This window comes from Cheilinus undulatus, linkage group 14 (genome assembly GCF_018320785.1).
Source record: "Cheilinus undulatus linkage group 14, ASM1832078v1, whole genome shotgun sequence".
NCBI classification, from domain to species: domain Eukaryota; kingdom Metazoa; phylum Chordata; class Actinopteri; order Labriformes; family Labridae; genus Cheilinus; species Cheilinus undulatus.
The window spans coordinates 42391047-42513144 of NC_054878.1; the positions used below are offsets into that span (position 1 = coordinate 42391047).

General features: G+C 39.0%; 5 protein-coding genes across 9 annotated transcripts; all 5 read right to left on the reverse strand.

Annotated features, from left to right (window-relative positions):
• Positions 1-31014: 31014 nt before the first annotated feature.
• On the reverse strand, positions 31015-41363 carry LOC121521795. The gene is made up of 8 exons (XM_041805959.1): positions 41289-41363; positions 40800-41126; positions 40435-40677; positions 36266-36397; positions 36065-36166; positions 35962-35990; positions 32998-33066; positions 31015-31186 (listed from the first exon to the last, which is right to left on the reverse strand). The coding sequence occupies exons 1-8, from the start codon at positions 41347-41349 to the stop codon at positions 31103-31105; spliced, it is 1047 nt and encodes a 348-aa protein (XP_041661893.1). The 5' UTR covers positions 41350-41363; the 3' UTR covers positions 31015-31102.
• Positions 41364-57590: 16227 nt separating this feature from the next.
• LOC121521166 lies at positions 57591-70126 on the reverse strand. The gene is made up of 9 exons (XM_041804921.1): positions 70026-70126; positions 69543-69869; positions 69178-69420; positions 65175-65306; positions 64151-64273; positions 63950-64051; positions 63847-63875; positions 62463-62531; positions 57591-57728 (listed from the first exon to the last, which is right to left on the reverse strand). Exons 1-9 carry the CDS (start codon positions 70084-70086, stop codon positions 57591-57593), a joined length of 1224 nt encoding a protein of 407 aa, XP_041660855.1. The 5' UTR covers positions 70087-70126.
• A 6205-nt stretch (positions 70127-76331) lies between these two features.
• LOC121521708 lies at positions 76332-88462 on the reverse strand. Its single transcript, XM_041805852.1, has 8 exons — positions 88395-88462; positions 85574-85903; positions 83839-84090; positions 83033-83140; positions 77978-78220; positions 77210-77317; positions 76867-76960; positions 76332-76673 (listed from the first exon to the last, which is right to left on the reverse strand). Exons 1-8 carry the CDS (start codon positions 88450-88452, stop codon positions 76571-76573), a joined length of 1296 nt encoding a protein of 431 aa, XP_041661786.1. The 5' UTR covers positions 88453-88462; the 3' UTR covers positions 76332-76570.
• A 2336-nt stretch (positions 88463-90798) lies between these two features.
• LOC121521728 lies at positions 90799-96100 on the reverse strand. 2 transcript variants are annotated; one of them, XM_041805878.1, is made up of 6 exons: positions 95821-96100; positions 95355-95681; positions 93168-93275; positions 91260-91352; positions 91151-91179; positions 90799-91061 (listed from the first exon to the last, which is right to left on the reverse strand). In XM_041805878.1, the coding sequence occupies exons 1-6, from the start codon at positions 95873-95875 to the stop codon at positions 90996-90998; spliced, it is 678 nt and encodes a 225-aa protein (XP_041661812.1). In that variant the 5' UTR covers positions 95876-96100; the 3' UTR covers positions 90799-90995. The 2 variants fall into 2 exon arrangements, 1 of the variants encoding a protein (XP_041661812.1); XR_005992883.1 differs by having other exon boundaries at positions 90963-91061; positions 91260-91366.
• Positions 96101-97256: 1156 nt separating this feature from the next.
• Positions 97257-112027, reverse strand: LOC121521769. 4 transcript variants are annotated; one of them, XR_005992886.1, is made up of 7 exons: positions 111941-112027; positions 104589-104918; positions 104222-104491; positions 100860-100970; positions 99745-99831; positions 99463-99663; positions 97257-97598 (listed from the first exon to the last, which is right to left on the reverse strand). XR_005992886.1 is itself a non-coding variant. In XM_041805929.1 (6 exons), exons 1-6 carry the CDS (start codon positions 111999-112001, stop codon positions 99656-99658), a joined length of 867 nt encoding a protein of 288 aa, XP_041661863.1. In that variant the 5' UTR covers positions 112002-112027; the 3' UTR covers positions 99296-99655. The 4 variants fall into 4 exon arrangements, 3 of the variants coding, with proteins under 3 accessions (XP_041661863.1, XP_041661865.1, XP_041661866.1); XM_041805929.1 differs by lacking the exon at positions 97257-97598 and having other exon boundaries at positions 99296-99663; XM_041805931.1 differs by lacking the exon at positions 97257-97598 and having other exon boundaries at positions 99296-99663; positions 104589-104915; positions 111941-112023.
• Between the last annotated feature and the right edge of the window lie 10071 nt (positions 112028-122098).

The following is a 122098-nucleotide window of genomic DNA, read 5'->3' on the forward strand; positions in this document are numbered from 1 at the left end:
TTTTTGCAGTTGCACATTAATGAACATTGTTCATAAACTGTTAGACTATTTGCTAATTCAGTCTGCCAATGCAGAATGACTGATCATTCAGGAGTGCTCCTTTTATACCCAATCATGGTACTACTTCCTGTTTCCAATTAACCTTCTTACCTGTGGAATGTTCTAGGTGTTTCCACAACTTTCAGAGTAGTTTGTTGCTTATGTCCCAAATTTTTTGGAGCCTGTTTCAGCCACTAAATTTAAAATATTTAAATATTTCAAGAAAAAGAACGTTTCAGTTTAAATACTAAATACCTTGTCTTTGTGCTAGTGCTGTATTGTTCGGTAAAAATGTGTGATTGCTGTTATAGTGGACAATATTGCAATGTCCAGTTTCAATTATAATATAATCCATAATAGTATCATGAGTCTACTTGCTTTGTTATCAAGGGAAAAGAGAGCATTATGATAGTTTTGAAGAGTGTATTTATCAACTTGAAACATAACAATATTAACCCTCTGAGCCACAGGTGTCATACTCAAGGCCCGGGGCCCAAATCCAGCCCATGGAACGATTACATCCGGCCTGCAAGATTATACCATATTTATATTGTAACTGGCCCACCAGTATATGGTCTGCAGATTTCCTCCAGTATCAAAATGTAAACTTCAACTTGATGATTTAAAATATCCTTTTTAAGCCATCCAAATCTGAATAATTTGTGTTTTATTTCATCTTTTCAATTTTGCATCCCAAGATTAAGACTAAAACGTATAATTTGACTTTTCATTTCATACTTTGACCTTTTCAACTCATAATTTGGACATTAAATGTAACATTTTTATCTTTTAGATTCCCAACTTTAAATTTTAAGTCATATTTTAACCTTTTTCAACTCCTTACTTTGGCTTTTTAATCCCATATTTTGACTTTTAAAAACATGATTTCAATTTTTTCTCATATTTTGAAATTTTGAATGAATAATTTTTACTTTTTATATCATACTTTGACCTGTTACACTCTCAATTTTGAATTTAAGTCAGATTTTTAACTTTTTAAGTCATCATTTTGAATTCTAGCTCATATTTTGACATTTTCAACTCCTAATTTTTGGCTTTTTAATCCAATATTTGGACCAATCAGACTCACAGTTTAAAAATTTAAATCATATTTTGACTTTTAAACTCATGATTTTAAATTTGATCTCATATTTTGACCTTTCAAACTTATTATTTCAACTTTCTCCTCATATATTAGCTCTTTAACAACATTTTTTTTTCCATTTCTAATATTGTGTTCAGATTTTCTGAACTAATGAATTGGAATTTTTATCTCAGATTTGAGCCATTAAACTTATCATTTTTACTGTTTTGAATTTCCAAATGATTTATCATCAGTGCTGTTTTTTTTTTTTTTTTTTTTTTGTTTGTTTGTTTGTTTTTTTAATATTTTATTACTGGTGAAAATGAGGTTGACAGTTTGGTTAAATGTTGACCCTGTTCGGCCTTAGGTTAGACCTAATCCAGAACACGGCCCCTGCTGTGGTTGAGTTTGACACCCCTGCTCTAGGCCATAAGCTACTATTTTTCAACCATTTTATCTCTCCTGGACTTTTTGTCTCATAAAGATTTTAAACATCAACCCTGTGGTGAACAGTCAAGCTCTAGACATCCTTTTTTCAGGACAACCTGCCATTTAAGAATGTGTGCTGCAGTAATGTCACAGAAATTTGGAAGGAGTTTTGGGACTATAGAGACAAAAGAAAAAAAAAAACTAAACAGAAATTTAAACTCAAAGATTTCATATGACAGACAAGGAAACGATAACGACTAAGACTTTTTTGCGTAAACTTGTTCTCCCATGTCTTGGGGACCAAGATTGGCTGATTGTGAGCCATTATTATAGAATTTACAGGGAGTGATTGTAGGAGGGAGAAAACACTTTGAGTCTGTACCATGTCCTGTTGTTGAAGACTCATCATTTCCAGATGCTGGTGTTGTCGTTGTTCCTGGTGTCGTGTTTTTCTCCGTTGGTTTTGTAGTTGGTCTTGTTGTTGTTGTTGATATTTTGCTTCCATTGCCATTGTCTAAAAACACAATAAATAACAAAACAAGAGAATAATTTGTGTTAGTTAAGGCAGAAATACAAACCCTGATTCCATCTAGTACCTGCCCACTTTTATTGTGAAGCCATGCTGTTGTGACTCGTACTAAATGTGACTTGGTATTGTCTTGCTGAATTAAGCAGGGACATCTCTGAAAATAGACTTTTGGATGAAGGAATATGTTGCTCTGAAACCTGTATGTACCTCTCAGTGTTAAAGGCGCCCTCACAGATGTGTAAGTGGACACTAATACACCCCCACACCATCACAGATACTGGTTTTTGAACTTTGTGTTAATAACAATCTGGATGGTTCTTTTCTTTTTTAGCCCAGAGGACTTGACGCTCATTCTATCCAAAAACAATCTGATATGTGGACTTGTTAAACCACAGCACACTTCTCCATTTTAGGTTGGTCCATCTCAGGTGAGCTTGGACCCAGGGAATTGGGCAGGGCTTCTGGATCTTTTGATGATATTATGGACTGTAGATGGTGAAATCTCTACATTTTTTGCAGTTGCACATTAATGAACATTGTTCCTAAACTGTACATAATAAATTGTTCACTGCAGATAAAGGCCTTAAAGAGCTCAACCGTGTGCTTCCAGGAGAAAAATTCCCTTCAGGGGTGCGCCGGTAGTCGAGTGGTTAAGGCGTGCACCATGTACGCAGGCGACCCAGGTTTGAATCCGGCCCATGGCACTATTTCCTGCATGTCTCTCTCTGCTCTCTTCCCTGTTTCAGACTCTATCCACTGTCCTCTCTCTAATGGAGGCATGAAAAAGCCCAAAAATAAATCTTAAAAAAAAAAAAAAAAAAAAAAAAAAATCCCTTCAGTTGATTAAAAAAAGACCTGCTTTAATTCTGAAAGAAATTAAGGAACTGGGGGTAGATTGACAATTATGACATAAACTTAAATATGGCAAAGACACCTGTTATGAAAAACAGAGCGGTAGCTAGTGCTGTACTCAAGACCACACTATCTGAGACCAAGACTTGCCCAAGACCAGAATGCACTGAGACCAAGACAAGACCAAGACTTCTGGGGTCAAGACCAAGTCAAGACTGAGACAGAGACAAGCCAAGACTGAGACAAGACCAAGACCATAAAAATCCATTTTTAAAAAACAATTAAACTGAAAAGTTAAAGTGCATTCTCTTTTAAATTTTAGTTTTCTTTTAAATAAATTTGACGGATAAAAACAGGTAGGAGAGGCAGTGGGACACAAATGCAGACAACAGGTTTCTAAAAGTTATCCTGGAAGGATAACCACTAAATCACAAGCGAATAATGGGAAAGGGGGAAAACAAGCTCAAGATAACTAGCCCAAAACCAAAAAACTCCTGTTCTTGATAATACTGAGAAAAAGAAGAAACTAAATCACTGCTGCCATGCAGCTGAAAAGGAACACAAACTTAAAAAGGGGAAACAAAAATGTAACCCCTGTAAAAAGTTGAGTACTCTCATAAGTTAACTGCTGAGCTGGTCTTTGGTAGTTCTCGCGGTATTTCGGCGCCTTCGCGTGAACTCAGTCACATGACGCACGTGAGTCATGTGAACTGATCCTTTGAAAATCATGGCGGTTCAGTCGGTCGGGAGACGTGGGGGACGCTCCATACAGGGCTGCAGCAGATGTTTACAACCTAAAATGAGCCGGTTGAAGCGAGTGACACGCTCTAAAAGTCGACTTGAATTGGCCGGGTTTTTTCTGTTCCTGATCTAAACCAATCTAAGATGGCGAGCTTACCCAGAACCTGAACCTGAACTGATTAGCGTTGATTTCTCCACCTGTGCGGTAGGAGATCTGCATTCTAGTTCTCTCTAGCCCAATGCCCCCCACAGCTCTCATCTCACTGCTCTGGATTGAACTTTTGTTGCATTCTTCCTTGGACTTTAACTGAAAGACATTCACTGAATTCATCCTGATCTCAGGGGCATAGAAGGAGACTCAGTTGAAACATATTGAACTGCTGATACATATCGATTGCGGATTCATAATGAACTGCTGATACATATTGACTGTTGATTCATAATGAACTGCTGATACATATTGGACAGAAACCAATTGGGTTATCGTTGGGTTAAAGTGTTTGTTTTGTTTTCTGTTAAAACGGTCATGACTGATCTGTATATATTGTAAATATTCTGCACTATAACATAATACAAAAGGTACCTGCAATACAACTTACCTGTCTACTGCTTGTTGTTACTGGTCCTCAGCCTCCTAGAGTGAGCCTAGAAATTATAATTTGATTCTAGCCCATCAACTAAATACTTTTGGTTTTCATTGCTTACCTGTTAGCATTTTTACTTTCCAGATTTCCCAACTGCATACTGAGTGTAAATGCTACAAAAAGGCTGGTTCATGGGGTAAATAGTTATTCTTGTTGCCAAACAAAAAAAAACAAAACATTTTTTTTACTTTGAAAAGCTTAAGATCATACTGCAGAAAAAATAAAAACCTTAATAATAATATTTCTGCATATTCAGAAATATGCATCTGTGACCTCACATTTGGCTCTTTTTTTAAAAGAATTGTTCCCATGGCAGAGTTTTACACAAAACTCTTACTCTACCCATGTTATATAGCATTACATTGGATTAGATTACATAAAATTCAACTTTATGTCATTGCGCATGTCACAAGTACAAAGCAATGAAAAGCAGTTTGCATCCAACCAGAAGTGCATAAGCAGTAATAAATAACATATGATACAATATATACAGAGATTAAAGATAAACATCAGACATTTCTGACTGTTTATAGGAAGCATAAAAAAATGTTTACATCATCAAAATGTTGAAAGAGGAGATAGATTTAGTGGCTTTTTAAATCAAGTTTTGATTGAAGTTGTCTTGTGAACAGTGCATGTAAGAGCTGGTGATGCAAAAACAAACGATACTAAACTCAGGGGATGGATGCTTTACATGGACCCTCCTTAGTCTGGGCTAAGCCCAGTACATTTGACACATCTGGCTTTGTCCTGTATAAGGTTTAACATAGGTTAAAGTGATCACTGCATTAAGTTTTCATTCACATTTTACACAGTGTCCCAACTTTTTAGGCTCTGTTAAAATAGATAAAGACGTTCTTACCTGGTTTGTCCCCTGAAGACAGAGGTCTGAAGGGGAACAGCTGAGTGTTGTTATTAGCAGTCACTTCACACTGCAGTGAGTCGGTGTTATAACGAGGCTGAAGGTTTAAATCAGTGAAGCAGCGAGTCTGTGATGAGCTCTTATCCACATCTCTGCTCTCATAAAGCCACTTCACCTTGTGTATGCAGAGACTTGATTTTACATGGCAGCGTAATCTCTTTGCATTATTGCTAATTTCAGTCACTGGTAGAGATGGAGACATTAGGAGAAAAAGACAACAGTCACTGAAATCAGAGTTCTTCTAATGATTCAGGATGTTGTAGGAATAAAACAGTCTGAGCTGAAAACAGGATTTAAATACTCACTGGTCAGAACAGACAGGTCAACCTGAGCATCGTCGCCATGTTTCCCTCCTGATGTGTACTGCTGACAGCTGTAACGACCAACGTCTCCATATGTGACCCTCTTTATAACCAGAGAGCAGTCCTCTCTAACAGCCAGTCTGTCTGATTTAGATCCAGACCTCCTGATCTGCCCGTGTTTAACCAGCTCTTCTGCTGGGTCTTTAAGGCTGTCCGTCCATGTAGTACTGCTACAGTAAGGCTGATCTTTTAGGACGTTTTCACAAGTCAAAGTGGCGTCATCTCCAACTCTGACTGTGATGAAAAGATCTTTAATTCCATCTGTTCTTGCTGAGAAGAAAAAAAACATGAAAATTAAACTGAAATGAAAAGTATCAGTCTTGTTATAAGAGTGTAAGAATTATTCCTTCATAGTAGTTTGTGTAAGTAAAAAGGTCACAAAGCTCCTCCATAAGTTATTTTAACAAAACAAAAGACTCTTATGATTATTCTTACCAGTGAATTGAAGCAGCGCTGTAAGAAAACCAAAAATGTGATGTGAAAACATCATGGTTCTCTGTCTCTTTTCTGCTCTGAAACTGTCTGAGTCTCTAAATCTGTCCTTATGAAGAGGGATGCTAAAGCCGCTTCCTTTTCTGAGAATCGTGACACTTCCTCAGTCCTGGTTCAACCTTTCCTTTCAGAGTCGTGAAAAAGTAAACTCTTTTTTATCACAGTTTTTAAATGTAGTTTATTCTCATTAAAGTGATGATCTTTAGGAAGTTTCAGCTGACACTGGGATTTATATACAGTAGTCAAAGATGAACAGTTAGCCTTTTAGCTTGTGGCTAATCTGCCCCTGTTCTGCTTCACTGCAAACCAGTGTTATGCCCCGTTTACACGACGACGTTTTCACGTAAAAACGCAAGACTTTTGAAGCATTTTGGCTTTCCGTTTACACGAGAACAGTGTTTTGGCACCTGAAAGCGGAACAATTTTGAAACGGGCTCCAGAGTGGAAGTTTTTTAAAATGCCCCTGTCTCTGTCTCCGTGTAAACAGGGAAAACGACACTTTCTGTCAGTCGCGAGTCCACACCTCTGTGTCGCAGCACTCTGAAGCGAGCCATGGCAGCTCGGGTTGTTCTAGTTTACTGTGATTCAGATTGTCAAGTCACAGACAGCTGGTTTTAGAAAAGGGGACACATTTTCATTTAGAGGGCTATCAGTGCCCGTTTCTTTAGATAAAGTCATGCTATTAATTTTGGAAATGACTACTTTTACCTTTTTTTTAATCAATCATCATGATAATCACCGTCATCATCATCGTAGTGAGGCAGAGAAATTTCATGGCTCATATTAACACAAAAAATGCTTTGCTAGATCAGTCTTGTTGTAACGTAGATATCCACTGAGAATAATTAGGTCCCCACGGACAAATTCAGCTCCTACAGCCTTTAAATTCTCGTGGATTTTCTTATAAAGCACGGCGCTGCACTTGAGCACAGCTGGAGCCTTTTTTCCACAATGGTATAATGATCTACTTCTCAGAAATGATTTGAATTTTATCTTTTTCTTTAAATTTTAATAACGAACTTCGGCCGGTAGACTCCCCTGTCTCCTCCTCCACCGGCTACATATAGCCTAATGCACAGCTGATGGAGGAGACAGGATCAAAGCTTCCGTGTTAAGATTAAAAAAGATAATCTCTTCCAAGAAGAAGATAAAATTGAGAAAGGGGAAGTAGAAATATTGTTCTGAAGAGGCTATTATTCTTTTGCTGCACTAAAAGCAGGAAGCGCTGCACTTTAGGAGAAAATCCACGAGAAATCAAAGGCTTTAGGTGAAAAATTTGTCCCTGGAAAACCAAACAGTCTTAACAGGATTTCGTTATAATAAGGCTGGTCTTAAAATGCATTTTTGTGTTTATATGTGCCGTAAGATTTCGCTGCTGCGCTACGATGGTGATGAGGAAAAGGATTTAATGATGAATGACTCTCATGCACACGTGTGTGATAAAAATGTTTCATATTCTCAAAAACACATGAAAAAACACTGTCCTTGTTGTAAAGACAGTTTTATTGTGCAGTAAATCACCTCACTACAGAGTTTTCCTGTTTCCTGTGTTCTCATGTAGACGGAGATTGTTTTCAAAACTTTGCCATGTAAATGTAACATGACACATTAGATGGATTTGTTTCACACATCTATCTGGGAAAGCTTCAATAGGAAACATATGAGAAACGGCAGAGGCTTTGAAAAAAACTCAGAGTGTGATTGGGTGAACGTTCTGTCTGTCATATCTCTACGGACCAATCAGAGCAACAAAACACGACGTTGCCGCTATCAAGCTGCGCATGCGCAGCTACTGAGGAATAACGCGAAACATGGCGACTATAGACATGTAAGTACTCTAGTTTTTTTGTTTTGGAAAAGAAAACAATTGGCTGCTGTTCTTTGTTCTTCTTTTAACGAAGAAATGTTGTCAAGTTCTGATAAAACTGGTGCTTTAGCAGCATCCATGCTAATCTCTTCCTCCATAACTGCACCAGCTCTTGCTGCTGCTTGTTTACGTCAGGACTCTGCCGCTTGAAAGTACTGCCCCTTGTTGCGGATTGGTCCTGTCACTTTCTAATGGCCCTAATGGTTCAGATGGGAGCTTTGCAAGATGGATTCGCCAGTGAAAAACAAGGAAACGGGCGTATCCCAAGTGGCACCCTTCGGTCCTGAAAAATGAAGCCAATGCGGAAGTGCAAAAAATTGCTATACTGCGAGTGTCCACTTGAGGCTGGCTGCAGGAACACCGGAAGTCCCATCTGAACACATGTTAAACAGCCTGTTTTAACACTAGACATAAACTGGTTTACAGCCTGGTTCAAAGCACCAAACGTGTCTCATTAGCTAGTGTCTTATTGTGCTCCCACTGTACGGGGGGTGAATTTTTTTGTACAACGATCATTCGGATTATATTTAGGATGAAAGCTGTTTGGCGTGTCTCATTTGATTGACAGATAGCTCGGCAGGCAGAGGCTCTGTTTCTGTCAACCGGAATGTTAGCTAGCTAGCTAACATGAAGTCACGCTTAGTGGGCGGGCCGTTAGGTTGATCCAAAGTTCGGTTGAGACCGTGATTTCAATATGAAAGCCTCCACGGATTGGCTTCAAGAGCTGTTTGAGTCCACCTATTGTAAGCAGACCACTGACATCACATTAGGTTTATCCAGTTCTTTCTACAGTCTATGGCGTATCCATCTGCTTTGCAAGGTTAGTGTAAACGTGAAACTTTTTGGAAACAAAAACGGAAAACGAAGCAAAACGTTGTTGTGTAAACAAGGCATTAGAGTGTTAGTTTCAACAGCGATTTCAAAGCCAGTCTATTCTGAGTCTTTGATTAAAATGTTCTAGTTTTAGTCACGTTAATCTCAGTGTTCATCACAGCTAGAAGTTTCATTACTTTTGTGTTACACCTGGTCACCTGACATAAAAAAAAAATTACAATTTAAGTCTGAAAGGTCAAAATGTTGGCTTAAAAGTCAAAGTTAGGAGTTGAAAAGGTAAAAACATGAAATAAAATTTGAAATCATGAATTTAAAAGGTCAAAATATGACTTAAAAAGTGAAATTGTGAATCTAAAAGGTCAAAACATGAGATTAAAAATTCAAAATTATGAAATAAAAATGTCAAAACATGAAATAAAGAGTCCAACTATAACTTTAGGTCATAATTTTGTGATGCTAATTGAAAAAAATGAAATAAAAATAACACGTTTTTCTCCCCATGCTCCTGACTTAATATCAAAATATTTCTGTTCTTTTCTTTTCCTGATGTTATGACTAACAAGGCTATTTTAAGCCATCAAGGATAAGTTTACATATTTAGACTGGAGTAAATCTGCAGACCTCACACTGCTGGGCCAGTTTTAATGAAAATATGATATGACCTTCGGGTCTGGGTATAACTGAACCATGGGCCAGATTTGCCCCCCAGGCCTTGAGTGTGACACCCATGACCTACATGTACAACGGGAGCATGGAGTTAACAAATCACTCACTGGTCCAGGAGACGGACATGAGCTGGAGTCCATGGAGGAGGGAGAGATACAGCAGAGTGGTTCAGATGAGGACATCCTCAGGTGAGTGGAGATTTGAACGCTACTTTGAATTTGTAGCACAAAAGGATGAGAATGTGACGCTGAAGTTTAAACTGTGTCCAGATCAGAAAGAGTTATCCACTGCTGTGAACTCCGCAACAAATCTTTACAAACATTTTTAAAGGCAGCAACACAAAGCTAGAGGCTAAAGACCCCCAGAGCCTGAGTGAGGCTGAAGATAACTGCATGATGCTGCAACCTACCAGGCAGACAAAGCTGGATTTTCAACATCAGCAACAGGTAAGCACAAAAGTTGACATAAATAGGCGTGTGGCAGCAGATATGTTGCATGAAATGTTCTCTACTGTGGCCTTGTCCCTGACACATTTATCTGAGATGCTGTTTTGCTCCGACTTTACAACTTTGCTGTCACCTTTCTTGTATTTAAGAGCAGAGATCTTGTGTAAGTCCTTAGTAGGAGGAGGATTAGTTCTGATTGTGGTGTGTAGAATAATCAGGAGACAGTGATGTTTTTGTTGACTTTATTTACTCGACTTGACTAAATATATCACATGACAGTGTGTTTTTCTTTATTATGCAGTCATATATTTATTACTTTGAAAATGATCAGAATTTATCTGAACTTAACACTGATTTCTAGTCCGGTGGTGCTTTTGTGACAGTTTCCAAAAAGACTAAGAAGCTCAGAGGAAATCAAATGTGTGAATATTGTTGGTTAAGATAAGTGCTTGCAAGTGTCACTTCTTGTATGGTGATGTTTCATTTTAAACAGACAGGTTTCATAGCAAACATTAACAAACAAGTGCAGTCAGACTCCTCAAAGTCCTGAATTTAGCTCCTCATGTCCACAGTTTCACAAAAACCACAGATAAGATCTTTCATTAGTCTGAGATCTTTCAGTTCTTCACGTCTGCTTTTTCTGAGAGCTGAAGGGGAAGTACTTTAGTGACAACTTGTGAGCAACATCAGCAGAGCTCTGTTAACACAAATTTATCAACTCTGAAGTTTTTGGTCAGTCAGACTTGTAGCAGCAGAGATGTGAACATTAGTAAAGAGAATCACATTTGATTTGCTTTTGCAAGTTCTTCACGTCCTCAGTGAGATCATTTTCCCCTGAAAAGAACTGATAACCTGGGGCAGTGATAGTCCAGCACAGGCCTATCCTATCCTTGGCTCAGCCTGTGGTGATGCAAGAGATGCAGAGGGCAACCTGTTTCTCAAGTTTTCAAAAATTCCCACAGTATTTCAGACCATGAATGCAACACTCTGTGTAGCTTATCAACAGTCCACCTGCAATGCCCTGCATTATTTTGAAGCGTGGCTAGCGATGCTGACAGAAGTAGCCCCAAGATACTGAGTATAAACATTTCCTTTTCAACTTTAGCTACAACTGTACAAATTTAGTTTTTATGCACACGAAGATATGCCTGGGTAAGATATGACCAGAATTTTTTTTTCATTCAATTTATTTTAGTTTTTTTCATGTGAAAAAAACAAATTTCTACTATCTCAGGTTATGTTCAAATACAGCTCGCTTGTTGTGTTTTTATGCACTTTTTGATTTGCTTTTGTCATGTTTCCAAACAAAAACGGGAGACTATAAATAAAAAGTGCTTATTTCTCATTTCAGTTTGACATTACCGGCTGCTTACTGGGTGCTGAACATGTCAGGCTACACTTCTTGATTTTAAAATTTGGCCCCGTTGAATTTGTAACAGCCCTGGTCTAGCAGCTCAGTCGTACTCCAGAGAAGAATCTGGAGAAAAGACTGAGGTCAACAATGAGTTTAAGGGCAAGGTAAAGAATCTGTGAAGTCTTACGCTGCTCTTACAGTCAGGACTAACCTTTACTTTGGAAGGTAAACAGGAAGTGTAAAGGACAGATGCTTTGACTTCAGTCTTCCTGTATGACAGTGGACGCTTTACACAGACTCAGAACTGAGAAACAGTAGGCTACTACAATATCCTGCATTAATTCTGTCCGATCAAATAAAAAACAAAAGCACTTAAAAATAAAATGTGAAAAATATATGTACACAGTTGATTCTATTGTAGCTCTACTGTAAATTCATAAATGCATCAAATTAAAATTATGATCAAAATGCCAAGAAAGAATGAAATAAGACAAAATGGAAAGTTATCAGTGTGATCAGACATATCAGTGGATGTTCACATACCTGTGCTCAATCAGTGATGTCCATAGACAAAGACTAACTGACTGCATCACCTTCATTGGAAGGTTCAAATGTGTTTTGCAGTTCTTTAGTAAAAAGAAAAAATTATTCAACATATACAAACATAAAAGTTTATGTTTGGCATTGTATTATCAATTAAATTCTCATTTAAAGCTTAAAAACATCTGGATCCTTATTTATATGTTGTCACAACAAAAATAAATTGAAATGGTTTGAGTCAATGTTGTGTGGATGTTGTTGAACAGTGGAGTCTGACAGAAGAAGAAGGTTCTCCATCATTTTCATAGCTCACTCTGTCATCATACACCTGTGAAATAAAACAAAGTATAAGAGATAAAACAGAGGGAAGAAATATAAATTTGAATCCAATCACATCAGGTTTTATTTCTGACTCACAGAGTTGACATGAGGCCGTCTCTGGTTCCCTGAAAACAAACCACAGAGGAGAACTTGAGCTCTGAACCTTCAGTAAATGTTTTATAGATGTTGTTCTGAGTTTTCTCACCTTGAGTTCTGAAGAGAAGGACAGTGAGCACAGAGACCATCAGGAGTTCAGCCACACGCAGAGCAAACATGGCCACATCCAGAGCAGAACATCCTGGACAATCTGTGGAGACAGAGCTGTTACAGGAAGTGATCGGCACATCAAACAACCCACATACTCAGCTCTGCTGCTCATCCCACAAAGGCATGCTCCTTACTAATGTGGCTCCATTTCAAAGGGAAATAAACAGGCTTTCCAACAGTCTAAGATTTATGGTCTTATAGTCGGTCTTGTTGAGTTCCTGTTGTCAAAGTCATTGTGAATTTACCAACCTTGACTCCAAAAAAGTTAGTTCACTGTGAAATGACTAAAAAAAAAAATACAGTGATATGGAAATCTCTTTTACCTCACATCTAACCCAGCAAGAGAAAATATATTTACTGTTCCGACTTGTAAAATGTGTTGCCTATTGGAAATATAAACAAATTCTGAATTTGATGCAAAATAAGATAACAAAAGTGTGCAAGAGATCCCTCACAGACTTCAACATTTGACAGTGGGACAGCCCTAAGCCTTTATGGATTTAGCAGGAATGCAACTCAAAGTCAGTGAGTGTAGACATTGGGCCACAACAGCTACAACAGCATGGCTTCACAGGAAAAAGAGGGTGGGGGCTAGACTGGCCTGTATGTAGTCCAGACTCATTGAAAATCTACAGAGCATTATGAAGCACAAACACTAGAAAGCAAAAGAACTGCACTTTCAGTACTTCACCCCTCAGTCCACAGTGACTTCAGTGTTGGTAGAGGAAAAGGTGATGTAGAAGAGTTGTAAACACACCCCTGTCCCAACTTTTATGGAATATGTTGCAGGCATGAATTTCATTCTGATTTTATACAGTGCCCGAACTTTTTTGGAATTTGGCTCTGTAAAAATAGACATTCTCACCTGGTTTGTTTCCTGAAGACGGAGGTCTGAAGGGGAACAGCTGAGTGTTGTTATCAGCAGTCACTTCACACTGCAGTGAGTCGATGTTATGATGAGGCTCAAGGGTTAAATCAGTGTAGCAGCTATGCTGTGATGTCATCTGATCCACACCATTATAAAGCCATTTCACCGTGTGTATGCAGAGACTTGATTTTACATGGCAGCGTAATCTCTTTGGACTATTGCTAATTTCAGTCACTGGTAGAGATGGAGACATTAGGAACAGTCAAACAGTCTGAGCTGAAAACAGGATTTAAATACTCACTGGTCAAAACAGACAGGTAAACATGAGCGTCGTCGCCATGTTTCCCTCCTTATGTGTACTACTGACAGCTGTAACGACCAACGTCTTCATATGTGACCTTCTCTATAACCAGAGAGCAGTCCTCTCTAACAGCCAGTCTGTCTGATTTAGATCCAGGCCTCTTGATCTGCCCGTGTGTAACCAGGTCTTCAACTGGACTTTTAGAGCTGTTCGTCCATGTAGTACTGCTACAGTTAGGCTGATCTTTAAGGACGTTTTCACAAATCAAAGCGGCATCATCTCCAGCTCTGACTGTGACGTGCAGATCTTTTATACTACCTGCTCTTACTGAGAAAAAATACATGAAAATTAAACTAAAATGAAAAGTATCAGTGTTGTTATAAGAGTGTAAGAATTATTCCTTCATAGTGGTTTGTGTAAGTGAAAGGTCACAAAGCTCCTCCATAAGTTATTTTTACACAGCAAAAGACTCTTATGAATATTCTTACCAGTGAACTGAAGCAGAAGTGTAAGAAAACCAAAAATGTAAATCTATTTATTCCCCTCCATCGTGGTTCTCTGTCTCGTCTTCTGCTCTCAAACTGTCTGAGTCTCTAAATCTGTCCTTATGGAGAGATGCTGAAGCCACTTCCTGTCTGAGAATCGTGACACTTCCTCTGGTTCAACTCTACCTTTCAGTCATGAGAAAGCAAAGAAAAGTCGTCTTTTATCACAGTTTTTAAATGTAGTTTATTCTCATTAAAGTGATGATCTTTAGGAAGTTTCAGCTGCCACTGGGATTTATATACAGCAGTCAAAGATGAACAGTTAGCCTTTTAGCTTGTGGCTAATCTGCCCTGTTCTGCTTCACTGCAAACCAGTGTGAGAGTGTTAGTTTCAGCAGCAGTTTTAAAGCCAGTCTATTCTGAGTCTTTGATTAAAATGTTCATTAGTTTTAGTCATGTTAATCTCAGTGTTCATCACAGCTAGAAGTTTCATTACTTTTGTGTTACACCTGGTCACCTGACATCTTCTGTAACTTGACTGCTAATGAATAATAAACCGACATGCCCAGCCATTCTCCAGTCTGCCATGGAGTTGAGGTCAGGACTGCTGGCAAGCTTTTCCATCCTCTTCACTCCCAAATTCTTAGGGTAGTCTCTGATAAACCCGCTCTGTGGGGGTGAGCGATGTCATCTTGGAGGATAGAGTTCAGCCCCAGACTGCTGAGAGATGGGATCGCCACTGGTTGCAGAATCTCATTTTGATATCTAAGCATTGAGACTGCTTACAGTGATGAAAGCCTTTTTTTACAGTGAGGGAAATGCTGCCCTACACCATCACACTGAATTCACCAAAAGATATTACTCTATCAGGGCAGCAATAAGGGCTGCACGGCAGTGCAGGGGTTAGCACTGTTGCCTCAAAGCAAGAAGGTCCCTGGTTTGCTTCCCAATCAGGGCCTTTCTGTGTGGAGTTTGCATGTTCTCCGGCTTCCTCCCATCGCCATAAACATGCTTGTTAGGTTAATTGGTCACTCTAAATCTGCCACAGGTGTGAATGTGAGCGTGCCTGGTTGTCTGTCTCTGTATGTCGAGGGTGTACCCCGCCACTCGCCCAGTAACAGCTGCGATAGGCTCCAGCCTCCCGGCAACCCTGAATGGGATAAGCGGAATAGAAAATGGATGGATTAGCATTGCATCCAAACCATGAGATTTAAAGGTCACAATTCGGGATGCAAGATATTATCGGCAGTATATTGGTATTGGCCGATAATAGCTTAAAAAGTTAATTATCGGTATCCAGATAAAATATACGCCGATCTGTACGGCCGATAATGTGACGTCATAATTAAGCACACGTGATGACGCGGCGGTGCGCCAACAACAACAAACAACATATTGGCTGTGTAGGAGAAGTCTGAAGTGTAGGACAAGACAGAAAAGTAGCTGTTTCCTCTGCAACATGCCTCTGACACCACCAGCTTAATTTTGCACCTAAAAAAACACCAAGCTGATGACTACAAGGAGTTTCTTATGAACTTAAGAACAAAACTTTGTGCCAGGGAACACTCATCAGCAGCCTCTACTTCAGTCATTCAACAAAGCTAAAAAATACAGCCACGACCACCCAAAGGTAAGCATCTGAACTGGAAAATCATCAAATTTATAGCTCTAGATAATCAGCCTTTCAGCGTTGTGGGATATATGGGCTTCGTGGGCTAATGATGCATTTAAAGCCCTGCTACGTTACACCTAGCATGCACTTATAGCCTTACCTGAACTGCAAAACTTTGTTTCCAGTCATGTAGAGGAGCTCCTTTTTCAAGCTAAACATATTAGCTTCACCACGGATTATGGACATAAAGTGTTTGTCCTGTTAACATGTTGAGCCTCACTGCCTCAGTAGGTACACTGTAAAAAAAATTCCGTTAAATTTACGGTAAAACGCTGGCAGCTGTGGTTACCAGAGATTTACTGTAAAAATTACGGTGAGAATGTATGAGAAAAAACGGTGTTTTCATTCTACAACTGTAAATATTACAGTTCAAACCTGTTTTTTTTAACTGTAAATTTCTGTTAAAAAAATACAATATTGTAACCGTTTATACAAGGATGTGCTGTAAAAATAACAGTTATACTGTAACCATATTTACGGTAATTTGCTGTACAACTTACTGTAATTTGATGTAGAAGTTACAGCTCTATTACAACATTTTCTACAGGGATTGGCTGTAAAAATAACGATAATGAAACAAACCTGTTTACGGTAAATTACTGTAAAAACACCAGAAATCCTGTAAACCTAAATACAATCTATCTCAGTAATAAAAACAGTAGACCCGTATAATGTTAAATGGTATTTTATTATAACTACTTAAATTTTACAGTAAATTACTGGCAGCTGTGGTTACCAGAAATTTACCGTAAAAAATACAGTACAAAACATGAGAAATTACAGCTGATATTTGCAGATTTTACGGTAGTAGCAAAATACTGCCCAACTTTAAATTTTACAGTAAATTACTGGCAGCTGTGGTTACCAGAAATTTACTGTAAAAAATACAGGACAAAACATGAGAAATTACAGCTGATGTTTGCAGATTTTACAGTAGTAGCTTAATACTGCCTTACTTTAAATTTTACGGTAAATTACCAGCAGCTGTGGTTGCCAGAAATTTACTGTAAAAAATACAGTACAAAACATGTGAAATTTCAGTTAATTTGCTAGATTTTTGCAGTAGTGCCCTAATACTCCTACTTTTAACAAAAGATTCAAGCTCTCTGATAAACAATAAGAAACTCTGCAGTTATATGTTTGCAATAAAAAACCTTTCAACACATCTGATAACTTGTCTGTATACTCACAAAGCAGTTTAGATCTTGGAAAAAAAAGCTTGTGTCCATATGTATGACAGGTAGTCCTTGGTGTAATGCATGAAGATGAAACAAAGTCACTTGCCCCTAAATGATTCAAGAGTAATGAGTCCAGTCTTCCACTTGGGAAGCTTCACATGGCCAAGAAACTTCATCTTCTTGAAGACTCGAGCACAGTTCATCAGGTGTTCTACTTTGGACTGGCTCCATCCTCTCTGCAGGAAGTACATATATAAAACAAAGTTAGAGTGATTCAGTGCTTCAGTTTAATGCCTACACAGATGTAAATTTGAGAAAACTAGGCTCTAATAAGCCATGCTTACCAATCAGCACAACAGAATAAAATAAACAGTGTGTACAGTACATACAGATCGCTTCTATAATAGAATATGGTGAAGAAACGCAAATGTACCCACAAGTGCCAGCTATTAAGTCAGCAATCACCTAACAACAGCCAATTACTTTTTCCATTATTGATTATAATGAGACAGTTATGAATATTAATTGCAATTTGCTTTTCCTTTATAGTTTAGAGCTGTGGTGCCCAGGCTTGTATCCACTGAGCTCCCCCCTCCTTCACATATCCAAGAAGATATGGACCCACACAAAAAAGTGACATAGCTATTGCTGTAAAAACTAAACATAAATTGGAATTGATGTCATTATTTAAAGCAGTTTTAATTTTGGCAGATATTTTTAATTTTAGTCTTAGTTTTAGTCTTTAAGTGAAATGAATTTTAGTTTCAGTCACATTTTAGTAATTTCTGTCCATTTAGTTTTAGTCCATAAAAAGTCCTCACATTTTAGGTTTTACTTTTAGTCCAAGCATTTATTGTCTTGCTTAAATCTGGTACCAAGTCATAGTGGAATGTTCTCTGCACCCTGCCAAACCTGGGGTCCCTGCTTTCTACAGCTGAGAGACAGAAGAGCTACAGCTGCATTGTTTTTTGACAGAATTACCCACAGTGGAGAGATATCATGGATTTTGAATGTCCGACGAAAACTACATTACATTCTAGTCAAAAACTAAACTTAGTTTTTGTCAGTTTTAGTCATCACAGATCTATTTTTGTTAGTCTTAGTCTAGTTTTTGTCATGGAAAACAAAGCTGTCGATGAACATTTTAGTCATAGTTTTAGTCGACGAAATTAACACTGATTTAAAGCTACACACAATAGCCCAAACCACAAGTCTTAGCAAAAGACCTTGGTATGAACCATTCATAAGGGTTATATTGTGATTTTAGGTAGTTGAACCACAAGTTAAATATTTGCAAACTATGCTCTTTATTTATATATTTACTTGTAAGACCACCCAAATAAATATAGAATTTGCTTTTACATGTAAATATAATATATAATTTTATATATAATTTCTATATAATTTCCCTTCGGGGATGAATGAAGTTATTATTGTATTGTATTAGGGTAAGCCTACCCATTAAGCCCAGGCACCATTTAAGCCCACTTGCGACTTTGAAGTCAATTTAAAAAAAAAAAAAAGAGGGGCCTGTCTTATGCTATACATTATTTTGTCCAATCACACAATTTCTTAATTATATGTCAGTTTTTGTTTGACACAATCACATTTGTAGATATTGAAAAAGGCCCGCCTACATTTGTGCAGTCTCAAGGAGGCTCAGATAAAGTCGCCTCAAAACTTTGGTGTTTTGGGACCCCTCAGAAAGAACCTCTTTTCAACCATTTTCAGCCACTGACTTGTTAAGTACATTCATATTAAGTAATTTGAGAGATTATTGATTTGTTTTTTTGTGTATAAACAGGTAGTTTTTTGTAATTTCTTACTATTTAGTTTTATGTGAAAAGATGAGTCATGCTAGCTAGCGTAGCAAGCTAATCACTAGTCAATACATGTAGCCCTACTGATAGATACACTGCTTAATGATTAAAAATGATAAGTACACAAACTAAGTGTTTTCTGATTCATTTTACATAAATCTTACATAAAACTTTGAACAAGAATTCCTTGATAATTCAGAAAGTTTGGCAGAAGACGAATAACTGTGATGGCAAGTTTTGCAGCATATTTAGCCTACAGGCATTTCTTTAAACATTTGTTTCATTTTGGTGAGAAAATATCATCTTCATTTCTCTGGTAGTCACTGTAGAACCATTCAAGCCCAGTGTGTTCCATTTAAGCCCATCTTATGTGTTTCAATAGAAAAAAATGAAATTTTGAGGTTTGATAGCTTTTCGCTGTAATCCTGTGTTGGATGTTGTTATTACTAACTTCATTAACACGAGTACATCACAGATCACACACTGACCAGAAGAATTGTTATGTCAGTTAATTTTGCATAATCATTTGTTTATAGTGAGAAAAATGCCAACAAAAAAGAGGAATTACAGCAACTGTCCTAAAATCATCATTGTTACAGCCAAACATTAAATCCAAGTTCAATAAGATATTGTTGATTCACTGTAATGTCATTTAATACTTTTAAAAACAAACACATTTTTTTTATTTTGTCAATATTGAATCAAATTTTGTCAATATTAAATAAAATGTTCAATGAAATGTTAAATACTGAAGCCAATGAAAATTAGTTTTAGGCCTACTTAGTCATGTTTGTGGTGGTCCATTGTTACAAGCCAAACATTAAAGCCAAGTTCAAAAAATAAATAGTGTTTAACATGTATAACATGTTACTGAATTAATATATGTTTACTACTTGAAAAATGTAATAATTTTTTTAATTTCTGTCAATAAACGTGGTTGTGGGCTTATTTGGAACACACATGGGCTTAAATGGTACTTAGGTACCAATTAAGCCCATGCCAGACTTTTGACTTTATTCATAACATTTCTTTAATTTGTTCTCTAAAATATGCATAAGTAAATAAATATACCTTCAAATGAGGGATTAATCCTTCATTCTAACAAATGATCATGTTTATAAACCATCTTAGTATCTATGAAAAAATCGTGAACTTAGATTTTGGTGGGCCTAATGGGTATACTTACCTAAATGCTTTGGGGTACAAAAGGATTTTGCTGTAACAAAGATGATGGGCGCTGAATTTTAAATCAATCATAATGAAAACATATGACTCACACAGAAAACTGTATTGGCCCCCATATGGTGTGATCATCAGAACACTGAGAACAAGCTGGACAAAGCAGTGGCATGGCAGTATTCTGGGTATTTCTACATGACAAGATTAATGCAGTGCTTGGTGTAAACTACATAAAATAAACATAAAATGGCTTCATGTTGCTTAAAGAAAGATTAATCTAAAGAATTTATTGAGGTATGTACAAATGCTGTGCAAGGCTTACCATTATTTTTCCTTGATAACTGGCGTCTTTTTAGAAGAGTGGAATACCGGAGACAGTATAAAGTAATGGAGTCCTAGTCACCACTAGCAGAAGAAACAGGACCTTAAAAAAGAGTAAGGAAAAATAGAAAGACAAGGTAAAGCACCAAATCATGTCAACTTAGAAGTTTTGAACACTTATGTATGCACTGATTGCAAAGTACTATCGAATTTTTGAATTCACTCAAAAAGAGTGGACCCAATCTCTTCTTGTCCCGTGAGCTGAATGTCTTGTCACATCCCTTGTGTTTTGTGGCAGAAGCTACAGCAGACACAAAATGCAGACATACATGTAGAGTGATCCAGCTGTTAAGCAGTTATCAGGACGGGTGTTGCTGTGTTTATATGTTCTTCTAAAATCAACACTAAGCTGTGACTGGTGCTACCCTCTCCACTTAGAGTGTGTGTTGATCCCACAGCTCTGTAAGTCATCTTGCTTGCCCTTGCGCTTTTTCTGCTCACAACAGTTTTGGTTTAGAAAAAAATGCTGCACATCTATTTCTTTTTTGTTTTTTAAATTTGAAAATTTGGATACTATCAAACCTAAAAATCTGAACCAGAATCTTTATTGTCATTGTACACAAGTACAACGAAATTTTGCACAGTTCCATTCAGTGCAATTATTATTACCTCTGCCAAGGAGGTTATGTGATTGGCAGGGTTTGTTAGTTTGTTTGTTGGCAACATAACCCAAAAAGTTATGGATAGATTCTGATGAAATTTCCAGGGAATGTCAGAAATGGCAAAAGGAAGAACTGATTTGATTTTGGGACTGATCCAGATCATCGTCTGGATCTAGGAATTTTTAAAGGACTCTTCACTATTGGGAGATAGGGCTAATGGCGGAGGTCTGCGCTCTCTGAGTGCTTTTCTAGTTTATTATTGCAACTGCTCTGGGATATGTGCTGTTTTTCAGTCTGTTAGTTTTGGCTCTTATTGTCCTGAACCGTCTTCCTCAGGATAGCAGTTGTTACAGGTGACAATAACACAGTTATAAAAATAACTGATATTGTATCATATGATGCACACGGCTGGAAGGAAATAAAACATTTTGCCAGCATTACACTATACCATATAACTACCTCTAAAGAGGAAAAATTATTACCTCTGTAGGAACTCCTGAGTGGATCCCAATGCTGGTCAATGCATAGCATGAGCTGCCTTGAAGCCTAGCAAGAGTCTCCTGGGAGGATGATAAAAGTAGAAAAGAATTACAAGCAAATCATCCATTACCATCCAAATGAGTCTTTAAAGTGTTTCTGAGATCCACTTACTACAAAAAACAATACATGGGGCAGGCTTTCCACTGGTACCCCATCTGGCAAGAATGTTTCAACAAGGCAAAAGAGGTTGTCTTCCTTTTTGTCGAAACAGGAGAGAAGCCCTTTATGTCCTCTGAGCAGCCCTCCAACTGTCCTCTCTGAATCTTGAGCTTTGTGGCATCCTGCAAAAATCAAGTGAGCTATTAAATCTTTAGTGCCATGACACTGACGTGCACATATCCCCATTGTGCATTTAGGAGGTGCTGGAGCCAACAGGTAGTGCCCAGGACCACCACAGTCCACCACCACACTATCCCCCTTATTCCTGGGGCCGCTACTGCAAATGTGAATATGGGCGAAACTTCCCGGTGCCAAAGCGGAAGTAGGCTACATTAAATACATGTATTCTAGTACAGCAACTAACTATAGGCGCTAACAAAGAACAGTTGTTTCAATAGGAATTCTTCTGGAATTTGTAAATATTTATATTTTTGTTATCACATGTTCACACTGTTTGTATTATAAGCTGTAGATAAGTAAATAAGGTGGATACCACATTATTCCTGGGGTCTACTGTAGCTATGAATGGAAGTGGAACTTCCAGTACAGTAACAATAATAGCAAAAACATGATTTTTCCAAAGGCTTACTAAAGTGATTTAGTGTCAACAGTGGTTGTTCTGAAATAAATAAATATTTGCTGTAATAAATACTGCTTCATTTTTGTTAAATCAATGAGCTGAAATGTTTTAATCATATTTTCTGTAATGCTCAGTACCTGTTGCTATGTTCATGGTACTAATATTATGACAAAGTTAAATATGTCTCTCACAACATGCTGTCCACTGTCTAAGTGCATCGGGGATGTGATTCTTTTAGTATTAATTTATCATTAATTCTTAATACAAAACTTGACATTTACCAAACTGAAGAGCTGGCAACTTGAGTCATGGATAATTTTATAAATATAATTCCCATATTTAAGAGGGATTAGTTTGTAAAATGAGAATTTCAGCAACTCCACAAACTAGAAATGTATCTTTTTATACCGATATAAAGCTACTAAAGTTAGCTAAATATGCCCTTGTAGGTTATCTAAAGTAATGTCATCAATTTGAACTCTCCAGTAGAGGCTAGAGAAATAATAATAATATTATCCCGTCTGAGGTGAAGCAGTCTAACTTTATGTAGTTTGGTATTAAAATTGCTTTAATAGTCACGTTTAGCATCTCGTTTCTATGCAAAGTCCCATTTAGATAGAACGGAGCGGAAGTTGCGTCCATATTCATGGAGGGGTAGGAATAAGCTGGAAAGCCTACTTCAGGGGACTCTGAACACAGATATAAATATGACTCTGAACACAGATATGAATGTGACTCTGAAGGGGAAAAATCCTTCACCTTAGGTCGCTCTGAAGCAGCAGTGCTGCGGCGGGACTCTCACTTTTTGGCTAGGGGACATCACGGTCCTCACGGTCACTCCCACCTCATCTGGAAAACTCCGTCCTTTTTCTTTCCCTCTTCCCAGTGTTCCCAGTACCCAACCGCCCATTTTTTGTGCATTTTTCAAAAGTCTGAAGTGGGCGGAGTTAGCTCTGAGCTTGGGGTTCACTTATGGTCCCCAACACAGCAAGTGTTAAACGTTCTCCACGCTAAAATGACAGCAAAAAATACAAATCAAACAGCAATGTTGGCTGGTCTAGAATTGAAACAAAATGCCTCCTGACCCATTTAACTTCTACCTATAAACACGTGGTGTTACTGAATGAAAAGAACTCAAGAAATATTTGACACTACGACAAAAGAAGTTCTACATACCTTACCAATAGCTCGTAGGCTGATGCTCCGGGTGACGTCGAATTAATACACGCCAATGTCCTGCTTTGTATTCCATCTTCGTTTGCAGCTCGTTCTACGAGCAGACAGCAACTTTATGTAATATTTCCGCGCACACGAGACCACAGAAGACACGAAAACGCTGTAGTTTACCAGGCAGCCGTTGGCGGTTTGATTTTCCAACGAACCACACACGCATGCGTATAAGGTCCTTCTTTCCCCGCGCCTGCGCGAAACCGTATTCGCGCATGGCAATTGACTGCAACCACAGTGCGCAAACGCATTTCCAGAAAGCAGCACTGTTTGTGTACGTGGAGGGAGGTGACTGAAAACTGTTCACTCTGTAGCTCGTTTCCAAATTGTTCCATTTTTAAACACCCAAATCGCTGTTCTAGTACAGACAGAATAGAAATCGTTCCTGTGTTGACAGGGTTGAATGGCGACGGGAAACAGTTTTTCAAAATTATTTTTATATATTTATTTTTTATATTGATACAACTTTATTGAACAGATTCCAATAGTTAATACAGCATTGGCACATGAAACAAAACGTATTTACTAGACATAAATAACCCCACATACAGGTAAAGAGAAGTTTAGATTAAATTACATAAGGTATGAGAAGTATATTAAAATTTCAGAAACTAAACCATGGTTTCATATTGTTTTTTTTTTAAGAATTTTTTTTCCCTTAGAAATCTATTTGATAGACTATATGTACAGTTCCCATTCATTTTTAAAACTGATTATGGAGGGTTTCTTGTCATTCTATTTGCATTCATGTTTAAGTTGTTTAACCAGTAAAAATAACTATTGTATTTATATAATGTATGTACTATATATTCAACTGTATTATATACATATTATATATACAGTATGTATCTCTCTCTCTCTCTCTCTTTATGTATATATAAAATAGTTCTTTCCAATTACCTTGTTATATTTCCTATCGGTAATATGTGTCATCCAATTTCAGTTCTGAAAGATTGACTGAAACATTAAAGTACATCAATGTATTTTGTGTTAGATGCATTAAAGGAAGTGGAATGGCTTTACAAATGCAATGGCATTCTTTGTGAGAGCAATTAACATCATTCTTTTCCAATAAATCAGTTAAACTAAAATAATTGACCACTTTCATCCATCAAATTAAGAACAAACAAAATGATTTTTGGTACCATTCTTGGTTTCAATAAGGTTTTCCATTTATTTCACAAGGCAGCATCATGTGGTGTAGCACTGAGAAACAAATGTAAACATAACAACAAATTGGTGCTTGTTCACAGGTTTTGCAGGTTGACAGGTTTTTACTGTATTTTCTACAGAACTTTCCTGATCATGCAGTATTTTTAACCTCTTGTCCCTGCTAAAATTACGGTATGTGATTGCAATTTTTTTCACAGATTTTTACTGTGAATTTAAATGTACATGAGAGAAAAGTCTGTAATTTTAACAAAATACTACTGTAATTTTTAGAGTAATTGCCCGTCTTGAAGATTACAGTATTTTTCCTTTATTTTCACAATCTTCTTTCGTTTAAACGGTACAATTTTGTAATTATTACGTACTTTAATTGTAAAAATTTATGTTTCATACCGTTGCTTGATTTACAGCAATTCTGTGTATTTTATACAGTAATATATGTTTATTTGTTTTACGGTCTTTTACTGTTGCTATTTGACAGTCTTTTGCCGTATTTTCTACGGACATTTTTTACAGTGTAGATGAAAATTTCACTCTTAAAAAGCCTGTCCTGCACTCACAGGAGAGCTCACTCAGCAGCGAAAGAGAAAAAGAAAAAGAACGTGCATATCATCCTACCTGACATGTGGAAAACATGGCAAAAGCAATGACGGACTTCTGTGTGCAGTTTCCCGTGCACACTCAAAGGTGCATGAAGGTGTGTCCAGCATTGGAGATGTGGGTGTCGAGATGTGTTGTTACAGAGCTGTTTTTAGTGAAAAGACCTTTAAACTTGGTTGCTTAGTTAGTTTGTGCTGTTTAAAGCAGAATCAGGAGAACTTCCTCAGTTGAAGTTTTATTTCTGTTGAGTCTCAAAAATATAAATCATAATTAAGCTCTGGACTATAGCTAGATTTTGTGCATTTAAGAATCTGTCTTTTTGTAGTTGTTGTTAATTAAAACACTTTGTTAGGAGTATCTCAGGGAGCCATCCTGCAAACTTGCTGAGTAGTAAGGGGAATCAATCTAAATGTATAAACTATTTCTTTGTTGCACTATGGAGCTCAGTGTCAGCAGGTTATTTTGCTGCTTTTTATTGCCCTCAAAGATGCAGATGACTTAGGCTGTACAGTAAAAAAAAGCCTACATGGAAGCATGTAATGCACATGTAACCGAAAGGCATTACTGTAGATTTTTCATTGGTGTATGGCTGTATTTGAAAAAAACAAAACAAAAACAAAACAAAACAAAACAAAACAAAACAAAAAAACAACAACAACAACAACAAAAAAAACAATATATCCTTCATTTCAGATAAAAATCAAATGTTATCAGTTTCTACAAAAACAGACTACTAATATTTAAAAAAATTGGAGTCCAGGATAGAATTCGTGTTTTTTACAGTGGAAAAAATGTAATATCGGTATCGGCCAAAATGAGTTTTAAAATATCGGCATATCAGATATCGGCAAAAATCCAATATCATGCATCCGTAGTCAAAATATGAGATACATTTGAAATTGTGAGTTTTAAAAGTGATATAAGAGATACAAATCAAAATAATCAGTTTTAAAGGTCAAAATATGAGACAAAATATTACAATTTGAGTCTAAAAAGTCAAAATATTGGATTAAAAGTCAAAGTTAGGAGTTGAAAAGGTAAAAACATGAAATAAAATTTGAAATCATGAATTTGAAAGGTCAAAATATGACTTAAAAAGTAAGATTGTGAATCTAAAAGGTCAAAACATGAGATAAAAAATCCAAAATCATTAATTAAAATTGTCAAAATATGAAATAAAGAGTACAACTATAACTTTAGGTCATAATTTTGTGATGCAAATTGAAAATATGAAATAAAAACACATTTATCTTCCCATAGTCCTGACTTAAAATCAATATATTTCTATTCTTTTCTTCTCCTGATGTTATGACTATCAAGGCTATTATAAACCATCAAAGTGAAGTTTACATTTTTAGACTGGAGTAAATCTGCAGACCTCATACTGATGAGCCAGTTACAGTGGTGTGAAAAAGTATTTGCCCCCTTCATGATTCCTGAGTTGTTTGCATATTCATCACACATAAATGTTTTGGATCATCAAACCAATTTTTATATTTCACAAAGATAACCCAAGTAAATGGAAAATGCAGCGTTTAAAAGATTATTTACACACCCAGTCCTGATTACCGCCAGATTTGTTGAATCAAAAAAATTCCTGAAATAGAAGCTGTCAGACAAAGTGAAGTAGGCCACAAGATCTCAAAAAGAAACGCATCATGCTACGAGCCAAAGAAATTCAAGAACAAATGGAAAAACAAATTGATTGGAATCTATCAGTCTGGAAAAGGTTACAAAGCCATTTCCAAGGCTTTGGGACTCCAGCAAACCACAGTGAGAGCCATTATCCACAAATGGAGAAAACAAGGAACAGTGGTGAACCCTCCCAGGAGTGGTCGGCCAACCAAAATCACTCTGAGAGTGCAACCATGACTCATCCAGTAGGTCACAAAAGAACCTAGAACGACATCTGAAGACCTGTAGGCCTGACTGACCTCAGTTAAGGTCAGAGTTCATGACTCAATCATAAGAAAGACTCTGGGCAACAATGGCACCCATGGGAGAGTTCCAAGGCCAAAACCACTGCTGACCAAAAAGAGCACAAAGGCTCATCTTGCATTTTCCAGGAAACATCTTGATGATCCCCAAGACTTTTGTAGAAATATTCTGGGCACTGACGAGACAAAAGTTGAACTTTTTGGAAGGTTTGAGTCCTGTTACATCGGTGTAAAAATAACACCGCATTTGATAAAAAGAACATCATGCCAACACTCAAACATGGTGGTGTCAGTGTGATGGTCTGGGGCTGTTTTGCTGCTTCAGGACCTGGACTTCTTGCTGTGATTGATGGAACAATGAATTCTGCTGTCTACCAGAAAATCCTGAAGCCAAATGTCTGGCCATCAGCATGTGCCCTCAAGCTCAAGCGCTCTTGGGTTATGCAGCAGGACAATGACCTGAAATACACTTTCAAGTCCACCTCTCAATGGCTCAAGAAAAACTAAATTAAGGTTTTGGAGTGGCCCAGTCAGGGTCCAGACTTAAATCCAACTGAGATGCTGTGGTGTGACCTTAAACGGCAGGTCATGCTGGAAAACCCTCCAATATGGCTGAGTTAAAGCAATTCTGTAAAGAAGGGTGGGTCAAAATTCCTCCACAGTGATGTGAAACACCCATCACCCGTTATCGCAAACGCTTGATTTTAGTTATTGCTGCCAAGGGTGGCACAACAAGTTATTAGGTTCAGGGGGCAATTACTTTTTCACACAGGGCCAGATAGGTTTGGATTTTTTCCCCCCTTAAAAAATTAGATAATCATTCAAACACTGTATTTTCTATTTACTTGGGTTGTCTTTGTGAAATATAAAAATTGCTTTGATGATCAGAAACATTTAAGTGTGATAAATATGCAAAAAACTCAGGAATCAGAAAGGGGGCAAATACTTTTTCACACCACTATATAATAAAAATACGATATGACCTTGTGGGCCGGGTGTAACTGTACCATGGGCCAGATATGACCCCCAGGCCTTGAGTTTGACACCCCTGACCTACTAGTACATGTACAACAGGAGCATGGAGTTAACAAATCACTCACTGATCCAGGCAGACACGAGGAGGAGGGAGGAGGGAGAGGGATACAGCAGAGTGGTTCAGATGAGGACATCCTCAGGTGAGTGGAGATTTGAACATGACTTTAAATTTGTAGCACAAAAGGACGAGAATGTGACGCTGAAGTTTAAACTGTGTCCAGACCAGAAAGAGTTATCCACTGCTGTGAACTCCACACCAAATCTTTACATTTTCAAAGTCAGCAACACAAAGCTAGAGACTAAAGACCCCCAGAGCCTGAGTGAGGCTGAAGATAACTGCATGATGCTGCAACCTACCAGGCAGACAAAGCTGGATTTTCAACATCAGTATCAGGTAAGCACAAAAGTTGACATAAGTAAGTGTGTGGCAGCAGATATGTTGCAGGAAATGTCCCTACTGTGGCCTTGTCCCTGACATATTTATCTGAGATGCTGTTTTGCTCTGACTTTACAACTTTGCTGTCACCTTTTTTGTATTTAAGAGCAGAGATCTTGTGTAAGTCCTTATTAAGAGGAAGATTAGTTCTGGTTGTGTTGTGTAGAATAATTAGAAAACAGTGACGTCTTTGTTGACTTTATTAACACGACTTAACTCAACATATCACATGACAGTGTTTTTCTTTATTATGCAATAATATATTTATTACTTTGATAATGATCAGAATTTATCTAAACTTCAAACTGCATTTGTGACAGTTTCCAAAAAAAGACAAAGAAGCCCAGAGGAAATCAAATGTGTGAATATTGTTGGTTAAGATAAGTGCTTGCAAGTGTCACTTCTTGTATGGTGATGTTTCATTTTAAACAGACAGGTTTCATAGCAAACATTAACAAACAAGTGCAGTCAGACTCCTCAAAGCCCTGAATTTAGCTCCTCATGTCCACAGTTTCACAAAAACCACAGATAAGATCTTTCATTAGTCTGAGATCTTTCAGTTCTTCACGTCTGCCTTTTTTGAGAGCTGAAGGGGAAGTGCTTTAGTGACAACTTGTGAGCAACATCAGCAGAGCTCTGTTAACACAAATTTATCAACTCTGAAGTTTTTGGTCAGTCAGACTTGTAGCAGCAGAGATGTGAACATTGGTAAAGAGAATCACATTTGATTTGCTTTTTGCAAGTTCTTCACATCCTCAGTGAGATCATTTTCCCCTGAAAAGAACTGATAACCTGGGGCAGTGGTTGTAACAACCACTGAACCACAGATAAAAGGATTCACGTGCACGACAGTCAGTAGTTCATAGACTTTAATGCAAAATATAATCCAAAAATCCAAATCCAAGAGGGTGCAGGCAAATTCATAAACAGAAACTAGCTAATGGTCAATATTTAAAGGTCTAACACTAGAGATGAAAGCTGGAATGCTCGACACGAGGTACAAAGACGAACTGACACAGAAGGAAGAGAAGACAGACTAAAAAGTAGGGAAAGGGGAGACAATGAGTCACAGCTGGAAACAATCAGGGCGGCGCAGACAATCAAACAGGCAGGAAACACATGAGGGCAGGAAGAGGAGGATCTGAAATGAGTGGAGAGGCAAGAGACCAAAATAAAACAGGAAGTAACTAACTGAACAACAAAAATGAAACATAACCTAGGGGGCAGAGCTGGACATAATAATAATAATAATAATACATTTTATTTATAAAGCGCTTTTCAAGAACTCAAAGACAGTGTACAAAAGTTAAAAAACACATTACATCCCAAAGAAATCAAAAGACACTATAACAAGACAGTGATAGTCCGGCACAGGCCTGTTCAATTAGCGGCCCAGGGGCCACATGCGGCCCTGAACCATCCCCCAAGTGGCCCAGCCTGTGTTCATGCCAGAAATGCAGAGGGCAACCTGTTTCACAAGTTTTCAAAAATTCCCACAGTATTTCAGACCATGAATGCAACACTCCCCGCAGCCGAGACATGTTAGACTATTCAGACTTCAGTCCTGCTGTTATTTAAGTATGTACGCTCAGTCACATCTTTATATATCTTGTATTTATGGTATTTTATTGATTGAAAATGAAGATGGGCTGTGGCCTGATAATGCTCTTTGGCTGGGGCCCTAAAATGACTAAAACTGCAGGGAGTGAGAGCCAAATTCAGTGAAGGATCTCTGACGCCCCCTACTGGTGACAAATAGGAGCATGCAACACTCATAACAGGTGCTCCTTGAAGATCGTCCACTAGTCTCTTGTGTTTCCCTCTTCAGTATATTTACCACAATTATTCTGTTTTATGCTCTGCATCAGTTTGTAGGAGTCTTTCAAAGGAAACCTGCATAGTAAGACATGCGGACTCTAGTAGATCCTCATATTTGTCTCTTAAATGAATGTTGTGAAAGAATAACTCTATATTCAAGATTTTGTCAACCCAGGGCATGAAAACAGGGACGCTTACATGTGTTGGTATTTGAGGGGAAATAACTGAGCTAAAAGCTACAAAAGGCTCACAGGCTGAGATAAATGTAAAAATAGTTTATTCAACAAAAGAGTCAAAGCTATAGCTGCAAAAAGGTGAATACAAACAGTAGAACATGTCTGAGTCCTTTTCTTCAACAGACTGTGAATAAGTCGTCCTCCATACCGGTGGTCTTGAACATGAATCAGAACTTCAGCAATGTATTTTGTTCTTATGCGCAGCAGTTTTGTAATTAATCATGATAATGAGGTAAAACACACTGACAGGCTGAGCGTGGGCCTTCAGACCTCAAACAAGTTTAAATGCTGACGTGAACTTCCTTTGACTTCACAGAATTTACTGATAAACCACTATAGATGTTAACAGATTACCAGTAAAGGAAGTTCTATTTTTAACTGTGCCCAGCCCTGCTGTTAATATAAAATATGTGAGACGTAGCTTTACTTCATATCTTAGCTCTGTGATCTGTTAACAGTGGTGTAGACGGTGCTGGGACCAGCTGACGCTCAAACACCAGCAGAAGAAGAAGGAGTTGTTTTTACGGTGGCGTACGTCACTGTTCCATCATCATCATCATCTTTACCCTGAGCCTGGACAAAGACATAAGAATTACAGACAGACAACTGAATTAAATGCAATATTATCAAGAAGATAACAAACATACTGGATCAGACTAAAGAATATTGTCTAATAAGGATTCACGTCGCTGAATCTTGGCTCAAACTGGACTCCTATACACTGTACATAAAATGTAAAATAAGCATGCAGTCCTACCTAATGTCAAGATAAGAGTAAGATTTAAAGTGAAGTATAAAGTCATCATGGTGGGAGTTACAGCTTCATAGTGAGCATGAAATCAGACTGAAGAATAAATATGTTCAAGAGAGCATCAACTCCAAACTAACTTCAAAATACAGTTATAATGCTGGGAGTATGGACCTAATGCTAGCAATGAAGTCAGATCATCAAGGATGAAGCCAGAACTCTCTGGATGAAGCTGAGCCATCAAAACTGTTTTAACACTTCAGAAACAACACAGTCCAAGGCTGGCCACACACTAGACGATTTTTAAATCTGAAACAATCTTAAAACAGTGTGAGACCACAGATATGAGGACAACTTCAAAAGATTTATCATCTTTAATCCTCTGAATGCACACACGAAACGACTCAGCCAGACTGTCAGATCACTGAAGACCACACACCTGCCGACCTGCCTTTGACCTTGGTGATCACGTGACTTCAGAAAACAAACACGGATGTCTGTCGATACCCTCTTGCTGTCTCTCCACAACAGGCTGTATTGGCGTGTGTTACAGGTGCAGCAAAAATCATAAAACAGGAAAAGACTCGGGATGAAATCCTGGCTGGAATTAAGTTAAAGCTGTGTTCATGGTTGTGAGCGTTGAAAGAACGTATGATCCAGCTGTGACGCTATCCCATCTGCTCACTCTCATTGGTTGTTGTGGATACTCCATCAGAGGCACTACGATCTAGAATTGTAACTGTCAACCACGTTTGATATTTGTGATTTGCGATTTTGGAGGCTACCCCATGATTGTCAGGGGAGGTTTATCACTCAAGAAAGATGGCGGCGAATGTGGGGAAGAAATTGATCTTCAAATGTAAGTATTTATTTGTTAATAGAGATCTAAAAATTACGAAAACCACTTCAATATCTTAGTTTAATGTTATTTTATGGATTATTTGCCTTTTTGTAGCGTAAAATTTACTTTTATTTTTATGATCATAAGCCGGTTACCATGACGCCTTCTTCGTCTTCTTCTTCCTCTGATTTGACAGACTATACAGTTTTGGCAAATTAGATTGAAGATATTAGAGCCTGTATATGTCAGTCAGTTCTAACAACATGGATTTGTTGCATTATTTTTTTCTTAGCAGTACAGGTTTATATCAAAATCTCACACTTAGGACTCTAGGGACCCAAATGGGTCCCATCAGAAAATGTGCTAAACTGTTAAACTGTGAAGTTGAGGTTGAAATGAGTTCAGATGAAAAGTGAGGTTGCAACTTTAAACTCTGATCAAAACAATTAACTTTTGAAAAATCTCAAGCCATCAGCACAGAAAAACAGGAAAAAAATACTAGTAAAAAAAAATTTAAAAGTGGCTTAACGGGCCCTGTTGGGTCCAGGGGTCCCCAGAGGGTTAAGAACACATCAGGACTCTGACTGTGGTCTCTCTAAAAGACTTTCTTCAGAACAGATTAAAGAAACTCTTAAGAGGATGATGGTGAATGAGGCCCTTTGAGAATAGAGCCATTAAGTGAAGAATCTAGCAGGAATGTTGAAAAACTTGAACCACAGTCCTTACTGCTGTAATTCCAGGGTTTTAAGTGATCATATTTGTTTAAATTAGTATTTGACCAATCAGAGAGCTTACCTCATTTTTATTTTTCTTCTTCCTGGTGTAGCTGATGGAGGCATAGGTGATACCATCTTCAGGATCAGCCTGCACAAAAAAGATAACAGCATGTCTACACAGTGACATTTATACAAACTTACTTATATCTTTCTGCTCCAGGATGCTACAGCTATGAAAAAGTATGACTGCGGTTTCACTCCACCAACATTTAAGGTGTTGTACCAGCTGAGAGCTTCAACATAGCTGTTAGATGCTAGCAATGATCAGTGTTATACAACCCTAATTACAAAAAAGTTGGGGCACTGTGTAAAATTTAAATATAACCAGATGCAATGATTTGTAAATCTCCTAAACCCGTATTTTCTTCACAACAGAACATAAACAAATGATCAGATGTTACACTGAGACATTTTAACGTTTCATGAAAAAAATATAACTCATTTTAAATTTGATCGCTCCAACACATCTAAAAAAAAATAGGGGCAACAGGCCTGGAATAGCCAGCGGTATTAATGAAAACAGCTGGAGGAGCATTTTGCAGTGAATTAGGTTAATTGACTACAGGTCAGTAACATGACTTGGTATAACCAGAGCATTTTAGAGAGGCTGAGTCTCTCAGAAGTAAAGATGAGCAGAGGTGAAGACTCCCACCATCTACAGTTCATAATATCATCAAAAGAATCTGGAGAAATCTCTGTGTGCAAGGCCAAAGGTCAATATTGGATTGTAATAATCTTGAGGCTCTTGGGGGCCACTTCATTAAAAACAGGCAGGATTCTTTTCAGGGAATCACTGCATGGGCTCAGGAACACTTCCAGTTATCTTTCTTCCACACTTGGCCGTGTCATCCACAAATGACGGTGACAAGATGGATCATGCCAAGACGAAGCCACACGTATAAAAACAAGATCCAGTGATCCAGTGCTGACTTCTTCTGTCAACCAAAGCTTTTTTAAAATGGACTGAAGAAAATGGGAAACTGTTCTGTGGTCAGATTAATCAAAATGTTTTTTGGAAATCACAGATCTTGTGTCCTGTGGAATAAAGAGAAAAGAGGCCATCCAGCGTGTTATCAGCGCACAGTTCTACAGCCTGCATCTCTGATGGTACTAAGTTGCATTAGTGCCTATGGCATGGGTAAGGAAAGACACTTATCAATGCTGAGAAGCAGACAGACGTTTTCAAGCAACATATGCTCCCATCCAGACCTGCAGTCCAGACCTTTCACCAACAGAAAACATTCAGAGCCTTATGAAAAATCCGGCAAAGAAGACCCAGGACTGCTGAGCAGCTAGAATCCTGCATCAGACAAAAATAAGCAAACATTCCCCTCCCAAAACTCCAGTGAATGGTCTCCTCACTTCCCAGACTTTTACAGATACAGACAGTATTTTTCATGAAATGGTAACATTCAGTTTCAGCATCTGATATGTAGATAACGTTTGACAGTCATTGCATCCTGCTTTTATTATTTTAGCTTTAGACAGCGTCCTGACTTTTTTAGTAGAGGGGTCGTTTATAACACTGCCTGTAGGTTTAGGCATCAACTTGTAAAATCCATTGACATATTTTACAGATTTTTGTCACTGCTGGAGGATGAACATCAGTCAGCAGAGTTGTTCTCAACTGTTCGTCTGTTTAAAGGGGATCCGGGATGATGCAACACTGCACTGAAAAGGCTTTTGACTGATCAGTGAAAACATTAACCTTGCAAACATTAACAGCTGTTTCTGTGTTTCTCACTGGTGAATCCATCTTGCAAAACTCACATCTAAACTGTTTGGGCCGGTTAGAAAGTGACAGGACCAATCAGCAACGAGGGGCAGTGCTTTCTGGCACGGTGGAGTCGTGACGTAAGCAGGCAGCAACGAGAGACTGGTGCAATTATGGCAGAAGAGATTTGCGTAGATGCTGCTAAAGCACCAGTTTTATCAGAACTTCATGAAATTTCTTTGTTAACGGATGAACAAAGAACAGAAGTGAGTTGTTTTCTTTTCAAAAATTACAAAAGTGTGTACTGACATGTCTGCAGTCGCCATGGTTCGCGTTATGCAGTTCTCTATGGAGTTTAGTCCTCCTTAGAGGCGCAGCTCTATAGAGGCTACGTCACGTGTTTTGTTGCTCTAATTGGCCCGTAAAGATGTGACAGACAGAACGTTCATCAAATCACCCCCTGAATTTATTTTTCAAAGGCTTTGCCCTCTCCCAAACGCTGTCTATGAGAGGTTTCCACACATTTTTGTCACTTTTACCCTCTTTCTGCCACTTTTTAATCCTCTTTTACCAAGTTTTGTGCCCATTTTTACCACTTACCCTATTTCTGCCACTTTTTGATCCTTTTATCACATTTTGTGCCTGTTTTTGTCACTTTAGACTCCATGGGCCCCCCAGTTTGCAGCCAAAGAAAGTTCTCCCTTGTATCCCCCTTCTGGCATCTTGATTGTGCATGGCTGTTTTCAACCACCTTCAAGTACGATGGGGGTCCTCAGTCTCTGGCACCTTTATTTTGGGGGTCATGGGCCTCTGACTTAAGCTACAACTTAATCTCACACCATGAGACAGACCTAACACACCACTGGTGCAACAGGCCACTAAATTTACACCTCATGACTTCCCTTTATTGCCTGTCTCACACTCTGAAGGCTGTAGGACTCTGTGATCTGCCAGATCTCTCTGAGGAAATCCGACTCTCGGTAAAGTCACTGATAAATATCTCTGTTTGACACTGTGGTTTATGAAAAGAACATCTGAGCTGCCTGTTATTTCCTGAACCTCTCCCAGTAGATAAATGAAATAAATGTCATTTACTCTGAATCATGGAAAGAATCACGTCTGCTTAAAGCGCTTTTATCAGTAAAGTCTGACTCTGGTTGTCATGGATAGTTTTGATGCTATTTTTAGCCACTGGTTTAAACACAACACAGACTGACCCATCGTCCCTCAGCTCTGAAGTCAAAATGTAAAGTGAATTTTTCAACTCACAGCATTGTCGGTCATCTCTGCTCTGTTCCCTGAAACAAAGAAATAAAGACCTTAAATTTCTGATCCTTTCTCTTGTTTATCAGGATGTTGGTTGTGCTCTCACCTTCAGTTCTTTTCCATCTGATGGTTTTCACAACAACAATGAGAAGTGTGGTTAAAGCCACACCAGCCAGGATGATGACCAACCACAGCCAAAGTGGAAGAGCTGTGGAGACATTTAAAACATTCTGTGAGTTTTACATCATATTCAGAGAGAATTTGGAGGGAATGATTGTAGGAGGGAGAAAACACTTTGAGTCTGTACCATGTCCTGTTGATGAAGATTTCTCATTTCCAGATGCTGGTGTTGTTGTTGTCCCTGGTGTCGTGTCTTTCCCCGTAGGTTTTGTAGATGGTCTTTTCGTTGTTGTTGATTTTTTGCTTCCATTGCCATTGTCTAATGTAACAATAAATATCAAAACAATTGAATAATTTGTGTCAGTTAAGGCAGAATTACAAACCCTGATTCCATCTAGTACCCACCCACTTTTACTGTGAAGCCATGCTGTTGTGACTCATACTGAATATAACTTTGTATTGTCTTTTTGAATTAAGCAGAGACATCTCTGAAAATAGACATTTGGACAGAGGAATACGTTGCTCTGAAACCTGTATGTACCTTTCAGTGTTAAATGCCCCTTCACAGATGTATAAGTGGACACTAATACACCCCCACACCATCACAGATACTGGTTTTTGAACTTTGTGTTGATAACGATCTGGATGGCTCTTTTCCTCTTTAGCCCAGAGGACTCTACGGCCATTTTATCCAAAAATGATTTGATATGTAGACTCATCAAACCACAGCACACTTTCTCATTTAGGTCAGTCCATCTCAGGTGAGCTTGGGCCCAAGGAAGAGGGTGGGGCTTCTGAATCTTTGATGATATTATGGGCTGTAGATGGTGAAATCTCTAAACTTCTTGCAGTTGCACATTAATGCATGTTGTTCATAAACTTTTGGACTATTTGTCAGTGCAGAATGACTGATCCTTCCAGGAGTGCTCCTCTTATACCCAATCATGGTACTACTTCCCTTTACCAATTAACCTACTTACCTGTGGAATGTCTTACTCAACCTGTGGCTCTGGAGCCACATGTGGCTCTTCAGTGATGATTTGTGGCTCTTTTATATGTGTACTTTGAAATAATAATACCCCAGAAAACCTTAAAAACTTACACCGAAGGCTTTGTCAAACTTGTCTTATTTATCCCATTTATTCTATTTTTGCCTTTTTTCACATTTTTTTGCCACTTTTCATCCAATTAAACTATATTTACTGTAAAATACCACTGTTTTCTATTTATTCGCCCATATTTGCCAGTTGTTTTTGCCACATTTGTCCCATTTTTGCCCTTTTTCACAGTATTTTGCCACTTTTCGCCCATTTAAGCTACCATTTGCCATTAAGTACCACCTGTTTCTTCTTTTTGCCCAATTTTGCAACTTCCTTTTGTTACTTTCCCCATTTATTGCCACTTTTATGCCGTGTTTTGCGCATCTAAGCTACCTTTTGCCATCAGATACCATTTATTTCCTATTTTTTGGACACTCTTGACTTCCTTTTGCTCACTTTCGCCATTTTCCTCACATTTTTGCCTCTGCCGAAGAGGTTATGTGATTGGCAGGGTTTTTTAGTTAGTTCCAGATCATCGTCTGAATCCAGGAATTTTTTAAAGGATTCTTTACTATTGGGAGATAGGGCTAATGGCTGAGGTCTGCACTGTTACCACTTTACACCAGGAGATGGCAGACATGAGTAACTTCAATCCTAGCAGTATTTGTGGGTGTGTTTCTATTCAAAGTTTTGGAGTTTATAGAATTTGATGATGCATGCCCGGTTGAGGAGGCGAGTCGGAGCATAACAGAGAAAGACAGCGAATTGTAGCGAGAATACTCTCAGTGCTGGGAGGAATAGAAGAATATTCACCCTCTGCCATGACTTCCAGTTGTCCGGTGAGACCATGGGTGAGACTGTCAGTGCACCTGTTGGCACCAGCAGGCGATGCTTCCACCATGACAGTCCACCTGTAGCGAAGCCAATGTTTTGTCCCACCATGTTTCCACCCCACCGGGAGGGAGTAATCGGCAAATGCTGTGGTAGGGGGGCATATGGGGACGGATCCAGGAATTTTTTAAAGGATTCTTCACTACTGGGAGATAGGGCTAATGGCGGAGGTCTGCACTCTGCGAGTGCTTTTTTAGTTTGCCATGTTTTTGCCACTTTTGGACCATTTTTTTTTTGCCAGATTTAACTTATTTTTATTGCTACTTCAAGCTGCTTTTGCCACTTTTCACCACTTAGAGTGTGGCTCTGGCAAAGTTTTTTTTTTTTTTTTTTTTTTTTTTTAAACAATTTGGCTCTTTGGTTGAGCAGGGTTGAGTAACACTGTTCTAGGTGTTTTTCAAGCATTCCACAACTTTCTCTGTATTTTCTTACTGGTGTACCAACTTTTTTGGAACCTGTTACAGCCACCAAATTCAAAATGTGTGCATATTTTGAGAAAAAAAAAATACAGTTTAAACATTAAATATCTTGTATTAGTGTTAGTGCTGCAGAACTTGGTAAAAATGTGCAATCGCCGTTATACTGGACAATATTGCAATGTGCAGTTTCAGTTATGATATAATCCATAATAGTATCGTGAGTCTACTTGCTTTGTTATCAAGGAAAAAAGAGAGAATTATGAAAGTTCTGAAGTGTGTATTTATCAACTTGAAACATAAAAATATTAACCCTGTAAGCCATAAGCTGCTATTTTTTTCAACCATTCTATCTCTCCTGGAATTTTTGTCTTACAAAGGTTTTAAACATCAACCCTGTGGTGCACAGTCAAGCTCTAAACATCCTTTTTTTCAGGACAACCTGGGCTTTTAAGAATGTGTGCTGCAGTAATGTCACAGGAATTTGAAAAGGAATTTGGGACTATAGAGACAAAGAAAAAAACACTAAACAGAAATTTAAACTCAAAGATTTTCCTATGAGTCACAAGTAAACAATAATGACTAAGACTTCTTTTTTTGTTTTTGTTTTTTTTTTACACTTTTTTAGATTGGCTGATTATGAGCCATTATTATCAAAGCTATGCAGAGACTCAGAGGGACACGTCATGGGATCTCTGTCTCTTTTTCTCTCCATTATGAGCCACTCAGGTTCTCTCCTCCAAGTGTTTACACACGTGCTGTTTGGCATAGCATGACTAGCAGTGCATGTAAGAGCTGGTTATGCAAAAATAAATGATACTAAACTCAGGGGATGGATTCTTTACATTGACCCTCCTTAGTCTGGACTAAGCCCAGTACATTTGACACATCTGGCTCCGCCCCCTGCTTTAGGTGTTCCCTGTTGTTCCTCTTTGACAGAGGATCTTCAGGTGGTGATTTCCTCCTTCTTTGTCATTATATCTGTAGTCGGTCCATGTTGATCCTTTATAAGCTACAGGTGTTTTCAACAAATACAGGATGAATATACAAAACCTTCATTGTATGCATGTGGTGGCAGAGGTGTGGGGGTCTCAGGGTCCCTCCAAGATTTTGTGCCCAGGGGCCTCTGTGTTCCTAATACTGTGGCTGATAGATCCAGGAAATTTATAATGAGCAAAAACACAGCATGATGTTTGTTAATGGCTGTTAACTTTCACTAAAGGTAGTGGCATCAACTAACAACAGACTGTACTGACATGAACCACTCTGTGACTTTATATTGTTGTAGCCTTAGGGAGGCAGGGCTATTCCCCATCAGCTGATGTTTATCTAAAGTGGTTGTTGAGTCCGTACGGTGTGGTTTTGAAGAATCCTCATTGTGATTTTACCAACCTTGACTCCAAAAAAGTTAGTTCACTGTGAAATGACTAAATAAAAAATACAGTGATATGGAAATCTCTTTTACCTCACATCTAACCCAGCAAGAGAAAATATATTTACTGTTCTGACTTGTAAAATGTGTTGCCTATTGGAAATGTAAACACATTCTGAATTTGATGCAAAATAAGATAACAAAAGTGTGCAAGAGATCCCTCACAGACTTCAACATTTGACAGTGGGACAGTCCTTAGCCTTCATGGATTTAGCAGGAACGCGCCTCAAAGTCAGTGAGTGTAGACATTGGGCCACAACAGCTACAACAGCATGGCTTCACAGAAAAAGAGGGTGGGGGCTAGACTGGCCCGTATGTAGTCCAGACTCATTGAAAATCTACAGAGCATTATGAAGCACAAACACTAGAAAGCAAAAGAACTGCACTTTCAGTACTTCACCCCTCAGTCCACAGTGACTTCAGTGTTGGTAGAGGAAAAGGTGATGTTGCAGAGCTGTAAACAGGCTCGTGTCCCAACTTTTATGGAACATGTTGCAGGCATAAATTTCGTTCCGATTTTATACTGTGTCCCAACTTTTTTGGAATTTGGCTCTGTAAAAATAGATGACATTCTCACCTGGTTTGTCCCCTGAAGACGGAGGTCTGAAGGGGAACAGCTGAGTGTTGCCATCAGCAGTCACTTCACACTGCAGTGAGTCGATGTTATAACGAGGCTGAAGGTTTAAATCAGTGTAGCAGCGAGTCTGTGATGAGCTCTTATCCACATCTCTGCCCTCATAAAGCCACTTCACCGTGTGTATGCAGAGACTTGATTTTACATGGCAGCGTAATCTCTTTGGATTGTTGCTAATTTCAGTCACTGGTAGAGATGGAGACATTAGGAGAAAAAGACAACAGTCACTGAAATCAGAGTTCTTCTAATGATTCAGGATGTTGTAGGAATAAAACAGTCTGAGATGAAAACAGGATTTAAATACTCACTGGTCAGAACAGACAGGTAAACATGAGCGTCATCACCCTGTTTCTCTCCTGATGTGTACTGCTGACAGCTGTAACGACCAACGTCCTCATATGTGACCCTCTCTATAAACAGAGAGCAGTCCTCTCTAACAGCCAGTCTGTCTGACTTAGATCCAGGCCTCTTGATCTGCCCGTGTGTAACCAGCTCTTCTGCTGGATTTTTAAGGCTGTCTGTCCATGTAGTACTGCTACAGTTAGGCTGATGTTTAAGAACGTTTTCACAAGTCAAAGTGGCGTCATCTCCATCTCTGACTGTGACGTGCAGATCTTTTCTTCTATCTGCTCTTGCTGAGAAAAAAAACATGAAAATTAAACTAAAATAAAAACATATCAGTGTTGTTATAAGAGGGTAAGAATTATTCCTTCATAGTGGTTTGTGTAAGTGAAAGGTCACAAAGCTCCTCCATAAGTTATTTTTACACAGCAAAAGACTCTTATGAATATTCTTACCAGTGAATTGAAGCAAAAGTGTAAGAAAACCAAAAATGTAAATCCCTTTATTCCCCTCCATCGTGGTTCTCTGTCTCTTTTCTGCTCTGAAACTGTCTGAGTCTCTAAATGTGTCCTCATGAAAAGAGATGCTGAAGCCACTTCCTTTTCTGAGAATCGTGACACTTCCTCAACTCTGGTTCAACCCTTCCTTTCAGTCGTGAAAAAGCAAAGCCAGCTCTCTTTTATCACAGGTTTTAAATGTAGTTTATTGTCATTACAGTGATGATCTTTAGGAAGTTTCAGCTGACGCTGGGATTTATATACAGTAGTCAAAGATAAACAGTTAGCCTTTTAGCTTGTGGCTAATCTGCCCCATTCAGCTTCACTGCAAACCAGTGTTAGAGTGTTAGTTTCAGCAGCGATTTCAAAGCCAGTCTATTCTGAGTCTTTGATTAAAATGTTCATTAGTTTTAGTCACGTTCATCTCAGTGTTCATCACAGCTAGAAGTTGCATTACTTTTGTGTCCATCAAGGACACACCATCAAGGTTATCTGCAGACCTCATACTGGTGGGCCAGTTATGGTAGAAATATGATATGACCTTCAGGGCCGGGTATAACTGAACCACGGGCCAGATTTGGCCCCCAGGCCTTGAGTTTGACACCCCTGACCTACATGTGCGACAGGAGCATGGAGTAAACAAATCACTCACTGACCCAGGAGACAGAAACGAGCTGGAGTCCATGGAGGAGGGAGAGGGATACAGCAGAGTGGTTCAGATGAGGAGATCCTCAGGTGAGTGGAGATTTGAATGCTACTTTGAATTTGTAGCACGAAAGGACCAGAATGTGACACTGAAGTTTAAACTGTGTCCAGACCAGAAAGAGTTATCCACTGCTGTGAGCTCCACAACAAATCTTGACAAACATTTTCAAAGGCAGCAACACAAAGCTAGAGGCTAAAGACCCCCACAGCCTGAGTGAGGCTCAAGATAACTGCATGATGCTGAAACCTACCAAGCAGACAAAGCTGGATTTGCAACATCAGTAACAGGTAAGCACAAAAGCTGACATAAATAGGCGTGTGGCAGCAGAATCAGGATATTGCCAAAAGTATTCACATACCCATCCAAATAATTGAAATCAGGTGTTCCAACCACTTCCATGGCCACAGGTGTATAAAATCAAGCACCTAGGCATGCAGACTGTTTCTACAAACATTTGTGAAAGAATGGATCACTCTCAGGAGCTCAGTAAATTCCAGCGTGGTACTGTGAGAAGATGCCACCTGTGCAACAAGTCCAGTGGTGAAATTTCCTCACACCTAAATATTCCACAGTCGACTATCAGTTGTATTATAACAAAGTGGAAGCGATTGGGAACAACAGCAACTCAGCCACAAAGTATGGGCCACATAAAATGACAGAGCAGGGTCGGCAGACGCTGAGGCGCATAGTGTGCAGAGGTCGCCAACTTTCTGCAGAGTCAATCACTACAGACCTCCAAACTTCATGTGGCCTTCAGATTAGTGAAAGTGAAACGAAGTCTGATTGCTTCAGCATACTCAGAGATTTTGGATGATTCCATGCTCCCAACTTTGTGGGAATAGTTTGGGGATGGCCCCTTCCTGTTCCAACATGACTGTGCACCAGTGCACAAAGCAAGGTCCATAAAGACATGGATGAGAGAGTTTGGTGTGGATGAGCTTGACTGACCTGCACAGAGTCCTGACCTCAACCTGATAGAACACCTTTGGGATGAGTTAGAGTGGAGACTGAGAGCCAGGCCTTTTCGTCCAACATCAGTGTGTGACCTCACAGATGTGCTTCTGGAAGAATGGTCAAAAATTCCCATAAACACGCTCCTAAACCTTATGGAAAGCCTTCCCAGAAGAGTTGAAGCTGTTATAGCTGCAAAGGGTGGACCGACGTCATATTAAACCCAATGGATTAAGAATGAGATGTCACTTAAGTTCAAGTCCTTAGTCAGAGGAGGATTAGTGCTGATTGTGTTGTGTAGAATAATCAGGAGACAGTGACGTCTTTGTTGACTTTATTAACACGACTTGACTCAACATATCACATGACAGCGTATTTTTCTTTATTATGCAATCATATATTTATTACTTTGATAATGATCAGAATTTATCTGAACTTCACACTGATTTCGGTGCATTTGTGACAGTTTCCAAAGAAAGACGAAGAAGCACAGAGGAAGTCAAATGTGTGAATACTGTGGGTTAAGATAAGCACCTACAAATGTCACTTCATGTAGTTGATGTTTCGTCGTAAACTGAGATGTTTTATAGCAAACATTAACAAACGAGTGCAGTCAGACTCCTCAAAGAACTGAATTTAGCTCCTCATGTCCACGGCTAAAATAAAACAAAGATAAGCTATTTCATTAGTCTGAGATCTTTCAGTTCTTCACGTCTGCTTTTTCTGAGAGCTGAAGGGGAAGTACTTTAGTGACAACTTGTGAAAAACATCAGCAGAGCTCTGTTAACACAAATTTATCAACTCTGAAGTTTTTGGTCAGTCAGACTTGTAGCAGCAGAGATGTGAACATTGGTAAAGAGAATCACATTTGATTTGCTTTTACAAGTTCTTCACGTCCTCAGTGAGATCATTTTCCCCTGAAAAGAACTGATAACCTGGGGTAGTGATAGTCCAGCACAGGCCTATTCAATTAGTGGCCCAGGGGCCACATGCGGTCCTGAACCAACCCCCAAGTGGCCCAGCCTGTGATCATGCCAGAGATGCAGAGGGCAACCTGTTTCTCAAGTTTTCATAAATTCCCACAGTACTTCAGACCATAAATGCAACACTCCCCATAGCCTAGCAACAGTCTACCTACAATGCCCTGCGTAATTTTGAAGCGTGGCTAGTGATGCTGACAGAAGTAGCCCCAAGATACTGAGTGTAAAACATTTCCTTTTCAACTGTAGCTACAACTGTACAAATTTAGTTTTCATGTATGTGAAGAAATGCCTGAGTAAGATATGACCAGAATTATTATTTAGATAATTTAATTTAAATTTTTCCCATTCAATTTATTTTAGTTTTTTTCGAGTGAAAAAAAAAGCATTTCTACTACCTGAGGTTATTTTCAAATACAGCTCTGTTGTTGTGTTTTTATGCACTTTTTGATTTGCTTTTGTCATGTTGCCAAATTAAAAATGGGAGACTATGAATGAAAAGTGCTTATTTCCCATTTAAATTTCACATTACCAGCTGCTTACTGGGTGCTGAACATGTCAGGCTACATTTCTTGATTTTAAAATTTGGCCCAGTTGAATTTGTTACAGCCCTGGTCTAGCAGCTCAGTCGTACTCCAGAGAAGAATCTGGAGAAAAGACTGAGGTCAACAATGAGTTTAAGGGCAAGGTAAAGAATCTGTGGAGTCTTGCGCTGCTCTTACAGTCAGGATTAACCTTTCTTTTGAAAGGTAAACAGGAAGTGTAAAGGACAGATGCTTTGACTTCAGTCTTCCTGTATGACAGTGGATGCTTTACACAGACTCAGAACTGAGAAACAGTAGGCTACTACAATATCCTGCATTAATTCTGTCCCACGAAATAAAAAACAATAGCACTTATAGATAAAATGTAAAAAATATGTACAAAGTCGATTCTATTGTAGCTCTACTGTAAATTCATAAATGCATCAAAATGAAAATTATGATCAAAATGCCAAGAAAGAATGAAATAAGACAAAATGGAAAGTTATCAGTGTGATCAGACATATCAGTGGATGGTCACATACCTGTGCTCAATCAGTGATGTCCATAGACAAAGACTAACTGACTGCATTACCTTCATTGGAAGGTTCAAATGTGTTTTGTGGCTCTTTAAAGAATTTCTGGAAGGCGGTACCAGCAAATGTCTCTTTCAACCACCACATGGGTATATTTTACAGCTCTGGTCAGGATTTTTTGGCTCTGTGATCTCCTGATCTGACACAGTCTCCATCCTAACAGACAATAAAGCAGTCTGACCCCAGAAACAATAAAACACATGTTGAAGAAACAAATAAATGAATAAAAGTTTAAGTCTGCACATAGAGTGATACAGAGAGGTCTACACAAAAAAGCCTTCCTGAAAAAGCTCAGAATTAGTGAAAAGATTTTTCAACATATACAAACAAAAAAGTTTGTGTTTGGCACTGTATTATTAATCAAATTCTCATTTAAAGCTTAAACACATCTGGATCCTTATTTATATGTTGCTAAACAAAAATAAATTGAAGTGGTTTAAGTTGATGTTTGTGTGGACGTTGTTGATCAGTGGAGTCTGACAGAAGAAGAAGGTTCATCATCATTTTCATAGCTCACTCTGTAATCATAAACATGTGAAATAAAACAAAGTATATGAGATAAAACAGAGGGAAGAAATATAAATTTTAACCCTTTCATGCATGAATTATGACAACCTCATTCAGGATGTTTCTCCTAAGTGTTTTTATTACTCTTTAGGCATAAAAAAAAAGAACTGAACCTCATTTTTTAAAAACAGTTTTGAGTTTGAGTTTGAGTTTTTGACATGTCCACTTGGGTGGACAATATGCGTTTGAGCTTTCAACTAATGATATATGTTTTTAACAAAACAATGAATAAAATGACTCATAATGTGAACACTATGAAATGCTTCATGTTTTAATGTTGTTTAACTAATGTGTTCACGTATTTGAACTTATTGTAATACTCCTTCCATCCCTCCCATTCATCCCTCATTCAGCTCCTTCATCTTGACTCTTTAGCCTTTCCTACCTCACCCTGCTGAACTGTATATTTTTTTAAGTTAACATTTCTTACAAAAATGACCAAAAAATATTGCCCAAATCAGGAGAGGGGCTCGGGGGGTGTGCCGGTTTCATTGCAAGGTCATTTATGGCAATAGACCTGACTTGTCATTACAAGGTCATGTCCAAGTCCAGACTGAAGCAGCATGTAGCTGGACAATGACACGGTGAAATGGTTAAGAAACACTGTACATGACAGGAGACTTCATTCATGTGTTTTAGGCATGTGTGGCCTGATTAGCTGATGCTGATCACCTGAGCTTCAGCTGTCTTCTTGATATACCTGGTGGTATACCTATAAATCTCCAGAATTTACTTGTCAGGAATAAGAGCTCTGGGGGTTTATATAAAAGTCTTCAACTTTCAAAAGACATCAGATAGATCCATTTTGATAAATGAGAAAAATAAGTCAAAATCTGTCATCTGACTTGTTAAAACGTAACAACTTAAATAGAACACACAACACATGAACAATATTTAAAGGGCTTAGAAAAAAATTATGAATTTACTCTTGGTGCAAACAGCTTCCCACTCTCAATCTGGTTTTAGAAATAAACATAGCACGACAACAGCAGCTCTTAAAGTTTTTAACCATTTTATTGGTTTTATTGACAATAAGCAGCATTGTGCAGCCCTTTTTACCAACCTTTCTAAGGCACTTGATATAATGGACCACTCGATTCTTAAATTCAGATTATTTAAGTCAGGACTGTCTGATCAAACAATGAACTGGTTTAGCAACTACCTTACAGACAGAACTCAATGTGTCCAAGCAGATGGTTGCACCTCTGCCTCTCTTCCTGTAACCAAAGGAGTACCTCAGGGCTCGGTTTTAGGGCCACTCCTGTTCATTCTTTATATCAATGGTATTGATCAAAATGTTACTAATGCAGATTTCATTTTTATGCTGACGACACTGTCATGTGTTACTCAGCACCCACCCCAGACCAAGCTCTTATGCAGTTACAACTTGCTTTTGACTCTGTTCAGCAGAATTTTTGTGACTTAAAACTTGTGTTGGATGCTGACAAGACTAAGGTCATGCTGTTTTCAAACTCTAAATCTAAGTCCCTAAACCTGCCTCCAATCATTACTTCTCAGGGTTCTCAGGTTGAGTTTGTTTCGAGCTATAGATATCTTGGTATTTTGATTGATGAGGCCCTGTCTTTTACTCTTCACATTCAGGAGCTGGTAAAAAGGCTAAAACTGAAGCTGGGTTTTTATTGTAGGATCAAATCCTGCCTGTCTTTTGAATCAAAAAAGAAACTTGTTAGTGCCCCTTTTATATCAGTGTTGGACTATGGTGATGTTTTGTACATGCATGCTTTGTCTCAGAGCTTACATGCTCCAGACACCATTTATCATGGAGCTCTGAGGTTCATAACTAACTTTAAATCCCTCACTCATCACTGTTTGTTGATTGTGTGGGATGGTCTTCATTGTCTATACGTAGACTAAAACACTGGCACATTCTTGTCTGCAATATTATTCTTGGCCTTCTACCCTCCTACCTTCAGACCTACATCAGTCAGAGTACAGGATCTTATAATCTTCGTTCCCAGGATCTTTAGTTGCTGTCCGTCCCAAAGGTCAGAACTGAACTGGGAAAAAAGGCAATTAAATTTGCTGCTACCTCAGCCTAGAATGATTTACAAAAAGAGTTGAAACTCAATGAACTGATCTCATTGGACACTTTTAAGAGAAGGTTGAATGACTTGGAAGCAGACACATCTGGATGCAAATGCTTTGACTAATGCTGGCTGTTTCTGGTAAATAGCTGCTGCCTAAATTCTTGTGTTTTTTTTTGTTTTTTTTTTGCATATGGACTACATATCTTGTATTACGTTGTATGACTGTTTTTATGTATGTCTGAAACTCTGTTCACTGCTGCTGTCTTGGCCAGGACACTCTTGAAAAAGAGATTTTTAATCTCAATGAGGTTTTCTCCTGGTTAAATAAAGGTTAAAAATAAATAAATAAATAAATGCCACTAACATAATCCTCACTTGACTCAGAGGGTATGTGCTCAACTATCCTGCAGGCCTTTCTATCACACTCTGCATCTGACCTCTACAAAACATAAAGACATGAGTCGTTACTCTTATGATGGAACTGATTTGCACAACATATTGGTACATTCTAAAAAACAAAATTTACATTCTAATAACATAAATGAATTGATTCACAGCCAAAAAAGTTACTGCAGATGAAGTATTTTCAAAAACAACAGAGTCACAATAATAGTATGAATTGGAGATAAAATATGGCCAGCAATGCATGATGTCAAATTTAGTGGACAGATGATCAATCACAATTTCCTCCCAACACAAAATCAATACTTGGAAATTTCAACAAATATATTGCTCCTTGGTTGTAACTTGACGTCTCCATGTATTTTTTTTTTTTTTTTTACCTGCAAGAATATTCATTCTATTCCTTCTATTCTCTTAGAATAGAAGGAATGGACGGATATTCCTTCACTGCTCTGCACCTTTGGCATTCTGTCGGCCATCTTGGTTTTAAGAATTTTTTGTTGCACTTACAACGGCTGGCCAGACAGTGGCAGTGTATAGGATGACACACTCGCGTCCACTGTAAAGGCTGATGTGCAACTTTGACATCAAGACTCATGCATATAGAAAAAAACAGCTTTTGAATAGCTGTCCACTGTAGTGACCACTATGCATGAAAGGGTTTAAATCCAATCATATCAGGTTTTATTTCTGACTCACAGAGTTGACATCAGGCGGTCTCTGGTTCCCTGAAAACAAACCACAGAGGAGAACTTGAGCTCTGAACCTTCAGTAAATGTTTTATAGATGTTGTTCTGAGTTTTCTCACCTCGAGTTCTGAAGAGAAGGACAGTGAGCACAGAGACCATCAGGAGTTCAGCCACACGCAGAGCAAACATGGCCACATCCAGAGCAGAACATCCTGGACAATCTGTGGAGACAGAGCTGTTACAGGAAGTGATCGGCACATCAAACAACCCACATACTCAGCTCTACTGCTCATCCCACAAACGCATGCTCCTTACTAATGTGGCTCCATTTCAAAGGGAAATAAACAGGATTTCGAACAGTCTAAGATTCATACCAAAGACACATTTTTACGACAAAGAAATACTCAAGCAAACACAGACTTCCTTACTTTTTGTGCTAAGTTTATCTAAAGTGGATTTTGAGTCTGTACCGTGTGGTTTTGAAGAATCCTCATGTCCAGACGTCGTCTGTGTTGTCCCTGGTGGCGTGTTCTCCTTTGGTGTTGTAGTCGGTCTTGTTGAGATTCTGTTGTCTTTGTCTAAAAATAAACAACAAAAAAGTCATTGTGAACTTACCAAGCTTGAGTCCAAAAAAGTTAGTACACTGTGAAATGACCATACATACAAGATGAATAAACAAAACCTTCATTGTATGCATGTGGTGACAGAGGTGTGGGGGTCTCAGGGTCCCTCCAAGATTTTGTGCCCAGGGGCCTCTGTGTTCCTAATACTGTGGCTGATAGATACAGGAAATTTATAATGAGCAAAAACACAGCATGATGTAAATGGCTGTTAACTTTCACTAAAGGTAGTGGCATCAACTAACAGCAGACTGTACTGACATGAACCACTCTGTGACTTTATATTGTTGTAGCCTTAGGGAGGCAGGGCTATTCCCCATCAGCTGATGTTTATCTAAAGTGGTTGTTGAGTCCGTACGGTGTGGTTTTGAAGAATCCTCATTGTGATTTTACCAACCTTGACTCCAAAAAAGTTAGTTCACTGTGAAATGACTAAATAAAAAATACAGTGATATGGAAATCTCTTTTACCTCACATCTAACCCAGCAAGAGAAAATATATTTACTGTTCCGACTTGTAAAATGTGTTGCCTATTGGAAATGTAAACACATTCTGAATTTGATGCAAAATAAGATAACAAAAGTGTGCAAGAGATCCCTCACAGACTTCAACATTTGACAGTGGGACAGTCCTAAGCCTTCATGGATTTAGCAGGAACGCGCCTCAAAGTCAGTGAATGTAGACATTGGGCCACAACAGCTACAACAGCATGGCTTCACAGAAAAAGAGGGTGGGGGCTAGACTGGCCCGTATGTAGTCCAGACTCATTGAAAATCTACAGAGCATTATGAAGCACAAACACTAGAAAGCAAAAGAACTGCACTTTCAGTACTTCACCCCTCAGTCCACAGTGACTTCAGTATTGGTAGAGGAAAAGGTGATGTAGCAGAGCTGTAAACAGGCTCGTGTCCCAACTTTTATGGAAAATGTTGCAGGCATAAATTTCATTCCGATTTTATACTGTGTCCCAGCTTTTTTGGAATTTGGCTCTGTAAAAATAGATGACATTCTCACCTGGTTTGTCCCCTGAAGACGGAGGTCTGAAGGGGAACAGCTGAGTGTTGCCATCAGCAGTCACTTCACACTGCAGGAAGTCGATGTTATAACGAGGCTGAAGGTTTAAATCAGTGAAGCAGCGAGTCTGTGATGAGCTCTTATCCACATCTCTGCCCTCATAAATCCACTTCACCGTGTGTATGCAGAGACTTGATCTTACATGGCAGCGTAATCTCTTCTGATTATTGCTAATTTCAGTCACTGGTAGAGATGGAGACATTAGGAGAAAAAGACAACAGTCACTGAAATCAGAGTTCTTCTAATGATTCAGGATGTTGTAGGAATAAAACAGTCTGAGATGAAAACAGGATTTAAATACTCACTGGTCAGAACAGACAGGTAAACATGAGCGTCATCACCCTGTAAAAAAGGTCACCTACTTTCAGCATCTCCAGTGCAGACTGTACCTCAGTCAGTCATCGTCCTTGTGCATGTGAACAGCCCAAACCGGTCACCCCCCCTTTCTGGACCAATCACTGACCTCAGCCCCTCTCTCAGTGCCAAGTCATCAAGCATCTTCCGTGAGGAGTATCATAGCAGAGCAGGCAGCTGCACGTTACCCCTCATTCTCAGGACTGTTGTTGTTCATTATTCTGTGCGTCCATGAGAACGTAAGTGAATATCTCTTGTTCTGTTAAGTTGTATTTTACTACTGTAATACCGTAGTTCGCTCTGACATGTTTCTTTACTTCGTGTATAGCGTGCACACAGACAGCCGTCTGGATTCTGCTGATCTGACTGACTTATGCTAGTTCTTAGCTTGTTTATGAACCCTTATATATTCTTTCACATATAGTGATGCCTTATCTTTAGTTAGTCATCACGTTTGTTGTATATTTAAGCTCCATTAGTTTTATTTATGTCGGGAAATTGAGCCTCCACTCGCACCAGGATAGGGACCGTTGTCAAATTACTTGACTCTCCCTGTGTGTGCACTTTGTGAAACAGCATACATACAGCTTGGAATTAGTAAATTGATGACACTCCCTTAAAGTTTAGAGACTCTTTTCTGTGTGTTAGAGTCATCCTATTGTTTATTTGTTGTTTAATAATTTCAAATGTGAGAAATAGAATGCAGTATTTGTCATTCATTCAAACTTAAGATTTAATCTGCTTTGTTGTTTCTTTTCTGTATTCTTTATTTGTAGAAACCACACACATCCTAACGTCATAGAACAAATATCAATGTACACCATCCTCTGGCTTCATCTGAGTGAATAAGCAATAAATGAGTGGCATCTCAAAGAGAGACAGTGTGACTGGAGTAGTTTCTTCATCTTCCTGTTCTAACCGGACAACCGGTGGCGTCAGCAGATATATTAACCAAATATTCCGAGTCATTCATCACTGAGGTCACAAAAGTGGTATTCAGCAACCATCACCTCCCTCACACACCCTGTTTCTCTCCTGATGTTTACTGCTGACAGCTGTAACAACCAACGTCTTCATATGTGACCTTCTCTATAAACAGAGAGCAGTCCTCTCTAACAGCCGGTCTGTCTGATTTAGATCCAGGCCTCCTAATCTGCCTGTGTGTAACCAGCTCTTCTGCTGGATTTTTAAGGCTGTCCGTCCATACAGTACTGCTACAGTTAGGCTGACCTTTAAGAACGTTTTCACAAGTCAAAGTGGCGTCATCTCCATCTCTGACTGTGACGTGCAGATCTTTTCTTCTATCTGCTCTTGCTGAGAAAAAAAACATGAAAATTAAACTAAAATAAAAACATATCAGTGTTGTTATAAGAGCATAAGAATTATTCCTTCATAGTGGTTTGTGTAAGTGAAAGGTCACAAAGCTCCTCCATAAGTTATTTTTACACAGCAAAAGACTCTTATGAATATTCTTACCAGTAAGTTGAAGCAGAACTGTAAGAAAACCAAACATGTGAATCCATTTATTCCCCTCCATCGTGGTTCTCTGTCTCTTTTCTGCTCTGAAACTGTCTGAGTCTCTAAATCTGTCCTTATGGAGAGATGCTGAAGCCACTTCCTTTTCTGAGAATCGTGACACTTCCTCTGGTTCAACCCTTCCTTTCAGTCGTGAGAAAGCAAAGCCAGCTCTCTTTTATCACAGGTTTTAAATGTAGTTTATTCTCATTAAAGTGATGATCTTTAGGAAGTTTTAGCTGACACTGGGATTTATATACAGCAGTCAAAGACAAACAGTTAGACTTTTAGCTTGTGGCTAATCTGCCCTGTTCAGCTTCACTGCAAACCAGTGTTAGAGCGATTTCAAAGCCAGTCTATTCTGAGTCTTTGATTAAAATGTTCATTAGTTTTAGTCACGTTTATCTCAGTGTTCATCACAGCCAGAAGTTTCATTACTTTTGCGTTACTTCTGGTCACCTGACATCTTCTGTAACTTGACTGCTAATGAATAATAAACCCGCTCAGTGGGGGTGAGCGTTGTCATCTTGGAGGATAGAGTTCAGCCCCAGACTGTTGAGAGATGGGATCGCCACTGGTTGCAGAATCTCATTTTGATATCTAAGCATTGAGACTGCCTACAGTGATGAAAAACCTTGTTTTTACAGTGAGGGAGATGCCGCCCCATACCATACCACTGAATTCACTAAAAGATTTTACTCCATCAGGGCTGCCAATGGTACAGGGGTTAGAGCTGTTGCCTCACAGCAAGAAGGTCCCTGGTTTGCTTCCTGTTCACAGCCTTTCTGCATGTACTCCGGCTTCCTCTCACCACCAAAAACATGCTTGTTAGGTTAATTTGTGACTCTAAATTGGCCATAGGTGTGAATATGAGCATACCTGTTGTCTGTCTCTGTATGTCCAGGGTATAACCCGCTTCTCGCCTAATAACAGCTGGGATAGTCTCCAGCTCCCCCTCGACCCCCAACAGGATAAGAGGTATAGAAAATGGATGGATGCAGCAATCAGCATTGTGTCTTATTAACACTTTGACTGTATAATGCAGCTGCCATAGGCAGAATCTGGATTCATTGCTGAACATTATTTTAGTTTTATTCAAGTAAAAAACATTTCTACAACCTGAGGTTATGTTCAAATACAGCTCAGTTGTTGTGCTTTTATGCACCTTTTGATGTCCTTTTGCCATGTTGCCACATTTAAAAGGGAGATTATAAATAAAACGTGCATATTTTTCATTTTAATTTGACATTACCAGCTGCTTACTGGGCGCTGATTATGTCTGGCCTGCAGATTCATTTCTAGACTTTAAAATTTGGCCCAGTTGAATTTGAAAAGCTCTGGTCTAGCAGTTCAGTCGTACTCCAGAGAAGAATCTGGAGAAAAGACTGAGGTCAACGATGAGTTTAAGGGCAAGGTAAAGAATCTGTGGAGTCTTACGCCGCTCTTACACACAGGATTAACCTTTTATTTGGACGGTAAACAGGAAGTGCAAAGGACAGAAGCTTTGCCTTCATGAGGAGTCTTCCTGTATGTGAGTAGATGCTTTACACAGATTCAGAACTGAGATACAGTGCCTATAACCCCCCGTTTATGTTTTACTGTTTAAGTTGTTTAAATCCGTCGTTGTCAATAAAATTTGGCTTTTTGGACAAAAAAAATCTTTTGAGTGTAAAAGTGAAAACATATTTCTGCAAAATAATGCCAGTTAAATAAAAGTGTGTAATGCTAAAATACTGCAAAAGTATTCACCCTCTTCAAGCCAGTATTTAGTAGGGCCGGGCGATTACGGCACAAATCAAAATTGAAATTAATGGAACTTTTTACTTTGACTATCCATTTGCTCAACAGTTTAGATAAATAATAAATTTAAAAAATGTACACTGACTTGGATTTTTGACCATAATTTACACTCCAACAAAAAGTCACAGGCAGACTGTAAACACCAAACAACACAAAGCGTAATAATTTTACAGGACCTGCAGAATTAAGAACCACTATACAGACATTATGGAGGGATTAACAAGCGATACACGCTAGGCTGGGGGTCCAGGACCCCCTGTTCTGTAGCCACTTGGGACTCTTTTGCCCCCCCCAAGTGGCTCTCTACATCTGTGCCAGAAATTTGAAATAACAATATGATAAATATTTTTTCTAATGCTATATTGAGATAGTTTTTATATTTTATCCATAACACGTGTAGCTTTTTCTTTCACTAGTAACTATATGGAGGCCTATTTTATCAACATAAATATGCGTCATATCATGCATCTACGGCACATACTGGTGATTTCATGTCTTGGGAACAAAGGTCAGGATGAGGTCTTGTCACAAAAGACACCTGAAGCAGGAGTTGTGCTCATTACGCCAGTTAAGTTTTGAAAATCTGAGAGAAACGGTACCATCTGTTACGCTCCCTGTTAGCTTCCTGGTAAACCCATCGAGTCCTCCTCAAAGGAGCAATGCTTACTAAAATCACTTGCAATTACTATTACTATGTATCTCATTCAACTCATCTTCAAAAATACTGGAACATCCCTTTAACTCAGCTTTCCAATAAAACATAAATAATAAAAGTTAATCCATGAAGTAACAAGTGGGTGCAATTACCTTTACGTAGTGCCAGCCCCAAGCCCCACCATTTCTTCACAACAAGCAAATTATACAGGTAGCTCTATAGAAATATCAGCATAGATAATGATGAAATAGTGGACCACTGTTTGGTAAAATGGCATCAAATAATAAAAAATGACTTTTAACATAAGAAGAGCTGATATTACAACTGTAATGCACATACATTGTGTGTTTAGTCAACACACTCCTTCTTGAGACATGTTAGACTATTCAGACTTTCAGTCCTGCTGTTATTTAAGTATGTACGCCCAGTCACAGCTGCTTATATCCTGTATTTATAATGATAATAACTTTATTTGTATAGCACCTTTTAAAAACAGAGGTTTACAAAGTGCTTGAACATTAAACAGAGTTACAATTAAGACAAAGCAGCAAAACACAAGGAAAGAACACAACAGGAAGGACAAAACTCCAACAACAGAAGAACCCATGAACACATAACCCCAACATCATAATCATTGTAGTTGACACATTACAAACCCAAAAAACATGTCAAGTTAAAAAGACATCATAATACCTAGGTATGCAAAATTTCAGAATAAAAGTAATGACCAGTAATAAACACATAAAAACCCAGGATAACCTAGACCAATCCAGGCCACACAGGAACCCAGCTACATGAAAAGAGACCTAAGGAACAACACAGGTAAAATTTGTGAAAGAAGATCATTTAAGGGAGAACACTGATGGGAGGAGGGTAGACAGTAAAAGACAGACAGAAGATGACATCACATAAAAGTGATTTAAAGGATGTCACTGATTCTGCACGCCTTATTTATGGTATTTTATTGATTGAAAATGAAGATGAGCTGTGGCCTGATAATGCTCTTTGGCTGGGGCCCTAAAATGACTAAAACCGCCCCTGTTTAATAGGACTTAATATGATAGTCATCACATTCTGTTACTTTGAAAATTATCCATGCAGATTGATCAGATTCTTGAAGAACAGGAAGTGAGAGCCAAATTCAGTGAAGGATCTCTGACGCCCCCTTCTGGTGACAGATAGGAGCATGCAACACAACAGGTGTGCATCCCTTTGTCCTCTTTAAGTGTATTTACCACAAACGTTTTTATTCTGTATTTATTTATGCTATGCATCAGTTTGTAGGAGCCTTTTAAAGCAATCCTCCATAGTAAGACATGCTGATTCTCATATTTGCCTTTTAAATGGATGCTGTAAAGCAGGGGTGTCAAACTCAATCACAGCAGGGGCCGGATTCTGGATTCAGGTCTAACCTGAGGGCCTAACAAGTCACCTTTTTATGTAACCTTAAACTGTCAACCTCATTACACCAGTAATAAAATATATGTAAAAATCTTTGCACTGATGATAAACGATTTTGAGGTTAAAAAAGAAAAAAGATACATTTAAAGGGTTACAGTTTGAGCAAAGTGATTTTGACCTTTCAAAAAGGTCAAAACATGAAATTTGAACTGAGAAATTATGTTTTTAAAGGCAAATATATTAGAAAAAAAGTAAAAAACATTCTGAGCTTTAAAGGTCAAAATATGAAATAAAACTTGTAATCATGAAATTAAAATTCAAAATATGATTCAAAATTTTAAATGGAGTCTAAAAGGTCAAACTATGGAATTATGAAGTCAAAGTAAAGAGTCGAAAATATAAGGTAAAATACAAAGTAGTTAAAAGGTCAAAATATCACTTGAAAATTTAAACTATTAATCTTAAAGCTCAAAATATTATGTGAGAGGTCAAAACTATGAGTTAAAATGCTCAAAGTACAAGATAAAAAGGCAAAAATCCCAATTTTGAATCCTTATTGTGAGATGCAAAATTGAAAATATGAAATTAAAACACAAATCAATTCATTTTCCCCCATTTCTGACTTTTTATTTAATTATTTTTAATCCTTACTTTTTCAGATTTTATGACTTAACATGGGTTTCTTAAATCATCAAGTATTAGTTGGCATTTTTATACTAGAGGATATCTGCAGATCTCATACTGATGGGCCAGTTATAACAGAAATATCATATGATCATATGATTTAACTGTTCCATGTGGCGGATTTGGCCCCCGGGCCTTCAGTTTGACCCCCCTGCAAAGAAAAAATTCTACATTCTAAGATTTTGTCAACCCAGGGCATGAAAACAGTGACACTTGCATGTGTTGGTATTTGAGGGGAAATAACCATTTCAACTGAGCTAAAAGCTACAAAAGGCTCACAGGCTGAGATAAATGTTAAAATAGTTTATTCAACAAAAGAGTCAAAGCTATAGCTGCAAAAAGGTGAATACAAACAGCAGAACAAGTCTGAGTCCTTTTCTTCAGCAGACTGTGAATAAGTCGTCCTCCATATCGGCAACCCTGAACATGAATCAGAACTTCAGCGATGTATTATGTTCTTACGTGCAGCAGTTTTGTAATTAATCATGATAATGAGGTAAAACACTAACAGCCTGAGCGTGGGCCTTCAGACCTCAAACAAGTTTAAATGTTGACGTGAACTTCCTTTGACTTCACAGAATTTACTGATAAACCACTATAGATGTTAACAGATTACCAGTAAAGGAAGTTCTATTTTTAACTGTGCCCAGCCCTGCTGTTAATATAAAATATGTGAGACATAGCTTTACTTCATATCTTAGCTCTGTGATCTGTTAACAGTGGTGTAGACGGTGCTGGGATCAGCTGACGCTGTAACACCAGCAGAAGAAGAAGGAGTCATTTTCACGGTGGCGTACGTCACTGTTCCATCATCATCATCATCTTTACCCTGAGCCTGGACAAAGACATAAGAATTACAGACAGACAACTGAATTACATTCAGCATTAACAAGAAGATAACAAACATACTGGATCAGTTCATCAGACTCTAAAGAAAATGGTGTAATAAGGATTCATGGCGCTGAATTTTGGCTCAAACTGGACTCCTTTATATGGTACATAAAATGTAAAATAAGCATGCAGTCCTACCTAATGTCAAGATAAGAGTAAGATTTAAAGTGAAGTATAAAGTCATCATGGTGGGAGTTACAGCTTCATAGTGAGCATGAAATCAGACTGAAGAATAAATATGTTCAAGAGAGCATCAACGCCAAACTAACTTCAAAATACAGTTATAATGCTGGGAGTAAGGACCTAATGCTAGGAATTAAGTCAGATCATCAAGGATGAAGCCAGAACTCTCTGGATGAAGCTGAGCCATCAAAACTGTTTTAACACTTCAGAAACAACACAGTCCAAGGCTGGCCACACACTAGACGATTTTTAAATCTGAAACAATCTTAAAACAGTGTGAGACCACAGATATGAGGACAACTTCAAAAGATTTATCATCTTTAATCCTCTGAATGCACACACGAAACGACTCAGCCAGACTGTCAGATCACTGAAGACCACACACCTGCCGACCTGCCTTTGACCTTGGTGATCATGTGACTTCAGAAAACAAACATGGATGTCTGTTGATACCGTCTTGCTGTCTCTCCACAACAGGCTGTATTGGCGTGTGTTACAGGTGCAGCAAAAATTAAAAAAAACAGGGAAAGACTTGGGATGAAATCCTGGCTGGAACTAAGTTAAAGCTGTGTTCATAGTTGTGAGCGTTGAAAGTACGCACGATCTGGCTGTGACACTACCCCGTCTGCTCACTCTCATTGGTTGTTGTGGATACTCTATCAGAGGCACTACGATCTAGAATCGATATTTATGATTCGGGATTTTGGAGGCTACCCCATGATCTTCAGGGGAGGCAAATCTTGCCCCAAATCAGGTTTAAAATCCTGTCGTGTGTGTTGTATTTGGCCTCTGCCTTTTACATGAAAAATGTTAACACTCTGTCGCCGCCATGAACCATCTTCTTTATTTAGCATCAGGTTTCCATAGTGACACTGTAACTCTCGCGAGATGTGAACATGTCTCTGACTACAGTGTCTCGTAATGCACAAACTGTGCATGCTGTGCACATAAGGATATTACAGTGTGTGGCCGGCTTAAGGCTGAATCCTAATTCTCCCCTTAACCCTCAATCTTAACCCTCAGTCTCAAAATAAGCAGTCCCGTGAAGTGCAAGGGCTGTCCCAATTCTCCCGAGAAATGATTTGAGGGGCAAAATTGAGGGCATTATCTCCCTTAATTTTGAGATGTTCCTGGAGCTCCCTTGGTATTGAGGGTTATCACTCCAAGAAAGATGGCGGCGAATGCAGGGAAGAAATCGAGCAACAAATGTAAGTATTTCTTTGTTAATAGAGATCTAAAAATTACAGAACCACCATTAATCTTAGTTTAATGTTATTTTATGGATTATTTGCCTTTTTGTAGCGTAAAATTTACTTTTATTTTTACGATCGTAAGCCGGTAATCGTGCAGTCTTGTTCTTCTTCCTCTGAATCGACAGACTACGCAGTTTTGGCACATTACTGCCCTCTACAGTCTGAAATCTTAACTGCTATTATGGGGGGGTCCCATTTCTAAGTCAAGAGATGGCCCTTACACTTGGTTTTGAGGGGTGAGTTAAGACTGAGGGTTGAGCTTGAGGGTAAGATTGAGGGTTAAGGGGAGAATTGGGATTCAGCCTTGATGGTCACCAAGTCTGAGATTTTCCCTAAATTTGTTCTTAAAGGCGACATATTTTACTCTTTTAAGACAAGTCTATATTGGTCTCAGAGGTCCCCAAAATATGCCCATGAAGCTTGTTGCTTAAAAACACTCCTGTATTGGATTTTTGCATGTCTAAAAACCCCTCTGTTTCAGCCCAGCTCAGAACGAGCTGTATCTGTGTCTATGGCTTTAAATGTTACTGAGCTGTCTGACTCCACACCTCTCAGGAAATGGATGTGGCTCTCCTGATCCTCCTCTCAGCTGGCACCTCAGAGAAAGATCAGGAGAGGAGGGCAGAACTTTCTGCCAAGCGGGAAGGGCCAACCGAACCTGGGGGAGGGGCTAACACCCCACATGACATCATGAGGGGAGCTCACATTTTCTGAAAGATGGAGAAAGAGAGGCTGGGAGGGAATGGATTTTTCTGGTTCTTGGCAGAGTTGTGGACAGGCCCAAAAATATATGGGCTGATATTTTTGTTAGAAAAGCCTGAAAAAGTGTATTTTGCATAATATGTGACCTTTTAAGAAAGTCTCAGAGAACATGGGATTCATGGCTCGTTCTTAAACTGATGAACTGTTTGCACCTGTGCTCGTTAACTGACGAATACCAGATGCTCTTAAGCTGTAAACAGGCACGTTTCTCCTGATTACCATTGGTAAATGACACTTTTATGTCCATATGAGGGCATGAGACTGCAGGGCAGTGTGGAAACACAGAAAGAACACAGGAGGGAGAGGAGAAAAAGGAAGACATCAGTGACGAAATCTAAATTTGAATAAACCATAAAAACATTCACAATACTTAGAAATACTTTAATAGATCTGAAATGGATGTAGTGCCACTCCAAACAACCTCAAAAGAGAAGATTAGATTTTAAGCACCAGAAGTAGTGGATATGGAATATTGTTTTTTCGCAGTCTCAAATATCCATTGGGGGTCAGGGAGTTAGGGTCAGCGAATTAGGAATGACTGGGAATGGAGGAAAGATAGTTCTTTACAGCTCTAAATGGACCTCTACGCTGCAGTTATCAGAACATTTCTATTGCTACTACTAAAAAAGTGATTTTTACCACAGTTTAACAGATTTACTTGGTGTGATGGAGGTCAATATCACAAATAATGAGTTCTGCAGACCTCCTAGCGTCGGGTGTCGTCTTGCAGATGAAAGGAAACGAGTCTTGAGAAGTCTAGTTCTGGCCTAAGAGGTTAGCTAGCTGAGCCTCTTTAACATAAAAATAATTTAAAGGGTGATGTACTATTAAATCTTTGTGAGGTGAGGGAGGTGCCATTCACAAACCAGCATGTGCTGCTAAACATAGCATATGCTTGTTTACTAAACAGCTCATTTTATGCCAGTCATAGTAGCTAGCCGCTGTTTGAGTGCCAGTTTCCTTTACTCCATGCTTTGTCATTGTTTAATCACCACACTTGGTACCAAATGAAGAGCCGTTTGGGAACCAAACAATCAGCTCTACTGAGCTGGACCAAATGATGGATTTTCCATCCCAAGAGAGACTGGAGGTTGGTGAGAGAGACCTTGGCTGAGGAATGACAGTGACATCAAAGTTTAATGAACTAAACCATGACAAAACTGGACTGAACCAAACAGGACCACTTCGTGGAAACACATCATACATGAGAGGGGTGACACTGCTCATCCAGGCTTTTTAGACAAACCCCTTTTTTTCAATTCCTCCTTGCTGCCATTTCTCAATTTAGAAAGTTATTTAGATTTTATTGCTTGAATAATTCACTTCTTTTGGGACACAAAAGGGGCATTTTTTGGTTCATTGGGAGCAGCACTAGCCACTTTAGAACGATCAAAACATGTCTTATATTTCCAGTGTGCGATGTTTATAAGGTTATTCTACTTTAAACATCAATGGCATCTCATCACTTCTCTTCTTACCCATGGTTCCTCTGTGTTTGCACACTGCCCTGCAGTCTCACCCCCTCACATGGATTTAAAAGGGGTATTTTCTTTGGTAATAAAGAAAAACATTCAAAAACTTACAGCTTTCAAGGATGTGGCATCCATCAATTTGAGAACCTAGTGGAAAAATAAAATCAGCAGTTTAACCCTCAAGGGTCCCCCTAGAAAAACTCATATTTAGGACCCTTGGGACCCAAACAGGTCCCTTCAGAAAAAAGTGCTATAAAAATCATATAGATGAATATTTTTTTCCATTTTCAAAGCTTAGATATTCTAATCAGTTCCAGCCCTAATCAGAAGTATATGTATTTGTTTTATTTTGTTTAATATTTTCTACATTTTATGCCATTTTTGTCATAGTAGAGCCCCATATTTTAACAAGCATAAAGCAAAACATACATTACAAATTACACAGTGGAATGCACAGTGAAGTTATTAGAGCCTGTATATATCAATCAATTCTAACAACATGGATTTTGTTGCATTATTTTTTAGCAGCACAGGTTTATATGAAAAACTCACACTTAGGACTTTTGGGACCCAAACGGGTCCCATCAGAAATAGTGCGTGATTGTTAAACTGTGAAGGTTCGATGAAAAGTGGGGTTGCAACTTTTAACTTTGATCAAAACAATTAACTTTTGAAAAAGCTCATGCCATCAGCATCAACACAGAATAAAAAGACTATTAAAAAAATGAAAAAGTGGCTTAATGGGCCCTGCTGGGTCCAGGGGTCCCAGGAGGGTTCAGAACCCATCAGGACTCTGACTGTGGTCTCTCTAAAAGACTTTCTTCAGAACAGATTAAAGAAACTCTTAAGAGGATGATGGTGAATGAGGCCCTTTGAGAATAGAGCCATTAAGTAAAGAAACAAGCAGGAATGTTGAAAAACTTGAACCACAGTCCTTACTGCTGTAATTCAAGGGTTTTTAGTTATCATATTTGTTTAAATTAGTATTTGACCAATCAGAGAGCTTACCTCATTTTTATTTTTCTTCTTCCTGGTGTAGCTGATGGAGGCATAGGTGATACCATCTTCAGGATCAGCCTGCACAAAAAAGATAACAGCATGTCAACACAGTGACATTTATACAGAATTATTTTGACTTCTCTGCTCCAGGATGCTACAGCTATGAATAAGTCTGAGTGAGCTTTCATCAATTTCTGCACAATTTGGACCATTTTACCTTTTTTTTGACCCACTTTTTCCACTTTACACCAATTTTGCCAATTTTAACACATTTTTGCAACTCCAAAGGCTTTTTTTCAATTTCAATCCTTTCCACCAGTTTTTTTTCTGCCTGTTTTTGCCAATTCTAAACCAATTCTTGCCACTTTCTGCTTATTGTTGCCTCTATTGATCCATTACTGGCACTATTAACCCCTTTTTTTACCAATTTCTGTTCATTTCTGTCTATTTTTCTGCCTTAGTAACCCATTTTTGCCAGTTTAAACTTATTCCAACTTTTAAATACCATTTCATGAAATCTTCCACACATTTTTACCACTTTTACCCTATTTCTGCCACTTTTAAATCCTCTTTTACCACTTTTTGTACCCTTTTTTTTGACACTTTTACCCTATTTCTGTCACTTTTTAATCCTCTTTTCTCTTTTTGTGCCCTTTTTTTCACTTTTACCTAATTTCTGCCACATTTTAATTCTCTTTAACCACTTTTTGTACCTGTTTTTGTCACTTTTAGCCTATTTCTGCCGCTTTAACCACATTTTGTGCTTGTTTTTGTCACTTTTTCTCTATTTCTGCCACTTTTTTCTGCCACCTTGTCTGCACATGACCATTCTTGATTGTGCATGGCTGTGTTCAACCACCTTCAAGTACGTCGGGGATCCTTGGTCTCTGGCACCTTTATTTTGGGGGTCATGGGCTGAAAAGGTTGGGAACCTCTGACTTAAGCTACAACTTAATCTCACACCATGAGACAGACCTAACACACCACTGGTGCAACAGGCCACTAAATTTACACCTCATTACCTCCCTTTATTGCCTGTCTCACACTCTGAAGGCTGTAGGATTCTGTAATCTACCACATCTCTCGGAGGATATGCTGACTCTCGGTAAAGTCACTGATAAATATCTCTGTTTGACACTGTGGTTTATGAAAAGAACATCTGAGCTGCTTGTTATTTCCTGAACCTCCCCCAGTAGATAAATGAAATAAATGTCATTTACTCTACATCATGTAAACAATCACATCTGCTTTAAGTGCTTTATCAATGAAGTCTGACTCTGGTTGTCATGGATAGTTTTGATGCTATTTTTAGCCACTGGTTTAAACACAACACAGACTGACCCATCGTCCTTCAGCTCTAAAAACTAAATGTAAAGTGAATTTTTCAACTCACAGCATTGTCGGTCATCTCTGCTCTGTTCCCTGAAAAACAGAATTAAGGTCCTTGAATTTCTGATCCTTTCTCTTGTTTATCAGGATGTTGGTTGTGCTCTCACCTTCAGTTCTTTTCCATCTGATGGTTTTCACAACAACAATGAGAAGTGTGATTAAAGCCACACCAGCCAGGATGATGACCAACCACAGCCAAAGTGGAAGAGCTGTGGAGACATTTAAAACATTCTGTGAGTTTTACATCATATTCAGACAGAATTTGGAGGGAATGATTGTAGGGGGGAGAAAACACTTTGAGTCTGTACCATCTCCTGTTGTTGAAGATTTCTCATTTCCAGATGCTGGTGTCGTCGTTGTCCCTGGTGTCGTGTTTTTCTCCGTTGACTGTGTAGTTGATGTTTGTGTTGTTGATTTTTTGCTTCCATTGCCTAAAATAACAATAAATATCAAAACAATAGAGTAATTCATGTCAGTTAAGGCAGAATTACAAACCCTGATTCCATCTAGTACCTGCCCACTTTTACTGTGAAGCCATGCTGTTGTGACTCATACTGAAGTTTTTGGAACCTGTTACAGCCACGGCATTTAAAATGTGTGCATATTTCAAGAAAAAATAAAGTTTCTGTTTAAATACTAAATATCTTGTCTTCGTGCCAGTGCTGTATAATTTGGTAAAAATGTGTGATTGCCATCATACTGGACAATATTGCAATGTGCAGTTTCAATTATCATATAATCCATAATAGTATCGTGAGTCTATTTGCTTTGTTATCAAGGAAAAAAGAGAGCATTATGATAGTTTTGAAGTGTGTATTTATCAACGTGAAATATAAAAATATTAACCCTCTGAGCCATAAGCTACTATTTTTTCAACCATTTTATCTCTCCTGGACTTTTTATCTTACAAAGGTTTAAAACATCAACCCTGTGGTGCACAGTCAAGCTCTAAACATCCTTTTTTTTCAGGACAACCTGGGCTTTCAAGAATGTGTACTGCAGTAACGTCACAGGAATTTGAAAAGAGTTTTGGGACTATAGAGACAAAAGAAAAAAACACTAAACAGAAATTTAAACTCAAAGATTTCATATGAGACACAAGTAAACAATAATGACTAAGACTTTTTTGCATGAACTTGTTCTCCAATGTCTTGGGGATCAAGAAAGTGAACAAAAAAAAAAACAGTCATTCTGTGACAGAGAAAGTCATTATATTCAAAAATTTACAAAAAATAAACATCTTGCACTTTCTTAGATTGGCTGATTGTGAGTCATTATTACAGAATTGGGAGGGAATGATTGTAGGGGGGAGAAAACACTTTGAGTCTGTACCATGTCCTGTTGTTGAAGACTCATCATTTCCAGATGCTGGTGTTGTTTTTGTTCCTGGTGTCGCGTTTTTCTCTGTTGGTTTTGCAGTTCGTCCTTTTTTTGCTGTTGATTTTGTATTTCCATTGCCATTGTCTAATGTAACAATAAATAAGAAAACAAAAGAAATAATTTGTTTGTTAAGGCAGAAATACAAACCCTGATTCCATCTAGTACCCGCCCACTTCTATTATGAAGCCATGCTGTTGTGACTCATACTGAATGTGACTTGGTATTGTCTTGCTGAATAAACCAGGGACATCTCTGAAAATAGACTTTTGGATGGAGGAATATGTTGCTCTGAAACCTGTATGTACCTCTCAGTGTTAAAGGCGCCCTCACAGATGTATAAGTGGACACTAATACACCCCCACACCATCACAGATACTGGTTTTTGAACTTTGTGTTGATTACGATCTGGATGGTTCTGATCCTCTTTAGCCCAGAGGACTCAGCGTCAAACCACAGCACACTTTCTCACTTTAGGTCGGTCCATCTCAGGACTTTTTGTCTTACAAAGGTTTTAAACATCAACCCTGTGGTGCACAGTCAAGCTCTAAACATCCTTTTTTTCAGGACAACCTGGGCTTTTAAGAATGTGTGCTGCAGTCATGTCACAGGAATTTGAAAAGAGTTTTGGGACTATAGAGAAAAAAGAAAAAACTGAAATTTTATCTCAAAGATTCTCATATGAGACACAAGTAAACAGTAGTGACTAAGACTCTTTTTTGTTACCCAAACTTGTTCTCCTACGTTTTTATGTGGACCAAAAGTCAAAGAAAACAATCATTCTGTGACAGAAAAGGTCAAAATATTCACAAATTTACAAAAAAAAAAAAAAAACAATCATTGCACTTTTTTTTTTTGATTGGCTGATTATGAGCCATTATTGTCAAAGCTATGCAGGGACTCAAAGGGACATGTCCTGGGATCTCTGTCTCTTTTTCTCTTCATTATGAGCCACTCAGGCTTTCTCCTCCAAGTGTTTACGTACATGCTATTTGGCAAAGATTGACGTGATAACGGAACAGCCTTCTATTGGCTATCACAGCCAATGTGACAACTGTTTTGGGAACTGGATATAGCGACTAATGCTAAGCTAGTGGAAAAATCGATCGAAAAATGGATGAAAAGACTTTTAGCATTGTTGTTGGCTTGGATTTAAGACCCTAGAAAGTCCCCCAAGTTCCAGGCTCACTAGGAAAGCCTTCATATGAGCTCAGATTGATAGCTTCAACCCATCTGGGTACTTTACCCAAACAATACTGGTCCCGCTCCTTACTGGGTGAAAATGCCCCATTATATTGAATGGAGGTAAATGGAAGAGTTTAGGTGATTTAGGATTAAAGAGTGTAAAATATGAAAACACATTTATGGTCATTGAGAGCCCAAATCCAGTATTTAGTGGGTTATGGATAAAAAAAATCTGACATTTTTGAGTAATGACTGACATCTTAGAATTATAAAAGGGCACAGAGTTTTAGGTGTACGTATGCGATGTCATTTACACACTGGTGAATGTGTGAAAAATCAGTTTCTTGTTACAGAGGGATCACTATCTTAAAGTCATTAGAGACACATTAACAGTCTGACATTTGGCCTCTATAATACTCTCTAGTTACAACTTAAAGACATAGTGCTCTTTCTTCGTCATTTAAAGTCCCTGTATAGAGACAAAAAAATCTTTATTTTACTTTTGTTGTATGATAGGCCATTGTGTTATGAACCATCAGGCCAAATTTCAGACATGAAAAACATCTCTAAGTTTTCAAATTGAGCTCAAAAATTATAAAAAATGAGGCCGTAATGTCTGCTCTAGGATGATGTGGGTGTGTCTGTTGAATAAGCGGAAGCCACGCCCACTCAGGAGAAATATGGTCCTCTCAGAATTTAAAAAAAAAATGCTTCTGATAAGATCGCAGCTGTCTGGCTAAGACAAAAGTTGGGGATTAAATTTACTGTTTTCTGGCACAAATCTCTCTGTTATGGTGCTTTTTACGACCTGGGCCTGATTATCCAATGGGTATAATAAGCACAGGTCTAGGGGCCTATGTCTTTGAGAGAAAAAAAAAGTTTTCTGCTTCCTCGTTAACACAGTGCTGAACGAACGTTGAGTTTGTGCCCTGTTTGGGACTGCTAACGCCTTACCCAGTCCTCCTGAATTTCTCACCATTACCACCTGCTTGTGCAGTGTGTGTCATCCCCTCCCATCCGCACCCGCACCTGCAACATGTGTACAGCATGGAATGACAGACACTGCGTTTAGAATAAGAAATTTTAATACTGCATTCACTTAAGCACTTCCCTTGAAAAATCAGGTTTTTCACTGTTCTAATCAAAGTGTTCTCACTGAATGGAGCACGAAAGAAACACATCCTTGTCAGCTGTAACGTTCCAAAAAACATCAGCTATAACAGCTTGCAGCCGGACCAATTACAGCCCTGGTTACATTGATAATAGTAACGTCAGAGTCAAATATACAGACTTTATGTACACATTTTACATTTTAAAGTTGTAGGCGGAATTATTTTCTTGATCATTGTTTGCGAGTGCAAAAAGGTGCAGTGCACTCTGTTAGTTATCAAAGACAGAAAGTTTTTACTCTGTTTGCCCCTTTCTGTCCTTGTGCATCAATACACTTGATGTAAAAAGGCCATCTTTCATGAAAGAGACATTTTCCCTCTTGAATAACAATGTTATGGCTAAATATCACTAATCCAGTGTCTCTGCCTGTACGTCACGATGCGCATCAGTGCAGTAGGGATGCTCAAAAGTCTGCAGCATTTAAATTTCTGTGCATTTAATTTCTAATTACGCAGAGTCTTGACAAACTTAAATGTGAAAGTGCGAGAAAAACTTGCTGAAGGTGTCAGGTAGGAGAGGCAGTGGGACACAAACACAGACAATGGCTTTCTAAAAGTTATCCTGGAAGGATAACCACTAAATCACAAACAATGGTAGAAGGAGGAAAACACAAACTCAAGATAATCAGCCCCAAACCAAAAAAAAAAACCCTGTTCTTGATAATATGGAGAAAAGGGGGAAACTAAACCTCTGCTGCCCTGCAGCTGAAAAGGAACACAAACTTCAAAAGGGGAAACAAAAAGGCTGGTTCATGGGGTAAATAGTTATTCTTGTTCCTAAACAAAACCTTTACTTTGAAAAGCTTAAGCACATACTGCAGAAAAAAATAGAAAACCTTAATATTAATATTTCTGCATATTCAGAAATATGCATCTGTGACCTCACATTTGGCTGTTTTTCTTTTAGGAACTGTTCCCATGGCAGAGTTTTACACAAAACTCTTACTTTACCCGTGTTATATAGCATTAAAGATAAACATCAGACATTTCTGACTGTTTATAGGAAGCATAAATAAAACGTTTACATCTTCAAAATGTTGAAAGAGGACATAGATTTATTGGCTTTTTAAAATCAATTTTTTATTGAAGTTGTCTTGTGAACAGTGCATGAAAGAGCTGGTTATGCAAAAATAAATGATACTAAACTCAGGGGATGGATGCTTCACATGGACCCTCCTTAGTCTGGGCTAAGCCCAGTACATTTGACACATCTGGCTCCGCCCCCTGCTATAGGTGTTCCCTGTTGATGCTCTTTGACAGAGGTGATTATATCTGTAGTCGGTTTGTGTAGATCCGCTTTAAGCTACAGGTATTTTCAACAAATACAAGCTGAATATTCAAAACCTTCATTGCATGCATGTGGTTTTTGTCATGTAAAAAACAGGCTGTCGACAAACATTTTTAGTCATAGTTTTAGTCGATGAAATGAACACTGAAGCCGTCTGACATTGTGATTGCAATTAGAGTAAGAGTGCTGCACTACTTTGTCCAGTATTTGGTTTTTCATAGGTTAAAGGGATCACTGCATTCAGTTTTCATTCAGATTTTATACCGTGTCCTAAATTTTTTGGAATTAGGCTCTGTAAAAATAAAGACATTCTTACCTGGTTTGTCCCCTGAAGACGGAGGTCTGAAGGGGAACAGCTGACGGTTGTTATCACCAGTCACTTCACACTGCAGTGAGTCGATGTTATGATGAGGCTCAAGGGTTAAATCAGTGAAGCAGTGAGTCTGTGTTGTCATCTGTTTCACATCCGTATGCTTATAAAGCCACTTCACCTTGTGTATGCATTGGTTAGATATCACATGGCAGCGTAATTGCTTTGGCTTTTTGCTAATTTCAGTCACTGGTAGAGATGGAGACATTAGGAGAAAAAGACAACAGTCACTGAAATCAGAGTTCTTCTAATGATTCAGGATGTTGTAGGAATAAAACAGTCTGAGCTGAAAACAGGATTTAAATACTCACTGGTCAGAACAGACAGGTCAACCTGAGCGTCGTCGCCATGTTTCCCTCCTGATGTGTACTGCTGACAGCTGTAACGACCAACATCTTCATGTGTGACCTTCTTTATAACCAGAGAGCAGTCCTCTCTAACAGCCAGTCTGTCTGATTTAGATCCAGGCCTCTTGATCTGCCCGTGTTTAACCAGCTCTTCTGCTGGATTTTTAAAGCTGTCTGTCCATGTAGTACTGCTACAGTTAGGCTGGTCTCTAAGGACGTTTTCACAAGTCAAAGTGGCGTCATCTCCAACTCTGGCTGTGATGTAAAGATCTTTAATTCCATCTGCTCTGGCTGAGAAAAAAAAACAAGAAAGTTAAACTGAAATGAAAACATATCAAACTTGTTATAAGAGTCTGAGAATTATTCCTACATAGTGGTTTGCTTAAGTTAAAAGGTTACAAAGCTCCTCCATAAGTTATCTTTACTTTATCTTATGAATATTCCTACCAGCGAATTGAAGCAGAACTGTAAGAAAACCAAAAATGTAAATCCATTTATTCCCCTCCATCGTGGTTCTCTGTCTCTTCTTCTGCTCTGAAACTGTTGGAGTCTCTAAATGTGTCCTCATGAAGAGAGATGCTGAAGCCACTTCCTTTTCTGAGAATCGTGACACTTCCTCAACTCTGGTTCAACCCTTCCTTTCAGAGTCTTAAAAAAAAGCAAAGTAAACTCTTCTTTTATCACAAGTTTTAAATGTAGTTTATTCTCATTACAGTGATGATCTTAAGGAAGTTTCAGCTGACACTGGGATTTATATACAGCAGTCAAAGATGAACAGTTAACCTTTTAGCTTGTGGCTAATCTTCCCCGTTCAGCTTCACTGCAAACCAGTGTTAGAGTGTTAGTTTCAACAGCAATTTCAAAGCCAGTCAATTCTGAGTCTTTGATTAAAATGTTCATTAGTTTTAGTCATGTTAATCTCAGTGTTCACCACAGCTAGAAGTTTCATTACTTTTGCGTTACTTCTGGTCACCTGACATCTTCTGTAACTTGACTGCTAATGAATAATAAACCCGCTCTGTGGGGGTGAGCGTTGTCATCTTGGAGGATAAAGTTCGGTCTCAGACTGTTAAGAGATGGGATCGCCGCTGGTTGCAGAATCTCATCTCGATATCTCAGCATTGAGACTGCTTACAGTGATGAAAAGCCTCCGTTCTCCGGCTTCCTCCCACCACCAAAAACATGCTTGTTAGGTTAATTGGTCACTCTAAAATCAGCCGTAGGTGTGAGTGTGCCTAGTTGTCTGTCCCTGTCTTTTAACAGAGACTCTGTCTCTGTCTCCTGCCCAGGGACGACAGATATGAATTAGCTAATAGCTAACTCTGGTACAGCTAAGTAGCTGTACATTGTCCCTGTGTCGATAGAGGGGTATGGGAAGATAGTTCTCCCCTTCAATGCAGATGTCTGGTTACCGCTGGTACAAGGCCTGCGTGTACTCCTCAAACACCTGCTTGTACCCTCAGGAAATGCAAATTTGAAACTTGAGCAGGGGTCCCGTGGCAAACTGCAATTGCCGTGCAATTGACTGCCGACCAGTCCAGGGTAAACCTTGCCTCTCGCCCAATAACAGCTGGGATAGGCTCCACTCCCCCCAATGGGATATGAGGTATAGCAAATGGATGGATGCAGCAATCAGGATCGCGTCTTCTCCACACTTTGACTGTATAATACAGCTGCCATAGGCAGAATCTGGACTCATCGCTGAACATTATGTTCCTCCACATGTTCAGGTGCCAGTGCACGTGTTCCTGTACCAGCGCAAACGGGACTCATGGTGGCAGGTCTCCTGGCAGCCCTATGAGACCGGAGATTGGCTGCTACAGTCAGTCCTGGTTTATCTGGGCAGAGAGCCGTCAGCCATATCGCCCTGCAAACCTTGACTGCAAATCTGTAGAAGACAGCCTATGGTTCCTAGTGCTGACCGGGTGAGGGGAGGTCTTTTTGAGGTGTTGTCTTTTTGGAACGCACACTTCGCAGCCAGTCTCTGACATCCCCCATCATATGGAACTTGGCCTCAGTTTGGAGATGGTACGAGAGTTTTCCTAATAACGCTGCAACTAGGTTTTGCAGAAAAATCACCCTACAGCATGGGCCCCGATCCAGATCAGTTAAATGTGGCATGCTGATTAAAACGTCAAAATACACGATAAAATTCAAAATCACAAGTTTTAAAAGTCAGAAAGGTCAAAATTTTGGATTAAAAGTCAAAGTGAGGAGTTGAAAAGGTAAAAACGTGACATAAAATTTGAAATCATTAATTTAAAAGGTCAAAAGATGACTTACAATGTAAAATTGTGAATCTTAAAGGTTGAAACATGAGATTAAAAAGTCAAAATTAAGAATTGAAAATGTCAAAAAATGAAATAAAGGGTCCAACTATAACTTTAGGTCATAATTGTGAGATGCAAAATGAAAATATAAAATAAAAACACACATTTGTTTTCCCATGCTCCTGACTATCAGATTATTTCTATTCTTTACTGTACCCGATGTTATGACTTAACGAGACTATTTGAAACCGTCAGGGATAAGTTTACATTTTTAGAATGGAGTAAATCTGCAGACCTCATGCTGGTGGGCCAGTTATGGTAAGAATATGATATGACCTTCGGGGACAGGTATAACTGAACCATGGGCCAGATTTGCCTGCCAGACCTTGAGTTTGACACCCCTGACCTACATGTACAACAGGAGCATGGAGTAAACAAATCCCTAACTGATCCAGGAGACAGACATGAGCTGGAGTCCATGGAGGAGGGAGAGATACAGCAGAGTGGTTCAGATGAGGATATCTGAGTGGAGTGGAGATTTGAACACTTCTTTGAATTTGTAATGCAAAAGGATGAGAATGTGACACTGAAGTTTAAACTGTGTCCAGACCAGAAAGAGTTATCCACTGCTGTGAACTCCACAACAAATCTTGACAAACATTTTCAAAGGCAGCAACACAAAGCTAGAGGCTAAAGACCCCCAGAGCCTGAGTGAGGCTGAAGATAACTGCATGATGCTGAAACCTACCAGGCAGACAAAGCTGGATTTTCAACATCAGTAACAGGTAAGCACTTAAGGTAAGCAATTAAGAGCAGAGATCTTGTGTAAGTCCTTAGTAGGAGGAGGATTAGTTCTGATTATGGTGTGTAGAATAATCAGGAGACAGTGACGTCTGTGTTGACTTTACAAACACGACTTGACTCAACATATCACATGACAGTGTGTTTTTCTTTATTATGCAATCATATATTTATTACTTTAATTATGATTAGAATTTATCCGTCTTTTACACTGTTTTCTAGTCCGGCGGTGCATTTGTGACAGTTTCCAAAGAAAGACGAAGAAGCACAGAGGAAGTCAAATGTGTGAAAACTGTTGGTTATGATAAGCACTTGCAAATGTCACTTCTCCTATGAAGGTGATGTTTCGTTGTAAACTGAGAGGTTTCATAGCAAACATTAACAAACAGGTGCAGTCAGACTCCTCAAAGTCCTGAAGTTCCATGGTTTCACAAGAACCACAGATAAGATCTTTCATTAGTCTGAGATCTGTGGGTTCCTCACGACTGCCTTTTCTGAGAGCTGAAGGGGAAGTTAAGTTAAGTCAGTTAAGTCATACTTTATTAATCCCTGAAGGGACATTCACAGTTTACACTCTAGTGTTAAGTACTTTAGTGAGAACTAGTGGACAACATTAGCAGAGCTCTGTTGACACAATTTTAGCAACTCTGAAGTTTTTTGTCAGTCAGACTTGTAGCAGCAGAAATGTGAACATTAGTAAAGAGAATCACATTTGATTTTTTTTTTTGCAAGTTCTTCACGTCCTCAGTGAGATCGTTTTCCCCTGAAAAGAACTGATAACCTGGGGCAGTGATAGTCCAGCACAGGCCGATTCAATAAGTGGCCTGGAGGCCACATGTGCAAGTGCAAGTGGCCCAGCTGGTGTTCATGCCAGAGATGCAGAGGGCAACCTGTCTCCCAAGTTTTCATAAATTCCCACAGTACTTCAGACCGTAAATGCAACAGTCTACCTACAATGCACTGCGTTGTTTTAAAGTGTGGCTAGCAATGCTGACAGAAGTAGCCCCAAGATACTGAACATAAAACATTTCCTTTGCAACTGTAGCTACAACTGTACAAATTTAGTTTTCATGCACATGAAGATATGCCTGGGCAAGATGTGACCAAAATCATTATTTACAGAATTTTATTTCATTGTTTCATTCTATCTATTTGTTTTTATTCACGTGAAAAAAAAACATTTCTACTACCTGGCGTTATGTTCAAATACAGCTCTGGTGTTGTGTTTTTATGCACTTTTGATGTCCTTTTGCCATGTTGCCACATTTAAAAGGGAGACTATAAATAAAAAGTGCATATTCTTCATTTCAATTTGACATTACCAGCTGCTTACTGGGCGCTGAACATGTCTGGTCCGGCTACATTTCTTGATTTTAAAATTTAAGTTAAGTCATACTTTATTAATCCCCGAAGGGAAATTCACAGTTTACACTCTAATGTTATACATTCTACACACACATAGGCTGAATTACATGCAAATACATGATCCCCATGGACATGCACTGATAGAGAGATGTTAGAGTGATGGCACTGCTGGTCTTGTTGAAGCGCTGCCATAAGCTGTTTGGGGTTCAGTACCTTTCTCAAGGGCGCTTCAACAGTGCTCAGGAAGTGACCTGGCAACTCTCCAGACTTGAACAGGCGACCCTCCAATCCCCAGCCCAAGTCCTTCCAGACTGAGCTACTGCCTCCTCCATTTTGCCCAAATTTGGCCTGTTTGGAAGGTAAACAGGAAGTGCAAAGGACAGAAGCTTTGACTTCATGAGGAGTCTGCCTGTATGTGAGCCCATGCAAGTCAGTATTCAGTAGGGCTGGGTGATTACGGCACAAATCAAAATCATGATAATTGGAACTTTTTACTTTGATTATCCATCTGCTTAACAGTTTAGATAAATAACAAATTTAAAAAATTTACGTAGACTTGGATTTTTGGCCATCTGGGGCCACCGCCTCATATAGGCGAGGGTGGAGCTTCAAAGGATGGGGCTGTGGGAGTCCACCAAAAGAATGGGTTGCTGACCAGGCTCTGAGCAGCTGATGCATCATCTAGTCAAATCCTGTCCAGAGCTGCACACAGTGTTGCCATCAACAAACAGGCCCCTTCCCCTGGCTCAGTGCTGAGAGGACTTCCCTGGGAAGTCTCCAGGGAACCATCCATGGCCTCCACACTTACTGGTTCCTCCTCCTGGAACTGATTAAGTGAGGGGTCCTTCTTGGGGCAGAACACAGTCTTATGCCCACCCTGAAACTGAGTTTGAGGCCACAGTTCGTGTAGCTGTTGAGTGACCCAGTGCAAAACAAGGATGCTCAAAAAACTCAAGACAGGAAAGGAATGATAGCTACGCAGCCCCCGCATTAGAGGGCGATAATTTACACTCCAACAAAAAGTTACAGGCAGACTGTAAACACCAAACAACACAAAGCATGCTTACCTTTCCCTGAGCTGCAGAATTAAGAACCACAATACGGACATTATGGAGCGATTAACCAGCAATATATGCTAGGTTGGGGGTCCAGGACCCCCTGTTCCGTAACCACTTGGGACTCTTTTGCCCCTCCCAAGTGGCTCTCTGCATCTGTGCCAGAAATTCGAAATCTGAATTCTGGTTTAGCACAGCAAGAGGAAAGGAGGAATGTGGAAATGATCATCTTTGATAACTTTCATACTAAACCAGTGTGTCCCTCAGGCCCTACGAGGACGTTAATGGTGAGAACGTTAAAAACAGCTTGAAAGACATTTAACAGCATCAGTCAGGTGAAGAAAGAGAGAAGGACGCAGGTAAGCTCTCGTTTTATTTTGATTCCCTACTCTGCTGCTGTGAAGTCGTGATTATCATTCAGAAGATTGATAAATTTGATGTTGATTTGAATATTTCTGGTGTGAAATGAATGTAAGGTATAGTGTACGAGTGTGCTTGTGTTGTAAAAGATGAGATTGTTGATGTTTGAGCTGAAAATGTCATGTGTGTTAATGCGGCGCTGTCCATGGTGCTGACATGTCACCCAGAGAGAAGGAAAAAAGCTGTAAACAGCTGATTCTACTCTCTCTATTGCTCCAGTTTGTCCTTCTGATTGTATTGTTGATGCAGTCTGTAAGCAACCCCTTGCTGAAAGATGGTCTGGCTCTCAAACTGATGTTTCAGTCAATTTTTATTTCTTACGCCTTTCCTTCCATTTTGAGCTGAAAATACCGTAAGAGCTAAAAGAAAACAAAACAAAATATTACTATACATGTACAGTAAACATATATCATTTTAGCTCTAGTAAATATTTCACATTTGTAAAAAAGGACTTTTAATGTTATGTCATTTTATCCTTTAATAGTTAATATGACATTAGCTTATTTATTTCAAAATGAATTGTATCTTTCCCTTTTTGTACGTAACAATTTCACATTAGAATGCACCAAGCGAACATAAACAACTCAAACAAAATATTAGATCAGTCCCTTTTAAGTCTCAATCAATATGAAATGCTTTTGACCTTATTTATGCACATTTTCACTTGTATTTCGCACATACAACACAAACACACACATTAACCGGACTGCGTTATAGTAATGAGAAATGCAGAAACTTGCTAGCTCATGTGCTAAAGTTAAACAAAACTACTATTCAGCACCTAAAAGTAGCTCTATAATGTTGAAAATGTAGTACAATAAAGCACAAACCTTGTTCCCCAAACAGCAGGGTGCTTAACCAGAAAAATCGCTATTGTTTATGTCTTAATGATTCATATTTTACGCAGCATTCTCCGTTTTCAGATCGTCTCTTACTTTACTTCCTGTTTGTTACTTTTCAGAATAAAAGCCTCATGTTACAGACATAATAAAAGGCAGTGATCAGAAACCTACGAAAATCACCTTCAAAATAAAAGCATTTGTAAGTAAGAAATGGGTCATTTACACAGTCTGTGACCCAGTCACCATGGATGCTGTTGTTTATTGATCAGGCCAAACGTGTCTGTCCTACTGTGTTCCTGTATGTGACGTTGACAGACAGCAGCATAGAGAGGTGGTGACCGTCTGACAAAATAAAACACAATAGCACTTGTAGATAAAATAAAAAATATGTATACAGTTGATTCTATTGTAGCTCTACTGTAAATTCATAAATGCATCAAAATGAAAATTATGATCAAAATGCCAAGTAAGAATGAAATAAGACAAAATGGAAAGTTATCAGTGTGATCAAACATATCAGTGGATGGTCACATACCTTGTGACCTTGTGAGTGAGCACAGAGACCATCAGGAGTTCAGCCACACGCAGAGCAAACATGGCCACATCCAGAGCAGAACATCCTGAACAATCTGTGGAGACAGAGCTGTTAAAGGAAGTGATTGGCACATCAAGCAACCCACATACTCAGCTCTGCTGCTCATCCCACAAATGAATGCTCCTTACTCATGTGGCTCCATTTCAAAGGGAAATAAACAGGCATTATAACAGTCTAAGATTCATACCAAAGACACATTTTTACAACAAAGAAATACTCAAGCAAACACAGACTTCCTTACTTTTTGTGCTAAGTTTATCTAAAGTGGATGTTGAGTCTGTACCGTGTGGTTTGGAAGAATCCTCATGTTCAGACGCCGTCTGTGTTGTCCCTGGTGGCGTGTTCTCCTTTGGTGTTGTAGTTGGTCTTGTTGAGAGTCTGTTGTCTTTGTCTGAAAATAAACAACAAAAAAGTCAATGTGAATTGATCAACCTTGATTCCAAAAAAGTTAGTACACTGTGAAATGACTAAATAAAAAATACAGTGATATGCAAATCTCTCTTACCTCACATCTAACCCAGCAAGAGAAAATATATTTACAGTTCCAACTGGTTAAATTTGTTGCATATTGGAAATATAAACACATTCTGAATTTGATGCAAAATAAGATAACAAAAGTGTGCAAGAGGTCCCTCACAGACTTCAACATTTGACAGTGGGACAGTCCTAAGCCTTCACAGATTTAGCAGGAACACGCCTCAAAGTCAGTGAGTGTAGACATTGGGCCACAACAGCTACAACAGCATGGCTTCACAGAAAAACAGGGCAGAGCCTAGACTGGCCTGTATGTTGTCCAGACTCATTGAAAGTCTGCAGAGTATTATGAAGCACAAATGCTAGAAAGCAAAAGAATTGCACTTTCAGTACTTCACCCCTCAGTCCACAGTGACTTCGGTGTTGGTAGAGGAAAAGGTGATGAAGCAGAGTTGTGAACAGGCTCCTGTCCCAACTTTTATGGAACATGTTGCAGACTTAAATTTCATTCCGATTTTATACAGTGTCCCAACTTTTTGGAAGTAGGCTCTGTAAAAATAGGTAAAGTAATTCTCACCTGGTTTGTCCTCTGAAGATGGAGGTCTGAAGGGGAACAGCTGATGGTTGTCATCAGCAGTCACTTCACACTGCAGTGAGTCGATGTTATGATGAGGCTGAAGGGTTAAATCAGTGTAGCAGTGAGTCTGTGATGTCCTCTTATCCACATCTCTACCCTCATAAAGCCACTTCACAGTGTTTATGTGTTGTTTAGATATCACATAGCAGCGTAATCTCTTTGGCTTTTTGCTAATTTCAGTAACTGGTAGAGATGGAGACATAAGGAGAAAAAGACAACAGATTAGACCGTGAGAATTTGTACCATACGTTATTACTACAACTTTAAGGCAAGTACTGTAACCAGTCCTGCCCACAGATCTGGCTGTACCCCTGAAAAAAATCCAGAGAATGAGTTTGTGATTTAGTGATGATATCAGTGTCTGTTGGATCAGTAGCATTGGTGCTAGCATCCTGGCTAACAGTTGCCTTATTAAGAGCTGAAAAGCATGACAAGCTATCATTGGGTTGATATTGGTGTTGAAATTATTATTTCATGCTATTTTTAACCAAGTTAACCATTCTATTGATTTTTGCCACTTCTTTTCACAGCTTAAACCATTTTGCTACTTTATTTAGCATTTTTGCCACTTCTTATAAGTACTTTTGACCCATTTTTGCCATGTTTAACCCATTGTTGCTACCTTTTTGCCCAATTTTGCTATTGTTTGGCCATTTCATCTCATCACTTTAAACCCCTTTTACCTCCTTTTAGCAACTTTGACCCTTTTGCCACTTTTCCGCCACTTGTGATCGATTTTGCCATCTTTTGCCAATTTTCACCTACTTTTGCCTTTGTTTGATGACTTTAGTGCCAAATTATGCCCTTATTTATCACTTTTAACCCATTTTACCATCTTTTTACAACATGTAATCCTTTTAGGCCACTTGTAACCCATTTTGGCTTAACCTTAGGTGTGCCTTAGGCAAAAAAGTTTGAAAACCACAAGATTAGACAACAGTCACTGAAATCAGAGTTCTTCTAATGATTCAGGATGTTGTAGAAATAAAACAGTCTGAGCTGAGAACAGGATTTAAATACTCACTGGTCAGAACAGACAGATAAACACGAGTGTCGTCGCCACGTTTCCCTCCTGATGTGTACTGCTGACAGCTGTAACGACCAACATCCTCATACATGACCCTCTTTATGACCAGAGAGCAGTCCTCTCTAACAGCCAGTCTGTCTGATTTAGATCCAGACCTCTGAATCTGCCCCCGTGTAACCAGCTCTTCTGCTGGGTCATCAAGGCTGTGAATCCATGTAGTACCTCTACAGTTAGGCTGATCTTTAAGGACGTTTTCACAAGTCAAAGCAACATCATCTCCAACTCCTACTGTGATGTGCAGATCTTTAATTCCATCTGCTCTTGCTGAGAAAAAAAAACATGAAAATTAAACTTTAATTAAAATAAATCAGTCTTGTTATAAGAGTGTAAGGATTATTCCTTTTTTTTTAAATTTCTGCCAAAGGCAGTGCTGCTCTATATATACTTCTATGTTATGTTATGAATATTCTTACCAGTGAATTGAAGCAGCACTGCAAGAAAACCAAAAACGTGAATCCATTTGAGCTCCTCCATCATGGCTCTCTGCCTCCTCTTCTGCTCTTTAACTGTCTGAGTCTCTAAAACAGTCCTTTTTAAGGGGGATGCTGAGGCGACTTCCTTTTACTGAGAATCGTGCCACTTCCTCAACCCTGGTTTTAATCTTCATTATGAACTTCTCGTAGTTTTAACAACTGACAAGCAGTGTAAACTCTCTTTTATGTAATCCCTGTTTTTAAAGGTAGTTTTCTCTCATTAAAGAGACTCAGAATGATCATAGAGTGATGATTATTGGGACATTTCTGCAGACTCACAAAGGTGCTCTGACTCTGCATTCAAAGAGGAGAAATGTGTCACATTTAGACCATGCATTAGCAGTAGTATGTGCAGAACAACCTTCATGCAGAGTGGGGAGAGAAATTTATTCTTACTTTGGTGAGACTCAAGTGTGTATGCATGCTGTGCAGGCAAAGAACCTCACTAACAGAGCAACAACGCCTTAAACCACCAATGTGGTTTGTGTCTTTAGAGTGTTGCATGAAGCAGCATTGACCTGTAGTCCACTCTGGTGTCTGAATTTATCAACATAGTGGGAGAGCAACTATGTGGGACCTTTCACCACCTCCTCATCAGAAACTGTGACCCAAATTTAAAGAAAATTTAAACCACACATATGTACTTATTTCGGGAATGTTGCAGTTCGGACCTTAGATGGAACAAAACATGATTAAATAAGGAAACTGCACAAATCACATCTATTTTTATTTTACAAAAAAGAGCTATAAGAATTGTCAGTGGAAGTCATTATAGGAATCCATCAAACCCATTATTTATTCAGTTAAAACTGTAAAAATTTCATGAACTAGTTAGTTACAGTATCCTGCACATTATGTACAAAGCTCATAAGAAACTAGAATGGCCGTCTGAGGCGGCAGACCCCTGCCTAAGCAGTGCCACCGAGGAACTCACGCTCCCATTGATTACTATGGTGTTCAAAATTTTGAAGTCCAGGAAAAACCGAACGGGTGTGCGGATTATCACCAAAATCTAATCGATTCTTCCCTGTCACTATCCCAACATTCCCTGAAAGTTTGGTGAAGATCCAACTTTCTGTTCTGGAATTATCTTGTACACATACAAAGAAAGAAAGAAAGAAAGATAGAAAGATACAGAACCCTTTACATAACCCCCTGCCGATTTCATCGTGGGTAATAATTATTGCCATCCTAAAATCGGCAAAGATTTGAAAAAAGAGAAAGTCGCTATGATTTAAAAGGAACAAAGATCTTTAAAAAAAACGCAAGATTAGAACCAAATTGATGGAACGTTGTGTTCCTGTGAAAGGAATCAGTTTATGGAATAATCTCGACAGAGAAACCAAAGAGTCTAAGTCAATAATTCTGTTTAAAAGAAATATTAAGGCTAGTATGATGAGAAAGTTTGAAGAAAAAAGGTAAATTGTATTAGGGGCCAGGGTGCCATAATATTCATTTTCTGATTGGTATTCTTACTTATTAAAGGTACCAGGATATAAGCTGCTGCTTTGACCTGCAGCTTGTGTTTTATTTTGATTTCTTACTATGCATGTAATGATTTGTTGATCATTTTTTTGTGAAAACAGGGCAGATAGTATAAGACTATTCTTCATTCTGCTCCTTTTCATTCAATGTGGAAGATTTTTACTTTGGATGTGAATTGGTTTTTGTTTTACTGAATGAAATAAATAAATTAAAAAACTAAATACATAAATAAAGTAAGTCCTCTGGTGTCAGGCCAGCCTTAGGTGCGAGTCCCCCTCTCTGGATAAAGCTACAGTCATTCTGATACTTGGAGAAGAAACTCCCATGTCTTTGCTTCAAGAACTGTCCAAGTTTAGTCTGTAGTCATGGTGGTTCATGAACAGTATGTGGTTTAATTTGGGTGTGTCATTCAGTTTTCTCAAAATAAAGGGGTGCTGTGGAAAGGGTGGAAGTTAAAGGTCAAATAATATGCAAAATACACTTTTTCAGGCTTTACTAGCAAAATTATGTGCCCTTGGCCTGTCCACAATCCCCCCGAGAATCAGACCCCCCTCCCCCATCTTTCAGAAAATGTTTGCTGAAACTAGTTTTTCTCAGATTTTCTCCTCATGATGTCATGTGGGTAGCCCCGCCCCCAGGTTCAGTTGGCCCTCCCCACTTGGAGAAAGTTCCACCCTCTTCCCCTGATCCTCCTCTCAGCTGGCAGCTAAGACGAGGATTAGGAGAGCCACATCCATTAAGCCACTTCCATTTCCTGAAAGGGGTGGAGTCAGGGGAGGACACAGAAACGGCTCGTTCTGAGCAGGGCTGAAACAGAGGGGTTTTTAGACGTGCAAAAATCCTATACCAGAGTGTTCTGTCAGCAACAAACTTCACAGGCATGTTTTTGGGACCTCTGAGACCAATATAAACTTGTCTTACAGGAGTCAAATATGTGACCTTTAAGCTTGTATTTTTCTTTTCTCCAGTTGATCCTGTCATTATTCTTCTGAAAAGAAAGAGGCAAGAGGAGAGGAGGAAGTTTAAAGTGACTGTTAAAGGCACAGTCTATCTTTTTTTGTTTGTTTGTTTTTTTTTGTAGTTTTTTTAACACAGTCCAAGACATTCTTACATCATTGCTGAAAGAAGTTAGAAGTTTATCTTTCTTTGTTCTACAAAAAACTAAAGAGGAAGAAAAGAATGGACGTGGTGGGCCCCACACGTGTGCTCGCCCAGGGGCCCAGAGCTGCTAAGTCTGCCTCTGCACATCTGTTATTAGGGTTTGTTGGGCACCACTATGTAGTTTGTCATGAATTTATGGCCTTGTGATGACCTGATCTGACACAATGTCCATCATAACATAAAGTAAGACAGTCTGACCTCTAAAAGAGTAAATCACGTGTTGAAGACACAAATGAATGAATACAAGTTTATTTAGAATAGGTAAGTCTAGAGGTATTACAGTAAGGTCTACACAAAAAGTTTTCATAAAACCACCCAGAACTGGTAAAAAAGAAATTTTGTTTTTTTTCGTATGATTACAAAAAGACAACACTTCCTCTATTTCTTACAACAAGCTCATTATATACTGATATTTCTGACATTGCTTGATTAATCAATTCTCACTCAAGGCCTACAAATAGTAGGATTCTGATTCATATTTTCGCACAACAAAAATAACTTGAAGTGGTTTGAGATGATGTGTGGATGTTGTTGATCAGTGGAGTGGAGACAGAGCTGTTACAGGAAGTGATCGGCACATCAAACAACCCACATACTCAGCTCTGCTGCTCATCCCACAAAGGCATGCTCCTTACTAACGTGACTCCATTTCAAAGGGAAATAAACAGGCATTATAACAGTCTAAGATTCACACCAAGATGTATTATTCCAACAAAGAAATACTCCATCAAACACAGACTTCCTTACTTTTTGTGCTAAGTTTATCTAAAGTGAATGTTTAGTCTGTACCGTGTGGTTTGGAAGAATCCTCATGTTCAGACGCCGTCTGTGTTGTCCCTGGTGGCGTGTTCTCCTTTGGTGTTGTAGTCGGTCTTGTTGAGTTTCTGTTGTCATTGTCTAAAAAATAACCAACAAAACAGTCCAAAGTACAAAAAAGTTAGTACACTGTGAAATGACTAAATAAAAATAAAGTGATATGCAAATCTCTTTTACCTTACATTTAATCTAACCCAGCAAGACAAAATATATGTACTGTTTTAACTGGTAAAATGTGTTGCCAATTGGAACACATTCTGAATTTGATGCAAAATAAGATAGCAAAAGTGTGCAATAGATCCCTCACAGACTTTACCATTTGACATTGGGACAGCCCTTAGCCTTCATGGATTTAGCAGGAATGCGCCTCAAAGTCAGTGAATGTAGACATTGGGCCACAACAGCTACAACAGCATGGCTTCACAGTAAAAGAAGGCAGGGCCTAGACTGGCCTGTATGTAGTCCAGACTCATTGAAAATCTACAGAGCATTATGAAGCACAAACGCTTGAAAGCAAAAGAACTGCACTTTCAGTACTTCACCCCTCAGTCCACAGTGACTTCAGTATTGGTAGAGGAAAAGGTGATGTAGCAGAGTTGTAAACAGGCTCCTGTCCCAACTTTTATGGAACATGTTGCAGTCATAAAACTCTGAATGTGTGTTATTTCCAACCAATACATCCTACCAGATACAACATTAAATATCGTGTTGTTGTCTCTACACAGTGTCCCAGCTTTTCTGGAATTGAGCTTTATAAAAATAGGTAAAGTAATTCTCACCAGGTTTGTCCCCTGAAGTTGGAGGTCTGAAGGGGAACAGCTGACGGTTGCCATCAGCAGTCACTTCACACTGCAGTGAGTCGATGTTATGATGAGGCTGAAGGGTTAAATCAGTGAAGCAGGGAAGCTCTGACGACCTCTCAGCGTTTTCAACAACATCTCTACCTTCATAAAGCCACTTCACTGTGTGTACGCAGAGACTCGATAACACATAGCAGCGTAATCTCTTTGGATTATTGCTAATTTCGGTCACTGGCAGAGATGGAGACATTAGGAGAAAAAGACAACAGTCAGATTAGACAATAGTCGCTGAAATAAGAGTTCTTCTAATGATTCAGGATGTAGAAATAAAACAGTCTGAGCTGAAAACAGGATTTTACAGGCTGCAGACCGTTCATCTCTCAAGGCCACTCACACAGTTCATCTGAGATGGCATACATCTCAGAATGGAAATACATGCTTTAACTCGCAAAATAAATGAATTAGGATTAAACTTGAATTTAGGCTTAGGGTATGGGAAAAGGAAAGAGTAGAGGTTAAAAGTAAAAAAAAAACTGACGTGAAAAACCCATTTACGAGTCATTTAATAAAACAAACATTCAAATGCATAAAGTGTAGCTTACATAGCTCCGTTAGCTGCAAAGCTAAGTAGATAACAATGCTACCTAGCAAATGTAGCTGATGCAACTAAAGCTAAGCTCACAAAGCAGCTATGTAAGCTACATATCTACTTTATCTGCATAACTAGTTTAACTTTAGCTGCACTTGTTAAAGCTCAAGGTTGCTAAAGCTAACTTAGCTATAAATAAAGGAGCTCCATGGCTAACATGGCTACATAGCCAACATAGCTAAAGCTAAGCTCACGAAACAGCTATGTAAGCTACACATCTACATTATCTGCATAGCTAGGTTAACTTAAGCTACACTTTTCTAAGCTCATGGTTGCTAAAGATAACTTAACAATAGATAATGGGGCCTTATAGCTAACACAGCCAGCATAGCTAACATTGCTAAAGCTAAGCCCACAAAGCAGCTGTGTAAGCTATGCAGGTACATAGCTACATAGCCTACATAGCCAGCTACATAGCCAACACAGCTAAAGCTAAGCTCACAAAGCAGCTATGTAAGCTACATATCTACTTAATCTACATAACAAGGTTAACTTAAGCTACACTTGCTAAAGCTCAAGGTTGCTAAAGCTAACTTAGCTATAAATAAAGGAGCTTCATGGCTAAAATGGCTACATAGCCAATATAGCTAAAGCTAAGCTCACAAAACAGCTATGTAAGCTACACATCTACATTATCTGCATAGCTAGGTTAACTTAAGCTACACTTTTCGAAGCTTATGGTTGCTAAAGATAACTTAGCTATAGATATAGGTGCCCTGTAGCTAACACAGCCAGCATAGCTAGCATAACTAAAGCTAAGCCCACAAAGTAGATGTATAAGGTATGCAGGCACATATTTATATAGCCAACAAAGCTAAAGCTAAGCTCACGATACAGCTATGTAAGCTACATATCTACGTTATCTGTATAACTAGGTTAACTTAAGCTACACTTGCTAAAGCTCAAGGTTGCTAAAGATAACTTTAAGTAAAAGTGTTCTATAGCTAACACAGGTAACATAGCTAACATTGCTAAAGCTAAGCCCACAAAGCAGCTGTGTAAGCCATGCAGTTACATAGCTACATAGCAAACATAGCCGGCTGAAAACAGGATTTAAATGCTCACTGGTCAGGACAGACAGATGAACATGAGTGTCGTCGCCCTGTTTCCTCCCTGATGTGTACTGCTGACAGCTGTAATGACTAATGGCCTCATACGTGACCTTCTTTATAACCAGAGAGCAGTCCTCTCTAACAGCCAGTCTGTCTGATTTAGATCCAGGCTTCTCAACAATCTTCCCGTTCTTGATCAGCTCCACTGAGTTTCTCTTAAAGCTGCCCATCCATGTAGTACTGCTACAGTTAGGCTGATCTTTAAGGACGTTTTCACAAGCCAATGTGGCGTCATCTCCAAATTTAGCTGTGATGAAAAGATCTTTTACTCCATCTGCTTTTGCTGAGGAGAAAAAGAACATGAATATTAAACTAAAATAAAAATATATCAGTTTTGTTACAAGAGAGTCTGAAGCTTATTCTTTTACATTGGTTTGCACAGGTGGACAAAACAGTTGGTACCCTTACATTAAAGAAAGAAAAACCCAGGATGGTCACTGAATTAACTTGAAACTGACAATGATAATAATAAATTAAAATATATTGAAAATTAACTGATAAAAGTCATGCATTGCTTTTGAACTGTGGTTGGAGAGAATCATGATAAAACAAACTAGCCTGGATTGGACTGATGGCACCCCTAGAAAAAATAAAATCTGACCTTAGGGACATGTTAACCCTCATGTGTCCCTTTGTACTATTTTGGGACAATTTCTTATGCCTTTCAACACCATTTTAGTTTGAGTTTTCAAGCCTCAGGCTTGAGCTTTGGCAATCTTCTGTATTTTTATGGCATTTTGAAACATTCTGTCTTAACTCATACCCTATGTCTAAAATGCACTGTGTAGAAAAATCCTGACATTTGTGTCCCTAGTGTCCATTTTGGTTCCATCTACTTCCATTATAATTTTAATTCTTTTAATTCTTTTAATCATTTTAATCGTTTAATCCTGGAGCCATAAGAATACAAAAACATGCATTTAATAAATGCTTGGGATTTTTCTTTTTTTTTTTTCTTTTTAAGTTGTAATTTTTTCTGTTTTCCACCAGATGGCACCATTTCCCTATTCTGGTCTATGGGGAAAAACATTGCATTTTTAGAATGTCTTATTCTTTGACCTCACCATACACACCCACACACACAATTGTTTATACCTTGCACTTTTGATAGCATGAAAAATAACAATGCATAAAAAACAATGCTGCTGAAAATCAGTGGCATATACCAGAAAATCTTTTTTTTTTGCCTCTGCATGCAGAATGTTGAAAACAGTTAGATTTTCATTGTATTCCCTATCTTAAACACCAGGGATTTCCATGACAGGCTCTAATAAAAAAGAGATTAAAATTTTTCAACGTAATTTTGTACATTTATTATTATGAGAGGGGTTGGTTAAATAAAGTTTGAAAATTGTATAAAATTTGAATAGCCTAACTTATGAAACGAGCCCTTTTAGTTCAAAAAGACACAAACAGGTGTAAAACTAAACAGATGCATGAAGCTTAAAGGGACTATTGGCAAGTTTTCTGCTCTCACACTTCCCATTTTTGAGTATGTATTGGTGTGCACTTTATCCTGATGTGAAAAACGAGGTTCTTTATTTCTTCCATGCTTGCCTGTATAAGCCTGTTGAGTCATTCATCTGTAAAGAACTCAACGGATGTCACGTGGGGTGCTACGTACGCGCACCCCCCTGCTCTGTTTGTCCCTGGCTACGGTGTGTAGAATGGAAAGAAACGGCGATGGAGAAGGCTGCCTCCGTGAGTAAATGAGCGGCTAGCGCAACCTTACCATCCACACAAACTCAGAATTAACATTAAAAATCAAACAAACAAACAAACAAAAAAAAACCCAGATAGTTTTATCTGCTGAAGCCCGTCAAGATAAATGAGAGCTTGACCGACGCAGGGGGAAATCAAGGGTAAATATCGGTGGAGCATTTGAGAAACAGAGGGAGCTTTGCTCTGTGCTTGGGATAAATACTGATCCAGAGATGGCCGACTTTCTGTAGAAAAAGTAGGGCATGACGTCGGGCCATGAAATACAATGTAGTGTTTTATGTTCTATAAAACCTATGCTAAATTACGTTAGCTTGCTTATGAAGATGCTATCCAAACAACGCTAACGTCACATTGCTCATTTAGTGTTTAATTTTGTTACTTCACTTACCTCCTCTGTATTCATGGTGCCAGTAAATCACCTTGGTCTGCGTGGGTATCAGCTGATAAACCGGAGGCTCATTCATGTGCAAGGAGTGCGCTGTCGTGGACAAGCAACACAAATCCGTAGTAGTTTGCCTAATGGCTGGCGGTGACTGATTTTTTTTCTGAAAGTTACATATAGCCTCTTTAAACTAAGGTGTTTCCTGTAATTAGCATCACAGGTTAGTCTGCCTTTTTTAAAGGGTGAAAAGTAGCAACTGTGCTGTTAAGTACCACACTGAACATGTAGAACAGAAAGCTAAGGAGAGAGTTGTCCTAGGAGATTAGAAAGTCAATGATAGACAAGCATGTTAAAGGTAAAGGCAATAAGACCATCTCTAAGCAGCTCCATGTTCCTATGACTACAGTTGACCATACATTAGTTTGTTTTTTTAAAACACAATTCAAAAGCAATGTCTGATTCTCATTAGCTAATTTTCAGTACATTTTTATTTATAATTACTTTTGTCAGTTTTAAGTCATTTCAGTGACCATTATGGAATTTTTCTTTCTTTAACAGAGGAGTACCAACAATTTTGTCCATGTGTACGTGAGTAAAAAGGCCATGAAGTAGCTTTATAGAATACTTCTGCCAAAGCAAAAACGGTTATAAATGTTGTGAATATTCTTACCAGTGAATTGAGGCAGCGCTGTAAGAAAACCAAATAAGTGAATCCATTTGAGCCCCATCGTGTTTCTCTGTCGCTTCCTCTGCTCTAAAACTATCTGAGTCTCTACAGCGGTCCTCTTCATGAGAGATGCCGAAGCTATTTCCTTTTCTGAGAACTGTGACGCCTCCTCTAACTGATGTTGGGCCTGGGTTTAACTCTGTAATGCCTGAACCATCAAATAATTGACAGAACATTCCAATTTTTGAAACTGGAGCCTTTTTTGGTCCCTTTGAACAAACCAATTTGTTTTTTGTTTTTCAAATATCAGTCTGCATATATGACTTTCACTTTGTATCAGATTTGATACAACTGGCAACAATGCCCAAAGTTTCGTTTTTCTCAACTAACGAAAATATAGTAAAAAACAGAAATAACTGGCAATTTGGTCATTCTTATTCCAAATAATAACATCATTTCCATTATCTATTATTATTCTATCATGCAGCAATGACAATTCCACCAATGCAGCTGGCAGAGTGGAAGAGGAACCTTTCAGTTATTTTGGCAGATTTTGCAGACAACCACAGCTTTTATTTTGCTTGGTGGTAGGCCTGAAAACAGTTTTTGTCTTTGTTCAGGCAAGGATGCACTCTGCATTTCTCTCAGTGGACATGGCAAAGTGACCTGTGCAGTGCTTGCATCTCTGTCAGATTTTCCAAGTAAGAAATTACCAAGGCCATCCTTTCTCACACCAACCCCCACCAAACAGCTGGGGTGCCCCCAGTGAGAAGTGTGTCTGTGCCTCGCACAGAGTCTCTCCGTGACTCTCAGTTGTGGTGAGGTAAAATAACTCATAGCACGGATGAGTTTGCTTGAAGGTTCAACATTATGTTGTCCCGCGTGCAGCTGCTTTGACATGCTGTTATTGTTTAGGAGGGGGCGGGCCGCAGGATGTTTGTTACGTGAGGCACAGATTGTGCCACGCTTTAGTGTACCCCCGGATCATATTCCTCAGGGTGCTTTTACATTAGGCCCAGTTGTTTTGAGCCGTGACGCTGTGCGATTCCTCCCCTTCCCCCTCCCCCCCGGCTCGCTTTCACACTAGCAACATCGAACTGTGCCCGGGCGCACTTGCGTATTTACTCGGTCTGAAACAGCAGGTGGCGGTATGCACATAGCTGGTTTACAACCCTGTAAAGGAGGAGAAAGGAGAAGAAGCTATCATGGCAACCACTGGGGTCATGACCTGAGCGAAGATTATTTTTGTTTTGCCCCCTGCAAAAAGGCCATCCTGCAGCCATGGATGATCAAAACCACTTTTAAGATGCCATCAACTTCGCTCTTCATATCTGCACATCTACTACAGTTCATAGGAAAAAGTGGTTTTTGGGGTGACAGGAGACTTTTATTGCCTTTGCACGTCCTCTCACCGACTCCAACTTGTGTTCATCTGTAAGGTGAGTCACAACAGACCGTTTATTGACTGGATTCTGATGATTTCCACTTATTATTGAGGAAAAATGTGAACAAACTGCTGCGCTGTGGAAAGAAGTTTAGCTTTTACGATGTCATAAAGTTGATAAGACGTTCGGTCCGTATGTAACCGAGCGTGGTTGCATTCACATCTCATCCGAACACTGCCAACAGAATCCACCTCCCCAAGTGGGCCTGGTGCATTCACACTACCCAAATGAACCGGACTTTGGGCTCAAGTGCACTCGGACCTGGGACCGGGCCCCTAGTATGAAAGCCACCTCTGATATTCATTCCTCTTTTGTGTTGTATGAAGCTGCAGTGACCTATTTAGACACTCTGGGGTCTTTTGGGTTGTTGTCATGAACACACATTTGCATAAGGAAAGCGTTTTAGTCCACTTGTGTCGAAAGGGGTATTTAAATCTGGAAAAATATTCCTGTATGGTACATTTAGACCTTAAAAAAAGGAGTGATTCATTTGTGATGAATCGTGAGTTAACAATGGAATTTGTGCGATTAATTGCAATAAAAATATTAATCCTTCGACAGCCTTAGCTAAAACAAAACAAAATTAAGAAAAAGTGAAGGGGGTCTGAATACTTCCTGAATGTTTGTGTGTATGTGTCGGCCTGTCCTGTCTGGGCTGCAGCCCTGATGCTACTGATCCGTCATGCTAGCACTGATATGAACAAATCACATCTAGAGACGGTCAGACCTTGCTGTGTCACTGGCTGCTGCTGAAAGGATGTGATGAAATTTGCAGAAACTTAAGCAGCTATAGTACACTATGCTGTACCTCTGCTGCTACAGCTAGCTACGCCCCTTTTCCTTCTCGTGTCATCACATCTGTTGGTGATTGGTCAGGTACCACTCTGTTGTCTGTCCTGAATGTATGGGTCAGTGATCAGCTGCTCTAACAGTCTCTATCCTAGCAGGCAATAAAACACAAGTTGAAGGAACAAATGAATGAACATTTATTTAAAAAGTCTTCACATAGAGGGATTACAGTGAGGTCTAAACAATCATATCTTCCTGAAAACACCCAGAACTGGTAAAAAAGGAAAGATTTTTCTAAATGATTACTAAAAGACAACATTAAATTAACATTGAAATGGTTTGAGTTGATGTTTTTTATGAGTGTTGTTGATCAGTGGAGTCTGACAGAAGAAGAAGGTTCTCCATCCTTTTCATAGCTCACTCTATCACAATACACCTGTGAAATAAAATAAAGTATATGAGATAAAATAGAGGGAAAGCATGTTTATTTGAATCCAATCACATCAGGTTTTATTTCTGACTCACAGTGTTGACATCAGGCGGTCTCTTGTTTCCTGAAAACAAACCACAGAGGAGAACTTCAGTTCTGAACCTTCAGTAAATGTTTTATAGATGTTGTTCTGAGTTTTCTCACCTCGAGTTCTGAAGAGAAGGACAGTGAGCACAGAGACCATCAGGAGTTCAGCCACACGCAGAGCAAACATGGCCACATCCAGAACAGAGCAGCCTGTGGTAAAAGAGCTGTTACAGGAAGTGGCAACAGAAAAAGAAAATGGGACATGACCAGCCATGACGGTGAGGCTGTGGGCCCCCTCTGTAGCCCTGTCAGTGCTTCGCTGTCTGAAATGATCATGGTATAACCCTCTACAGGGCACTCGCTTAAGTACTTGGAAGTTCAAAATTTAAACCCTAGAGTATAATTGGTGGATACAAGATTGTCCGTAAAGGGGCCCTGCCAAAGTGGTGGAACATATAGGTCTGAAAAATCTTTTTAATCATTTTAAAGCAAAGTTTTGATAACCCTATTCTATTCTAATTTTCCTCAACAATAAGCTATCTTATCAAAGCAGCATTAACTTGTGCTGTGGTACATAGCTTTATAACAAATGTAAACCTCCTTGCTTAAAACAGAATTAAAATGGGTTAAAAACACAAAAATGGGAAGTAATGGGATTTTAATCGTAGCAGATATTAGCTAAAGAAGGCAAAACTGGGTATAAATGGGTAAAAATGAGTAAAAAGTGGCAAGTATCATCAGCAAAAATGGTGGCATGTGTTTCAAGTAGCAACAATGGCTTTAATTGGCAAAACTGGGCATAACAAACATTGGAATAAAGTTAAAGTCGTGTTAGTATGGGTTAAAAAGTGATAAAAGGGATTAAAATGTGTCAACAGAGGTCAAGAGTGGGTCAAAAGTAACAGAAATTGGCAGATAATTAGGTAAAGGGGAAAAAAGAGTGGTAAAAATGGGCTACAAGTGGCAAAAACTGGTGCCAAATGGCAAAAATTAGCGAAAGAGTGAGGAAATGGGATTTGAAAATGTGCAAAAATGGGATAAAAGATACAAAAACTGGTGCAAAGTGTCAAAAATGGCCAAGAAGGTGGGTAAATGGGAATTGAAAAAGTGCAAAAATGGGTTGAAAGAGACAAAAACTGGTGCAAAGTGTCAAAAACGGCCAAGAAGGTATGTAAATGGGATTTGAAAATGTGCAAAAATGGGATAAAAGAGACAAAAACTGGTGCAAAGTGTCAAAATGGCTAAAAAGGTGGGGAAATGGGAATTGAAAAAGTGCAAAAATGGGTTAAATGTAGCCAAAATATGTTTAAAGTGGGTGGCAAAAAAAAAAAAAAAAAAAAAAGAAAAGGGTAAAATGTGTCGAAGTTGGCCCAAAGTGGCTAAAAATAGTGAAAATGACACAAAATTGATGAAAGGGCCAAATAATGATAGAAACAGAAACATTTATCAGATGCTTAGTGCTGTCAGTCTAATTGTTGTGCTTGTAGGCTTAGTGTCAATCAATGTAAATGAGAAGTGTAAAGACTAGGGCTATCAAGATCAATCAGTGCACTAATTTTTTTTAATCCTGACTAATCGCATGTTTGTCATCCCTTTCAACACGCTATGGTTCAGCCATGTGAGCGTCTCCCTGCAGCATCATTGATGTAGAATAAGTCCACCACTGCTCCTTAACGTCTCATTTTACTTTAAAAATCACAGAAAGCTTGTGGGAGAAGTCAGAAAAAAATCTGAACTTTGTGTTATCAAATATTTACCTCTTTACTGTCTCCTTAAATCCTTCTAAATCCTTATTCTGTGATAAAGTTTGAATCATTATCACTCTACCAGTGAAAGCAGGTCTGTATCCAAACAGGAAGTCAATTTTTTCCAGTTTAAGACAGCAGAGGAATCCAAAATGACACAAAAACAGTTTGAAATGCAAAAAAGGCATTTTAAAATGCCTCTATAGGGGTGCGATTAATCACAATTAACAACAGAAATGAGAAACTATAATCTTTTGACGGCCTGATTAAAAACACTCACCTTGTCTGAGTTCTGTTGAGTCTTCAGAGAGTGTAGACGGGTCTGTGGCGTTTCCTGTTTTTGAGCTTTTCTCAGTTTTCTCGAAGTGAGTGTCTTGAGTTTCTTCACCTAGCACAGATGAAAACAAGTCAGTTTCTGACAAAAATTAATATTATTACTTTTTTGCCTCAGTCAGCTTTCATGATGCCGGCCACCTCTGGTAAATCAATGACATCCTTAGTTGAACTGATCATGTGATCCCACCTCTTCAGTATAATCAGCTAAGAGAGTGACTTTGGCAATTTTTTAAGCTTTTCAAGATGGCAGCCACTGCAAAAGAAAGAAATTCTACCTTGCTAGAGGTCACTGCCATGGTGCAAGACTCATTTCCTATTGGTAAGTGATAAGTCTTACTGTTATATGCTTGGCTATAAATGTAGCATAGTTATTTAGTCAGCAAATAGCTCCATGAAGTTAATGATGCAAAGAGTAGAGAGGCTCCAGAATCTGTGGCTGCAATGAATTCTGAAGTATCACGCATTTACGGCTATACTAGTGTTCATAAAAATGCTGATAATTTGTGAATTACCCCCTGACATCAGTGTTTGGTGTGGTGCATTCACACAGGATAAGCAAATGTACTAAAATATAAAGACTTGTACCATAGGAAAGAAGCATTGTTACAACAAAGAAATAATATACCAACCACAAATTCACTGAAATCAATCTCAGACGCCTGTGATGATTAGTTTGCCAGGTGAGCCCAATTATAGGAAAACTACTTAAGAAGGACGTTCCACATTATTAAACAGGCCACAGCTTTCAGCAATATGGGAAAGAAAAAGGATCGCTGCAAAAAGCTTGGAATAGTGCAATGCCTTGGAAAAAGTTTGAAAACATTAGATATTTTAAGTAAACTCAAGGATCCTCCAGAGGCTTGCAGTCGTGTATAAACCTACTATCAGCCACCCCTAACCAATGCTCACAAGCAGAAACGGTTGCAGTGGGCCCAGAAATACATGAAGACTCATTTTCAGTCTTGTTTACTGATGAGTGCCGTGCAACCCTGGATGGTCCAGATGGAGGAGTAGTGGATGATTGGTGGATGGCACTATGTCCAGACAAGGCTGTGACGTCAGCAAGGAGGGGGCGGAGTCATGTTTTGGTCCAGAATCATGTGGAGAGAGCTGGTAGGCCCCTTTAGGGTCCCTGAAGGTGTGAAAAATGACCTCGACAAAGTATATAGAGTTTCTGACTGACCACTTTCTTCCATGGTACAAAAAGAAGAACCGTGCCTTCCGTAGCAAAATTTTCTTCATGCATGACAATGAACCATCTCATGCTGCAAAGAATAGCTCTGTGTCATTGGCTGCTATGGGCATAAAAGGAGAGAAACTCATGGTGTGGCCCCCATCCTTCCCTGACCTCAACCCTATTGAGAACCTTTAGAGCATCCTCAAGCTAAAGATCTATGAGGGTGGGAGGCAGTTCACATCAAAACAGCAGCTCTGGGAGGATGTTCTGACATCCTGCAAAGAAATTCAAGCAGAAACTCCCCAAAAACTCACAAGTTTAATGGATACAAGAATTGTGAAGGTGATATCAAAGAAGGGCTCCTATGTTAACATGGAACTTGGCCTGTTAAGATGTTTTTGATTGAAGTAGCTTTTGATTTCAGTAAATATGACCTCCTAATGCTGCAAATTCAACAAATTACCATTTTCAGTTCTTTACAACCTATAAAATTTTTTGAAACACTGTAGTGCATGATAACATGGAACAGTGCATTTTGAGATTTTTTTTTTTTAAGAAAAAAGTTATCATTGGGAGGTTTGTTAAACAAAATTGAGTTATGCTGATGACTTGAAAAATATTTTGACTGCATTATGATTTGGAATGTGGTGCACATGTATAAATGGCACTGTTTGAAGCCCTTCTGAAAACTACTTCCTGTTTAATGGCGGGCTATCAAGCCAATTTACAATGATCATGTCTAGGACCAACAGGATATCAGAATTTTTCACCAGGCCTGATGTGCCAGCCTAGTTTGTCGAGTTTTTAAGCTTGCTTAGGCAAGTTAGATCAATATAAAATCAGAAAAAAGTCAATAAAACCCTCGGAAAATACACATTTCAAAAGCTTTGCTGTGGGTAAAATATTTCAGTAAAAGTCAATCTGAGGTGGAACCATGATGATATAAAAACTCACCTGATATAACAGTCAGATTTAAGACAACATCAGAATCTTGCTTTCCTTTGCCAGTGTACTGTACACATTCATAAAGACCAGCGTCCTCCTCTGTGACAGTCCTTATACGCAGAGAGCAGTCCTTTGTGACATTCAGTCTGGCTAATTTGCTTTCTGCTGCGAATTCACCAAACTGCCCGAATGTCACCAGCCGTACTGGTTTGTTATTTAAACCAGTGAAGACCCAGGCGGTGTATTTGCACTCTTGCTTTTCTTTTCTGGCATTATCACAAGGCAGAGAGATATCATCTCCAACTCTGGCAGTGAGATTCTTTTTGTAAGCTGCTGCTGTGAAGAAAATGAGAGAAAAACAATCAAAAACTTAAAAGAAATTTTACGTGTTAATATTAGTTTAATAGACTCATTTTTATCCACTCAAGCTTATTCTCCAATTTCTTAAATAAAAGTGTGATATAAATATTCTTACCAGCAAACTGAAACAGCACTAAAATAAATAAAGAAATCCATTTTTGCTCAGCCATCTTGCTTCTGTTTCTGAGTCAAACTCCTGATGTGTGGTGTTTGAAAGAATGCAGATTATGTCGATTTTAGCAGTCTAAAGTGTGCAGGTACAGAGCTACCTCCTGTCTGCCCTTTTCTAAGAAATGAAGAGGAAGTATACCAATGACAATGTGTGAACCACAGCAGCTGACACAGACGAAACACATAGAGGCTGGTGGTCAGTGACATGTGCTGCAAACGGAGAGTCAAGCACATCATACACAGCTGGAAATCTGACATTAAACATCAACAGGCGAAAGTATCTAGAAGCATTGCAGTTTTAAACAAAGCAAAACAGGTTGTAGATCAAAAAATCCCAACACATTCTTTAAATCCCAACAGGAAGTCCACCAGCTTCATCTCAATTTCAAAATACGGCATGTTTAATTGTGCCAAATGAGTTTAATCTGTTGTAACTCTTGAATACATTATCCTACTGTCTTCAAAATTCTCTGGCAACACAACAGAATGGCACTGAACATGCTGACAAGGATCTCATCAAAGCTTACTGTGAGGATAGTAAGTTCACAGGCACATAAGAAGGCACCCCCCCTTTACACATTACTATTGTTATTACTGTCAAAGAAGGGTAATCCTTTCCATTTTATGTGTTCTCTAGAGACTACTTTCCATGTGTTTTTTTTTTGTTATGAGTAGTTATTGTGCTCCAAAGAGGAAACCGCAGGCAGAAAGCACTATTACACAGATTAGGTGTAGTTACCCACTTTTGCCACAAGATGGAGTATGCTATTGAGTGAGCCCTTCTGCTGTGCCCTGCTCAGTATCAACACACTGTTGCTCTGAGCTGTAGTAGGAAGTTGAGCAGAAGCTTGATCACAACAATGTGCTCTTCTGTTATATTTTCAGCTCATGAACCCTTCATTAAATTGCTAAAAGTCACACTGAGAGTCCTTCTTTAAGTGTGCAACATTACCCTACTGGCAACAGGAAGTGACATTTCTTTGCAATCTGAACCAAGAGGCAACCTCCGGTCCTAAAAAATGAAGCCAATGCGGAAGTGCAAAAAATTGCTATGCCGCGAGTGTCCACTTGAGGCTGGCTGCAGGAAAATTGGAAGTTCCATCTGCACACATGTTAAACAGCCGGTTTCGACACACAAAATAAACTGGTTTACAGCCTGGTTCAAAACACCAAACGTGTCTGATTAGCTGGTGTCCTATTGTGCTCCCACTGTACGGGGGGTGAATTTTTTGCACCACGATCGTTTGGATTATATTTAGGATAAATCTCACTTCACAGTGATTGGTGCGTCTCATTTCATTGACAGATAGCTCGGCAGGCAGAGGCTCCGTTTCTGTCAACCGGAATGCTAGCTAGCAGGCTGACAGGAAGTCGCGCTTAGTGGGCGGGCCGTTAGGTTGATCTAAAGTTCGGTTGAGGCTGCGATTTCAATATGGAGGCATCCACGAATGGGCTTCAAAGGCCGTCTGAGTCCGCCTATTGTAAGCAGACGACTGATGTCACACGGGGTATGTCCGATTCTTTCTACAGGCTATGGTCTGAACGCTAAAGCTCCAGCGTTCCTAGAGAACCATCCATGGGTAACTACCTCTGCTTCTATGCCCTCTAAATCATTGAAGACCCAGGTAGTATCTCCACACTCATGCTGATCTCTTGAGACATATTCACACGGCAAAGTGATGTCTTCTCCAGCCTCGGCAAGAAGGATTTCCTGAGTTGCTTCTGTTGAGAAATTTAGAGAAAATTAGAAAAGGTGAGCTTGAGATGTTAACGTCAAGTTTGAGAAAAGTTCTCTTTTTTTTTTATAGTTCTATCAGTCAAACAAAACATTTGCTGTGTCATTTTAAATTTTCTTTTGTCTTAAACTAAGGGTAACTCCTTTTTAGATAGGCTACACAACAACTTTTATAGGTAAAAGATTTTAACATGAACTTAACCACAGAAAAGAAACTGCAACAACCAAATAACTATACCGGACACACTTTAGAATAAAAGTACCGAAAACGCAGGTGAGCTTACCAGAGAAACTATGTGATCAGGCTTTTATTTAAGAAGACTCAGTGAAAGTTTCCTGTATCTGTCATGTCAGACTGGAATTTATTGAAACTTGAGTTAAACAAGTTATTCAAGCAAATTTCAAAGAATTTAAGCAAATAAACTTCCTATATTATCAGTTTAGTTATGTGCGAATAGGCGATTGTTCATGTCTAGTGTGAACATAGCATTTGAGGTTGTTTGGGCTGTTTTTTGGCTTTTGTGGTCAAAATTTTTTTTTTTTTTTTTGACAATTTTGATCTTTTCGACTATTTTGACCTTGTTAATGCCGAAAGCGCTACTTTTGGTGGGTACGTGATTTTTCGATAGAATTTGGAAATTTTAATATCAGAACTTGTAACTAGTCAATAATAAAGTGTTCACTTTTTGTGCACAATCAGAGTATTGGTGTCTAAAAATGTCCCATTGAAACCCATTGTAAATGCAGTTTTTGATCCTCCAGCCATCACAATAAAAATAACATGCATTTTATGATATTAGGCTTTCATTCTGGAGTCATTGCTTCAAATTTGCAGTTTTTCCAGTTCATCATAAAATGTCAGCGGTATTCCCATATTTGGCTTGTGGGGAAATTGCATGTTTTTCCCTGGTTTCCTATAGGGGCACTACTATAACAACTGATTAAAATCTAAATATTAAAAAAAAGCTTAAAATTAAAAGTTGTTTCTTAACATTAACACATTCAAGGCTGTGTTAATCCACCTCAATGAAATCCACTTTGCATGTATATGAAAGATAGCTAATTTTTGTGTATGTTGCATTGCAAACATCAGGTGTTTGCACTTAAACTGGCATTAAAAGGGTTAATTCCCTAAAATCAATCAACATTTGCTATCTATTATCAGGTCTGATTGTGATGAAAAAGAATTCAAAAAAGTTGGGGAAAATGTGTACTATCTTGATCATTTATGTGACACCATCTGAGGGTTAAAGAAGCAGCACTCAGACTAGCAGTCTGAGATCTGCTGGTTCCTCAGGACCAGCTCTGGTGAGAACTGAAGGGGAAGTATTCTGGTGAGAATGTGGGGCACAAGAGCTTTCATGAAAACCAGTAAAACCACTTCAAGGTGTTTGGGTCGGTGAAACAAAGTCTCTTAAACATTTAAACGCTGATGAGATGTTTCACTGTGCTTTGCTGCTTTACAGAGATAGCAGTATAGGACTGTGAAGCATAAAGACACACAACCATGATTCCAAAAAAGTTGGGACACGGTGTAAAATGTGCATAAAACAGAATGCAATCATTTGTAAATCTCATAAAGCCATACTTTATTCACAATAGAACATAAACACATGACAGATGTTGAAACTGAGACATTTCATGAATAATATTAGTTCATTTTGAATTTGATGGCAGTGACAAATCTCAAAAAAGTAGGGACAGGGCCTTGTTTACTGGTGTGAACTGGTCTACTGGACGTTACCTAACTGGTTCTACTGACTATTAATGCTACTGGTTTCCCTGAGTGATGTTAGTTATTTTAAATTATAGTAATATCTTTATTATTTCTACTAATAACTGTAATTGTACCATTTTTATTCTGTAACCCAACATCATTGTAAATGAGAGAAACCCCAGTGATCCTGGAGATTCGAATAAAGGTTGATGATGTCTGATCGTTGACTCAGCAAAAGTAGTGTGGAAACCAGGATTGATAATGATTGATTGGTGATTGGTCTGGTCTGGTCAAACTTCTGCAGAAGACCTATCGTCATCATGATCATCACCCACCTGTAGAAAACAAACACAACACAGCGAGTTAGACAAATGAGAACTTGTGGTACATAACATGCTCATTTTTAAAAATCTCACCTTGAGTTCTTGCCCAAATGTTGACCACCACAACAGAAATTATGAGAGCTGATAAACCTGCAGAGACAATGATGAACCTCCACTGAGCTGCAAAGAGAGCAAAAACATCAACACCTGTGTCCTGATTAAACTCATAAAGAAAAGAGATCAGGATTTATTTAGTACAGTATTCAAACAGGATTAGTATTACTACAGGAAGACCTCTAATGATTCATGATAGTGAGGATTTCTGTGTTTTTATACCATAGGAATCGACCATGTCTGTGATTTGGACTATTAAAATTCCAAGGGAAATTACCGACCTCATTTTAGCCAACAACGAGGCCCTCTGGTCTTAGATCATTATTACATTAGGTACGACTGCTCTGTATTGTGCCCGGTGTGATTGAATGGGCCAATGCTGTATGGATTCTACAGTTTTTGAAGAGATGGGAGATGTTTGATATTGCTTTAAAGCAGGAGTGTCAAACTCAAGGCCCCAGGGTCAATGGTGCACTTATACCTGGCCCAGCAGATAATGATATTTTTATTATAACTGGCCCACCAGTATGAGGTCCGCAGATTTCCTCTAGTATAAAAATGTAAACTTAACCTTGATGATTTATGTCCTTGTTGAGTCATGAAAATTAGAAAAAGGAAACAGTAAAAATAATTTGATAAAAAGTCAGAAACGTGGGAAAGAAATTCGTTTTATCTATATTTTCAATTTTGCATCTCACAGTTACTGTCATTTGTGGACGGCACGGCCACGGTGATTTCAGAATCCTGTTTTTGATGCAGTGCCATCTGAGGGCCTGAAGACTAAGAGCATCCCAAAAAGTTTCCCTGAACAACATCAAATGCTTACTGGTTGCACAATGGCAGGAAGTACACATGCATCTTTTATCAACATGAAACTTTGCATCAATAATTTTTCTGACCCACAGACATTTGGCATTTGTTATGAATCAGTGCTGTATAAATAAAAATTGATTGATTAATGATCCCGAGTAATTAGATCCTTACTTGCATGCATAGTGAATGCAGATCTATGCTGAACAAGCCTAACTTTGTCTTTAAAAAAGTACAGCAGAGAGAGAGAAAGATTGATCTTGTAAAAACAGGAATCCCATTACCTGCTCTTATATCTCTCTCTGTTGTTCCCTCTGGTTCCTTCGTTGCTGTTGTTGTTATGGGTGATGTTTCTACAGCTGTGGAAGTATTTGGGGGTGTTGTAGCCTCCTTATCTGTAATGATGAACACAGCCAGTTAAATATCAGAATGACGTTGTTTTCAAATATTCATACTTTAGATCCATTGAAGATTAAACAACATTTACTTGACTGGTTAGACCAGGAACACGTTACAATAAGATAGAGAATAACTGGTGTCACGATGTTCTCAGATAGGGAAATGGAGATCACCTGAGCACAGTGAATGGGTTTCAAGTGATTTTATAAAGAAACCTGTGTATGGAAGGTCCAGTCACTGGTTAATCAGTATTCCTGGCAACCATTACACCATGAAGACAAAAGAACACCCAAAGCAACTCAGAGAAAAGCTTATTGAAAAGTATAAGTCTGGGGATGGATATAAAAACATTTCCAAGGAACTGAACATCTTTCAGAGTTCAGTTAAATCTATTATGAAGAAATGAAAGGAATATGGCCCATGTGTAAATCTGTCTAGATCAGGCCGTCCTCACAAACTGAGTGGTCGTGCAAAGAGGAGACTAGTGAGAGAGGCCACCAAGACACCCATGACTATTCTGTATTCTGAAGGAGTTACAAGCTTCAGCAGCTGAGATGGGAGAGACTCTGCAGACAACTGTTTATAAGCAGTCAAAGCTTTATAGGAGAGTGGCAAAGAGAAAGCCACTGTTGAAGAAAACACAGATTAAATCTGGACTAGAGTGGGAGACTTCATGGTCAAGTGGAAGAATGTTCTTTCGTCTGATGAGACCAAAATGGTGCTTTTTGGCCATCAGACAAGATGCCAAACACTACACATCACCAAAACACACCTATTTAAACACATTTTTTTTCTTTTTCAACCGCATTTTCTGCAGATTTGTTCTACTTTAAACCAATTTTTGCTACTTTTGACCCATTTTTTGCCACTTCTAAACCAATCCCATCACTTTTCCTGCAGATCTTTGCCACTTTCAACCCATTTTTTCCATTTAAAACCCATTTTTACTACTTTGTACTGATTTTTTGCCACTTTCAACCCATTTTCAGTACATTTAAGCTTTTTGATGCCAATCTTAACTGCATTTCACTCTTTGTTAATGTGCAGCCAATTTTAAACTCTTTTTTATCCTTTTCCATCACTTTTCATATAGTTTTCCTTCCACTTTCTGCCTTTATTTGCCTCTGTTAACCAATTTTTCCCCATTATTAACCCCTTTCATACTACTTTTTATGTCTATTTTTGCCTGTTTAGATCTCATTTCACTTTTCCTATCCCAGCTGTCATTGGGCAAAAGGTGGGGTACACCCTGGACTGGTCGCCAGTCAATCGCAGGGCTGACATACGGAGACAGACAACTAGACATGCTCACATTCACACCCATGGCAAATTCAGAGCCACCAATTAACCTAACAAGCATGTTTTTGGTGGTGGGAGGAAGTAGGCAGAGGTACAGACACAGACCATTTCATGAGAGCAACAGTAAACAAGGGAAAGACAACACTGAAGCACGGTCCTACTGAGAAACTGATTGCTGTTGTACTTACAAAACCAGCAACCAAATTCAGGCTCTTTAGGTTTGAACAGGACATGTTTGGTACTTAGAAGTGCAAAGAGTGTATTCATATTGTTCAAAAGGGAAACAGGAAACCCCTTTTAGTGTTGTTTTGTCTTCTAAGTAACACTGAACAAAGGTCAAGTGGGGGTGTGAAATGGTATCTGTTTATGCTTTTACTGTCTGAGGCTGTATGGTGCATTCAGGGGTGTGACGGCAACACGTACTCTGTACTGTATCCACCGGAGAAATGATTGAGATGTACACCACACTCCAAATTATTATGCAAATTGGATTTAAGTGACATAAACATTCAATTTCTTGTTTTTCAATGAAACTCATGGATGGTATTGTGTCTCAGGGCTCTTTGGATTTTTGATAATTATTTTGCTGAGTGAGCCCAATTAAAGGAAACCTACTTAAGAAGGACTTTCCACATTATTAAGCAGGCCACAGGTTTCAGCAATATGGGAAAGAAAAAGGATCTCTCTGCTGCTGAAAAGCCTCCAATAGTGGAATGCCTTGGACAAGGAATGAAAACATTAGATATTTCATGAAAAATTAAGCGTGATCATTGTACTGTGAAGAAATGTGTGTCTGATTCAGAGCACAGACAGGTTATGCAGATAAAGGCATAATGAGGAAGGTTTCTGGCAGACAAATTCAAGGGATTAAGAGAGCAGCTGCTAAAATGCCATTACAAAGCAGCAAACAGGTATTTGAAGCTGCTGGTGCCTCTGGAGTCCCACCAACCTCAAGGTGTAGGATCCTCCAGAGGCTTGCAGTCGTGCATAAACCTACTATTCGGCCACCCCTAACCAATGCTCACAAGCAGAAACGGTTGCAGTGGGCCCAGAAATACATGAAGACTCATTTTCAAACTGTCTTGTTGACTGATGAGTGCTGTGCAACCCTGGATGGTCCAGATGGAGGAGTAGTGGATGGTTGGTGGATGGCCACCATGTCCCAACAAGGCTGTGACATTGGCAAGGAGGGGGCTGAGTCATGTTTTGGGCCATAATCATGGGGAGAGAGCTTTAGGGCCCTTTAGGGTCCCTGAAGGTGTGAAAATGACCTTGGCAAAGTATATAGAGTTTCTGACTGCCTTCCATGGTACAAAAAGAAGAACTGTGCCTTCCGTAGCAAAATGATCATGCATGACAATGAACCATCTCATGCTGCAAAGAATACATAAAAGGAGAGAAACTCATGGTGTGGCCTCCATCCTTCCCTGACCTCAACCCTATTTAGAACCTTTGGAGCATCCTCAAGCTAAAGATCTATGAGGATGGGAGGCAGTTCACATCAAAACAGCAGCTCTGGGAGGATGTTCTGACATCCTGCAAAGAATTTCAAGCAGAAACTCTCCAAAAACTCACAAGTTTAATGGATACAAGAATTGTGAAGGTGATGTCAAAGAAGGGCTCCTATGTTAACATGGAACTTGGCCTGTTAAGAAGAAGTAGCTTTTGATTTCAGTAAATATGACCTCCTAATGCTGTAAATTCAACAAATGACCATTTTCTGTTGAAACTCTGTTGTGCATAATAATATGGAACAGCGCTTTTTCAGTTTTTTATTTTTGAAAAGAAAAGGTTATCACTGGGAAGTTCAGTAAAATCTGAATCATACTCTTCTTGAAAACTTGAAAATTATGCTGACATTTGCATCAACTATTTAGAAAAGTCAGAGAAAAATATCATTTGCATAATAATCTGGAACGTGATGTAGTTGATTTTAAGCAGCTCTTACCTGATGGGAGTCTAAAGAGAAACAGCTTCACTGAGCCTGTGTCTCTGTCCATGACTTCACACTGCAGTGATGTGTATCTTGATTTGTACATGAAATGATCAGGCTCAAACGTGACGAAGGCATAGCAGTGAAAGCTCAACACTGACGGACCCTCTGGATCTTTGTTCACACCTTTACCCTGGTAGAACCACTGCACTCTGTGTTTGCAGCGCTCGACTGATGACACCGCGCAGCGTAGCGTCACACCGTTGCTTTTACTCACTTCAGTCACTGTTAAGGAAGGAGAGGTTGTGTCATAAATGTCGATTTTTACTACATGTGTTAAAATGATATCTCCAGATGAAAGCTTGTGAATGTAAATACTCACTGTAAACAACAGAGACATCAACCACAGTACCCTGAGCTTGGCTGACCTCTGACGTGGACTGTTGGCAGATGTAATGACCAGCATCGGCATATATGACCTTCTTTAAAACCAGAGAACAGTTTTCTGTTACACTCAGCCTGTCTGATTTAAATCTGGTGTTTTCAACAGTCTGCCCATGTTTAACAAGCTCAACTGTTTCTGTGTTTGTCAGACTACGAAAGATCCACATAGCGCTGTCACAGTTCTGCTGACTGGGGTTCAGATCTTCACAAGGTAGCGTGACCTTATCTCCTTCTCTGACGAGCATGGAGACGGTTCGATTTCCACCTGCTGACAAAACACGAGAAAAATCACACAAAATTGATATCAGCAGATTCAATGCAGTCTGTAGATTCATTTGTTATCTTGAGTGTAGCGCTAATGTTAAAACAGTCCACTGCAACTGTAGAAACACCATGTTTATGGCATGCTAGGTCATTCTTTTAAATGTTAAAAGACGGAAAGACAAGAGCGGCACAACTGGGCTGAGGTGACTTGGATCTAAAGTTACGAAGTGTAATTTTAGATCCATTGTGAGTAAGATGCTCTTCAGTGTTGGAGTAATTTTACAGTCTTGATCCACCAGTGTCAGTTCAGCTTGGTAAAGACTCAGCTGATCTAACTTCTGCCCACTAACTTTTGTAATCTGGGTGGTGTGTGGGCAGAGTTTCCCATCGTGCCCTTGGGCAGAGTGCTGAGCTGTGTTTGTATGTTGCCTGTTATACAGCGATCCCTGCTGCGGTTCATTAGCTCATATTTCTGGTGGATTGTTGTTGATTTTTATATAAAGCATGTTTGCACCATGAGTGAAGTTATCCACTGAGTTAGAGTTACTGCCTATGACTGTAGTCGCCCCTAAAGCTGTAGCTTTCAACTGGTTTAGCATCAGGACCCACCCCTACCTCTTATCTTTAATGGAAAAAGGGCAGGTTGACATGAAGTTGAACAGAGAAATGTAACAGAACAAAGATGAAGATATTTTCAAGTCTTTTTGCCACATCTTTGTTTCCAGACACACATCTGCGACCTACTTTTGGGTCCCGAGCCACCAGTTGAGAACCATGGTCTTAAAGGACACATAGAGCATGTTCTTCATCAGTATGCATCAGCTTACTGTGAGGATGACTCTCTGCTTTGTTCTTCCTCAGACCCAACCTGCCACAGAGTTTCAAGAGTTACCACAGCTCTGACCAGGCCTGCCCACAGTTGGCGGAGCCCTGAAAGCCCCTGCTGTGATTTGTTTATGTTAACTTGTATGTTTTTTTTATCCTAGCAGCATTGGTGCCAGCGCTTTGGCTAACTGTTCCCTCATTTTACAATGTTACAATGTTACAATGTCATTTAGCAGACGCTTTTCTCCAAAGCGACGTACATTTGAGAGCAAGAACAACACAAGCAATGATCAAGACAAGAAGAAACAACATTAGTAAGTGCCATCAAGTGCTTCAGGTCCAATTGGACGCAAGTGCTGCCATGTAGAGTTTAAGGCAGAGTACCTAAAATATACGGTGTTTATGGAGTTTTTTTTTTGTTTTGTTTTGTTTTGTTTTGTTTTGTTTTGTTGTTTGTTTTTGTTTTTTGTTTTTTTTGTTTTTTTTTTTGTTATTAGACAGCAACAATGAATCAAGGAAAATGTGGGATCACTAATCGCCATTCATTAGACTTCACAACAACTATTTACCAAGTACCAAGTGCTGGATCATTCCCAAAGAGCTGGGCAAAGAAATCCCAGAAGTAGAGCAGGACAGTGCGAGCTAACTATAGTTGGGAAACTCATTCAACCACTGGGGGCAGCAGTGGAGAATAGTCTGGCTGAGACTCAATCTACTACTGGGGACAACAGTAGAGAATTGCCTAGCTAAGTGCAAAGTGTTCTCTGAAGAGCTGGGTCTTTAGCCTTCTCTTGAAAGTAGAGAGGGAGTCTGTAGATCGAATGGAGTTGGGTAATTCATTCCACCATTTAGGGACAACAGAGGAGAAGAGTTAGTGACTTAGGAGCATGATGTGCTGGAAGTACCAGGCGCCTTTCGCTGGCTGAGCGTAGTGGGCGAGAAGGGGTGTAGACCTGGATGAGGGACTCCAGGTAAACAGGAGTAGTTTTAGTTACTGCTTTGTAAGCAATGATTAGAGTTTTGAATTTAATGCGAGCTGCAACTGGAAGCCAGTGTAGAGAGATTATAAGAGGCGTGACATGAGCTCTCTTGGGTTGGTTGAAGACCAGACGTGCTGCTGCGTTCTGGATCAACTGCAGAGGTATAACTGTGCATGCAGGTAGGCCTGCCAGTAATGAGTTACAGTAGTCAATACGTGATATTATAAGAGCCTGTACCAGGAGTTGTGTAGCATGCTCTGTCAAGTAGGGTCTGATCCTCTTGATGTTGTAGAGGGCGAAACGGCAGGACCGAGCAATCGAGGCCACATGGAGCTTGAAGGTTAGCTGGTCATCAATCATGACACCCAGATTCCGGGCTGACTTAGTGGGCAAGAGATTATTTGATCCAAGCTGGATACTGATCTGCGGTTCCATAGTGGGACTGGCTGGGATGATAATGAGCTCCGTTTTGGGCAGGTTGAGCTGAAGGTGACGTTCCCTCATCCATTTAGAAATATCAGCAAGGCAGGATGAGATCCGAGCTGAGACAGTTGTGTCACCTGGTGGAAAGGACAGGAATAGCTGTGTGTCGTCTGCATAGCAGTGATAAGAAAAGCCATGGGAGTGGATGATTGCACCAAGTGAGGTGGTGTATATTGAGAAAAGTAGGGGACTAAGCACAGACCCTTGAGGCACCCCTGTTGATAAGCCATGCAGTTTAGACACTCCCTTCCACGATACTCTAAAAGATCTCCCTGTGAGGTAGGACTTAAACCACTGTAGGGCAGATCCTGACATACCAAGTGAAGAGAGTGTGGAGAGGAGGATTTGGTGGTTTACTGTGTCAAAGGCAGCGGACAGATCCAGCAGTAAGAGAACTGAAGACTGACCAGCTGCTCTGGCCAAGCGAAGTGATTCCTTTACCGACAAAAGTGCAGTTTCAGTAGAGTGGCCCCGTCTAAAGCCAGACTGATTCTGATCAAGTAGATCATTGTTCTGCAAGTGTTCTGAGAGCTGGTTGAAGACTGTGCGCTCCAGTATTTTTGATAGGAATGGGAGAAGTGAGACCGGCCTGTAATTTTCAACCAGGGCTGGGTTGAGAGTGGGTTTTTTGAGCAGTGGTGTAACCCGCGCTTACTTGAAAGCAGCTGGGAAAACACCTGTGGACAGAGAGGAGTTAATGATACAACTCACAGCAGGGCTGATTGTGGGCTCAATCGCCTGCAAGAGATGTGATGGTATCGGATCGAGGGGACAGGTTGTGGGCTTAGAGTCAAGCAGAAGCCTGGTGACCTCGCTCTCACTTAGTGGAGAGAATGAGCTAAGTGATGCATCACTAGCTGGTGGCAGAAAACTGAGTTGGACAGGCTCAGAGAATTGGTTGCTGATGGTAGAAACCTTGTCAGTGAAGTAGGAGGCGAACATGTCTGGAGTCAACATACTGGAGGGTTGTGGGTTTGAAGGAGAGAGGAGCGAGTTAAAAGCAGAGAAGAGTTTGCATGCATCAGTGGCAGCACAGCTCTTTGATTGATAGAACGCCTTCTTAGCAGATTTTAGAGCAGAGGTAAAACAGGACAGTTTTTGCTGATAAGCACTCAAGTCAGTGGTTTGTTTGGATTTACGCCATTTTCTCTCTGCCGCCCTGAGCCCTGCCCTTTGGGTTCTGATGACCTCAGTGAGCCAGGGACAAGGTGGAGTATTTCGAATAGGCTTAGACACCAGAGGGCAGAGTTTGTCCAGAGAGGAGGTCAGTGAGGAGCAGAATGTGTCTGTGGCCTCGTTAACAGTGAGTGTGAAGGACTCGTTACATGAGGCTAGTGCAGCTGAGACCTCGTCAGACAGCTGTGTTGGGTCAAGTGACTGAAGGTTTCTGCGGTATGATCTTAATTGAGTAGTAGATTGTTGAAGTTCAGGTAAGCCAAGTGAGAACTGAATGAAGTAGTGGTCAGAGAGGTGAAGTGGTGTTACACTCAAATTAGCCGTGGAGCAATTGCGAGTTAGAATCAAATCCAGTGTATTACCAGCCTTGTGTGTAGGAGGCGTTTGAACCAGTTTCAAGTCAAAGGAGGACAGTAGTGAAATAAAATCAGTAGCCTGGGCTCTATCCAAGTGGATGTTCATGTCACCCATGACAACCAATGGTGTGCCATCATCAGGGATGTCTGAGAGTAACATGTCCAGTTCCACAATAAAGTTGTCCAGGTGACCCCCAGGTGGGCGGTATACCACAACCATGTAAGCCTTTATTGGGGCAGTGACCTGTACTGCATGATATTCAAATGAGGTGTTATTGTCCAAGGGTTTGAACTGGCTGAAGTTCCAGCTATGAGAAAGAATAATGCCTGTGCCACCTCCTCGGCCAGAAGAGCGAGGTGTATGAGAGAACACTGCATCAACTGATAGAGCAGTTGGTGTTACAGTGTTCTCAGGACGGACCCAAGTTTCTGTCAGGGCTAGGACCTGAACGTTAGGCAGTTTAGTGAGGGAATTGATGAATTCTGCTTTGTTAACTGCAGACTGGCAGTTCCAGAGGCCAACTGTGATAAAAGGTTGTGGAAAAGAGGCATTCTGCAAAGTGGATAGATTATGCAGGTTTCGTTTTCTGTAACTATTGTGCTTCTTTCTGTTCCCATATATGACTTGTATTTTTTGGTTGCACATGTTGCGTTAGACTGCTGAGGTGCGTTAGACTGTTATGAGGCAGTGCTGCCTGTCGGTGGCCTTGCTCGGTGGACTCGCACAGGTAGACTCGCTGGTCTTTACCCAATGTGGTCTTTACACAATTGGGCTTCCACAAGGGCTGACACTTACGCTGACGCTTCAGCGCAGTCTGTGTACTTATATAGAGAGATATGCCACAGATGTGCACAATTGAGTTGATTGTGCACAGCCGCTAACCGCCCCAGCTGGCAAATTTAGATTCAAACTCTCTTAAAGCTTGGACTACAGTGAAACTCCGCCCCGGCTGTTTTCACTTTAGCAATCAATAGAGGGAGCCACACGCGTCAACTGCCTCACCTATTGTTGCAGAGAGAGTGAAACTAACATGTTCAGCCTAAGCAAAACTGCCAACAACCTACTTCCAACTGAAACAACCAAAAGCAGATTCCTCTTACCAAGTAGCTTCTCCCTTCCTATCTCAAAGATCAGAGCTTGTCACCTTATATTTGTGTGTCACCTTATATTTGGGTCAGATGTTAGAATTGTTTAGTTGTGCCACTTTTAGAATCTCTTCATCACTTTTTCTACCCATTTTAGCAACATTTTCGTCTTTTTTGCCACTTTCAAGTTGTTTCAGTCACATTTTGCCACTGTTGATCCATATTTGCCATTTTTTGCCACTAAAAGCAATTTCACCACTTTTTTGTCACTTTTGTCCCATTATTGCCAATTTTTGCCACTATAATCCACTTTTGTTCATTCTTTGCCACTTTTGACCAATTTTTGCCACTTTTAACCCATTTTCACCACTTTTTGCCCCTTTTAGCGCCCTATTGCCCCTTTTATCACCTTACTGTCAATTATTGACATTTTTACACTTATGCTGCTTCTAGTTTGTTTCAGCCACTTTTTGCCGCTTTAAACTCATTTTTGGCACATTTTTTCCCCTTTCAAACCAATTTTCACCACTATTTGTCACTTTTATTAGCCAATTTTCCACTGTTAGCCCATTTTTGCTAATTATTTTCACTTAAAAACAACCTGTTTACTTCTTTTTGCTTATTCTAACCTATTTTGACAATTTTTCTTGTCACTCTTCACCCAATTTTGCCACTTTATCTGTAATTTTTAATGCCACTTTTAGTCCATTTTTGCCGCTTTTAACCCATTTCACCACTTTTTGCCCCTTTTAACACCCTTTTCCACTTTTATACCTTTACTGCCAACTATTGACATTTTTACGCTTTTTTCCAGTTGTTTATCACTTTTTGCTGTTTTCAACCCATGTATAATACTTCTTAGATTTTTCAGCCACTTTTAACTCATTTTGGACACCTTTCTTGCCCCTTTAAACCAATTTTACTGCTTTTGTCATTATTTATTGCCCCTTTTCCACTTTTAGCCCATTTTTGCCAATTAGTTTTACTTAAAAACCACCTCTTTACAACTTTTTGCTTATTTTAACCTATATCCACCACTTTTTTGTCACTTTCTACCCAATTTGGCCACTTTTACCCCCCTTTCTCCACTTTATCCACAACTTTTAGTGCCAATTTTAGTCAATTTTTGCCACTTTTAACCCTTGTTCACCACTTTTCTCCCCTTTTAACACCCTTTTCCACTTTTATACCTTTACTGCCAATTATTGACATTTACGCTTTTTTCAGTTGTTTTTCACTTCTTGCTGCTTTCAACCAATGTATGCTGCCTGTTATTTGTTTCAGCCACTTTTTGCCACTTTAAACTCATTTTTACACATTTTTCCACTTTCAAATCAATTTTCACTGCAGCATGTCACTTTTAATAGCACCTTTTCCACTTTTAGCCCATTTTTGCCAATTAGTTTCACTTAAAAACCACGTTTTCTACTTTTTGCTTATTTTAACCTACTTCTACTGCTTTTCTTGTTACTTTCTACCCAATTTTGCCACTTTTAACCCATTTTCCCAACATTTTTTTGTTAATCTTAATCAATATTGCAACTTTTTACCACTTTCAAACCATTCTGTCTCTTGTTGCCAATTTTTGCATGATTTTTCTATTATTTAAATACGTTCTGCTAAAGTTGTTACAGTTTCTTCTTTTTTTCTAGCCTCCTGTCTTCTGACATTAATTTCAGTTGGTTTAGTTCAACATTTTTATCATTACCTTAAAAAGAAAACCTTTGTCCTCCTTTACTCACCTTTATATAAACACAGTGACTAACTGTGGTGAATGGGGGTTGTACACCGAAAACAATGACAGCCACAGAAAATAAGGAACTTGCCATGGTTGGAAAAGTAAAAAAATAGCTGCGGTAAATGTTTGATTCCACAAGGTACAGATAAATTTTCACTTGTCCACTGAAATGACGGTCAAAAACTGTGATTCCAGTGTGTTAATTCTCACCTTGATGGAACTATAAAATACACACTTAGGTTGTACACCCTGGTATTAACCGCCTTGTCCTTTTCAGCCTGCTTGTTTATCTCATATCTAACCTCCAAAAGTTCACTAAAGTCAAAGTTTTAAAATGTTCAAAATGGCGGTGGGTTTTTATCAGTGATATTGAAAGTCTTACCTGTTAATTTAAGCAGCGTTGTGAGAAGTAATGCAGTTTGAATCCACCTAGGCTCGCTCATTGTGGTTCTTTCTCTCCCTCTGTTCTCGATCTCTTAACTGTCTGAGCTCTCAAAGGTGTGGTTTTGTTTTTTAGAGACGATGTGTTTACTTCCTGTGGTTAGTTTAATGCCACCTCTTATGCTGAGTTTGAGTCCAGTTACTTAAATCATGTCGGTGGATTTCTCAACAAAAAACAAACTATGACCTTCAGATTCACTAGTTTTAGATTTATTTTTCTCTCATTAGTGACCAGAAAGGACCTGGAAAAGCTCAGAAATAGTCTGGAGTGTCCGGACCAATTTCAGTCCCGTTATAAATATCCGACTCATATGAAGAAGACAAAGAGGAGGTGAGACATATTGTGGTTTGCAGTGATCTTAAGTTGGATGAAGGTTCTCTGTTATACAGTTTAGCCCGCTTTGACAGGATTCATGATGTTTGACAGCAAACATGAAGAGTCAAACTCATCGATCACCACGGTAGGTCTGAAATCTGTGGGTTTCTTCATGTCCGCTCTTTCTGAGAACCAGACAGGAAGTTTTTTTTTGTGTGGTTTTAAAGTAGCAGAGTCTTTTGAACCTTGTGAAGTGTTTTTAGGTCAGTTGGTCTCATAGCAACAAAGGAAATGGTTTAATTCAGTACATTTCTGCTCTTTGTCCTTTAACTGGACAACAAAGAGAGCGCAAGCTACGTTTGACGTCACTTTGGTTTTCAGGTTTTCCATTACGTACAGGCGAGATTAGCTGGCCTTCTAATGTGCATCATAAACGCTTCCTGATGCAGTGAAATACCAACAAGCGCGTATTTGAGGTATTTTTAAAGGAGGAAAATGATTGAAACACCAGCCATCAAGCTTTTTTGATTTAAAGAATATATATCTGACATTTATTCAACAAACTTTCACTCATACTTTTGTTTCATGAGAAAGGAAGGAAATAACACACATGACCACCACCCACACATTTCTGCAGAGCACAAACACCACAGATGCTCAGAAAAAAGACGAAATTATCAAACACTTAAAAGCTGAAAAAAACTGGGCCGAAGCTTTTTTTTTTCTTTTTTTAATATTACTCTGCCTCCAGTACAAATGCTGTTTGTCCATTTATTTATTTATTTATTTATTTATTTATCGCCATGGCAGTTCTCAGGATGTCAATTTATTTGCTGTTCTTTAACATGGTCATACAGGACTGTGCTGATATTTTAGGCATTTTGGTCACTTTTAACTTTTTTTTGTTTGTTTGGGTTTTTTTTTTTTTAAATACTTTTTAAGCAACGTTTGTCACTTTCTGGTTGTTTCATCCACTTTATGACACTTTTAACCTTTTTTTGGCCACTTTTTATTAATTTTCCTTTTTTTGGCCACTTTTTATTAATTTCCAAACATTCATTTTGCCACTTTAAAGCCGTTTTAACACTTTCTCTGCCACTTTTAACACCCTGTTGCCATTTTTGACATGGTCACACAGTACTGTGCAGAAATTTTAGGCATTTTTGTCACTTTTAACTTTTTTTTTTTTTTTGTCTTTTGTTTACCAATTTTCCCAGTTTTAAGTTGTTTCAGCCACTTTTAAACCAAATTCACCACTTTTTTTTGGCACTTTTGACACCCTTTGTCCACTTTTTCCCCCAATTTTGCCTATTGTTGGCATACCTAACCCACTTGTTTACTACTGTTGCTACTTTAAACCAATTTTCAGCTTTTTTTGGCCAATATTTACCCAATTTTACTATTTTTGTGCTACTTTAAACCCATTTCCACCATTTTTTTAATATTTCTTCCTATTTTTTACAATTTTTGTCAATTTCAAACCCTTTTCTACCATTTTTTTGTTCACTTTTAACCAATTTTGCCACATTAAACTAAATTTTGCCCTCTTTGCCAATTTTCACCACTTTTTGTCACTTTTGACATCCTTTTGCCACTTGTGTCCCAATTTTGCCAATATTGACATACTTAACCCACTTGTTTACCACTTCTTGCTACTTTAAACCAATTTTAGGCACTTTTTTGCCAATATGTACCTAATTTTCATATTTTTGTGTCCCTATAAAATCATTTCCCACAACATTTTTTTTTCATTTTTCTTTCCATTTTTAACCAAATTTTACAACCTTTTTGTCTCTTTTAACAACTTTCGCCACTTTCAAGTTGTTTCAGCAACTTTATGTTACTATTAATGATTTTTTGCCACTTTCAATTTGTTTCAGCCATTTTTTGCTACTTTTTACCCATTTTTGCCACTTTAAATGATTTTTAACACTTTCTCTTACACTTTTAACACCCTATCGTCTTTTTTGTTAAATGGTCATACAGTTCAGTGCAGAACGCTTAGGCATGTTTGGGCCAATAAAAAAGGCTGAGATAGAGATCGTAGATGTGGTGAACAAGCCCGCCTGAGGGCAACATCTGAAAGAAAGGAGGATTGACACAACCCCGGTCATGCTCTGGGTGTCTTTGCATGTTACCATAGGGCATGGGAAAATAATCAGTTAATAAAAGATAAAAGTCCACCATGAAAGGAGTGGATAAGGTGACAAAGCATGGCCTAGGGCAGTGGTTCTCAACGCTGGGATCGGGACCCCCATGGGGGTCTCCAGATGCCCACTTCTAAACCAATTCTTGCCAATTTACATCAACATTGCCTCTGTTGACCCATTATGGCCATTATTAACCACATTTTTTCATGCCAGTTTTTACCCATTTTAAACCACATTTCACTCTTTGATAGCTTTGATATTTTTATGTCTCAATTTACCCTTCAGTTTGTAACAATTTTTCATCTCATTTAAACAAATTTCCCACTCATTTTTGCCAATTTAAAGCCATTTCAACCACTTTTTGATGTTCTTGATTGGTTACTGTCTTCAGACACACAGGAATGTCAGTGGCAACCAGAAATAAACTTGTTTTATTTGAAAAGCATGAACAGCAAAAAAAAAAAGAAAGAGAGGAGTTATGAAACTAGATATTATTAGATATTATTTACCACATTTATATTTTACTAAATGCATTAATGGATATGTTTTCCAACATCTTTTCCGTGAACTCACCCCAACGTATTTCAAATACCAACTCATAAACTCACTTAGCCTGTTATCAGAAGACCTCCTGAAGACCCAGGCTTTTCTAAGGAAAAGAGAGTGAGCCAGATTATAGGTCCTGATAAATGCTCTACAACTAATAATAAAATGAATTAATTAAGCATTTTAAGGTGTGGATAAAAAAATTTGGTGCATGCTATATGCCAAGCATTACCTGCAACCCTTGGGGCTAAGCCCCCCCGTCTTGCGATCCTAGTGACGGCCCTGCTCCACATAAAGTCAAGTGGGCTTTCATGCACCGAGAAGAGCTTTCAGGTTATTTGTTCTGTAATCAGCGACTGAGCACTGACCTCTGTGTGAGGACCACATTGAAACTGTAGACTTTTTGATTTTATGGGCAGATGGATTGCTAAATTGGGGGCTTAAACAAACTCATAAATTCCCCAAATGTGGCACAAAATTGTCCCCCATTGGAAATTTGCATGTGGTGGTGTAAGTGTGTAATTATAAAACATCTGTCAGAGGACTGGGTAAGAGCTACATGCATGAAAGCAGCGCAAATATGTATCAGACAAAAAAAAAATTAACCATCTTCAAAAAAGGAGGGGAAGCACATTAGTAACAGCAAGAGGTCAAATTTTAAATGTTTTCATCAATGAACAGGTTTCAAATTTCAACAAACTCGTCCAAGGTATTTAATCGGATTGACTCCACAAGTTTTGTGCTCATTCTAGACTAAACAGAGATCCAACGTTGTACTAGCTGTGAGTTTTCACCATAGGGTGGGGCTGTAATCATGGGCCAAAGGTGGACTATGTTTTACTGGTATTTTACGGTCTACCAACATCTATAATACCCTACAGCTCCTCAATGCTTATGTCAGCTGTCCTCAAACTTCACAGGGATTACACACATTAAGCCTTGTAGCGCCACATTATGTAATAACGCCACATTTTGTAAGCCACCATACCCTGGAGCCCACCTTAAGTTCTAGGTTAAGGTTAGGTGTTTAGTCTAGAGCCCTGAAGGGGGGTTAGGTTGAGGCTTAAGAAAGTTTCTTCCTCTAAATTACAAACCATTCAGCCAGGGCGTATGATTTAAGGTGTGCATATGCTTCATCATGAAAGCTACAAAAACTCTCTTGGACCCCTACACAAATCCCTAGAGGAAGTCCACCTGCTTCATTTCAGCTTCAAAATAAGGCTTTGTTGGCTGTTTTGGTTGCAGGAAAAGCACTAGGCTTGAAAAGAGGATCGGTCAAAATACATTTATGGTTGTTAAAAATGTCTAACTTCTGATATAAAGCATCACGACTTCCCATTGTTGATCTGAGGCAGACGTGTCGGTCAGTCCTCTGCAGGAGATCTGATGTTTTCATAGCTCACTGTGTCATCTTCATCGCCGTCCTCCACCTGTGGAAATCAACAACACAAACAAATGACTGATTAGAGAAGCAAATGAATGAATGTTTTGTTTGGATTCAGAGTTAAAAACTAATGATATTTGAATAGAAAATTTAAACATAGAAAAAGTTGCATTAAAATTCATGGTTGTAGCCTCTATACCCTGTCAAGATGTGAATGAACAGGCCTTTTCCCTCTCTGTCCTCCAGTTATTTTAAATTCTGAATAGAAAATTAAACATTTCAAGCTGCTGTTCATCTGTTTTCAACCACACAAAATAAATCTTGTATTTCAACACAAATGTCAAACAGGTGGTAGTCTCACAGCCTGATATTCAATGATCAAAAGCTTTCAGGCTTCATTAATAAACACTTTTAATCAAAAACATTACTGACAAAATAAGTCTGATGGAGATTTTTCTACATTTTTCATAATTTCTTTTAATCAATGCCATTCTAAAGGCCTATATAGACCATATTTTGATGGTCTTTCTCACATTTGCCCAGATTTCTTTTAGCCAGTCCTCCTCTTTTGTCTAAAACCCTTCAACACATGAATTCAGACTTCTTTTCTCTCTGTGTTCATACTTTTGTGATTCAATAACTCTAAATCTCACAAACTCTGGTTATGAAAACTCACCACGCTTTCCCTCCTCTGAGTTTGTTTCCCTAAAAGAAGAGAGAAAAAGTTGACTTTTGTCTTCTTAGAGAATATGCACGTTTATTAAATCTTCTTACATGGAAGTCTGATGTGTGAATGCTCTCACCTTTAGCTCTTGTCCATATGCTTCCTGCCACAGCAGTTAGAATGAGAACTGATAAAGCTGGAGCGACTACAACATACCTCCCCCAGGCTGCAAAGACATAAAAAAGTCAAATGTTTATGTTCCTTAACCCCTGGGCATCCCTCTAAATGACTACACACGTGTCCCTATGGGACATTTTCTGCGCCTACTTTAACTGCTAATATTTATCATTTCTATACATATTTTTTAAATGTTTCGTTTTGTTTTTGTTATCACTTCCAGCTCTGATCATGACATAGTAAATTTTTGGCCTTTTTTTTTGAATTTATGTGTTTTTAACCCTTTAAATGCCAGTTTATTTAATTTTCAATTCAGCAGAATGAGATATTTTCATATAAAAAAATGCTAGATTTTTTTTTTAAATTATGATCAAAAATAGTCACAAGTCATCCATTACCACCAACATCAAGTTTTATGCATATTTACTTTATGTGCAGTGTCCAGAAATTGGTGGAAATTATGCAAAAGATGGACCACTAGGAAACATTTTGACCCCATCTTTATATGGTTATATTCGTAATTCGTTTTTGTTTTTTTAATTAATTGTTTTATTTTCTTTTTTGTAATCACCTCCACCATTTTCAGTATTTTGATAAATAATCAATAATTTAATAAATTTTCTGATCAACAGGTATTTATGTGCTGAATACACTGAACATAGACCTGCAGAGTATCCCCAACAAAACGCATTGAAGTGGTGCTTCAGAGATGCAATTTCTCAAATCTAACATGCAAAACCCAAGTTTATATTCCTATCAACACCCACAGACTTTTTATTTCATTTCTTTATGCCTTTATTTCACAGAGCTATAGAAAATCCCATTGTAAGTGTGTCTTTTAAGTGCCCTACGGATACACGATGGCCCAAAAAGAGTAATGGCGCTGTTGAGTGGTTAGTTGTAAAAATTGCAAGGTCACCCTTCAAAATTGCATCACACATCATGGGGGTAACAGTGGTACATGGTATTGCAAATTTTCAATCAAAATAATCAATTATAATGGGTTTAAATAGGCGAGTTTTGTCCCCAAGGGACACCAACGTGAGTATTTTTTCTTCACACCATACCAAACAGGTCAGTGTAATGATTTGGCTTAAAAAAACAATTAAATGAGCAAAAATACACATCTTTGTGCAATTTCATGTCAATTGCATCAACAGAGCACAAATTAGGTCAAGAACTCCAAAACAAATTGCCAAGCATGTGCCTATGTATACCTAAGGGTTAAAGAAAAGGAGAAAGTGTTTTTCATGTAACATAGAAATATTAAACCATGCATTGCTTTATTTCATTTCAAGATACATTTGAGTGGGAAGGCTTTGTTGAGTTATTAAGATACAGATATCCGTACAACGGAGGCTACTAATGGGCAAAATTAGGTACAGCCAAAGCAGTTCAGGGCTGTTGACAATGTACAGATTTTTTATTTATTTATTTAATTTTTTTGCAACGCCCAGGACGTCAGTTAGTCAGCCTTTCTCATAGTGTTTGAAACTTGGCTGTTAAATTCACTGTTTAACATCGTAATACATTGAGAAATACGCAGCAGTGTAGGTACAAAATGACACACTGATATCCAATGATCCAGTGATTAACTTGCAGAACTTCAGCTTCTCTTTGTGGAAGAGTCTTTTTTATTTTTAAAGGGCAATGTTAAGGGAGTTCCTCTTTTTTTTTTACAACCTCTAAAATAGTTTGATGGACAAGGCCAACAACAAAAATGATTGTAGTGATTAGAGAGTGGAGTGACGCAGTGAAGGATTAGACCCTCATTACCTGATGCTGTGTTTGTCTCAGCTGCTGTCCTTGATTCAGTCAGTCCTCTTGTTGTTTTTGTTGTCCATTCTGTTGTTGTTGCTGTTGTTTTTGTTGTTGTTGTTGTGTCTTCTTCTGAAACAAAAAAATTAAAACTTTACAAACAGTTAAGCTCAGAATTTAAGTTGAAATCTGTCAGTGAAACTCAAAACCTGTTCTCTGGTTTTCTTGGTATTAACAAATAAAAAATACAACTTCAGGTGTAATACAAAATAAAGCTATATGGTGTTTCTAGGCATTTATTCCTTCTCTGGCTGATGTGGGTTGAAATTCAAATTCATTAAAGTGGGGATGTTACATGGTACAACATCATTTCATTCATATGTCAAACAATAACGTTGATAAGAATGTTTTTCTGTGGTGTCAAGAGTCAAACTCTCCATGGGCTGCAGGGCTTCAGGCTCTTTCTACTGAAGCCAAATCTACATGTTTACAGACAAAGTTTACCATGCAGAACTGGAGCGCATGTACAAAATGACTCACTGATGTCCAGTCATCCCTGGTTAATGTGACAGCATTTACACTTTTTAGAAATTTACATTTAGATATTCTTTCTCTGTAAGTTAACCAGGTACAGACTTTGAGAGGCAAAAACACGTGTTTTTGCCTGCTAACCGTGCCTAGTTACAGCAGCAAGAGTCCTTGACATTTGGTTAGTTACCTGGCTACACGTAATGCTAGAGCTAAATGTGCTATTGACTAGACTCAGCCTGACCTGTGTGTCACAACTCACTCTCTCCAACACCCACCTCTACGTTGCACCATTTTTTTTTAACCAGCTCTGCCTGCTCTGTGGTCTCTGTGCTTGAAGCCATTGTCACACTGAGGCAGATACAATGACGTCATCAACAAGTGTTATCGCGATTGGTCGGTAGAGTCCAAATTTCTACCGTAGGCCAAATTTATATCATTTATACCGTCTACCTCATATACCGCGCACCCCTAGTATGAATCATGCTTGTTACCCACGGCAATGAAATCAGGAGGGGGTTATGTAAAGGGTTCTGTATCTTTCTATCTTTCTTTCTTTCTTTGTTCGTTTGTTAGTATGTGTACAAGATAACTACAGAACAGAAAGTTGGATCTTCACCAAACTTTCAGGGAATGTTGGGATAGTGACAGGGAAGAATCGATTAGATTTTGGTGATGATCTGCGCACCCGTTTGGTTTTTCTCTGACTTCGAAATTTTGAACACCATAGTAATCAATGGGAGCGTGAGTTCCTCGGTGGCGCTGCTTAGGCGTGGGTCTGCCGCCTCAGACAGCCATTCTAGTTTTTAATGCAGTAACACCCGAAGGCCCGAAGATCACCAGCAAACCAATACTGACCCTCAGCCTTGTCCTTTGCTCACAGACATTTTTCCAGATTCTCTGAATCTTTAGGTTATATCATGGACTGTAGATGGTGGCATATTCAAAGTCTATTTTACATAAATAGCTATTTTCTTGAAATTGTTACACAACTTTAAAACAGATTTTTTTCAGAGATTGAACCTCTGCCCATCTTTACTTTTGAGAGACTCTACTGCTCTAAAATGCTCCTTTTATACCGATTTATGTTACTGACCTGTTGCTTATTAAGCTAATACTTCCACTTTACTTTTCCAGCCTTTTGTTGCCCTGTCCCTACTTTTTTGAGATGCGTTGCTGCCATTGAATTCAACATGAGCTAATATTTTCATGAAACATCCGTTGTTTATGTTCTAATATGAATAAAATATGGGTTTATGAGATTCACATTGCATTATGATTGTTTTATGCAGCACCGCAACTTTTTTTTAGAATAGGCGTTGTAAGAAGACACACTTTAACTTTTCTTACCTGAGGGTTGCAGTCTGAAGGGAAACAGGTGTCCTCCATCAGTGTCAGTCACTTCACAGCTCACTGAGTCAGTTATTGATCTAACTACGTTTGGAAAGGTGACGGCAGCGTTGCACAAAAGCTTGGATGACGTCGCAGGTAGGACACGTTCGTCCTTATTTTCACCCTTAAATAGCAGCCTCACGTTGTATCTGCATTCTTCAGGTGTCGACACAGAGCAGTTAAAAGTCACGGAGTTACCGTTCCAACGTTGGGTCACTAAATATGGAGATATCGAGAAAGAGAAGCTCCAACATTTCAGTCACAGATCCTCTTTTAGTGTGAGTTTCTATGGTCTGAAATCACGACATTAATACTCACTGCTAAGAACCGTCAGATAATTATGAGCATAAGGACCGTGTCTTTCTCCTGATATGTACTGCTCACAGTAGTACCGCCCAGCGTCCTCCTCAGTGACCTTCTCTATCACCAGAGAGCAGTCTTCTCCAAGGCTCAGTCTGTCTGATGCTGCTGATGTTTTTATCCGGCCCAGTGAAACCAGCTCCACCGTTGTGTGCTTCGACCTGCTGTAGGCCCATGTGGTTCCGTCACAGTTACACTGATTTTCCGTCACATTTTGACAAGACAGTATGACTGTAGCTCCAGCTTTGACAGTGTCGTGGATGGTAAGCTGTCCTAACGCTGTTGCTGCAAACATACCAGAGAAAAAAACAAAGGTAGACAAAATTAGGACTGTTAGTGTTAACATGTAAGTCAGAAGTCATCTGCTCCTTACATCAAACTCAAGTCAAACATCTCTGAGTGTTAATTCAAGGCATTCTGCTGCAGCTAACCAGATGGTGGGCAGCATCGCCAAAACTGGCAGAACACTAGTTTTTTTTTAAACTTGTGGATAAAACCTGAGGAAAAACCTGCTGAGCCAAATATCTGGGGTTTTGTCCAACCTCAGGAGGGTCCAGGGGAGCGCTTTCTCAGGATTTTGTTGCAGATCAGGCAGTTGTGTGCTCACTACTTTCAAGCAATTTCATACCATCATTTAAATGTGAAATATTAACAAATCTATTCATCATTCTGACAAAAATGATACAGTGGACGATCAGTAATTTCAAGTTAACTTTTCTTTGTCAGTGGCCCCGTAGTGGCTCTGTGATCAACCAGTGGACTGGCCCATTTTAATGCAAGGGCTTATGGGGCCTGAACCCCGGGATCCATCCATGGGAAGGGGC

Coding starts and splice junctions, on each gene's coding strand:
- LOC121521708 (XM_041805852.1), bottom strand. CDS start 88,452: ATGGGGCTCAAATGGATTCACTTATTTGGTTTTCTTACAGCGCTGCCT. Junction 83,141..83,838: donor AACTTCAGGGGACAAACCTG/GTGAGAATTACT, acceptor GTTATTTTTTAG/ACAATGACAACAGAAACTCA. Junction 76,961..77,209: donor GGATTCTTCCAAACCACACG/GTACAGACTCAA, acceptor CTGTCTCCACAG/ATTGTTCAGGATGTTCTGCT.
- LOC121521728 (XM_041805878.1), bottom strand. CDS start 95,875: ATGGCTGAGCAAAAATGGATTTCTTTATTTATTTTAGTGCTGTTTCAG. Junction 93,276..95,354: donor AAATCTGACTGTTATATCAG/GTGAGTTTTTAT, acceptor CATCTGTGCTAG/GTGAAGAAACTCAAGACACT. Junction 91,180..91,259: donor CCTTCTCTTCAGAACTCGAG/GTGAGAAAACTC, acceptor GTTTGTTTTCAG/GAAACAAGAGACCGCCTGAT.
- LOC121521769 (XM_041805929.1), bottom strand. CDS start 112,001: ATGAGCGAGCCTAGGTGGATTCAAACTGCATTACTTCTCACAACGCTG. Junction 104,492..104,588: donor TGATGTCTCTGTTGTTTACA/GTGAGTATTTAC, acceptor CTTCCTTAACAG/TGACTGAAGTGAGTAAAAGC. Junction 100,971..104,221: donor TCTCTTTAGACTCCCATCAG/GTAAGAGCTGCT, acceptor TCATCATTACAG/ATAAGGAGGCTACAACACCC.
- LOC121521166 (XM_041804921.1), bottom strand. CDS start 70,086: ATGGAGGGGAATAAATGGATTTACATTTTTGGTTTTCTTACAGTTCTG. Junction 63,876..63,949: donor CAGATGGAAAAGAACTGAAG/GTGAGAGCACAA, acceptor TCTGTTTTTCAG/GGAACAGAGCAGAGATGACC. Junction 62,532..63,846: donor CAGAGATGACCGACAATGCT/GTGAGTTGAAAA, acceptor TTTTTTGTGCAG/GCTGATCCTGAAGATGGTAT.
- LOC121521795 (XM_041805959.1), bottom strand. CDS start 41,349: ATGGAGGGGAATAAAGGGATTTACATTTTTGGTTTTCTTACACTTTTG. Junction 36,167..36,265: donor ATCTTCATCAACAGGACATG/GTACAGACTCAA, acceptor ATGTCTCCACAG/CTCTTCCACTTTGGCTGTGG. Junction 35,991..36,064: donor CAGATGGAAAAGAACTGAAG/GTGAGAGCACAA, acceptor TCTTTGTTTCAG/GGAACAGAGCAGAGATGACC.